Below are 144,179 nucleotides of genomic sequence, written 5' to 3' on the forward strand. Positions count from 1 at the left end.
TAGGTCCTGCCTAGCGCGTGTATGTAAGCGCGGGGTTGTGACATAGAGAGATGGCGCTAACTCTCTCTCTCTCTCTCTCGCACCTCGCTACGGCAATAGAGACCAGACACGCATCACGTGGTGGATACACTGGGTGCGACCTTGTTGTTGTCGAATAACAGTGCTTTGGAATGGTGGCGGTGTTATGAAAACATTTCATGCCTAGCGCGTATATGTAGGCGGGGGGGGGGGGGGGGGTCTCTGACGTCATGGCCGCCATCATGGATAACGGTACTTTGGAATGGTACCGGGATTGGAATGGGACCGGCCCTGTCCCAATACTCTCGCTGTATTGCAGTAATCCGCGTAATGAAGATTTTTGTGGGGTAAGTGCTCAATGAAATGTATAGGTTATTGTTAAGATTTCTTTTTAGTCAGTGCCATTCTTTTGAATTAATTATTTTCAGTCAGGTTGTAATTTTTTTGAGCAGTCAGATTGCGTTGCGCTAGAATATTGTGGGTCAGTGTTGACATGATAAGAAAAAGTAAAGAGAAAGTACGCTCCGCACGTTCAGATTTACTCAGCTGTTTCAGAATCAAATAACGTAGAAGTTTGATCTTCTCAGTCATTCAGCAATTTAAGAACACACATTTAAATAAAGAAGTTTCACATTAGCTGTCATCCCTGAAAGCCACTTATCTGTTTTGTTTTATTTATTGATTTATTACGTTTTCCCTTGTGCAAATGTTTGTCACAGCATCCTCCATAACAACACAGCCACTAAAATCAGCATGAATACCTTATCGCTTGATATACTTGTGTAGTTATTTAAGAAATATTGTAATACTTTTGCCATTAACTTTATTTAAATATGAAAATAATTAATATTTAAAAATAATGGTAACTTAAAAGTGGTCAATCACACGTGTTATTTGGCATCCCCATGGGAAAGAGTGCTAAAAAGCGATTCTGTCACGAAAGCATGAGTAACTGTTTAAACAATGTTTAGCAACATATAGCTGTTATTTAACGTGAAAGCACATGTGCGAGAATGTTGGCTTGTTCAGTTATGAACAAATCATTACTAATATGTATTGTAAATGATTTGAGTGTAACCGAATCTTTATAAGATTAATTTTACTTAAATATTGTTCTAAAATTTTGGTTTAATGCAGACAGTGGTCAGGTTGAATCAAATTCTTGTCCGCAGAACGTAAGAATTATGTATGTTTGGAGCGTATGGTCTTCAGCCAGTTGAGAAATAGGCAGTTGCGAACACTGCTGGAATCATTTGGAGGCTGACACTTCTGAGTGGTGCGCTCAAGGGGGCGCTTCTGGACACATTACGTTGAGATTTGTTGGAAGGTGGACCTGTCTGTGATAACGACACGACATTGCAGTGCATGGGTTATTCTGATTACGATGCAAAGATCCTACGGACATGCATCCATGTCCAGAGGAACAGGCACTGTAGCGACTACAGCTGTTATGAAATACGTTAAATGAATTCGCAGTTGCGAATGAGTACAACCATCAGCTGTTGAATGGAATGACGACAATGAAAATTTGTGCCTGCCCAGGACTCGAACCCGGATTTCCCGCTTATTGGGAGCTGCCGCCTTACCATTTGGTTATCCGTACACGACTCAGTGCCACATCCATATATGTCGTCAACCGCGCGTCTGCCGCCCGTACTCGTACATCCATTATGTATATAAGTTGCTTGCCCGGTATAGGCAGAAAAATACGATATTGCAGTGCCTGTGTTATTCTGATAAAGTTGTTTATTTGATCGTGTGGGTTATAGATTCCCGGTGTTGCACGGCCCATACAATACTTAAACTTTTGAAGGGACGCTAGCTCTCGAGCTGTCTGAATTTGCACCTGCGCAGAACTTTAACTTTCCGCTTGCATTTCGGAAATGAGAATAGATAGGGTATGAGTTCTTCACCGTCATCTTGCATATGTTAATTTGAAAATCTTCATACTGAACTTTGAACTTCATTCAGCTAGAGAACATTTTGTGCATTGTGATCACGAAGGAGTCCACCCCACCAGTCACAAGGGACGTGAACATTACCAAAACAGGCTAGAATCTTCGTAGCAGCTCACCGCCAAAACATGGCCTTACACGTAAGGTCTACGCATAAGCTGAAGCACAAAGGCCACAGGAGAGAACAGCAGCCCTCCTACTCTCAACCAGGAAACAACAGCTAATAATAAGCGCACCATCGACAAGGGAGGCGCCTACACACGAACACACGTTCGCTCGAGGCCCGCGGGAAAGGCAGGCCGTGGCGCGTTCCTCACGAATGTAGGCCTTACTCGCTCGCTCGGTCAGCTCAGCAGACGAACTACACTTCTGCACCTGTTAACTCGTAACTGGTGTTTACGTACAAACGAGACCTGCATCTTCTACTGGATTCCGCTGTTATGGAGTCATTGTTTATTAGTCCTACAACGACTGAAAGTCCATATGGCTGTCAGTAATCTGTTACGGTTGTACTGGGTACAATAAAATTTTATCGGCTGGATGAGAGATGTTAAGCTATAGAGACTAAATCCTATAAAAGAGCTATTATACCATTTCTGCAGAGCACAGATTATAAATTACAGCTACTCCACAGTTGTGTATTTTGTTATAGTACCAGTAATCAGTAGGAATCTATAAAAGCAGATTACAGTAGAATACGCAATGCTCGTTAGTACGTAAAATCCCAGCTACGAGTTAACACGATTAGAAAAGCATTTCGTCTGCTGAAATTTGCATGCGAGCTACGCTATGTGATCAAAAGTGTCCGGACATCTGGAAGAAAATAACTTACAAGTTCGTGGCGCCCTCCATCCGTAATGCTGGAATTCAGTACGGTGTTGGTCCACCCTTAGCCTCGATGACAGTTTCCACTCTCGCAGGCATACGTTCAGTCAGATGCTGGAAGGTTTCTTGCGGAATGGCAACCCATTCTTCACAGAGCGCTGCACTGAGGAGAGGTATCGATGTGTGTCGGTGTTCCAAAACAACCCAAATGCGTTCTGTAGGATTCCTGTCAGGTCTTTGTGCAGGTCAGTCCATTGGAGGGATGTTATTGTCTTGTAACCACTCCACCAAAGGCCTCGCATTGTGAACAAATTTGGAAATTTGTGGTAAGGTCTAATTGGACCCTAAGCTCACACACCACGTAATCTAACTTACGCTAAGGACGACACACACACCCATGCCCGGGGGAGTATTCGAACCACCGACGGGGGGGGGGGGGAGGAGGAACCGCAACCGCGTGGACCGCTACGCGTCGCCATAGACCGCGCGGCTACCCCGCCCTGCGCGGCCATTGGCCATTATGAACAGGTTCTCGATCGTGTTGAAAGATGTAATCCCCATCCCCGAATTGCTGTTGTACACTGAGAAGCAAGAAGGTGCTTAAAACAGCAATGTAGGCCTGTGCTATGATAGTGCCACCCGCAACGACAAGGTGTGCAAGCCCCCTCCATGGAAAACACTACACCATAACACCACCGTCTCCGAATTTACTTTTGGTAATACACACGCTGGCAGATGACGTTCACCGGGCATTCGACATACGCGCACCCTGCCATCGGATCGCCACATTGTGTACCGTGATTCGTCACTCCACAGAATGTTTTTCCACTGTTCAATCGTCCAATGTTTACGCTCCTTACACCAAGAGAGGCGTCGTTTGACATAAACCGGCGGTATGTGTGGCTTATGAGCAGCCGCTGAGCCATGAAATCCAAGTCTCATCTCCCGCCTAACTTTCATAGTATTTGCAGTGGATGCTGATGGAGTTGGAATTCCTGTGTGATGGTCTGGATAGATGTCTGCCTATTACACATTACGACCCTCTTCAATTGTTGGCGGTCTCTGCCAGTGAACAGACGTGATCGGCATGTACGCTTTTGTGCTGTACGCGTTCCTTTATGTTTCCACTTCACTATCACATCGGAAACAATGGACGTAGGGACATTTAGGAATGTGGAAATCTCGCATACAGACGTATGACGTAAGTGACGCCCAATCACCTGACCACTTTCGAAGTCCCTGAGTTCCACCGAGCGCCCCATTCTGCTCTATCACGATGTCTAACGACTGCTGACGTCGCTGACAGGGAGTACCTGGCAGTAGGTAGCAGCACAATGCACCTAATATGAAAAACGTTTGTTTTTGGGGGTGTCCGGATACGTTTGGTCACATAGTGTAGCTCAGGACTACCCTCATGACGTACGCATCACGGCCTGTTTGTCTCGTAGGCCTCGCCTCCGCTGAAGCAACCTCACCCCTGCAGCAATCTCCAATGACCAACAGATGCGAGCCACCAAGACTACAGACACGGGAAAGGAATCGAGAAGGTCCCACTATAAATACGCCACAGTTCGGCGCAGCTGCTGCCGAAATCTTAAACACCCGGCAACTATTCGAGAGACAAAATACCACAACAATTATCTCGACAGTAATAGTGCTGGAAGCCGCTATAACGCATTAAATTAAAAATGGCGGGCCACAGAACTCCAAAACGAGCCGTAACCATTTGCAAATGGAACGAAAATGGACTTAACGATAGGGTGGAAACGTAGACATTAAGAACACCTGCTGCCGTCCAACACATTACGACTCAGAAATATGACCTCCTGCAGGTCCGACCCTCGTAATGAACGAGGCGGTGGCACCGCGATCGTTTGAAACAACACAAGACAACTGAAACCACCATCTTGAACTAACAATTGCGAAAGTAAATACCAGCGATGTGGTGGTATTGATAGGGGGCATACATATTTCCCCAAATAGCCAAATTTTAGAGGACGATCGAAAATAAACTCCTCCCGAACAGGCCATGAAGGGCCAGCGGTACCGACCTGACGCCATGTCATCTTCAGCCCAAAGGCATCACTGGATGCGGATATGGAGGGGCATGTGGTCAGCACACAGCTCTCTCGGCCGTATGTCAGTTTCCGAAACTAGAGCCACTACTTCTCAATCAAGTAGCACCTCAGTTTGCCCCACATGGGCTGAGTGCACCCTGCTTGCCAAAAGCGCTCGGCAGACCGGATTGGCACCCATCCAAGTGCTAGCCCGGCCCGACAGCGCTTAACTTAGGTGATTGACGGGAACCGGTGTTACCACTGCGGCAAGGCCGTTGGCTTCAGAGGACGAACTACAAACAATATTGGAGCTCCACCGAAGTGTGTTTCTCGGGTGAAACCTGAATGCAAACCACCTGTTGTGGAACTCTGGAATGGCGAACCCGAAACGTAGCTTTAGATGCTCGAAGACACAGTTCATCATGCAAGTACCTGACGACTCGACACATACTACTCCTACCTGAGCACAGACTATACGTCCTGAACATCGTCCTAACAAAAGGCCTACATGTGGCCATGGAAGTATGTAACACCAGCCAATGTGGCCGAGCGGTTCTAGGCCCTTCAGTCCGGAACCGCGCCACCGCTATGGTCGCAGGTTCGAATCCTGCCTCGGGCATGGATGCCTGTGATGTCCTTAGGTTAGTTAGGATAAAGTAGTTCTAAGTTCTAGGGGGCTGATGACTTCAGATGTTAAATCCCATAGTGCTCAGAGCCATTTGAACCATGTGAAGTCTGTAACAACTTATCCTGAGACTACCATCCACTTCCGAAAGATCGCGCCACCACCTCGGCCACCCAAAAAAAACCACAGAAATAAAGTGAGAGCAATACAGATCCTCGCTCACTGCTTCAACACGACCACCCCCTGACCTAGCCACCATTGTAAAGATCGATGAAGAAATACAGGAACTCACAAGTGACATGCAAAAGGCAAGCAAAAACGCCGCCACGACAACGACGCATAAAACGCCAGACATACCTCCAGAACTTGTCACATCAGAAAATAAATACGTAATCGGAGTGGCAGAGCAGTACCTGGCCTGGAGAAAATTAGACATATGAACTTCAAAATCCTTCCAAGGAAATCATTGGTACTCACAAACAGATGCTTGCAACTAAGCTACTTTCCAGCAGTCTGGAAGAAGGCCAAAATAATAACTATTCCTAAAGCTGGGAAAGACCCCAGTCTCCTGGCCAGCAGTCGCCCCATAAGTCTCCTCCAAATCATGGAGAAAATCCTGGAGATAGTTGTTCTCAACCGAATACAGAAGGCCCTGAATGAAGGCAACAACTTAGAGATGAACAGTTTGGCCTTCATCGCAAGCTTCCCAACGAACTTCAAGTGCTCCGGTTAAGTGAACACGTATTTGAAAACATGAACCTCGAAAATTCAACACCCGCCACTTCCTCGATTGAGAAAAGGCCTCCGATAAGGTACGGCGGGGACACCTAATCTCAGTCAGACAACAATTACCGCCATGTACACAAAACATGATATCTTCTTGTCCAACAGGCATTTCATGGTGGAAGTCGACGGAAAATATTCATCTGCGAGCCCAATAAACGTAATCATTCCACAAGGATCTGTGCTCTCCCCAAACCTGTTCAATATTTACGCCAACGACATCCCGTTAGAATCAGGTGCAAAAATTGCACGGTTTGCGGATGACACGTCCTTTTTCACAAATGGGAAAAGAAACCAAATAAATGTCAGAACATTGCAAAGACAACTTTGTCTCGTGGAGAAATGGTGCCGACAGAACAGACTTCAGCTAAACGCTGCAAAATAAGCCGCAGTCAACTTTACTAGGAAAAGAGCTATCCTGGAAGAAGGACTTGGACTCAAATCCCTGGAGTCCGCCCCCGCTAGCTGAGTGGTCAGCGCAACAGAATGTCAATCCTAAGGGCCCGGGTTCGATTCCCGGCTGGGTCGGAATTTTTCTCCGCTCAGGGACTGGGTGCTGTGTTGTCCTAATCATCATCGTTTCATCTAAATCGACGAGCAAGTCGCCGAAGTGGCGTCAGATGGAAAGACTTCCACCCGGCGAACGGCATACCCGATGGGAGGCCATAGTCACACGACATTTAACTCCCTGGAGGGACGAAGTCAAGTACTCTGGCGTTATACTGGACAAGAAGCTGCTCTACCTCCATCACGTCAGAGAAAATAAAGTGATAGCCCATAACTTCTCCAAAGCTGTCTTCCCCATCTTCAGAAGCAACAAAGTCAAACAAGAGACAAAAAGTACTCTGTACAAATCGACAGTTACGCCCACAATTACTTAAGACTGCAGTTCCTGGGGCGCAGCAAGTAGAACAACGCGACACTAGCTACAAATTGTTGAAAATAAAATAATACGCTGGATACTAGGAGCTCCGGCTTGGGCACGAACCAGAGACTTCCGCGAAACATTGGAAAATGGCTTCGAAGACGATGTAATCGAAAAAAATTGTAATTAAAGTTTATATAAATTAGACAACATTTTAGATAAACATAGATATCTCACCGACATCAAGACTGTAGCACTATTAATGGTATATAAACGTCCCCCTAAGTTTAATCATTAGAATAGACAGGACTGCAACATTAGGACTGCGGCATTAGGACTGTGACACATTACACATCTACATAAATTACACACCAACTTAAGCTGTTAAACTTTAATGTTGAATATAAATGAACTCATATATTACTCATATATTAGACAAATAGAGCACATATTACAGCAGGCACTCAGGGCATTACACCACTGTCCACTCCTGTGGACCAGCAAAGATGGAAACGGGGCGACAACCTAGCGACAATAGACTAGCAAAAATGAAGACCACCTGCCGAAGAATAAGTCCAGATTTCCATAAGGAAGAATAAACCACTACCTACAGATGCGGATTGGCGGAAACATGTCTAAAATCAATAACAATCATGTTCCCCTAAAGCCAAAGCCAAACAATGTTCAGACAGCACTAAACGCCCTACACACTCAACCATACACGACGAGTCGGCGAAGTCATCAACATGTTACACATACACACACAAAAAACTTGAATCTTCGATCCTGAATGACTTTTACATTGGGGTTATGCTCCCATTATCGTAATGTTATCGGACGCTACTTTATTACATTTAATAAGATGTCTTTCTGCTTCTATTATAAATGGGCCACATTCCGTTTATTTGAGATTTTCATTCTTGAATGAAAATTATTCAACATAATTCTCTGGTGTCATCTACGTCAATTACTGACGTTAGAATAGCACCCCTTTTATTAATTCTTCAATATTCTTTTATTTAACACGTCTGATTATTTTATTAATTCTCAATTCTGGCCAATGCATAGACTATCTGAATGCAGGATAACAGCTCCAGGTTACTATTTACAGTTAGTTAGGTGCAGGTTATGAAAGAAGACGTGCACTGCTCGATCTTATGGTATTATTGAGCTATTCTTCTTTCAAACACAGCCCTGCGTAGCCCAATTAATGAAGGTGCGAGCAACACCTGGTTAAGCCGCAGTTGGCTTGCTAATTTGGAATGCTGGTTAGAGAAGCTACCGTTAAGCAGGATTTTTCATCAGGTAACGTCGCTCTCTGCCTTCTACTACAATTTTTAATGTCTACACTTCCCTCTAGTACCATAGATGTTATTACACTACTAGCCATAAAAATTGCTACACCAAGAAGAAATGCATATGATAAGCGCGTATTCATTGGATAAATACATTATACTAGAACTGACATATGATTACATTTTCACGCAGTTTGGGTGCATAGATACTGAGAAATCAGTACCCAGAACAACCACCTCTGGCCGTAATAACGGCCTTGATACGCTGGCGTGTAGGTACGGCTGCCCATGTAGCTTCAAAACGATACCACAGTTCATCAAGAGTAGTGACTGCCGTATTGTGAAGAGCCAGTTCCTCGGTCACCATTGACCAGACGTTTTCAATTGGTGAGAGATCTGGAGAATGTGCTGGCCAGGGCAGCAGTCGAACATTTTCTGTATCCAGAAAGGCCCGTACAGGACCTGCAACATGCGGTCGTGCATTATCCTGCTGAAATGTAGGGTTTCGCAGGGATCGAATGAAGGGTAGAACCACGGGTCGTAACAGATCTGAAATGTAACGTCCACTGTTCAAAGAGGTGACCGAGACGTGTAACCAATGGAACCCCATACCATCACGCCGGATGATACGCCATTATGGCGATGGCGAATACACGCTTCAAATGTGCGTTCACCGCGATGTCACCAAACACGGATGCGACCATTATGATGCTGTAAACAGAACCTGGATTCATCGGAAAAAATGACGTTTTGTCATTCGTGCACCCAGGTTCGTGATTGAGTACACCATCGCAGGCGCTTCTGTATGTGATGCAGCGTCAAGGGTAACCGCAGCCATGGTCTGCGAGCTGATAGTCCATGCTGCTGCAAACGTCGACGAACTGTTCGTGCAGATGGTGGTTGTGTTGAAAACGTCGCCACCTGTGCACTCAGGGACCGAGACGTGGCTGCACGATCCGTTACAGCCATGCGGATAAGATGCCTATCATCTCGACTGCTAGTGATACGAGGCCGTTGGGATCCAGCACGGCGTTGCGTATTACCCTCCTGAACTCACCGATTCCATATTCTGCTAATAGTCATTGGATCTCGAGCAACGCGAGCAGCAATGTCGCGATACGATAAACCGCAATCGCGATAGGCTGCAATCCGACCTTTATCAAAGTCGGAAACGTGATGGTACGCATTTCTCCTCCTTACACGAGGCATCACACCAACGTTTCACCATGCAACGCCGGTCAACTGCTGTTTGTGTATGAGAAATCGGTGGGAAACTTTCCTCACGTCAGCACGTTGTGTGAATGCTCTGAAAAGCTAATCATTTGCGTATGACAGCATCTTCTTCCTGTTTGTTAAATTTCGCGTCTGTAGCACGTCATTTTCGTGGTGTAGCAATTTTAATGGCCAGTAGGGTACCTGATGACTTGACACTTATCATGTCATCCTGTCCCTTCCACATGTTCCTATTTTTCGCCTATTCTCCGGAGAACCTTTTCATCTCTTGTCTTGTAAAAGCAAATGATTTCAGCGTTCTTCTGAATACAGCACCTCAAGCGCTTCGATTGCCTGTCTTCTTCTCCGGTTTCCCCATTGTGCATTATTTACTGGCACACAATGCCGTGCTCCAAACGTACTTTCTCAGAAAATTCTTCCTCAAATTAAGGCCTACGTTTCATGCCGATAGGCTTCTCTTAGCCATGAAAGCCCTCTTTGTCTGTCCTACTCTGCTTTTTATGACCTCCTTGCTCCGTCTTTCACTTGTTATTTCGCGTCGAAGTTGGAAAAATCTCTCAATTATTTTACACAGTGATCAACCATTGTGATTTTAAATTTATTGCTATTCTCATTTTTGCTACACCTCATTACTTTTTCCTTTTTCCAGCTTATTCTCAATCTGTATTCTAAACGTATTAGAATGTTCATTCCATTTAACAGCTCATGTGATTATCGCTCACTTTCTCTGTGGATGGAAATGTCATCACCGAATGTTATCACTGATATATTTTTACCTTAAATTTTTCTGCCGCTGTTGAACCTGTCTTTTATTTTTGTCATTATTTATTCGACGTATAGATCGAAAAGTAGTGCCGAAAGACTACCACTGGCTTACACACTTTTTGAGCCAGTCTTGGTCTCTTTGGTTTTTGTACGTATTGTGCAACACTCGTCTTTCTGTGTACCTTACTCCTATTTTTCACAGAATTTCGAACATCCTGCATAATTTCACACTGTCGAACGCCTTTTGTAGGTAACCAAATCCTATGACTGTATCTTGCTTTTTCTTCATTCTTGCTTCTATTATTATGGACAAAATCAGAATCGCTTCTTTGGTGCCTTTACCCCCCCCCCCCCCAAATCCAAACTGATCATTGTCAAACAAATCCTCATTTTTTCAATTCTTCTGTATCTTATTCTTGTCCCCAGCCTGAATGCATGAGACGTTAGGCTGATAGTGCGATAGTTTTCGCTCCTATCTGCCCTTGGTATATTGTGAATTGTGAGTATGATATTTTTCCACAAGTCTGAAGTTACGCCACCAGTCACGTAGGTTCTACACAACGAGTTGAATTTTCTTATTATATAAATGCGTGGTGTCTGTTCATTCGGACATGTCTCAAAGAACAGGCACCACGCATTCATATAGCTGATTCACCTAGATGGGCAATGGATCCACGGTCTTCACTGCGGAAGATACCTGTGGGAATTTCTGAGCAGCGAGCATTGAGGAAATATACGGGGAATGCGAATAGATGGCGCTCGGCGGAAATGTGCGTCGACCGTGAGGCGTGCTGAGAAAGTCTACGCAGTTGCGATGACACTGTGTCCCGAATGCCGCAGTGGTTAAGGCACATGCCTAGTAAGAAAAAAGACCTCGGGCTCAAATCCTGCTCCGGTATACATGTTCTCGTCGCCGCTGATAACGGGTAATGTCCCGATGCAGCAGCCATGAGTAACCTTTCCTTTGCTGCCCCCCTCCTCCCTGCAGCTTCAACTTCCATATAACTGAATTGTCGTTTGCTTGCCATTTCCCCCACTGAATTCAGAAATTCAGATGCAAAGCTCTCTATCCTCACAGCTTTGTTTGATCACAAGTGTTACAGAGAACTTTTTTAACTTCTGGCTAACACTGGATCCCATATCCCATTATTGTTAGCTACAGTTTCTTCTTCCGCTAAATTATCAGACGAGTCCACCACTCATAGGGTCATTGAATGTACTCTTTTCTCTCCCCTCTGCCTTTAACACTGGAATTCCCACTGTAGTCTTAATGTTACCATCTTGTTTCTAATTTCACTGAAAGTTGTTTTGATATTCCTGTGTCCTGTTTCAGTTGTTCCACTGATCATTTCGTTTTCGACCTCTTCACATCTTTCCTGCAGCTGTTTCGCCGCCGCTGCCCTGCACGTCCAATTTATTTCATTTACACTGCTGTATTCCTGTCTTTCCCTGGACCATTTGGTACTATCTCCTTCCGTCACTCAGTTAAATTATTTCCTCTGTTATCCAAGATTTTTTTCGGAGTTACCTACCTTCTACCTGTTGTGATTTTGTAGGCTTACCCGGCGTAGTGAGCCTTGAAAGTCTCTTCGTGTTTGCTGCCGGATCCTAAAATCAACTCGATTCGATATTTCGCCGATCCAACTGTTCGCCATCTTCAGGAGAATGCTGCGTCCGCTGATGAGTCCCTCTGAGAACTGACACCATGCTGCAAATCGACGTCCTATGTAGCCCACCATGCCGTAAACGGCGCATGCGCCACCTATCACGGATGCAGCCCTCCAAGACTAGGCAGGTGGCGCCGACCTTAGTAAAACACTGGTGGCAATGATATGTCGCACTCATGGACGATATTCGATTACTCGGACTGGCCGCACCAAACAACGTTCTATTTTGATGCGGAATAGAAAAGGATTCCACGTCCTGCGAAGAGAAAAACCAGTGTCTCTGTTAATTAAATTATCCGCCAACCTAATTTCAATTGCTTCTTTGTAGACACTGTTCCAAAAACAGGAAGTGTTGGCAGTTATCACAGTTTCGTCAAATTTCATACCGTGTCCCTCATTTAAGCAGCGTTATTCTACTGCCGATTTTTCCGGCTGTTGTAGCCTCGTATGACGGCGATGTTCCGCTTACCTATCATGAGCTGTGCGAGTCGAACGGCCGATATAAGCCTTTCCACACTGACACGGAATTTTATACGCACCGTGTTTCCTAAGCCCCAAATCATCTTTCACAAAATCGAGTAGTGCCCTAATCTTAGAAGGTGTACGGAACACACTCTTAATATTAAAATTCATCAATTTTACTGAGAACAGCTGTCGTTCAGCCTATCTTATCATTCCAGAATGAGATTTTCACTCTGCAGCGGAGTGTGCGCTGATATGAAACTTCCTGGCAGATTAAAACTGTGTGCCCGACCGAGACTCGAACTCGGGACCTTCGCCTTTCGCGGGCAAGTGCTCTACCAACTGAGCTACCGAAGCACGACTCACGCCCGGCACTCACAGCTTTACCTCTGCCAGTACCTCGTCTCCTACCTTCCAAACTTTACAGAAGCTCTCCTGCGAACCTTGCAGAACTAGCACTCCTGAAAGAAAGGATATTGCGGAGACATGGCTTAGCCACAGCCTGGGGGATGTTTCCAGAATGAGATTTTCACTCTGCAGCGGAGTGTGCGCTGATATGAAGGCAAAGGTCCCGAGTTCGAGTCTCGGTCGGGTACACAGTTTTTATCTTATCATTGATTTTCACCTTGAATTTTAATTCCACTCTTAAACCTTTCATTTTTTTGCATAACTATCTCTTCGGTGCGTAAATGAACAGCAGGGGCTAAAGACTACATTTTTCCCTTACACCCTTCTCAATCCAAGCACTTCGTCCTTGTTCGTCCACTCTTCTTATCTCCTCTTGGCCCTTGTACGTATTGTACATTACCCGTCTCTCTCTATAGCTTTAACATGATTTGTCAAATCAAATGTTCAAATGTGTGTGAAATCCTATGGGACTTAATTGCTAAGGTCATCAGTCCCTAAGCTTACACACTACTTAAGCTAAATTATCCTAAGGACAAACACACACACCCATGCCCGAGGGAGGACTCGAACCTCCGCCGCGACCAGCCGCACAGTCCATGACTGCAGCGCCCTAAACCTCTCGGCTAATCACGCACGGCAACTTGATTTTTCTTTAATCTTGCTTCCCCTATCAACCGCAACCTCAGAATTGTTTTTCTGGTGTCCTTAAATTTCCTAAAGCTAAACTGATCCTCATTTACCACATTCTAAATTTTCTTTTCATTTCCTCTGTATATTATTCCTGTCAGAAACTTGGACGCATGAGCTGTTAAGCTGATAGTGCAATAATCCTCGGACTTTTCAGCTCTTTCAGTCTTCGGAATTGTGTTGATGATGTTTTTTCCGAATGTCAGATAGAATATCGCCTAACTCATACATTCTGGATAACAACGTGAATAGTCGTTTTGTTGGCAATTCCCGCAGTGATTTTAAAAAAATTGTGATGGAATGTTACCTACCCCTTCTGCCTTATTCGATCTTAAATCTTCCAAAGCTATTTTAAATTCTGTTTCTAGTCCTGGATCCCCCGTCTCTTCTAATCTACTTCTGTTTCTTCTCCTATCACGTCATCAGAAAAGTCTTCCGCCCCATAGAAGTCTTCAATGTACTCTTTCCATCAACCGGCTGTCTCCTCTGCATTTAAGAGTGGAATTACCATTGGACGCTTAATGTTATCACCCGTGCTTTATTTTCATCGAAGGTTCTTTCGACTATTTTGTGTGCTGAAACAGTCCTTCCGACAATCACTTTTTTCTGTTTCTTCTCATTTTTCCTGCAGCCATTTCGCCTTAGCTTCCCTGCGCTTCATATTTGTTTCATTCCTAAGTCACACGTATTTATTTATTCCAGAATTTCCCTGAACATTTTTGTACTTCCTCCTTTCAACGATCAACTGAAGTACACTTCTGTTACCCACGGTTTCTTTGGAGTTATTTTCTTTGTACCTAAGTTTTTATTCCCAACTTCTGCGATTATCCATTTTAGTGATGTGCATTCCTCTTCAACTGAACTGCCTGCTGCACTATTCCTTATTGCTGTACCGATAGCCTTAAAGCACATATCTCGCTATTCCTTATTTCTTCCGTGTCCCACTTCATCACACAGTGATTCTTCCTGACTATTATCTTAATCTTCGGTCTAATCTCCGTCTCTTCTGAATTGTGGTCTGAGTCTATGCCTGCTCCTAGGTACGCCTTGCAATCTAGTGTCTGATTTCGGCCTCTCTGCCTGACTATGATGTAATCCAACTGAAATCTTTCCGTGTCTCATAGCCTTTTCTACGTACACCTCCTTCTTTTGTAGTTCTTGTACAGAGTATTACTAACTGAATTTTACTGCAGAACTCAATTAGTTTTTCTCCTTTCTCATTCCTAGTAGCAAGCCTGTATTTTATCGTAACCCTCTCCTCTATTCCTTCCCCTACAACTGCATTCCAGTCCGCCTTGACTATTAGATTTTCAACTCCCTTTCCTGTTCAGTATCCTGATATACTTTCTCTATTTATTTATCTCCGCATTGTGACATCGGCAGGTACACCTGAACTAATATTGTTCGTATTGGTTTGTTGCCTGTTATGATAACAACCCTATAACTGAAATGCTCACAGTAACACACTCTCTCAGCTACCTTCCTGTTCACAATGAACCCCTCTTCCGTTATACTACTTTCCGCTGCTGTTGATATTATGGTAGACGTACGGAAATCCAAACAACAGTCGTGGTCGCAGTAACAGGACATTATATATGTGCTTTCAGTCTCTCATGCACCCCTATTAAGACGGTTACTTTGTTAAACGTTATGTAAACCACTTTCAGGTGTTTGCATACATCATTTGGTTTAGTTCAGTCAATACTTCTGTCTCATGAGTTACCCCCGAAAATTATTCAATAAGACCATCGTGATTTCAAAAATGAATTATAAATTACTGTTTTCAGTTACGGAAATCAACAATATTGTTGGACATATATGTTTGAGCAGGTCAGTAATGTGTTTCAGTTCGTCAATATGAAAAACAAAAAAATTTGAAACACCTACTCTTTTTACAGACTCCATGTGCTTCATAGTTTGATGAAGTTATGATAGTTGCTGTACAGAATTTTATGTACTTTGTTTTCCTCACCTTCAGAGAAAAAGTTAACAATTATTTGAGCAACATTTTCTACAAATTATTGTGTTGCTAGCTCTATAAGACGTTCATTATAGCACTTCCATATTTTGCTCGAAATACTAACTCTGATTGGGGCTTGTCAAGTGAATGATGATATACAAAATTCATGAAATACTAGTATACTCAAGACTGAACATTGTCGTACACCATGATTTCTCACCGGTTAATGTAAGTAAAATATCTCCCAGAGTTAAAATATGCAATACATATTTCACTGTAGAGCCTGTCAGTTACGTAAGGACTCAGGAATAGTACGTGTTGTATATAATATAAAAGACATTCCATTCAGCATGTGTTTACTTTTTATTGCTTGTGGAGATACAACTGACTACAGAGATAAGATTTCACTTTGCGTGTGATGGGTTATTTCTCTTATGCCATTTCTGTTCTGATGTCATGTGATGAAGTTGTGCTTGAGTTTACATAATACAAGTTTCCAGACTTGTGTCTCTTGACCAATCCTATTGTGTCTTCTAAACATGCTGCCCATATTTACAAATGTTGAACATCCTGATATGGCAGTTGTATACATGTTTTCTAATGTTTACTGATGAAAGCAGTTTTACGTGTTGTGGTATCAATAACACTCTTAACCCACATCGGTGGTCGCCTTTGAGGTGGTATATTTTCAGGAATGGTTCTCTGAAAATGTGTAGTGTGGTATGATAACCAGCCAGATGGAGGGCAAATGTGTGTGATTTTGTAAGGGACCAAAGACATGGAGAGCAAGCTCGGATTGTTCAAAGAAAGCGGAAGGATGAATTTGACAAAAACCTATTTTGTGTGATGAAAGGCAGCTTGCTATAAATGTAGAGATGTAACTTAATGCGGATGAGTAGGAGAAACAAGCATATAGAATTCGAATACAGCGTTAGCAAAATGGCTCTGAGCACTATGGGACTTAACTTCTGAGGTCATCAGTCCCCTAGAACTTAGAACTACTTAAACCTAACCAACCTAAGGACATCACACACATCCATGCCCGAGGCAGGATTCTAACCTGCGACCGTAGCGGTCGCGCGGTTCCAGACTGAAGCGCCTTTAACCGCGTGACCACACTGGCCGGCCAGCGTTAGCAGGGTGCAGCTTGACACAGTTAATGAGATTAAATGTATGGCGTAACGTTGGAGAGCGATGTGAAATGGAATGAGCGCGTGAGGTTGGTAGTATGGAAAATGGATGCTCGCCTTTTATTATTAGGAGAATTTTGGAAAATGTAGTTCATCTGTAAAGGAGGTGGTGTACAAAACGCTAGTACGGTCCTTTCATGACTACTGTTCGAGCGCTTCGGAACCTCATCAGATCGGATTTAAGGAAGACATAGAAGCAATTTAGAGGTGCGCTGCTGGATTTGTTACTAGTGGTTTCGATCAGTGTGGAAGTATTACGAAGCTTACGAAGCAAATGGTAATCCCTGGAGGGACGACGATGCTCTGTCCCGAAGGTACTATAGCGCACATATAGAGGACCGGTATTTCATGCCTACTGTAGAATGATTCCACTGCCGCTGTCGTACATGGCGCGTAAGGACCATGAACATAAGATGCGAGAAACCAGGGTTTGTATGGAGGCTTTCAAACAGTCCTTTTCCCCTCGCTTATTCTCCAGTGGAACAAGAAAGGAATCCTCCCGAAAGAAAATCCAGGAAACGAGAGAGGAAGATAAGTAAAGCATATTTTGTCAGTAATTATTTCTTTCCGAAGATAATCAAGTAGTGCAAGAATGATGAATACTTATACCTAAAATGCACTTACGTTGTTTGATATTTGGTTTAGTTTATAAGGATTGGGGTGGCGTATTACCAACCGAGGATTTGAAGTAGCTCTGCTTAGCCCCTCCTGTGAGTTACATTCTAACAGCTGGATATCTACAGTCAATAAAAGTTGGACACATGTTGTAGAGAATACTTTATTCAAATTGAACTCTTCTACTACCTCCTAGAATATTAACTACAATTGTCTTTGTTTTAATTCTGAAAATTTTATATTAGAAACGAAAACAAAAGAAAAAATGATGTATGTTTGTAGTGAACTATGTAAAAAATTTCATTTCCATGTTTTCGTGGAAACAGCTTAGAAAGCACACAAGGGACGTACAGAGAAAGATGCATGAGTACGGAAATACAAGTACAGTATCCAAATTAAGAAACATAAAATGCAAAAGCAAAAATTCTCTGTACTGTTTACTTAACGTTGCACTTGCTTATAAATAGTATTTATAGTTACATGTGTAGGCAGCTGGACGCAGCTGATTCGCATGTCTACAGTACGATTTTATAAATGTTTCCGTGGCAAAGCGTTGTTATACCTCTGTAGGAGGCTATTGTCTTCGCCTACAGCTGTTCGAGCTTCACTGTCAATAGGTCTGCCAGGTGTCAGTGATTTCCTTGAATTGACTAGACTGGAGAAGTCTCTTACTTCTAAAGAATAAATGTAATAAAACTTCATGCATGAAGCAGCATTTTTCTTACGCGACTCATTGTTTATGACGTCATATCTCCCGATCTTTGTGTCATAAAGTTACATAATTTTGTAAGTTAATTCAGCGTAATATGAGGGTACTTTTTGGAAAGTCTGTTGTGAACAAACATAGAAGCAAAGAAGCAATAAAAATGAAATGATTGTGAGGCAGTATTGGCCGGGAGACCCCATCCGGGGAAGTTAGACCACCAAGTTTCAGGTCTTAAGTCAGATGAAGCCACACTGGGAAACTTGCGCGTCGGTGATGATGAAATGATGAAGAAGACAACACAACACCCAGTCCACGAGCGGATAAAATCTCCAACCCGGCCGGGAATCGAACCTGGGCGTGCTGAATGGTACGCTAACACATTTCCACTCAGCTAAACAGGCAGAAAAAGAAATAAGGAATTCAATGTCATAGATGACCCAGCAGTACTTCACGCATCTTAGTGTTTATGAAGTCATGTCTCCTTAACTGTATGTGATACCAAGATACAATTTTTTAGGTGCATTTAGATGCATACATGCATACTGTCTATGAAATGTGAAGCGAATAGAGTTAGTAGAACATAAATAAAAAACTTTGAACGTCATCCACGATGAGCAGTTTTTCACGCATTTCATTGTTTACTTCACGTCACCCGAACTATGAGTGGTAGGTGGTTCTCACCCACACAGCGATTGTTATCTGACAGTAAGGGATACGTGTACCATGTTTGGTTGGATTCAGTCTACTGGTTGAGAAAGATGTCTGCAACATACACACATACATACATCAATTATGTATAATATGTGTGGATTCCCCCTGGAAAACGCTGTGTGTTTGGATGTCATCACTTTATTTATAGTGCAGTTTAAGTTTCACGACCTCTGACGGTTTGCCTTTTAGATCGTGTGAGACAAGAGCCAGCTGTGAACGGAGAAAATGCCAGCAGCATCACGCCGCCGGGGGTGGAGTGCAGGCACGCCTTGTGTTTGTTTCGCCCTAATCTAACTTCCTGGCGATCCGGAAAGACCTGGTTGAGCCACACCTCCGCCTCGGGGCTTCAGACTCCCGGCCTGGAGGCAACCCTGCCCTGCCTGGTCCGGTAATCGCATTGGCCGGGCCGCCGCCCCATCTCCGCCTAATTAACGTCTCCTGTCCGGGGAGCGGCAACGCGGCACCGCGGCTAGTAAGGACAGAGAAGAAGCAGTAGGCCGAGTGGGGGCGGCGCGCCGACGTGTGTGATTGGGATCTGGCGCCAGGGTTAACGACTTGCTTCCGGCCAGGGCGGAGGTATAAGCGCAGTCCAATGAACAAAAGGGGGAGCGTTATCTGTAGCTCAGTGACCCGTCCTAACATTCCCATCACTCGACACGTACAACAATGAGGAGATCAACATCCAATATAGCCTCAGTGATTGTCTGTTGAAGCACATCCTTCTACAAGATCGTTAACCGTATACGTACAAAAAGCAAATACAATGTTTTCTGCCGTTTCTCTTTTGGTGTAACATACCTGTATATACACAAGTGCTTATACTATACTTCAGCAAAAAAAAGCATACAAAGTCACTACACAAGGTTAAATTATTACAAAAAATGATTACAGTACCGAGTGAATTTACACTTCTTCTGTGAGACAACTGAATTACTTGTATTAAACGCGTCAAATATTTGAGTTTTACTGACAGTCTGTGTTTGAATGTAGGCTGGCACTCATTTACATATATTATTATTCTAGATAACTGATTTGACCTTACATTCACTACCCTTCTGTACCTCGATATAAGGTCTACTGTACATTTTTTTTTAGTTCTGTTGTAAGCATTCACTGATGTGTTGAGAAAATAGCTGCCTGCCAATATTTATTGCTATGATTTCGTTTTGCCTTATCTGTGGCTAGAGATGGGTACTAATCTTCGGTGATCCGTGATCAGCAGATATTCTTGATGTAACAAGAAGCTGCAAAGAAGGTGACGAGTCATCTTCAGCAAAACTGAATCAGAATTACTAATGAAAGTGCTGAATATAATGCATGCAACGAATTTACTGACACTGTATGTTATTTAGGCTGTATCAGTAAATGATATTACATCATTCAGGGCGTATGAATTTTCATTGTTTGCTATAATGGAATTGTGAACCTCAATTTATTTACATAAGTACCCACACAAAAATCCTATATGCGAGCATTTGTCTCATAAGTTACAGTTTTTTTTTCAATATTATTTATCTTGCATCTTTATAAGAAAATGAAATGGTTATAAACATTCACTTGTCGTCTTAACCCAGATAAGGCAGAACTATTTCTTGTTTGCATTTTAATGAAAACTTCAATTAAATACTTAATAATAATAAAAGTTACATATATATGATATTCTTACACTTTTTATTTACATAGTTTTTCCAAAAATATCCCATCCCTCTGGAAGGAATTCAGCTGTACATACATGCACTAGACACTATATGACTATATACAATGAGGAGAACAACATCCGATATAGCCTCAGTGATTTTCTGTTGAAGCATATCCTTGTACAAGATCGTTAACCGTATATGACTATATGACTATTTCTTTGCTGTGATAAACGAAATGTTTTGGTCAGCTCTAACAGTTCCACCCATAAACTTGTTTTAGTGACATATTGTTGAAATACAATCCCTCTTTCCTTCCCAAGTGAATGTCGCTTTACTTGATGGATTTATAGTACCTAAATTCGTTGCTACTGTCACCACGCTATTGTCATTCCATGAAGCCACCAATGTACTGGCTGAATTGTCATATCTGAACTGTGCCTTTCTCGTTCACTTCTATTATTCTTCACAATTATTTACTTCTTACTAGTGCATTTTATTTTCTTAAAACAATATAAGGCTAATCCTATTGTAAATATGTAACTAAGGCAACTACAGTTGGCATATCGACTTTTTGTGTGGGTACTTACGTAGATAGATTTAGGTTCTCAATTCCAGTACAACAAACAATGAAAAATCCTATGCCTTGAATGATTATAATTTGATCATGAGCGTATTACGCACATTTTAAGGACTTTGTACGCTTTGGTTGCTAAAATATAGTATAATCACTTGTGTATATATGTTGCAACAAAAGAGGAAGAGCAGAAAACATTCTAGAAGGATGTGCTTCTACAGACAATCATTGAGGTTATATCAGGTACGCAAATACCCATAGTATCGTTCACTATACTAATGTGACGTTATGAGAGAATATAAGAACAGTTGTTTCCCTAATACTTATGTACACAAACAAGTTATACTTACTGGTACGCTAGAAGGTCAGGCAGAGAATCAATTTTCATGAAATCAAGTTTTCTCATGCACACAGAATAATGCTGACTTCACAATGAAAGCTAAATGTTGTTTTAGACAACGGTATATATCAGGAGCATGAAGTGTATACTAATGCCATCATCTGGAAGAAAGAATAAGGAATTAGTATGAGAACTTCTAAGCTCCTCTGCAAAAATCCTCCCTGAAGGACAACAGCCGTACCTGATCTTAAACACCATGCAACACTATTTGTAGCACGTTTTGGTAGTGTTCTGTCCACCAGTACAGGTATGAAGATGTGAGTGATGAATTACTATGTATCGCTATCAGCGACCAACACTCAAATACTTCCACCGCCGCCGGCCGCTGGTGGCCGAGCGGTTCTGGCGCTACAGTCTGGAACCGCGCGACCGCTACGGTCGCAGGTTCGAATCCTGCCTCGGGCATGGATGTGTGTGTTGTCCTTAGGTTAGTTAGGTTTAAGTAGTTCTAAGTTCTAGGGGACTTATGACCTCAGCAGTTGAGTCCCATAGTGCTCAGAGCCATTTGAACCATTTGAACTTCCACCACCTTATCCGGTTTCGTCAAAATAATTAACACATGAGCAAATGTGCACTGAGATTTCCTGTCCTGCTACTATTCGTAATACTATCTTCCACGGGTTACGTAAGTTGTAGCTTGGTGTAACACTGTTAACATACTGACTCTCTTCCTCAAAAGCCTCCCACACCTTAGTCGGTGTATTCTAGATATGACAAAATTGTGTACTCTTCCTTCAGATGTACTAAAATTCAATTAATGTTCTTGAAACACACTTTCCAGTAATGTTAATAACCATGTCTATCGTGAAAGCATACCTCATACGAAAATTTCTTTTTCAATAATTTTATACCTTCACTAATAAGAAACATATTTCGATTTCTTTTTACATCAGGATCGTTTAGTCTCTCTGGTTGAGAAGAGGCTATCTTTTAAATTTCCAATAAATTGCCATCACCATGAAAGTTTTGCTTTTCCGTTTCGGTAAAACAATGACACATTAACTTCATAAAATTCGGTAGGTCACAAATATTCCTTAACTGCTGTGCTGTGTAACACAAAAGTATATCATTTTAAACTGTTTTATTCTCAAATGTCGGTTAATAACTAATATGATAATGTTAGATCTGTTACTCTATCCAGTACCTACGTCCACTATACTGTCAAACACATCTTTAATCGTAAAATGTTAATAAGTATGCAGCACAAATTCTATTACAGGATGAAAATTTCACGTAGCAGCATTGCACAATGATTACTTTGGAAATACTGTCAAGATCAAGTTTTCACTTAAGCAATAAAATGAAACTGTTTTACTGTATTGCTGCAGTCATCCCGTAATTTAAGTTCTCCCAAATCTAATAGAGGCACTTCTTCACAAATCGGAAAATCTTTTAATAATGTTCCGACGTGCATCATATTAACTAAACTAACATGCTCGTTAATGTCTTCAAAATTGATTTTAGTAATCAGCACAAGATTAGAGAACAAGCTCTTTCCCTCCATCAAAGCATCGGTCATGGATTTTTAGGCGCTGTCTTATTGTAAGTCAGAATCCCATAACTTGAGTACAGTTCAGCGGTATAGTTACTACGCTAGTCAATAGACATATTAATACATATTTAACTAACACCCTTATTATTTGCAAACATTGACAACATACAATGGTCATACAAGCTTCAGACCATCTGAAGAACTGATGCGTATTCATATATTCATTTCAAACGCCAATTTGTAACAATCAGAATGATGACCCGATCTTCTCGCCATCGTGAACCGTCTTGTCATTAATGACCCGCACTTCCGACTTTCTGCGTCTGTGGAACACAAATGAATCACCTGCCAGGATCTCTTCAATACAACATGAAACAGACGAAAAAAAGCATTCCAGTAGACATATCTTAAAATCTTATACTATTATGAACGTCCTGATGTCGCTCAAGCGGAAAATAAACGATTACTGACTAGAACCTGGAGCACCACATTGCGTTGAACTAATTTGTGGCATTGTCTCATTGGCTTCCCTTGCCGATAATAGATGACCTAATACCACACTCGTACACATAGTCACACAAAATACATACATATTTAAGTTGACAATAATATTTATAATATTGAGTGGGCAAACTATGTCTGTTTTTCGAAAGAAGAGCTGTGTAACAAAGCAACTAGACTGAATTACGTTGTGTGGAGTGAAGAATGTGTAAACTGTTATAAATTCACAGAACAATTTTAGTAACCAGAATAACAAAATAATGACTCCACATAAACTGTAATGTGAAATGCCTGTCATAATATTGTGTGGGTCTGTATTTCTCAGGTGCAGTCTTGATTGAAATACCTTAACATGAATATCACAATTTGCTCAAAACTTCGGACACAAGGTTAAATTATTACAAAAACTGATTACAGTACCGAGTGAATTAACACTTCTTCTGTGAGACAACTGAATTATTTGTATTAAAAGGTCAAATATTTGAGTGTTACTGACAGTCTATGTTTGAATGTAGTCTAGCACTTATTTACATATATTATTATTATTCTAGATAACTGATTCGACATTAACATTCATTACTCTTCTGTACATCGATAGAAGGCCTACTGTACATTTTTTAGCTCTGGTGTAAGCATTCACTGATGTGTTGATAAAATAGCTGCCTCCCAATATTTACTGCTATGATTTCGTTTCGCCTTATGTGTCGCTAGTGATGGCTACTAATCTCCGGTGTTCCCTGATCAGCAGATACTCTTGGTGTAACAAGAAGCTGCAAAGAAGGTGATGAGTTATCCTGTGCAAAACTCTATGAGTGTGAGTGAATATAACTGAATCAGAATTACTCATGAAACGGGTGACAAAGTGCTGAATTTAATATATGCTACGAAACTACTGATACTGTATGTTATTTAGGCCGTAACAGTAAATCGTAACATGAGGAACTGACATAATATTTTTCACTGAAAAGGAATAAATGTAAAAACAAATTAAATATTTAAATGTACTGTACAGGTTATCAAAAAAGCTTTTGGAACCATACAACATTCATAAGAATATGAAATTATCAACGTTACAGTGACATAGCCTCCGATGAGAATAAGCGAAACTGAGACTATCACCTGGCAAAGTTACTGATTCTATCTGACCCTGTGAAATGTATCGCAGCCTGACCATACGACTACAGTGACCGTTTATCGGAATAATGGACTAAAGAATCCCAAGGATTCCAAAGATATGAGGATGCACCTTGCACCTTCTTGCTTAAAGTTGGCAATGTGATCGGTTGGCTGAGGACTCGAACACTGGATCCCAGACGGCTGATCCAGTTGACAGCACAACCGGCAGAGCGGCAGTCTATTCATCTCCAAGCCCTGCGACAAAGTCTTTTCCCATCAAGACCATAAAAAGCTGCTTCATCCACTCCTCCCACCAACAAAACGCGACCACCAATATACTCTAAGGTTACTACAGCTCACCAGTGCCAGTAACTGGTTCACCTTTCTTCCTTTTTTTTACCAGAAAATTCCACCAATAAACGGCAAAACATCAAAAGCCTATAAATTTAATTTCCTGTGTGCTTCTCTAAAAAAATTTTATGCAAAGGGTTACATCCTCCTGACATGATTTCTATCACACTTACTGCTGATCCAACAACTACCAGCTAGCCTCGCATTACTGGTCCTGAGAAACGTTACAAAACTGTGCAACAAGGCTAGTCTCTGCTGCAACTTCTGAAACTTTAGGAAGCCAGGACCCTTTTGCTATGGTTTTAGGAAGTCAGGAAATGTTTATCCGCTAATTACTCTCTTATCATGAACCTTAAGCCGATCACCCCTGACACAATTCCATCCTCCGGAACAAGTGCTTTTACCTCGGCTGTCCACAGCAGTCCCGTGCGACACAAAAAATGGCTCTTAGCACTAAGGGACTTAACATCTTAGGTCATCAGTCCCCTAGAACTTAGAACTACTTAAACCTAACTGACCTAAGGACATCACACACATCCATGACCGAGGCAGGATTCGAACCTGCGACCGTAGCAGTCCCGCGGTTCCGGACTGCAGCGCCTAGAACCGCAAGGCCACCACGGCCGGCTCCGTGCGACACACTACACAATAGTTTCGGCGTCAGCACAGCACATGGAAAAGTGACTTTCTCTTCGACAAGGAGAGTCGGTCTAGCCTGCTGCTCTCCTCCTCTATACTTCTGAGAAAGCCAACGTGCCCTTAACTTTCTAGAGATTGTTTCACTGAGCTTCACTACACATCACCTGTGTCATATTCATAACACTCCTCACTTCCAAAACCTGCCCATAAAGGCAGACTGACAAAGCCAGTACCATGTTAGACTACAGGATGTTAAAGAAGAGGAAATCAAATCAGTACAAACATTGTAATCTCATTAATCCTGTTAAGCTAATTCAACTGCCCTCCAATTCTATTATTAAAGATACTAAAATGAAAAGAAGAGAGCTAAAGGGCTTGTCATATTTCACTCACAAATTAATTGCAACATTTTAATGACTTTAAATGCCACAACACATCATGCTCCAAACGATAAAACCTCTTTAAAATGCCTTAGAAAGGTAGTATTGATGGGCTTAATTGAGAAAATCCACAGAGTCTTTGATAGCAAAAATGGGGACTGACACAATAATATATTTAACTTGAATGGCATTAATATTTTCAAACCTCCAACAATTTGAGTAAAGTATGCTGTGGTCGTCACAGCAAATGTGTTTATAGTTGACAGGTTCATTGTCCCATTCCTGAAACATGATGCTGTAAAATAAGAATCTCTCCTAACAATGCCCTTATCTATTTCCTATACAATCTCTGTTACTGCAGCACATGTTTGCATTTTGTGATGAAAACTGCTCAAAATTCTCGTCCTCGCAGCATCTTAAAATCTCAGCTCTCGTGTTCCTTCTGCGCTGATCTTCTTACTAAATCTTCAGTATTTGGTCATGACTGTCGACTCGTTGCTGTCGTAATCTTCTGTTTTGTGACTTTTCCCTGCATAGTATAGAGTAGTGTGGAGAGCTCGTTAAGACCAGTCTCTTGACTGAAGACCACAACAACAACAACAACAACTTCAAATCTCGTTATCTTTTCCTACAGTTTGTAGATTCCGATCAACAATGACGTCGTGACAAGCGTCTGGCAACTTTCGTTCGTCTTCACACTAAAACTGCGTTCACAGTCCTTGTGCTGTAACTATATTTTTCCACTTCTTGCCATCCAGCCATTAGCACTAAGAAAAAGAATTACTCTCGTGAAAATACCATCTCTTTACACTAATAAACTAAAAAGTCCTTTTCATTCACCTTTACCCTCCAGCCTTTTCATTTCAGCTTCAGTGGTTCATCCACAACTGTGATTTTTCTCATAATAAAAATTTCAGATATGAATTTTTACTTACCGGACCCAAGCACTGTCTTTTACACATGCATGACATAGAAATGACATGTAACATAACATACATACATTAATGTGACGTTTTCTTTACGTATAAGTTGATACATACATAAAACATGAAACAAAAGAAATTTTTTGTTTTGACAGGTTTCACTAAAATACACTGCTATGATTAGCAGTGGAGAACAAATCTATTACACTGCAAAGATTGTGAAGTAACGTTACGAATAGACTACAAACTTAGTAATTCCTTCTCGATGTACAAATTATTACTTCATTGTTTCAGAGTTAAAGAATAAATGTCCTGGAACCTGTAGTGCAAAGTGGAATCTGAACCAAATGTCGTAGACGATGAAACTTCAGATCGTTGAGAGGGTAAGGCTGAAAAGCTGTCTTGAAACATATTTCAATCTGGAGAGCTTTCACTCTCCAAGTGTGCTCTTTTCCACTGGATCACCTGGTCAGTCGGATTAGGGGTGCAGATGAAGAACTGAATTTCTCCATTTTTCTGAATTTGCGTAAATACGAGAAAAATTTTCTTGTTTATTTAATCACTGGAGTCTGTTTCTCTTATTGTGCTACGTGCTGTGTTTAAAAATACAGAATTTTTTCTGCCAGAAATGTTAATTTAATATAGAGGAAAGAAAAAAAATGTTATTTGCATACTGTGTTTTTGTAACGTGGTTACACAATCACAGCGCTTTTATAGAAACTGAAAAGCCCTGCTTAACCTGCAGGACAGGACAGGTAGTTCACATTGTGGAAAGGGCCCAAAATAAGGGGCTGTCAGTTACACTCGGACATGCAACTGTATTATTTGATCAAACATTATATGGGCCAAAAAAATTTTTTTCTGGACACACAGCTTTAATCATTGGAATTTAATTACCGTCTGAAGGCCACTTTAATTTAAAAACGGCTGAAGGCCAGTTACTTAAAACGCAAGCATAATCAGAAATATAAAAGGCAAGCCTTATCTGACAGCAGTTCTTTATTTGGGTTGAAGGCCCGAAGAATCTGAGATTTTCAGAGCAGACAATTTGAATGCAAAATCGGCTGAAAAGCCGGCCGCGGTGGCCGTGCGGTTCTGGCGCTGCAGTCCGGAACCGCGGGACTGCTACGGTCGCAGGTTCGAATCCTGCCTCGGGCATGGGTGTGTGTGATGTCCTTTAGGTTAGTTAGGTTTAAGTAGTTCTAAGTTCTAGGGGACTTATGACCTAAGATGTTGAGTCCCATAGTGCTCAGGGCCATTTGAACCATTTTTTTAATGCTAAATAACATTAATTTTTTAAAAAAGAAGAAAGGCCTTACGTAAAACAGTTCTTAATTTTGGAAAACTCAACCAAAACAGAAATTTAAAATGCGAAGCCTTATCTTTAAACATTTCTTTAGTTAGGCTGTGGGCCCAAAGAATCAGACACTTCAAGAGAAAACAAGTTAAATTTAAATCGGCTGAAGGCCTCAGACTTAAAAAACTCCATAACATCAATTCTTTTTTAAATACCAAAGGCCTTACGTGGAACAGTTCTTTAAATTAGGCTGAAGGCCTAAAGATTCTTACAGTTTAAGGGCAAAAGAACCTCAATTTAAAAAAGAAATCGGCCAGAAGCCATACAGGTACAAACAACAGGAACAAACAAAAACGGAAGTACACCCAAGGCCGCTCAGATGTTCGAGGGTGGGCCTGGAATTCTCGCTTAGGTGAGGCAGGCAGTCGGGCCAACCATTCACGCTCGGACGACAACCCAACCGACCGACAGAGCAACAACGCTATGAGGAGACTACACTGCTTGAAATTTACGTCTACGGCCGGGGCAGGTAACCGGAACGTTAACGTCCACAAGGCAGAAGATTCCGTTGGTGCACTTCAATTCAAATAACCAAATACAGTGAAATTCCACGGGAGGGTTGCTAGAATTTTCCAACTTGAAAACCACGTTTTTGCTCACGGGAATATCCCTGCAGCCGACAACGAACTCCAAACGACACAATGTGAACAGTCTTAACTTGCTGGTAGATTTAATCAAAACTCAACTTTCGTGTCCAGGGTCGGCGAGCCATGGACCTCGTAGCGATGGGAACAGCCCCACACTCCGACAATGCGTAGAGACCGCCAGTGGCCTCGGCCAAACAACGTCCCACGGAGAACTCCTCGCTGCTCTACTCCAACCGACCGACTGCCCAGGCCCGGAAACGGTGAAAGGAGCAAGTATACGTCGGTCGATGAGACAACCAACCTAACGACCAACCGACGGTCGTCCCGCTCCAATCTCCCTCCGTCGGACAGTTCGTGTGTGTCGCCAGCGGTCGGCGAGCACTGGCTGTCGGCGCCTCACGGGGGCTCCTTGCCCTGACTTCACTGCTGCTGTGTCCCGACTGCACTGCTGGTCCGTTCAGAACTGATTGCCAGACACACGAGGACCTGGAAATAATATCGGTCGTTCCAGAGATCATACGACAGTGTACTTATCGATACGCGCTACGCTGCCGCTCACGGGTAAGTGAGGCAGAAAGTTAATGACGCCAGTAAATGGAATAAGATAACGAGGCGGCAGCACCGTAATAAAAGATGACAAGCAATAAATGGGATAAACGCGAGCCGTGCACGGCTCATAGGAACATGAAGCGATATTGTTATTTTTGAAAGAAAAGTGTATTTTGCAGCTTGAACTGTCTGTTGTACAATTGTTATTTTAAGCATACTTCACATCACTCTCTCACTGTAATTTTTTTTTCATATTACGCACATAATTTAAACACTGAATGTAGGAGGCTCAGTCATTAGTTTACGTGCTTCCTCAGTAGCAACATAAACCTCAGTCTCTGTTCCGGTCCGATCGTCAGTATTATATGTTTGTAAAATCCCAAATACATAGCAACTCTCCAGTCACTGCCAAAATGCTATTTCAAAAATGAATCAACTCCGTCTTTTTTCTGTTTCTTAACAGTATCCCCTTATCACCATCTTTTCTGTACGAATATTACTGACTGATGTTAAAGGTTTCACAATGCGTATAATACCCATTCACTGCTCTATAAACTGAATCCCATTATGACCAAGATAAATTCACTGCTCAGAAAAATTTGGGGAAGATTAGTTTGGGCATCTACCATGCTCCACTGAGCAACAAACTGAAGAATGGGTATGTTCCCAAATTATACCTTTATCTTTCAGAAATTACGTACACAACAAAATTCATCACATCCTCGATCAGTTACGTGAAAAGAGTTGAAAGGTCCTAGAGGGGTCAAAAATAAAGTGGAAATAAGCATTCACCTCCTCATCTTGGGTGCCTTTCGTAGGGCTTTAGGAGTTTGATTCCAAGTACCCGTGGTCTAGGAGTAGCGTCTTTGATTCATAATCAAAACGTCTTTGGTCCCGGGTTCCATCCCGCCACTGCCTAAATTTTGATAAATAATCAGCATTGGCGGCCGAAGAATTCCGGCATAAGAAGTCAGCCTCATTCTGCCAACGGCCTTGTCAAAGAGGGCGGAGGAGCGGATAGAGGTTCAGGGCACTCTCTTGTCCTAGGGGTGGGAAATTGCCCCTAAAGGCGGAAGAATCAGCAATGATCAACGACATGAGGATGCAGAAGGCAATGGAAACCACTGCATTAAAGACACGTAACGTGTATCCACAGGACATGTGGCCTGTAATTGAAGAAGTGTCATGATGATCTCTCCATTGGCAAAAGATTCCGGAATAGTCCCCCATTCGGATCTACGGGAGGGGACTGCCAAGGGGGAGGTTACCATGAGAAAAAGATTGAATAATCAACGAAAGGATAAAGTCTACGAGTCGGTGCGTGGAATGTCAGAAGTTTGAACGTGGTACGGAAACTAGAAAATCTGAAAAGGGAAATGCAAAGGCTCAATCTAGATATAGTAGGGGTCAGTGAAGTGAAGTGGAGGGAAGACAAGGATTTCTGGTCAGATGAGTATCGGGTAATATCAACAGCAGCAGAAAATGGTATAACAGGTGTAGGATTCGTTATGAATAGGAAGGTAGGGCAGAGGGTGTGTTACTGTGAACAGTTCAGTGACCGGGTTGTTCTAATCAGAATCGACAGCAGACCACCACCGACAACGATAGTTCAGGTATACATGCCGACGTCGCAAGCTGAAGATGAACAGATATAGAAAGTGTATGAGGATATTGAAAGGGTAATGCAGTATGTAAAGGGGGACGAAAATCTAATAGTCATGGGCGACTGGAATGCAGTTGTAGGGGAAGGAGTAGAAGAAAAGGTTACAGGAGAATATGGGCTTGGGACAAGGAATAAAGGAGGAGAAAGACTAATTGAGTTCTGTAACAAGTTTCAGCTAGTAATAGCGAATACCCTGTTCAAAAATCACAAGAGGAGGAGGTATACTTGGAAAAGGCCGGGAGATACGGGAAGATTTCAATCAGATTACATCATGGTCAGACAGAGATTCCGAAATCAGATACTGGATTGTAACGCGTACCCCGTGTCTTATGACCTCGTTGTCGACGGGACGTTAAACACTAGTCTCCTCCTCCTCCTAAGGCATACCCAGGAGAAGATATAAAAATGGCTCTGAGCACTACGCGACTTAACTGCTATGGCCATCAGTCGCCTGGAACTTAGAACTAATTAAACCTAACTAACCTAAGGACATCACACACATCCATGCCCGAGGCAGGGTTCGAACCTGCGACCGTAGCGGTCGCTCGGCTCCAGACTGTAGCGCCCAGAACCGCACGGCCACTCCGGCCGGCCCGGAGCAGATACAGACCTAGATCACAATATAGTAGTGATGAAGAGTAGGCTGAAGTTCAAGACATTAGTCAGGAAGAATCAATACGCAAAGAAGTGGGATACGGAAGTACTAAGGAATGACGAGATACGTTTGAAGTTCTCTAGCGCTATAGATACAGCAATAAGGAATAGCGCAGTAGGCAGTACAGTTGAAGAGGAATGGACATCTCTAAAAAGGGCCATCACAGAAGTTGGGAAGGAAAACATAGGTACAAAGAAGGTAGCAGCGAAGAAACCATGGGTAACAGAAGAAATACTTCAGTTGATTGATGAAAGGAGGAAGTACAACCATGTTCCGGGAAAATCTGGAATACAGAAATACAAGTCGCTGAGGAGTGAAATAAATAGGAAGTGCAGGGAAGCTAAGACGAAATGGCTGCAGGAAAAATGTGAACACATCGAAAAAGATAGGTTTGTCGGAAGGACAGACTCAGCATACAGGAAAGTCAAAACAACCTTTGGTGACATTAAAAGCAACGGTGGTAACATTAAGAGTGCAACGGGAATTCCACTGTTAAATGCAGAGGAGAGAGCAGATAGGTGGAAAGAATACATTGAAAGCCTCTATGAGGGTGAAGATTTGGCGGATGTGATAGAAGAAGAAACAGGAGTCGATTTAGAAGAGATAGGGGATCCAGTATTAGAATCGGAATTTAAAAGAGCTTTGGAGGACTTACGGTCAAATAAGGCAGAAGGGTAAATAACATTCCATCAGAATTTCTAAAATCATTGGGGGAAGTGGCAACAAAATGACTATTCACGTTTGTGTGTAGAATATAGGAGTCTGGGGACATACCGTCTGACTTTCGAAAAAGCATCATCCACACAATTCCGAAGACGGCAAGAGCTGACAAGTGCGAGAATTATCCCACAATCAGCTTAACAGCTCATGCATCGAAGCTGCTTACAAGAATAATATACAGAAGAATGGAAAAGAAAATTGAGAATGCGCTAGGTGACGATCAGTTTGGCTTTAGGAAAAGTAAAGGGACGAGAGAGGCAATTCTGACGTTACGGCTAATAATGGAAGCAAGGCTAAAGAAAAATCAGGACACTTTCATAGGATTTGTCGACCTGGAAAAAGCGTTCGACAATATAAAATGGTCCAAGCTGTTCGAGATTCTGAGAAAAGTAGGGGTAAGCTATAGGGAGAGACGGGTCATATACAATATGTACAACAACCAAGGGGGAATAATAAGAGTGGACGATCAAGAACGAAGTGCTCGTATTAAGAAGGGTGTAAGACAAGGCTGTAGCCTATCGCCCCTACTCTTCAATCTGTACATCGAGGAAGCAATGATGGAAATAAAAGAAAGGTTCAGGAGTGGAATTAAAATACAAGGTGAGAGGATATCAATGATACGATTCGCTGATGACATTGCTATCCTGAGTGAAAGTGAAGAAGAATTAAATGATCTGCTGAACGGAATGAACAGTCTAATGAGTACACAGTATGGTTTGAGAGTAAATCGGAGAAAGACGAAGGTGATGAGAAGTAGTAGAAATGAGAACAGCGAGAAACTTAACATCAGGATTGATGGTCACGAAGTCAATGAAGTTAAGGAATTCTGCTACCTAGGCAGTAAATCAACCAATGACGGACGGAGCAAGGAGGACATCAAAAGCATACTCGCTATTGCAAAAAAGGCATTTCTGGCCAAGAGAAGTCTACTAATATCAAATACCGGCCTTAATTTGAGGAAGAAATTTCTGAGGATGTACGTCTGGAGTACAGCATTGTATGGTAGTGAAACATGGACTGTGGGAAAACCGAAACAGAAGAGAAAAATGGTTCAAATGGCTCTGAGCACTATGGGACTCAACTGCTGTGGTTATCAGTCCCCTAGAACTTAGAACTACTTGAGCCTAACTAACCTAAGGACATCACACACATCCATGCCCGAGGCAGGATTCGAATCTGCGACCGTAGCAGTCGCACGGTTCCGGACTGCGCGCCTAGAACCGCGAGACCACCGCGGCCGGCAACAGAAGAGAATCGAAGCATTTGAGATGTGGTGTTATAGACGAATGTTGAAAATTAAGTGAACTGATAAGGTAAGGAATGTGGAAGTTCTACGCATAATCGGAGAGGAAAGGAATATGTGGAAAACACTGATAAGGAGAAGGGACAGGATGATAGGACATCTGCTAAGACATGAGGGAATCACTTCCATGGTACTAGAGGGAGCTGTAGAGGGCAAAAACTGTAGAGGAAGACAGAGATTGGAATACGTCAAGCAAATAATTGAGGACGTAGGTTGCAAGTGCTACTCTGAGATGAAGAGGTTAGCACAGGAAAGGAATTCGTGGCGGGCCACATCAAACCAGTCAGTAGACTGATGACAAAAAAAAAAAAAAAAAATATGAGTTTGAGTACCGTGTATGCCCTCCACGACCGCTTATCACAGCCAGACATTTACGTAGCATGTTCCATGTAAGTCTACACAGGTCACCCAGTTCTATCCGTTCTCGGCGAGTCTGTGGTACAACAGTACGATCTCAAACGCATCTGTGAAGCATGTCCCACATATGCACGAAGGGGTTCTGGTCGGGACTCACAGCCAGCCATTCCATTACTTCAATGGCCAGACTCCGCAGGACATCCCTGCTGACGCCCGCCACATAGGCCCTGGCATTACTCGTAGAAGAAATTCAGGGCCACCATCGTATGCAACAGCCACCATATGGTCCAATAGGACCTGTTCCATGCCTGAGGCTAAACTGACTATGGACAACGAAATGATTCATATGGATGTCAACAATGGAACTTTCCCACAACATCACAGAACCAACGTTTGACAGGTACCGCTGCACTCGTCTGTGAACAACACATTTTGTCAGTGACGAATTTGCCAGTTTACATGGGAAACGCAGAACAGAACTTGAGCTGCAAAATGTTGTTGTGTCAAGTGGGGTACTCGACCGGAACGTCTAGGTCGTAAGATCGTTTCTTGTAAACTGTTCATTATTGTCTGATCGGACACAGTGAATCCAGTCGCCCTTCTGTGAGCGTCACTTGATACGATTATGTAAACTTCGCTATAGATCTGATTTGTAATGTGCTATTGTATCTGAAGTAAGACAATGCTGTCATGGTAAGCGATGATTTGTAGAGTAGGCGGATCACAATGTGATAGAAGTACTCTTCCAGCAGCTGCGGTGTGTCGAACCTCTTGAAGGCATGTCTTCGACAACGTCTGTCTTTCGTTACTGAACCAGGCAGCGACCAACTTTGACATGAGACCTCATTCTTTGGAGGATTCCCCACTAACTTCTTTGTCTTGGCTTTGTTTCGTTTCCAGGCTTTAATATTTCTGTTCTTCTTTCGACACAAATCACCGTCTTTACATGATGTTTCATTTACATTTTTCACTTTGGAGTTACTATTTTCATTAAGTGTATCACGTATCTTATCCACCTCTATAGCTGAAAGGATGACGCAGCTGACTGCTGTGCGTCGGGCTGATGTTCGCTTCCCGGTACTACCAGGGATTTATCTATGGTGGGTGGGCTTCTATCGGGTCACTTAACCTCGTGAGGCCAACTAAGGAGCTGCTCGGTCTATTAGTAGTGGTTCCAAGGTCACGAAATCCTGTACCCATCGAGAGAGCTGTGTGCAGTCCACATGCATCTCTGTACCTTATCTGATGAAACCATTGGCAGAGGATTACACGGCTGTCGGTCGGGCTTGATAGTATTCTCAGAGACAGTACGCGGAACTTACCTTATTCTGCAACCACATGCTTTAAGAAAACTAGAAAAGTAGACAGGAAAAGAGCTTTCCCAACTGAAGGCGTCGTAACAACAATTATGAATCACGTGACTTAACGTTACCTTCTAAAAACCAAAACTAATCTCCGTCCGAACAGGCCTGGCAAGGACCAACGGTACCAATCTACCACTGTGTCAGCCGATAGGTTCATTGGTTGCGGACACGGAGGGGCATGCGGTCAGCACACCGCTCTCCCGGCCATTGTCAGTTTTCGTGACCGGAGCCGCTACTCTTCAGCCAAGTAGCTCCTCAGAAGGGCTGAGTGCAACGCTCTTGCTAACAGCACTAGGCCAAGTGCTACCTAGCCCGACAACGCTTAACTTGGGTGATCTGAAGGGAATCGGTGTTACCACTGCGACAACGCCATTGGCTAACTGTACCTTCAGAATCGTGTAAGGGGATGGTTTTCGCTGTATTACAAACGTTATGATGGAGAATGTGATTATGGAACACCTGTGAAACTAGGGACCTCCGATAACGCAGTGTAATAGTGTAACTGGAACACGTTATTAAAACATGTAGATATAGGTCAGCCTTGTAGACAATATTGGGTTCTTATCTCAGTTTACGTGAAAAAGGGGAAACTTTTATGCTTGCACACTTAAATGGTGGAACTGCCAAAATACAGATCCACGTATTTTCGTATGTGACATGTACAAGGACCTGATAAAGGCCTTGGGCAAGGTTTGTTTTCTTTTGGGCGAAGAGACAACGTGGTATGATAGAATTTCGAGAGTTATGTTTTATTCACTACAACATTGTTTAGAGTAACTGGAAGTGCACCGGTTGTGGTGGTGCTGTCAAGAAGCTGCTCTTTCAATTCCCGTGATAACCAGTAAATCCAAAAGATGCCACTGAAATAGCAGACATGAAATTCAGCTGAACAGTGCCTTCATTTTTCACTAATTATCTATTAACATACTGCATGTCAGTGAGCAAAATTTCGATAATTGTGATTAATATTAAGACAAGTATGAAGCTACAGTAGTGAGAAAAGGAACTTTCTGTTACTCAAGGATTAGCTGCTTTCGCTAAGATGACAATAGAATACATTCTTGTTGAGCAGATATCGTTTTAAATTCTTGTGCTTGCTTTTGCTATTATTGTGAGACTTTTCTTTCTAATAACCAATATCATCGAATGAAATCACTGGTTTCTTATTAAGTGTAAAGGCAGTATATCTTAATAACGTGTTAAAAACAAGTACCAAACAGTTCAGCTTCCGCCACATGGCAGAAAATACATTTGTATCGTAGATCTAAGCGAATCTGGTAACCGCTATCTAAACAATTTTGGGACACAGTAGTGAATAAGAGTTGTACAGATGTGTCAATAAAGCCGTCGGTGCGGCCGAGCGGTTCTAGGCGCTTCAGTCCTGAACCACGCGGCTGATACGGTCGCAGGTTCGAATCCTGCCTCGGGCATGGATGTGTGTGATATCCTTAGGTTAGTTAGGCTTAAGTAGCTCTAAGTCTAAAGGACTGATGACCTCAGATGTTAAGTCCCATAGTGCTTAGAGCCATTTGAACCATTTGAATAAACTTACCAAGACCTTGAATCATGTGTTGGCTTTCGGCTTATGGCTTACAGCAGTAGAGATGTGGATGTCTCTTCTGACATGTAATCATTGATTCTAAGCATGAAACCGTAACTGAACCATTAATATCACGTGGTTATACATTGTAGGCACCAATAAAATTTGCATAGATTCTCTTCACTCAGTGATAAATTATTTATGAATAAACTTACCGCCGGCCGCTGTGGCCTAGCGGTTCTAGGCGCTTCAGTCCGGAACCGCGCTGCTGCTACGGTCACAGGTTCGAATCCTGCCTCAGGCATGGATGTGTGTGATGTCCTTAGATTAGTTAGGTTTAAATAGTTCAAAGTCTAGAGGACTGATGACCTCAGACGTTAAGTCCCATAGTACTTAGAGCCATTTGAACTATTTGCGTCAATACAAATGTACGCTTTACCAATGTCCAAAGACTGGAATATGGAGGCGAGAGCTATCGTACAGTCGGCATGACAGTTCTTGCATCGAAGCTGTTGACCAGCATAAAAAAGAATGGGAAAGTAAATTGTTGCTGTTATTACAGGTAAAGCTAAGAGACAACCAATTAAGATACTTTGAGTGTAAAATAGGGATACAACTTTCCTTGTCTATTGTTCTAGCTGCATGACGAAGTAGCAGCGAACGAAATGAAATTGAAGTTCGTTTTTGAAGGACGCTATTTTAATCATCTGTAATGTGAAGAAGAATTACAGGACCATTTTAGTGTGAAACTATTCGCTTGTTTTTCTGGTACTTAGTACTGACTTGTGATATACTACATTCAAAACTATGAGTCCCAATACTGAAAAAGTTCTCATGTTTAGCCGCCCTTTAAGAAAGTCTGGCTCATTACTTGTAAACGTTAGTGTTATAGTCTTCAGTCCGAAGACAGGTTCGATGCAGTTCTCCAAGCTGATCTATCCTGTGCGAGCCTGCGTAACAACTGCTGTCAGTACCCCTTTGCCTGCCTATCGCGTTCCAGTCTTGTTCTCCTTATACATTTTCTACGCTCCATTACCAAATCTACGATTCCTATAACGTGGAGGATATGTACTATCAACTATGTACTACTTTTAGCCAAGTTTTTCGGTATATTTCACTTTTCCATTGTTCGATTAAGCACCTCCTCTTTTTTCTATTCATTCATCAAACCATTAGCATTGTTCAGTAGAACTACATTTCGAAAGCTTCTGTTCCCTTTTTGACTCAACCTTTAATCGGCCATGTTCACTTTCGAATAAGCTGCTTCTTGACTTAACCTTTAATCGGCCATGTTCACTTTCGAAGAAGCTGAACTTCTACAAACACTTTCAAAAAAGGTTTTCTAATATTTAAATTTATATTTGGTGTAAACAATTATTTTTTTTTGAAGATGTTTTTCTTGTTGTTACCAACTTGCCCTCTGTATCCTCTCTACGTTGGCCATACTCAAGATTTTGCTGTAGAAATAGCAAAACTCAGCTACTATTTTTCGTTTCTCGTTTCCTAATCTCATTTCTTCAGCATAGCCTATATATTCGTTGAAACTACTCCTGTATGAAACATTATCCATTCCTTTCAATTTCTCTTCCAAGATCTGTTTAATCTAAAACCTCTTTCCGAAATTTTTTTTTGTTTTCCTTATTGCTTTCTCAATGTACGGATTGAATAACGTTAGAGATAATCTTTGTCCTGCCTCACTCCCTTCGCAGTTACTGCCTCTATCACAAACACTTCGACTCAGAACCTGTTTGGCTTCTATACAATTGGTAGATAACCTGCTCTTTATCCCCGCGGACTTCAGAATTTCCAAGATGATGTATACCAGACATCACTGTCAAAAGCTCTCTCTACCTCTAAATGCACTATAAACGTAGGTTCGCCTTTCTCCAGTCTATCTTCTAAGCTACGCTACAGGGTCTACATTGCCTCACATTTACAACAATTCTCCGAAACTCAAACTGATTTACCCAATGTTTGTTTCTTTGAGTCTTTCCATCTCTCAGCAATAGTTTATTATCAGTATTGTGTGACAATGACTTACTGTACAGGTAGTTCGATGATTTTCACACATGTTTGCACCAACCTTCATTAGAAATGATTACTTCATTCTTTTTTAGATCCATCAGCACTGGATCATTCCAAAAATTTCCCGTCTTTGCTCTGCATTTGTATTGTTTGTATCGATTTTTGGGCTTGTGTTATTTAGTTTTATGTAGAGGTGAGAGGAGTGACAAATGTATTGATATTGGGACAAAGAGAGAAGCGTGACAGCCTGCAGCACCTGTCCTACAGCGGCAGGCACTACCTGTATCCGCTGACGGCGACCCCAGCTGAGAGGTGACGGCTAAGGGCTATCGTCAAGCACCAGAACGGCTGACCCAGCCCTCGAGGCTGCGCGGGTTGCGTCGTCACCTGCTGCAGGCGCGCGGCGTTAAATGCCTGTGCGTGTACCTGCGCCGCTACACGGCAACGCACTCGACGCGTGAGCCGCCGTCTGGCATACATTAAAACCCTCAGCCTCCGCTTCAGCCGCAAATAGCTATTAGCGAGCAGACAACACCTCCGACACCTGCGTCCACACTGCCCACTATCTGTCAAGTCCCTCAAGAAGTTGACATCTACGGACACCACGTTTGGTGCGCTGTGCATCTCGCAATATTCCGCAAAACTTGAGGTCTAGTTCCATATAGCTTCTGTCCCGGAGGTCATCCACAGGAAGAAATCCTACCTCACTTTGCATGCTCCACAGCAACAGGAATTCGAACGGAGCTGAACCACATTTACGATACATATTGAAAGCTGATAAGATACTTACTAATTTCGTCTTTCCTGTTGCTGACTCCTACCCTCCTATAAACTCTCTGGGTATAAGTAAGAATCGGCTACAACAGATCCACAGAGGCAATGGAAGACGGTACAGCGTATTAGAACTAATTAGGAATGGAAGAATAAGACACGGGAAAAATAGCAAGGAAAAATGTGAAAAATTCTCTAAACAGGGCGAAAAGTAATGTCGTTCCTGATCCAGAAAATAATAGAATGAAACTCTTGAAATATGTAGGGGAAAAGACAGTAAAACATTTAATTGTAATTTTTTAATGAAAGAGAAAGGGGATGATGTTCCTAAAGAGTAGAATGTGTCTTTTCTCAGTAACATCTATAACTATGGGGACAACGGGTCATAATGCTGTTACAGTCAAATTGGCGTAATACATTCAGTAGCACAACTGTTATCCAGAAATCTTAAGTAGAAGATTGAACTGAATATCAAAAACTTCTCAGAGCACAAAAGTAGCTTTAGGGCTGGTGCATCATGTTTGCATAACAACCCCTGTCTCAGATTAGCAGTAGAAAATATCTGAGATAGTAACAGGAAAATGCATGTGACTTTTGTCGATTTGCAAAAAAGCATTCGGCAACATCCCAAGATCTGAGGTACCACGTGCCATGAACAGACTAAAAACATGATATCAATGGATTTATAAGAATGTAGAAAGAAACGGGAGAAAATGAAAAGATGGGAAACAGAATAACAGGAAGCATTTAAACCATCAAAGGCCTTAAGAAAGGTTGCAGTCTATCGTCATTACTTTTCACCTATACATAGACCAAGTGCTGTAGGCACAATGCAAAAATGTTCTGGTATGACTATGTAAGCTGGACAGAAAAGAATGCAATTACTACATTTTGCAGTTGAGCAAATAATTTAGACAAAGAACAGAAAAGATACAGAATATTCTGCAGGAGGAAGGCAAGATAGGGTCCAAACTACGTTTAGGTAAGACAGAATATGTGTTTATTGGTAAATAAGGAACGGATTTCGTTCTCTAAGAAGAAAAATTCAAAACATTAAAAATTTTAAATATTGAAGTTGCGTTACAACAGCTATGGAGACGAAAGTAGCTATAGGTAATAAAACGACAAAGAATATAGGTGGACTAATTTGGAACAAAAGGATTACTCATCAAACCAAAAAAAAAAAAAAACGTATCCCATAGTACTATTCAGAATAAAGTAACCATTGACAAATGAGGGAAGGGACAATATCAGAACACGGACTTAGAATTTTATGAGAAGATGCCTTTGTTCCCCCCGACAAGATAAGATCGATACTGTCACAACATGGGAAAAATTTGAAGTAGCCCAATCCATAACGATCAGATTAGATAGTAAGAGTATTCAGTGGTTTGGGCATTCGAAAAGAATGAGCAACGGCAAGATGTTAACATGGAGCTTGAGAAGAACTTAAGTGGGACGGCCACCTTTGGCATGGGAATTAGATATTGATTCAGCAACTGATGAGAATCGATTACAGATCTCGTTTGAGTAGCCGTGATTACTGGGAGGAGAAAAACGCCTAGCCTATAGTGGGAGCCGGCCGAAGTGGTCGTGCGGTTCTAGGAGCTGCAGTCTGGAACCACGAGACTGCTACGGTCGCAGGTTCGAATCCTGCCTCGGGAATGGATGTGTGTGATGTCCTTAGGTTAGTTAGGTTTAACTAGTTCTAAGTTTTAGGGGACTAATGACCTCAGCAGTTGAGTCCCATAGTGCTCAGAGCCATTTGAACCTATAGTGGGATAAGTCAAAGAAGAGTGAGAAGGATATGATTATTCAGCACGTGAAGAACTCGACCACACATAGAACTCTGCCAAGCCATGAGTACCTGTATTGGCTGGTGTTGCCTTGTGAATAGCTGGAAACATAGCGATCTTAACGTCACTGAACGTCGTCACTATTCTCAGCTTCCCGTTGTTGAGTTACGAAGCACTGGCGGAAGTCTGCACCTATAGTCTTGTCTCCTGTTAATCAGCCAAGTGAAACCGTCAAAAGAGGGTAGAACTGTAGATGCTCGTGTACTGTGGGAACGTTCGATTACAAGATTTTACAAAAGAAATCGTCTCTAAACGTAAAAATACTATATATTTGAAGATTTTTATACTTGAAGGGACCATTATAGTGAGCGGTAGCCTATCAAGTATAGGTAAAAAACTACAAAAAGAGCTCATAAGGGAAAAATAACGCTCTCTTTCCGGACATAGGCAGGCCCGTTCTTCCTACGAGGTGTCCTGCAGACAAAATCTCTGGACACCATGTGGGACATCTTACAAACAGGATGTCAAGTCCGTAGGTTTTCAGACGTATTTAGACCGATATACAATTTTTGTTTCTCCAACAAACTCCGTATGCATTGTTTCGATCAACATCTCTGATGAAACCCACGCGTTTCTTTAACTGTGTGTGATATCGATTGAGATGCATTTTCCCCTCTGGTCCATCAGTTATAACTAAAGCCAGCTTATCCACAACTTATTTTCTAATGTCATCCGGCTCTACAATAATTCTACCATCGTTTCCTATTCTCGGAAAGTTTTCTTGTACTTTTTAATGAAATATTTGAACATATTTACTATCAAGATCTCTTCTGCTGTCTCCTCAAAGGGGACGGTTTTTCTGTCGCTTCTATAGGCGTAACCATCGTATTGCATTAAACGTTCAATAACTAACGGTTCACGGTGTGTAAGCGTACCACATCCAAAGGAGTGCCTAGCTCTTTGGAGAACTGCCTTTCAAAGCGTGTTATAGTCTCTGTGACGCGAGTGTTCCGAGATGAGAGCAACACTGTTTGGTAGCAGCGGAACATCGAGTAAGGGAGCGTGGCAATGCGGCAGCGTAGAGAGTCTTACGGCGTGCTAAATTTCTTGATTCTTAAAACTGAGATAAATTTTGAGGCGGGTAAGAAGTGGAAGTGCGATAAAAAGAAACAATAATTAAAGAATACAGGTGATAGTAATGCAAGGGAATTCATGAATGAAAAGAGTATGAAGTTTAGTGGCTCAAATATTTAAGATTGTCGCGCGCGCTTGATGAGAGATGGTGCTAACCTGACACGGTATTTATTTTAAGATTCAAATAAATTACGTGGGAAATTCCTGAATGACAATCAGGATGACATCACTGTTGATCATTCACGACTGCGAGGCTGAAGTGAAATATTGTTATGTTGAAATTTTGCAATGAACAGTGACTTCAATTAGAAATTATGTAATTAATTATTAACTATAATCAAGGGTATTATTCTGTTTAATAAATTTAAGTCTGAAATATGTTGCCACCTACGCTCATGTTCTTAAATTAAGGATAACTGCAGAATGTGGTGCCACACAATTTGACACTACACAAAACTGACGCTAATAGCAAAGGCACATAGGGAACACAGACGACACAGATCTGTAAGTCCACGGTATTGGTGATAAGTTGAGAAAACTGTCCCGAAACACACGTGCTACAAAACGTCACTGTCTTCTGCGCATGTACAGTCGTGGACAAAACGAGCGAGACCCCTCGCCTTTTCGTTATGCTGATCCGCACGGCTTTAAAGTCTGCTACACAGCATAACAGGCAAGGCGACGAAGTGCTACCAACATACTATGCACAGGCGTGAAGTTGAAAAGCTATCCATGCTACCAACATACTATGCACAGGCGTGGAGTTGAAAAACCATCCGAAATTTATCAGACTTCAATCATGTGTAAGACTATATTAATGTTGATTAGTGTGTTAACCACAACACCTAAATATAAGATATAAATGAAAGAAGAAACTCTAATTACTATGAACTGTACCAATAAAAATGAATTTCAGCTTATGGATATAACATAACCGTTTTAGTAAGACAAGGTATCCCGATCGTTACGAATTAGCAAAATATTATGAGCATTCGGCCGCGAAATGGTTTGTGTCAACGATTAGATCAGTCATACTGGATTATCGTTGCTGGCCTACCATGAAAGTGTGCAAATGTAGCAGTGCGTGAAAATTCATAGCCAAATTCAGTTAAAAATCATTCAGTGCTACACTTAAGTCAATTCAATTATTGACAAAAGCGGAAAAAGTAGGCAGTAACAAGTACGAAATTCTACAAGAGTTTCATATCGACATCCACAGGGAGCCGGTAAAGAATAAAGGTAGCAATAAAACGTACTGGGGGCGTAATAATTTCTTAAAATTCCTTTACTTATAGTCTATCTGCCTGTATCGAGAATAGAACCGAAAACAAACCAAACCTCCCTTGCAGTACCAAACACCTTTCACTACGCTAGCAGACAACCCAAGCAAACAGTCCTCTATTATTACCACAGACATGAATAAGCCGGCAATTTCGCAATGAAAATGGCAAAATCGTCTGCAGTTTCTGTTGCAAAGAGCTTCCTGGACTCAAAAACATGAACTGTCTACCATTATGTCACCACTTATGTGACAATCATTCGGGATATTTTTCCAAATAACAAAAAACTGTTATTAGCGAGTAAATTTAGTAGGATAATTCTGCACCACCCCAAGAAATAAACGGCGACGTAGTTGCCAAACGTATACTACAATGTTTGGATTTCTCCATTAGACGTGCCACAGCCAGGAAACGTTCATTAGCCTAAGTGCTCCTTAAGGTAGCTAGCAATGGGAATGCTCGCACATCTAAAACGCGGTGGCAATAATAGTGGGATCTGAATTACCAAGTGTATAGGCAAATGGATTTTATTTGCATTCCTGTAAACGTGATTTGGATCGAAAACGTAGCTACGATTAATATGCTGGTATATCGACTGCAACTGGAACATTTCGAATAAAGAGTAGGGGAAATTATTATGCGGCCCGAATCTTCAGTAACTGTGGTAGCTATTTTCGTTGTTAGGATTTCGTCACGTAAATCGGTAAAAATTGAACCCTACTAGTCTCACTTTCTTGACCGTCTATCTGTCTACCCAACCCTTAAAACCCGTTTACCTTGAGTACGGGTGGACATAATAAGCGGAAATGTATCGCACTTCCTGCGGTATACGGTCCCTTGATTGTGTAAAAAAGTGAGCTATGTCAACGCTATCTAAAGATACGGCCGTTTATGTAAAGAAAATTAACGCGAAAGGTCAAAAAATGGCTCTAAGAACTATGCCACTAAACTGCTTAGGTCATCAGTCCCCTAGATCTAGAACTACTTCAACCTACATAATCTAACACACATCCATGCCCGGGGAAGGATTCGAACTGACAGGGCAACCAGCCGCGCGGTCCGCGATATGACGCCATTAAGAGCACAGCTAACCCGCGCCGGCAAGCTGTTGATATCATCTGGTATTACTAAAAAGTTATTCACTTCTAGTGAATGATTTTCTGCGCAGTCCATTTAAGAAAGAATAACTAAAATATATTTGATGTTAGGGAAGAGGAAGGACGCCTAGTTCATTTCCCCTTGTCTTTATTCATGATGTTAGATTCGCAGTCTGAGCATACGTACTATCCATAACCACACTTTAGATCCAAGTCATAGTCACAGACATGCCAATACAACACATTAGCATGTACTTGAGGTATTTCGTTTCCCACGAAGTGGTGGCAGACGATGCTGTGATGTTTTCGAAGCGCGAGCTTCTCCAGTGCTAGCTATCTCAGACATCAGCTGAGCGAACTTCCGTAGTATGTTGGTAGCACTTCGTCGCCTTGCCTGTTACGCTGTGTAGCAGACTTTAAAGCGGTGCGGGTCAGCATAACGAAACGGCGAGGGGTCTCGCTCGTTTTATCCACGACTGTACCTCGACACCAATATGGGATATGATCACCATGCACACGTACACAGGCCGCACAACGGGTTGGCATACTCTGGATCATGTGGTCGAGCAGCTGGTCGGGTATAGCCTCCCATTCTTGCACTAGTGCCTGCTGGAGCTCCTGAAGTGTCCTAGGGGTTTGAAGACGTGCAGTGATACGTCGGCCGAGAGCATCTCAGACGTTCTCGATGGGGTTTGGGTATGGAGAACAGGCAGGCCACTCAATTCTCCTGATATCTTCTGTTTCAAGGTACTCCACCACGATGGAAGCTCGATGGGGCCGCGCGTTATCATCCATCAGGAGGAAGGTGGGACCTACTGCACCTCTGGAATGGCTGACATACTGGTGCAAAATGACATCCTGTTACACCTGACCTGTTACAGTTTCTCTGTCAAAGACATGCAGGGGTGTACGTGCACCAATCATAATTCCACTCCACACCATCAAACCACGAGCTACATACAGATCCCTTTCAATGACGTTAAGGGGTTGGTATCTGGTTCCTGGTTCACACCACACGAAAACCCGGCGAGAATCTCTGTTCATTCTATACCTGGACTAGCCCGTGAACATAATCTGGGACCACTATTCCAATGACCATGTACTGTGTTCTTGACACCAGGCTTTACGGGCTCTCCTGTGACCAGGGTTCAGTGGAATGCACCTCGCAGGTTTCTGTGCGAATAAACCATGTCTGTTCAGTCGTCTGTAGACAGTGTGTCTGGAGACAACTATCAAGTGGTTGCGGTTAGGTCCCGAGCAAGGCTACCTGCAGTACTCCGTTGCCGTCTGCGGGCATTCATGGTGAGATATCGGTCTTCTTGTGGTGTTGTACACTGTGGACGTCCCGTACTGTAGCGCCTGGACACGTTTCCTGTCTGCTGGAATCGTTGCCATAATCTTGAGATCACACTTTATGGCACACGGAGGTCCCGTGCTACGACCGGCTGTGTTTGACCAGCCTCAAGTCACCCTAGTATTCTACCCCTCATGTCATCAATATGTGTTGTTTGAGCCATTTTCAATACACAGTCACCATTAGCACGTCTGAGAACGTCTGCACATTTAATCGCCGCACCGTACTTTGACATGCAGCAATATACCTATGCGTATGTGGACTGCTGCCAAAGCTACCGTGCGACGACCGCTGGTCAAATGCACCGTATGGTCATACCCCGAGGTGATTTAAATCCGCAAAGCGCCCACCAGAGCGTTATTTAACCATGTATCTGCATTATCCTTAATTTATGTGCATGAGTGTATATTAACATGGGAAATGGAATTGGTAAAATGCACATGCCAACAGTTGTAAACATTCATTAATTGCCGGCCGGTGTGGCCGTGCGGTTCTAGGCGCTTCAGTTTGGAACCGCGTGACCGCTACGGTCGCAGGTTCGCATCCTGCCTCGGGCATGGATGTGTGTGATGTCCTTAGGCTAGTTAAGTTTAAGTAGTTCTTAGTTCTAGGAGACTTATGACCTCAGATGTTGAGTCCCATAGTGCTCAGAGCCATTTGAACCATCCATTAATTCGAAGGAGTTTAAGGTGTAGTCAAACTGTTAATTTGATTCACGGGTATCGGCTTTCGGCTGTTTACTCATCATCGGACCATCACCCTGCTGTCACAGTGAATTGGTGACAGTCGTTTGTAAGGCACCTCCAGGTAAGCGTCGTGCGATTGCCTCGTTGTAAACCCACCAGAACATCGCTGAATGGTTTCCAGCCGAAATATCGCCGAAAACGTCGGCGTAATCCAGCTGCAGTCTCTAAACGTTATGGAATACCTAGGTACTAATTTACCTCCATCAAAATTGCCACCATGCTGATGGTCTGATGATGACTGAATAACGGGAACCGGTTACAAATGAATACAATTGTCAGTTACTCCACTAGAATTATAAGTGGCTCGTATTTTAAACCAATATCTCCTATTCCGCTGCAAATATACCAAAATTTTATTCTCTTGTTCATCTGTGTTTACGAAGACTAGCTGGGAAGTAAATACTTTTTCTCCGTCACTACTTCAACAATGTAGTAATATTTGGCGCACTTCTTCAAAACCTTCCACAGCCAACTTCAGTAGTAGCGCCCTATATCCACAGTTGACGACACCGTATGAGTTGAGAAAATCGCCGACAGTGATTTACTTATTAATCAGAGTTCTATGACTAAATCCGTTACTGCACAAGATGAAACATTCAGTCACATTCATGAAGGCTGAAGAAAGTGTGTGGAAATCCTAAGGTGAACGTGAGTGACATTACACGAGGGGGTGGCCGCTGTAGAGAAGCTGAAGGGCGAACACTGGTGGCTGATGCAATGCGGAGCTGCAGGGCAGTTCCAGCAATGATGTCGCATAACATCCAGATTGTCGACTAAATCACTCTTGGCGACCGCCAGGCATCAACAAATGAATTGCGTCGCCAGTTACTCATCGGTAAAGGCAGAGTGATGACCATTACTGAAAAATTGGGCTACTCCACGATTTGACCGACCATAGTAAAGAAGCAAGGAAAACAACTGCATGCAATCTGTTGCAGTGCTACTATCTGTAGGGAGGGGCTGCGGGAGAGGTGGGGGGGTGGGGGCGGGGGGAGGAGGGGGGGTGGGGCATGGGGGAGGGCGCTTCTCTTCGAATGTGTAGAGACACTGAAAAATTCTGTGCTTCAGAAGAGCACTCGTGTATATACACGCTTTTGTTTCAAGATGAAAAAATTCTATGGACAAACATGGCGATTATATTGAAAGCTGGTAGGCTATCATAAATGTTGTACCCGTTTTCCGACGTATGTCGCATTCACTTTACTTCTTCTCCTTATTCTTCTTCTTCGTCTCTTCTTCTGGCGGGGTTCCTACAACTGTCGCCACATGTCTCATCTCTGTAATCTAGCGCCTAGATCTCGGTATTCATCATCATCATCCTTTTGTATTCCTCTTCTTCCATCGTTTCTTGGAATTCTTTTTGTCACCTTCTCCGCGGTGTTCCTGTTCTTCCCATTTTCAGCAGTTTGTCATGAAAATTCTCTCTTTGGTCCTGTCTCCTCCGCCGGTCGAAGTGGCCGTACTGTTCTAGGCGCTGCAGTCTGGAACCGAGCGACCGCTACGGTCGCAGGTTCGAATCCTGCCTCGGGCATGGATGTGTGTGATGTCCTTAGGTTAGTTAGGTTTAATTAGTTCTAAGTTCCAGGCGACTGATGACCTCAGAAGTTAAGTCACATAGTGCTCAGAGCCATTTAAGCCATTTGAACCTGTCTCCTCCATTCTTTTGACGTCCTCCAACCATCTACTCTATCTGCAATAGCGTAATGGTTTTGTGCCCTTTCTCTTATTTCCTCTTTTCTTATCCAGTGAAGTAGGGAAATTCTTGTTAAATCATCCATTTCTAAAGCTCTCAGGCTCTTTTAATTTCTTTTCGTCACTTCACAATATTTGTGTAATCGCACTTCTACCCTTAAACTCAGTTTTGAGGACAAGTGTAAAGCAAGCGAAGGAATCACGCGTAGAGAGGCTTACAACTTCTATCTGTCCTTGATGTGGAGCTAACTTTTCCATGCCTTATTAGAGCTCGAATTCAAACTAAACCATGGGAAAATGATCTGCACAGGGATGGCAAGCCGGAATACATGGGCGAAAGAAATATATCAACATCAATAATGAGTAAGTGCTACATAAACGAAAGCTCGTAGGCGTGTTTCTACACCCGAAAGATGATGTCTGTTCAAATTTCACACCATACGCTTAAAGAGTGGCGCTAGTAGTGCCACTATGAGGATTCAGATCAAGTTTGCTTTAAATATCTGCTGTAACGGTCGCGAGCTTTCTTCGTTTGAGACTAGACGAGGCGAGTTTGTGTAAGCCAAGAATGCCTTTTACGCGACATAGACGCCATTATCAACACCTAACTGTGTTTGAACGAGGTAGTATAACTGGTCAACGAGAAGCTAGATATTCCTCCTGCGATACTGCTGCAGGAATGTAGCCACTCTACATGACTGGTCGCAGGAGTGTTTGAGGTGAATGTACAGTTGCCAGAAGACCGGTTTCCTCACGGTCATATGGCAGTCCCGAGGGCGAAGACCATCCTGTGCGGCATATAGCTGTGACGTATAGTACAGCATCTGCAGCAGCAATATGACCAGCAGTTGGCACCACAGAGACACAACGAACTGTTACAAATCGGTTACTCCACAGACAGCTCCTAGCCAGACGCACTGTAACGTGCGTTCCACGGATCCCAAACGACCACCATTTGTAACTTCAGTGGTCTAAAGCGAGAGCTCATTGGAGGGCATGGTAGAGGACTGTTATGTGTTCTGATAAAACGTGATTCTGCCTTGGTGCCAGTGATGGCCATGTGTTGATTAGAAGGAGGCCGGTTGAATGCCTGCAATCAACCTAACTGCGTGCTAGACACAATGGACCTACACTTGAAGTTATGGCCCGGGGTGGGATTTCGTTTGACAGCAGAAGCACCCCCGTGGCTATTCCACGCACCCTGAATACAATACGGTACGTCAGTCTGGTGATTCTGGCTGTTGCGCTGCCATTCATGAATAGTATTCCGCGGGTGTTTTTCAACAGAATAACGCTCGCCCACATATCTCTGTCGTAACCTAACGTGATCCTCCATCTTTCCTTGGGCTGCTCTATCATCAAGTCTATCTCCAGTCGAGAACATATAGGATATAATCGGACGAAAACTCCAGCATAATCCACGAACAGGATTAGCCGTCCTTGTATTGAGCGATTAAGGGGAACAGGCATGGAATTCTTTGCCACAAGCTGACATTCGGCACATGTGCAACACAATACGTGCGTATTTGCATGGTTGGTTTCATCATTCTAATGGTTATGACGGTTACTAATGTACTAGCATTTCACAATAACACAATAACTATGCCTTATCTCGTACTTACATTGAAATGTAGTCTAACAGTTTTAATCACTTGAATATATTTTTAATAACTCAGCATGACTTTTTTTGTATTGCAACTTTTTACAGTCAGTGTATTATACACTACTTGGCTATTAAAATTGCTACACCATGAAGATGACGTGCTATAGAAGCGAAATTCAACCGACAGGAAGAAGATGCTGTGATATGCGAATGATTAGCTTTTCAGAGCATTCACACAAGGTTGGCGCCGCTGGCGTCACCTACAACGTGCTGACATGAGAAAAGTTTCCAACCGATGTCTCATACACAAACAGCAGTTGACCGGCGTTGCCGGGATCTTCTCTGCCTCGTGATGACTGGGTGTTGTGTGATATCCTTAGGTTAGTTAGGTTTAAGTGGATCTAAGTTCTAGGGGACTGATGACCATAGATGTTAAGTCCCATAGTGCTCAGAGCCATTTGTACCATTTTGACCAGCGTTGCCTGGTGAGACGTTGCTGTGATGCCTCGTGTAAGGAGGAGAAATGAGTACCATCACGTTTTCGACTTTCATAACGGTCGGATTGTAGCCTATCGCGATTGTGGTTTATCGTGTCGTGACTACGCTGATCACTTTGGTCGAGATACAATGACTGTTAGCAGAATATGGAGTCGGTGGGTTCAGGAGTGTAATACCGAACCCCGTGCTGGATCCCAACAGATTCGTATCACTAGCAGTCGAGATGACAGGCATCTTATCCGCATGGCTGTAATGGATCGTACAGCCACGTCTCGATCCCTGAGTCAACAGATGGGGACGTTTGCAAGACAACAACCATCTGCACGAACAGTTCGACGACGTTTGCAGCAGCATGGACTATCAGCTCGGAGACCATGGCTTCGCTTATCCTTGACACTGAATCACAGACAGGAGCGCCTGCGATCGTGTACTCAACAACGAATCTGGCTGCACGAATGGCAAAACGTCTTTTTTCGGATGAATCCAGGCTTTGTGTACAGCATCATGATGGTCGCATCCGTCTTTGGTGACATCGCGGTGAACGGACATTGGAAGCATGTATTCGTCATCACCATACTGGCGTATCATCCGGCGTGATGGTACGGGGTGCTATTGGTTACACGTCTCGGTCACCTCTCGTTCGCATTGATGGCACTTTGAACAGTGGACGTTACATTTCAGATGTGTTACGACCCGTGGGTCTACTCTTCATTCGATCCCTGCGAAACCCTACAGTTCAGCAGGATAGTGCACGACCGCATGTTGCAGGTCCTGTACGGGCCTTTCTGGATACAGGAATTGTTCGAATTCTGCCCTGGCCAGCACATTCTCCATATCTCTCACCAACTTAAAACTTCTGGTCAATGGTGGCCGAGCAACTGGCTCGTCACAATACACCAGTCACTACTCTTGATGAACTGTGGTATCGTGTTGAAGCTGCATGGGCAGGTATACCTGTACACCGCCATCCAAGCTCTGTTTGACTCAATGCCCATTCGTATCAAGGCCATTATTACGGCCAGAAGTGGTTGTTATGGGTACTGATTTCTCAGGATCTATGCACCCAAATTGCGTGAAAATGTAATCACATGTCAGTTCTAGTATAATATATTTGTGCAATGAATACCCGTTTATCATCTGCATTTCTTCTTGGTGTAGCAATTTTAATGGCAAGTAGCGTATTTTCCACACTCAAGATAAAAATCAAAAGCGCCGGGAAAATAAGGGGACTGGATTATCACGGAAACCAAAATGGCTATGTTTACTTATCTTGTAAAATAAAAATTAAAAATGTGTTAGTTTCCGACCGTCGGTACTTCTTCGACTCCATTTTACGACTGCTAAATTGAAATTTTAAATAAAGCTGGAGGTTACAATAAATCAGAATATTCGACTGCCACACCATTACTTTTACCGTTACTGTCTTTGACAGCACTGGCACCAAAATATGTAGTGTTCGTAAACTGGAGAGACTATTGTGATTTGTTTATAGATGTGCTCCCGACCGGCCGTCGCCTCTTTTTTATGTGTACCGGCGCCGTGCAGGGCTACCAACACTGGCGGTCGGTACGGGTGGAGCGCGCGCGATGCCGGTGAGCGGATTGCCATTGTAATGAGGATAAAATGCCGGGCCTGCCTGCACGTCGACGTGGCAGCCCTGATGAATGCGCTCCCAGCCAGTAATCCCGTAGCTGGCCCTTCATCAAGTGGGATCTAAAAAACTAGCGGCCGGCGCGGCAAACTTTAATTTATTGTTAATTCACCAGCTCGGATGAGAAAACTCCAGTCAGCGCTTTTTGTTTCGCTCTGTTTGTCTGTCCGTTCGTTTGCGTGTCTCTGTTTATTTTTTCACGCAGGTTAAGCTAGGTTTAAGCGTTGCTGCGTTTTCGACTCGGTTGGGATACAAAACGCATGTAATCGGGTCCTTAATGCGCCTCATTTTGCTCCCATAAAAATGCTGGTTCCCGAGCAGTTACTTGTTATTTGCAGTGCACGATGTAGGGCACATTATCAAATTATAACGTCCACGTTTCTCGATACGGAAAGTAAAATAAAGCATGGCATGAAAGGTTTTAAATACACTAATGCGATAAAAATTATCCCAGATTTCTTCCTTGAATGTAAGCTGAATAGGATCTGAACTGTGTGTCATGTCCGTGATGTCGTCCAAAGAAGGAGGTGCCAAAAAAGGTGGGCCCCTCGTAACGAAACCACGGAAGAGTGCATGCCACAACGACGAATGGGCAACGCCGGCGTTGACACGCAGTCTCCTCCTAGAGCCAACCAAAGAATTCTCCGTTGTACCGTCGAGTCCGTTGTCGTCCGGCAGAGCAATGTGTTAATCACTACACCATCACATTAAGGTATATCTACCGCTATATCTGATTAAAAATATTCATAATTTTGAATGTCTTTGTTATTTATGTATTAGGTACTCTCCCCCGTTCTTTTCTAATGTTCACAGAAGACAATATTTGTGTATGCTGTGTAATCCAGACACTCAGTAACAGAAGTTTTTCTCAAATCCGTTGCATCGACATTTTCAAATGATGCAGCTTTACGAGGAATAGAATGAGATCCTTAATAGTGACGCAAAGCTGTAGGAAGGCGCTGAAGAAGAAGCTGTGACGTCCCCTCTCCGCCGCGTGCTGGTGTTGTCGACGCCGTGGAGCTGTTGCAGCTACAGCTCGGTCGGTGGGGTCGAGACGCGATGCGCGATGATGGATGCCTCCGTCGGTTGACGAGAGACAAGATCTGAAAAAGCTCTTAAGAAATCGTTCCTCGCTTAGTGATTAAAGTTTGATTGCGAGTCCGCACAGTTTCCTTATTAATGCGATCTGCGCACTCTGATTGTCTCTTATGGTTTGAAATTGAATTATTATGTGCCTGGTTAACACTTTGGTGCAATAATTGATGATCTTCCCTCATGCGCATCGTCCACATCACCAAAAGCGAGGAAAAAGTTCAATTGCAGGTCGTACTAGTCGTTGTTTGTTCCTTGCTAAGTAAAATTGTTCGCGTTATATGACACGAGATCCACAGATACTCTTTAGCAATGTCTTAATTATCTTGCGTCGTAATATTATGTATGTCCAAACCTCCCTTGTCACAACCAACAGTCCACGAATTTACTTCCAAGATTTAATAGTCACCGTTCATTAACTTTTGACGAGCAATGACCAAATATTCATAGAATGATGGAGGCGACCCGTTGAATTTCCACTTTTGATGAACAATTTTATTGTTCCTTTTCGCTAAATACTTTATAAACATCACGCCACACGCACGCATGGTTAATTAGCACTGGAAGTTTTGTTAGTTTCAAGGATCGTGACAATTACGACAGCTTTAACCCTCGGCGTAATTGTATCTTCTTCATGTATTCGTGTCAATGTCTCCTACTCGAGACTAAACGTGTATTATAGTCTTTGGAAACTTTGTCCATTCCTTTCTATAAGTTCAGTTATATGAATGTTGAGTCCAATATTAGCTACTTCCGTCAATAAAATCCAACAACTCGGTATACACAGTCAGCATACTATCTCGGTCCAAGACTCTAGTCTGAATATCAGTTCACAAAATCCGTGCGCCTACGTCACGCAACAACGACTCTTGAAAGTAAAACAATCTCGTCGCGCTCCGTTCGCTCAACTATGGCAAGAGCTATGACTTGATAGCACGATAGCTAGCAAGCGACTTACTTTTTCCGTGAATGAGTATTGTAGACGCACTGAATTTCTTCGTTGCATTAACAACTCTCTTCCACATAAAAGTTATTTCTGACCGACATTTCTTTGGACTTAACTTTCATGGCATTAATTTGCAATTATTACTTAGTTGTTACGCAAATAACTATAGATGACCTTTCTTTCTTCTTCCTTTCTACCAAAACACACCCTTTAATGCTTAATGTTGGTGTTTATCAAGACTTTCTGGTGTCATATCGTCGGCAAAGTTGTCGTACCTGTAAGGATATCTTTTCCCTACTTTACATCATGATGGTCTTTCCTAATTGGTTTTTGGGGCTCATTAGGGTGTTACAAAGCGTAATGCGGAACTTCAGTTGTGAATAAAGTACGAGGCCTATTCGCAAAGTAAGGTCCGATCGGTCGCGAAGTGGAAACCACAGTGGAAATCAAAAATGTTTTATTTTCATCAGTTACCTAAACCGTCCAGATACTTGTCTACATAGTCGCCGGTCGGACTTAGACAATTGTCGTAGCACTGCACCAACTTTCCGGTACCCTCGTCATAGAAGCCAGCCGCCTCTGCTTTCCACCAATTGTCTACGGCCTTGGCTATTCTACAGATCGTTGTCTTTGCCAAAATGTTGTCTTCATAGCCAGCGGTTCTTGTGAGCAGAATGAAACTCAGGGTGAGACAATTACGGTCTGTGTAGTGGGTAATCAAACACTTCCCATCGAAAACGCTTCAGGAGCGTCTTCATTGCCCCTGCGGAGTGCGGCCGAGAATTGTCATGAAGACGAAAACGCATAACAGTTACATTATGAGGGCTGCATGACATCAGGCGACATCTCTCACCATGCCCTAAGACTTGGCGGGAGACACTATTTTCTATGCATCTTTACGTGTTCACAGTGGGCTCAGAACTGAAGAGAACGACGTGACGAGACAGACGAGAATACTAGAGGCACTACCTAGCACATTTCTGCAAAGCTTCATCGGCTTTTCACTATGGTTTCCATTTCGCCCCTAATGGGACCTTACTTTCCGAAGAGCCCTCGTATGAAAGAAGAGTTGTAAATGGAAGTTATCAGAAGGCGCTGTGGGGGACAAGGGCTGGTTGACCTACTACTGCTCTTGATTTTTTTCCAGCTTCTATTTTAAACGTTTCCATGGATCTTTTTGAGTGGAAATGCTGGTACACTGTTTAAGCACCTTTCCAACCAAGTAATTAAAGCTTCCCCCTAGTTTTCTATTCACGAAACCGTATTTAGTACAGTAATACCATGTGGACCAACACACCCCAAGTTGGCCCAGCAGTTGGCGCAGGCTGGACCATATGATTTTATCATTTAATTTAGTTACGACATTTGTTACTTAATTTAAATGATTGTTTAACAGAAATTCCTTATAGTCCAGTAACATTGTTCTTTGCTTGCTAGAAATGAGGTAGAAGATTTTTTTATTTTATCTTGTGTACATAGGTGAGAGTATGTTGAATCCAAATTTCAGACCTCCAAATCCCTCCGAACAAATTTGTGGCCAAAAAAAAACAAGAAATTTTGGCACTTGCTGAGGCTTTCGGCTATTACTCGGTAACTGAACATCCTATTGAAAAGTGAGCTCGAAGGCCCGTAACTCAAAAACGCCCAAACCAAATGAAGAATGTTCAAATGGTTCAAATGGCTCTGAGCACTATAGCACTTAACTTCGGAGGTCATCAGTCCCCTAGAACTTATTACTACTTAAACCTAACTAACCTAAGGACATCACATACGTCCATGCCCGAGGCAGGATTCGAACCTGCGACCGTAGCGGTCACGCGGTTCCAGACTGAAGCGCTTAGAAACGCTCAGCCACTCGGGCCGGCAATGAAGAATGTCAAGTTATCAAAGTTGTGGGACATGAAATTTCATTTGACAAAAGCTTCTGACTTTTCAGTTTTAAGCATCATTAAGCGTCAAACACTTGGAAGTCAGACTTATTCAATTAAATTAAATTTTCAATGGGAACACATAAATCTGCCCCACCTGTATAAAGGTCTCTACAGATCTCCCTCTATTGACATGTCGTAAACAGCCAAGGCTGCCATCCCCTCTCTTACTTTGTTATTGTTTCCGTTGTTAATTTCGCCCAATCTACTTGCGTTGGCGAAGGGACGTATTCAAAACTCCTTTGCCTTGCAAAATTCACGTTCCTACTTTAAGTTTACTTTCATTTGTGCTTTCACATCGTATGGTGGGTGTGATTCATATGTGACGCCAACTCGGCAGATGTTGATGTGGTTAAGTGAAACTGAAATGACTGGAGACGTTAGTTTAGTCCAGTAACGATAGCAAAATCCTAGCCCATCTTAAGTTATTTACTGGTCTGGCTGAAGCTGAAGTGCACAATGCTTGTCAGAATATGTACAGTAAAAGATGTACAGTAATCCAAAACTGATTAGATCGTCTTTGGCAAAAGGCCCAGCACCTACAACGCCGAAGCTTCGATCATACAAGGTGGTATTTGATTTTAATAAACACTGTTTTTTTATTGTGGGGAGGAATTGGATGTTAATTGGGAGAAACTTACCAGCCTTCCTTATGCAAAGCAAAACATTGTTCGTAAAGTGTTGAAACTTGAATCAACTGGTACAGTTATTCGAGTTGCTGAGAGGGGAGGTGATGACCGGACTCACGAAGTCATGGAATGTATCCGTAATGAAGACCTTTGTGCTAAAAGTGCTCAATACCACAGGTTTTGTCAAAGGGAATTTTACCAGTCAGTTAGGGGTGGAGGAAAACAAGGCTGTCCTGGATCCACACAGGCAGATGAAGCAATGGAAATGATTTTTTCCTACATCGAACAATCAAAATAGTGCCAGGATTTAAAGTAACAAATCATGAATGGCTGGAAGGCAGATGTAAGGATCATAGAAACCCGACCCTTCCGGAAGTTCTCTGAAGAAATATAGATTGTTGACAGGCATAAAAAAACACAGTAATAAGTTTCAAAAGTACGGACTATAAGACGCCGTCTGATAGTTTCGGTCACAGCAACTTATCAGGTCCATGAGAAGAGCGTCTGAGAATTGTACGCCCTGCTACGCTTCGTGAGGACATCCGAACACAGGTCAATGATACATCACTAACCCCCCCCCCCCCCCCACCACCACCGCCACCGAACCCAATGATTTATTGCCAGATTTCCAGTCAGTGACCCCTGAATCATTGCTCTACTTTTCTGCGCCGTTAATTTTGAAAAACAGACAATGAACTGTAGATAAATGGAAAACAATGTGTTGCTTTCTCACAAAATGGTTCAAATGGCTCTGAGCACTATGGGACTTAACATCCATGGTCATCAGTCCCCTAGAACTTAGAACTACTTAAACCTAACTAACCTAAGGACGTCACACAACACCCAGTCATCACGAGGCAGAGAAAATCCCTGACCCCGCCGGGAATCGAACCCGGGAACCCGGGCGCGGGCTTTCTAACACGCAGCGATTTTCGCAGTAAGGCTACGGTCATTTCTAACTTCACTATTGACTTCTAACTTTCATATTGGCTGAGCACAGTACATTTATGTACAAACGATTCGGATCAAGACTTATTGTTGAGGCTAATAGTGCAATTGGATTCGCAGCTCCATATATGAAAGTTTCCATATTTTAGATGTCCTCGATTGCACTACCTGAGCATCCTAGCATAACCAGTGAAGGATTGATCCAGCTCATCTCTGATAATGTCGATTTTAGCATCTGCATGATTGACAGGTTGAATAGTTTCCATTTTATGGGAGGAATCATTTAAGTTACTCCTTGCTCAGCAATGCAGTATGACAGGAATATTGATCTGGAGAGAAGTTCAACTACTACAAATGAAGAATGTATGGTTGTCAAAGTTGAAGGGCACATCATTTAATTTTACAAAATTATCTAGTTTTTCGGTTCTAGGTGCCATTAAGCGTTCATACTCTTACAAGTCAAACTTATTCAATGAAATGAAATTTTCAATGGGAAGACACAGATCTGCCCCACCTTCAAGTATAATCTATAGATCTCAACCGAAGTGATGGTTTGCAATGGATTGGTTGGTTGCTCGCTTTAAGTGGGGGGGGGGGGGGACAATGTCTTTTGAAATGTCTCGTTGTTTAAGGACTGCAGGTTCTTCATCATATACCATTTTCCATGAAGATATAAATGCTGCAGTTGCACAGGAAAAGTCTGTAGCGAATATAAACTAAATGAACCACCACATGATTTTTATACTCAAGAATAAATCTGAGGATGAAGGAATTCAAGTGCTACACGAGAAGACGATGCAGACTCATTAACTGTGGAAACAGCTATTTCCCAAGCTGCTGAGCGTTGTTCTTCCATAAACGGGGAAGAGAGAAATCAGCAAAAGTGTGAAACTCCAGTAATTCTTTCAATTTCGATCCTGCATTTGCCCTTTTCAGCCATGCCTTCACAGGATATGATAACACGTCCTCTTCTTTTAGTCCAAGGAAATGGAAAATTATTAAACCTTACGGAGCAACAGCAACACCACAAATACAAGCTGCTGAATTTGTTAAACCCTCAGTCTCTTAACACTTCATGGCACAGGCAGCAGAACAGCTGATGTTGGCACTGTAGTGGGATTCCAGCTGCGCAGCCTTGGACGAGCTCAGTTAGGAGCTTTTTGTGAAATCTGCCCAGTTCTTCAGTATTGCTGTGCGGTGCGGGATCCGCATCAGACGGAGGATATCGGAAAGGTTCCAAGAGGTGCATCACGGTTTTTACTATCGCAAAATGGAGGAGAGAGTGCCACGGAGATAATTCGAGAAACATCACTGAAACAAATGCGTTTTCCGTTGCGGCACTATCTTCCTGCTACATTTCAAACACCAGTTTCCTTCTCCGATTGCAAAAGTATTCCGTTGGAGCCCAGTTACGGAGAAACGATAGTCAAGATAGAATAAGAGAAATCTGAGCTCACACGGAAAAACACGGTATTTAAGTGCTTATTTTTCCTGCGCGTAGTCCGAGAACACAACATTAGAGAAATAGCTTGGAGGAATTTCGATGAACCGTCTGCCAGGGCCTTAATTGTGAACTGCAGAGTAATCACGTTGATGTAGATGTAGATACACGTAGAAGCCAGACAGTACAACTCACACAAGACTAGATCAATGTGGGCAACATTCTGTGGTTTGTATCAACAAACAAAGTACGTTGACTATAGTGTAATGAGAAAAAACCTAGCTGATACTACACTGTAGACACGGCAGCCAAACTAATCGTAAACCACAAAAATGATGTGTTTCAAGATACATATTTTAACTTATGGTAGTAATATTACACTATGTGACCAAAAGAATCCGGACATCTGGCTGAAAATGACTTACAAATTCATGGCGCCCTCCATCGGTAATACTGGAATTCAACATGGTGTTGGTCCACCCTTAGCCTTGATGACAGCTTCCACTCTATTAGGCATTCGTTCAATCAGGAGCTGGAAGGTTTCTTGGGGAATGACAGACCTTTCTTCACGGAGTGCTGCACTGAGGAGAGGAATCGCTGTCGGTCGGTGAGGCGTGGCACCAAGTCGGCGCTCCATAACAACCCAAAGGTGTTGTGTGGGATTCAGGTCACCACTCTGTGCAGGCCAGTCCATTACAGGGATATTTTTGCCCTGTAACCACTCCGCCACAGGCCGTGCATTATGAACAGGTGCTCGATCGTGTTGAAAGACGCAGTCGCCATCCCCGAATTGCTCTTCAAAAGCGGGAAGCTAAAAGGTACTTAAAACATCAATGTAGGCCTGTGCTGTGATAGTGTCAGGCAAAACAACAAGTGGTGGAAGCCCCCCTCAATGAAAAACACGACCACAGCATAACACCTCCGCTTCCGAATTTTACTGTTGGCACTACACACGCTGGCATATGACTTTTACCGGGCTTTCTCCACTTTTCAATCGTCCAATGTTTACACTCCTTACACCAAGCGAGGCGTCCATTGGCATTTACGGGCGTGATATGTTGCTTATGAGCAGCCACTCGACCATAAAATCCAAGTTTTCTCACCTCCCGTCTGTCATAATACTTGAAGTGGATCCTGATGGAGTTTGGAATTCCTGTGTGATGGTCTGGATGGATATCTGCCTATTACAGAATACGACCAACTGTTGGCGGTCTCTTTCAGTCAATAGATGATGTCGGCCTGTACGGTTTTGTGCTGTACGTGTCCCTTCACGTTTCCATTTCACTATCACATCGGAGTGGACCTAGGGATGTTTAGGAGTGTAGAAAACTCGCGCACAGACGTATGACACAAGTGACACCCAATCACCTGACCACTGTCGAAGTGCGTGAGTTCCGCGGAGCGCCCCATTCTGCTCTCTCACGATGTCAAATCACTACTGAGATCGCTGATATGGAGTACCTGGCAGTAGGTGGCAGCACAATGCACCTAATATGAAAAACGTATGTTTCTGGGGGTGTCCGGATACTTTTGATCACACAATGACATTTTTATACAGTAATTACAGTCATTGAACTTGTCATCTGAGGAAGCCAGTGACATAAGCATATGTTTAAGGTACAATATCACATGTCATTCTTCTCACCAACGAAGAGTAAATAATAATGCTAATCCATGGTTTTACCCTCAGGTCACCGTAAATCTATAACTGAATGTCTTGTAACATAGTGATTGCACAGAAAAATTTCATACCGTAAGCATCTAATGCTTAGAGAGTTCAACCACAAGGTTTTTCACTTATAGAATCAAAACGTATCAGAGAAATAAGATGTGGATCTACATTACACATCCGTAATAAAACATGGATGCAACGAAGCAAAGACCTCTGACTGTCGATAAGATAAAACCTCGATCTCGGGCTACAGATGACAATGCGTATATCTGAATGTAAGTTAAATATATAATATTTACATTTCAACTCATCATACAAACAGGAATATAGCAATGAAATTGTATACAATATGAACATAGATTGGCTGTCAATAAAATAAATGCTACAAACCTACGCCTCTGGTTCCGTATGACATAAACATCAGGGTCATACTGACTGGCCAGTAATAAAACATTTATGCAAGAAACCTAGATCCTGAGTTATAGCTAGCAAAGACATAAACCTCAAGCATGACTGTATATGTATATGATATATGAAGAATGACCATTGACCAAAACAAACATTTTAGACCTTGGAATAAAGTTAAGGGGATTGAAACAACTATATCTATAACTAGTCATAACAAATGGTTCAAATGGCTCCGAGCACTATGGGACTAAACTGCTATGGTCATCAGTCCCCTAGAACTTAGAACTACTTAAACCTAACTAACCTAAGGACATCACACACATCCATGCCCGAAGCAGGATTCGAACCTACGACCGTAGCGGTCGAGCGATTCCAGACTGTAGCGCCTAGAACCGCTCAGCCACGACGGCCGGCTATAACTAATACTCAGGTCACACAAACCATAGACACTACAGACAATAAGGTCCAACTTCCTCATTTTTAACATTTCTTGAAAGGTTTATTAACAATTCTGTCAACAGTTGCAGTAATTAGGCGACTGGTTTCAGGACTTACAGGATCATTTTCAAGCCTGTGCTACTAATGCTGCACTAACAGTGACTAATTTATTATTAAGATTAACTATTTCAGTGCAGCCTCAGTAGGACAAGCTTGAAAATGAACCTCTAAGAAACTTCCCGGAGTTTAAATCTGTGTGGTGCACAGAGACTCGAACTCAGGATCTTTGCCTTTCACGAGCAATTGCTCTACTGTCTGAACTACCCACGAACGACTGACGATCCGTCGTCATAACTTTATTTCCGCCAGTATCTCGTCTCCTACCTTCCAGACTTCACAGAAGCCCTCCTGCGAATTTGGCAAGACTAGTACTCCTGCAAGAAAGGATATTGTGGAGACATGGTTTAGCCACAGCTCAGGAGATGTTTCGAGAATGAAATTTTCACTCTGCAGCAGATACATACCCTCGGCTGTGTCTAAGCCATGTCTCCGCAATATCCTTTCTTCCAGGAGTGCTAGCCCTGTAAGGTTTCCAGGAAAGCTTCTGTGAAGTCTGGAGCCGGCCGGTGTGGCCGTGCGGTTAAAGGCGCTTCAGTCTGGAACCGCGTGACCGCTCCGATCGCAGGTTCGAATCCTGCCTCGGGCATGGATGTGTGTGATGTCCTTAGGTTAGTTAGGTTTACGTAGTTCTAAGTTCTAGGTGACTGATGACCACAGATGTTAAGTCCCATAGTGCTCAGAGCCATTTGAACCATTTTCTGTGAAGTCTGGAAGGCACGAGACGAGGTACTGGCAGAAGTAGAGCTGTGAGGACGGACTGTGTGTCGTGCTTGGGTAGCTCAGTCGGTAGAGCACTTGCTCATGAAAAGCAAAGATCCTGAGTTCGAGTCTCCGTACAGTACACAGTTTTAATCGGCCGGGAAGTTTCATATCAGTGCACACTCCTCTGCACAGTGATAATTTCGTTCTGAACCTGTAAGGTTTGAAACTAGTTGCCAAATATAACACTACAAGCGTTAATAGAATCGTTAAGAAACGCTTTAAGGTATAAGATCAAACACTGTATGTATCCAACTGATATCATCATGAATATTGTCTCATATAAACGCGCCACTGATTTTACAACAGCATAAAAACGTCATTTAATAAAGTCTATTGAATGGTGATACAAGTCAAGAGTATACAGAATGTATCAGCTTACAAATGACAAATTTTGGACGTCAGCACATTTTTATATCATTCACATAATTCCACAGATGTGTTTCTGCTTGTGTGATTAGTTGCAAGGTATACAGTGTACTTTTAACTTAGTCATACCTTACGTCACCCACAACCTGAGGTCTAAATTCTACGTAGGCCAAAGCCTGAGGTCTGAGGTTTATGAAATATGTAGCTTTGTGTCAACGTTTTGTTACATTCACATTTTATTATTGGTCTCTAGGTTATATCTTACACAGATGACTGGCATGTTTTCTCTACAATTTTAAAAATATTTTGTTCTTATTTACTCAGTGATTGATCTTACCGTCTTCAGCATTAGTTGTTTTAGATTTAAATTTTTTATTATTTAATTACTATGTTGCATAATGGACCAGTTACAGATTTAATGGCGACCTGGCTGTAAATCTGTGCATTATATTTCGTGCTTCTAATTTGTTACTGAGGATAAGTACAATTCTTACATTTTTCTTTCTTTTCGCCTCTGTATACTAATTATCTTTTTCTGTTTAGTTTTCCAGTGACGGTGTTATCAAAACCGAAACCTGTAAATAATACAATCAAGTGCAAGCAGTTGAAGTCTATAATAATGCTTTTCTTCAAGTATTGAAGAGCTGTAGCAAGTTACCAGCACAAATTTATAAAGATACTAAAACAAATTTTGCCCAACCCTGGTGATGAGGGAAGTGCATTGCGCATGTGCACACTGCACATTTAGGAAACCTTCGTGCACTTCACTGTGAGCGTGTGGTATCCATGTAGCTATGGACAAGCGCGTGACGTCTCCTTGGACGATGGTAAGCGTTCACTAGCTCCGAGGCAGCGTAGATCATTTTCAGAAACATTTTCTAAAGCTATTTCCGCTCCCACTCACACACTGCTGTGTTGAGCAGACCAAGCGGTTGGGCCACGTTCGTGCAGGGCTCTAGGGCACGCTTCGAGTTTCTTGAGTACGCCAACCAATCGAAAAGGAGCCTGACACGTGGCCTGATGACGATCGATGTGTTTACATGGACTAAGCGTGATGATTCACAAAGGCAGAGTCGAGCTGCACAGATGCCGTAAAATGCTTCATAGTCGTGTTAAATTTTAGTACAACTGATGTTATTGCATATAATTCAACCGCAAATATCTCTTTATTAATTCATGCCTATTTTCTGGTTAAAATTGCAAGGCTTGATGTGAAAGCATTTTCAGAATTTTAGCATGGGCTTACTATTATCAGTTCATGAGTTCGTAGCTCTGCGTAGTGGATGATCTTCCAAACAAATTACTGACTCTGGTTTCCATTGGTACGTCTGAATATCAGAGCTCTTAAATATATCACATTCCCATTTTATGAGGTTCTTTCAGTACATCTTGAGATATATACATACATTCTTCTGCCCAAAATTTGCACGTGTTGTGCTTTATGGAGAAGGGAGTTACACAGGATGTAGACCAAAGATGGTGTTTAAGTTTCACGAAACATTCATCATATTAAGTGGAAGAAAGTATATGACTTGAGCACAGGTCCAGACATGCACTAGTTTCATGCTCCCTTGTTGAATGTGATTATGAAAATAATAAGTAGAAAATGAGCCCCAACATGGAAACCGTTCGTGTCCGTATAACACGTTTCATTTCTCTTTGTCTCCTGAAAGTTTTGCAATACTTTTATCTCACACCCTGTGTTCATCTGCATACCATGGTGGTTTGTTTAGCCTAAAGGCAAATACGCATTTTTCGACTGAAGCATTCTACAAAAACATTCGTAATCTCTTGTCATAATTTTAAAATTATTGTATCTTTGTGGCCGTCTTGCACTTTATAATTGTTATCAAGCTATTACGGAGATGTGCATTTTGCTTTCAGCAATGATAAAATCTTTGTTAATCATCACTGCGGTCAGTCTTTGGGCAATTTAGTAATTACGGTGAGAAATTCCCTCCTGGTTTTCCCTTCGTGTTTTCTACAGAAATAAAGGTAAGTCATATGCTGTGGTTCATCATTTATGTCCAAAAGTGTGGTTGCTTTACGTGTCGCATCTGGAGGTCTCAGGACCGTAAGATTATACCAACAGACTGGACCAAGCTTGTCCACTGCACAATTGATTACATATTTTTCATGTGAATGCATGTGTTTATTGCTATAGCTATTCAGAATACCGCAGTTCAGTTGCCTACTCATTTACGCTCACTATGAATACTTTGCACAAGGTAAGTAACTCCTTTGTCGTATTCCTTTAATGGTGCAGTCAGATAGCGTTATTGTTTAAATTCGTGACTTTTGAGGGTGCACTTCAATTCTACATCTACATCCATACTCCGCAAGCCACCTGACGGTGTGTGGCGGAGGGTACCCTGAGTGCCTCGATCGGTTCTCCCTTCTATTCCAGTCTCGTATTGTTCGTGGAAAGAAAGATTGTCGGTGCCTCTGTGTGGGCTCTAATCTATCTGATTTTATGCTCATGGTCTCTTCGCGAGATATACGTAGGAGGGAGCAATATACTGCTTGACTCTTCGGTGAAGGTATGTTCTCGAAACTTTAAGAAAAGCCTGCACCGGGCTACTGAGCGTCTCTCCTGCAGAGTCTTCCACTGGAGTTTATCTATCATCTCCGTAACGCTTTCGCGATTACTAAATGATTCTGTTCTCCGTTGGATCCTCTTTATCTCTTCTATCAACCCTATCTGGTACGGATCCCACACTGCTGAGCAGTATTCAAGCAGTGGGCGAACAAGCGTACTGTAACCTACTTCCTTTGTTTTCGGATTGAATTTCCTTAGAATTCTTCCAATGAATCTCAGTCTGTGCATCTGCTTTACCGACGATCATTCCATTTTAAATCACTCCTAATGCGTACTCCCAGATAATTTATGGAATTAACTGCTTCCAGTTGCTGACCTGCTATATTGTAGCTAAATGATAAGGGATCTATCTTTCTATGTATTCGCAGTACATTACACTTTTCTACATTGAGATTGAATTGCCATTCCCTGCACCATGCGTCAATTCGCTGCAGATCCTCCCGCATTTCAGTACAGTTTTCCATTGTTACAACACCACAGCATCATCTGCAAAAAGCCTCAGTGAACTTCCGATGTCATCCACAAGGTCATTTATGTGTATTGTGAATAGCAACGGTCCTATGACACTCCCCTGCGGCACATCTGAAATCACTCTTACTTCGGAAGACTTCTCTCCATTGAGAATAACATGCTGCTTTTTGTTATCTAGGAACTCTTCAATCCAGTCACACAATTGGTGTGATAATCCATATGCTATTACTTTGTTCATTAAACGACTGTGGGGAACTGTATCGAACGCCTTGCGGAAATCAAGAAACACAGCATCTACCTGTGAACCCGTGTCTATGGCCCTCTGAGTCTCGTGGACGAATAGCGCGAGCTGGGTTTCACACTACCTTCTTTTTCGAAACCCATGCTGATTCCTACAGAGTAGATTTCTAGTCTCCAGAAAAGTCGTTATACTCGAACATAATACGTGTTCCAAAATTCTACAATTCGGGGCGTATTTCAGTATACACTTTTGCATTAATCCGAACTATATAAAAAGAACAGGAAACTTCGACATACAACGGGAAAATCAGCCGCGAGCATTTTAAAAGGCTAGTGTCCCCACATGTACATGAAGATGAAACGAGAAAAATATCTCAGGGACGTCCGATGTCGGGAATGTCGTCTACATCGTCTTCCGGTGGTCAGACAAGAGTCATAAGCACACCAGCGAATTCTAAATGAGGATATTCATCCAATTTAAAACAGATTATTCCTGGCTTTGTTTTCATATTTTTCGAAAATCCCCAAACTATGCACGGATAATGCGCTAACCAGTTATTCGGCCTCAGGTAATGTGCAGCTTGCTTTGTTTATTACGTGTCGTGTATCATGCGGCGGCTCACCGTTGTCACATCATTTGTCAGCTGTAGTGACACTTTACTGGTGCTGTTATGAACTGATAAAGTGACACAGTTTTTCCAAAATAATTGTGCGAGCCTCTTTCGAAAGAACAGAAATACAGCAGCCACACAGCGTCAACTGGAAGAATACTTGTAGATATACCGAAAATGGAAGCTATTAATTGATTTTCATTGTCAGAAACTGGCAAGAAGCTTAGAGATTTTCTATTTTTGTGGGATTTTCGCTATGGATTTCTACGGAACCGGAAATTTAGCAAATTTTTGGCAAATAGTTAAACGACAACTGTACTTTTACTTGTACGGAAGAGTGTCATCCTGATATCACACTTGAAATAGATAGTTGTAATTGCAGATTTGAGCTTGAAATATTCCAAGAAACATTAATGTTACAGGATTGTCGCATTCACGAATGGAAACTCACAAAACACAGCTATAATGATATAAACTGACACAAGATAGTCACACCAAACCAGGTCCGAAAGAGAAACAGAGAAATAAATGAACTAAAGTGAGAAGTTACGTTAATCTATTGCATCAGCATCACCAAACGTATGACAGTGGATCACTGTGTGGACATTTCTTTAGTTTTCAACAACCCCTGAAGTTACATGAGAAATCACCATTACTCGCAACCTGTTTGCAACAGTCTAATGAAATGGCCTGTGTCTGGTGTGAGGAAATGTATTGACCTGGTAGTTATTCTGCGGTCCTTGCATTCCTGATAGATGTCAAAATGTTTCAAATGGCTCTGAGCACTATGCGACTTAACTTCTGAGGTCATTAGTCGCCTAGAACTTAGAACTAATTAAACCTAACTAACCTAAGGACATCACACACATCCATGCCCGAGGCAGGATTCGAACCTGCGACCGTAGCGGTCACGCGGTTCCAGACTGAAGCGCCCTTAACCGCACGGCCACATCGGCCGGCTGATAGATGTCATCAACTACATAATTTACACTATTGGTAATGTGTTGGTTATCGTATTACCTTTCATGTCTTAGTGCTGCAAAGTTCAGCATTCTCTGTCATGTCTTCGAGCCCTACAGCATGGCCCAAACATTTTGTAATAGTCAGAATTGGTGTCTATTGTTTCGGTACTAACAGAATTCATGATGTTATTACTTGTATATATCGTCACCGACCATAATGTTATGTCGTTGTATAGAGGTAATCAACGATACGGCATTGAAACCGTAAAGGAAACAAAGGGTTGGAAGCTATAAGACTGTTTGCTTTAATGTTGCGATAATAAACAATAATGAGGTAGGGTTCAGTATTTTTAATTTCTTTGTGTACTTGTATGTCTTTCTATGCAGTGGTATTGAGTAGCCCCAAGTAGATCACAGAAGTACAGATTTTTGGATGAACAAGTATTCTGAACAAGAACGCTTAATTTAGAAAAAAACACAATGATCACTTGATTTATAGCCGCAAAACAACATGACAGGCTCCTTCCTATTGTCGCAGAAGTATCATAACTAAGTGGACTACAATATCTTCTCAGAGCAACTCTGAATTGTCATCATATCAAAAACAAATCTAGTTATTAATTCAAAGACGGGAAACTGTTTTATGCTAAACAATTCTACATAAAAGATGCAAAGCCGTAGACAGTTCAGATTTCATAATGAAAGTTGCCCATTCATTCGGCAGTTTTATTTGCAAACTGCATTTTTTCTTTTCATATTGCGAAATCATCTTTTCCCAACTGTGCGTATTCCTGCTGAACTCAGTAAGTCGACGGCTGCTGTTCCATACTGAGAGATCTGTTACTTTACGTAGGTATGAGCTGAAGATGATATTTCTAACTTGTGTGCTAATACTAATGGTTCAGTTATTGTCTCATGCTTAGAATCAATGATTACATGTCAGAGGAGGCATCCACTTCTCTACTGCTGGAAGCTATAAGCCGAAAGCAAACACTTGATTCAAGGTCTTCGCCAGTTTGTTGATAAATAATGTATCAATGAGTGTTTTAAGAGAAGCTATGGAAATTTTCTTTGCGCTTACAATGTACAACCACGTGTGTGTCTGTGTATGTCCTTTTTCAGTGTATGTGAGAAGATTGCTTTTCCAAATTATTTTCTGGAGTATAAACATTCACACTTACCACATAGCTTAAACGTTGAGGGCTTTGTTTTCAATTGTCATGTGAGCAGTTATTTTTTCCAAAACACACACACACATGACAACCGTAGCAAGTTTTTCAACACAGCTTTTGCTATTGTTAGGTTGAATATTGAATTCATTCTCAAATAGCACTGTTCATGTAAATTTTTCAGTTATCTTAGAAGGAATGTAAGTACAGGGTGTTTCAAAAATGACCGGTATATTTGAAACGGCAATAAAAACTAAACGAGCAGCGATAGAAATACACCGTTTGTTGCAATATGCTTGGGACAACAGTACATTTTCAGGCAGACAAATTTTCGAAATTACAGTAGTTACAATTTTCAACAACAGATGGCGCTGCGGTCTGGGAAACTCTATAGTACGATATTTTCCACATATCCACCATGCGTAGCAATATATGGCGTAGTCTCTGAATGAAATTACCCGAAACCTTTGACAAAGTGTCTGGCGGAATGGCTTCACATGCAGATGAGATGTACTGTTTCAGCTGTTCAATTGTTTCTGGATTCTGGCGGTACACCTGGTCTTTCAAGTGTCCCCACAGAAAGAAGTCACAGGGGTTTATGTCTGGCGAATAGAGAGGCCAATCCACGCCGCCTCCTGTATGTTTCGGATAGCCCAAAGCAATCACACGATCATCGAAATATTCATTCAGGAACTTAAAGACGTCGGCCGTGCGATGTGGCCGGGCACCATCTTGCATAAACCACGAGGTGTTCGCAGTGTCGTCTAAGGCAGTTTGTACCGCCACAAATTCACGAAGAATGTCCAGATAGCGTGATGCAGTAATCGTTTCGGATCTGAAAAATGGGCCAATGATTCCTTTGGAAGAAATGGCGGCCCAGACCAGTACTTTTTGAGGATGCAGGGACGATGGGACTGCAACATGGGGCTTTTCGGTTCCCCATATGCGCCAGTTCTGTTTATTGACGAAGCCGTCCAGGTAAAAATAAGCTTCGTCAGTAAACCAAATGCTGCCCACATGCATATCGCCGTCATCAATCCTGTGCACTATATCGTTAGCGAATGTCTCTCGTGCAGCAATGGTAGCGGCGCTGAGGGGTTGCCGCGTTTGAATTTTGTATGGATAGAGGTGTAAACTCTGGCGCATGAGACGATACGTGGACGTTGGCGTCATTTGGACCGCAGCTGCAACACGGCGAACGGAAACCCGAGGCCGCTGTTGGATCACCTGCTGCACTAGCTGCGCGTTGCCCTCCGTGGTTGCTGTACGCGGTCGCCCTACCTTTCCAGTACGTTGATCCGTCACGTTCCCAGTCCATTGAAATTTTTCAAACAGATCCTTTATTGTATCGCTTTTCGGTCCTTTGGTTACATTAAACCTCCGTTGAAAACTTCGTCTTGTTGCAACAACACTGTGTTCTAGGCGGTGGAATTCCAACACCAGAAAAATCCTCTGTTCTAAGGAATAAACCATGTTGTCTACAGCATACTTGCACGTTGTGAACAGCACACTCTTACAGCAGAAAGACGACGTACAGAATGGCGCACCCACAGACTGCGTTGTCTTCTATATCTTTCACATCACTTGCAGCGCCATCTGTTGTTGAAAATTGTAACTACTGTAATTTCGAAAGTTTGTCCGCCTGAAAATGTACTGTTGTCCCAAGCATATTGCAACAAACGGTGTATTTCTATCGCTGCTCGTTTAGGTTTTATTGCCGTTTCAAATATACCGGTCATTTTTGAAACACCCTGTACGTTTCTGTACAAGTTCACAGCTAATTTAAGAGTTATTGTTACAAAATTCAAATGAGGCCACATAATTACAATGAAGAGCAAAATCCAAACTAGTATGTGCAAGGAACATTCCCTCCTGATTCGTAGCAGCCGTCCTACGTAGCGAAGCTCATTGTTAGTTGCTATCATAGCAGCCTTGTAAGCTATCAGCACCCGATCACTTTCTTATTCTGGTCCTTGTATGACTACTGTTTTGTCTAGACCTTCACTCTTCACTTGACAGAAGAACTGGAGGAGCGCTCGCCATTGCATTACCGTTACCTAAGACAGAATCGTCACTTTAAGTAGTGCAACATATGGATCGAAGAATGTAGGCAAACTTAAGCTTAATCGGGATTCTATGTCCTCCGTGCCTAAACGGGATACGACGACCGTTTGTGAATGACTTGAACTCAGTAAAATAACAGATCATGTACAGTTACTGTAAGAGCCTTAGAAGAGTTTGCTTCTAAAATTTGTACCACGAAGCTTAGCTTACCGCAAGGGTGCAGAGGCATACCGAAATGCATACCAAAAGCGAGAAGTTCTAATTCCTCAGTGGCATTATGAAATATGACGTCCGATAATAGTGTTAACACGAACACTTAACGTTGCAAGTAACTGATACGTTTCATGTAAATTGTAACTATTGTGAGCAGGGCACTGATGAAAATAGAATGTATAGTGCTCTAGCTTGTACGACACCACTTATCAACAAAGGTCTCAATGGCAGGTGAGAAATTAACAATTATCTATTAACAATTTTGCGAACGCATTGTGACAGTTACAAATGTGTACACATCAGAGAGCTAGATTTCTTAAGATTACTGACTATTAAATATTTTCAGAAACAGCAAGGTTTGTGGCGTCAGATAAGAGTTGAGAAAATCCGTGTCTAATGAAAAAGAATCACAAGTAATGCTGAATCATAGTTTTTGGTGTAAGTTCAGAAATTCTGGGAAGTTACTCAGTCATCTATCTCACCCTCAAAAAAGAAGATCAGTGTTTTATGTCATATCAGCGACGATGTCGCAGGAGTCGCTCAGACTGAACTACTCAGGAATAAATTTTCTCACTCCCTCTCCAATTATGGGGCGTTTATGACTTGAACTATTTCAATCACAATATTAGAATTCTCCGTGGCTGATCCTAGAGTGCAAATATTGCATCATTGGTTCAACTGGCGTGAAATGTGTCAGAAACACGCTGTAGCAAATTTTTCCATTCCCTCTCACAGGATGGGGAATTTATTACGTCTAAACCGCACAATCTATGTGAACCACAGTTCTATATGTTTCAGTAACTCACCTTGAGTACCACTTGTACAGTTGGCTAGAAATGTGCCAGAGCCACATAGTAACAAATTTTCTCTCTCCTTCTCTCGTTATGGAGTGTTTATGATATCGAACTGCATAAACTATGTGAAACACATCTCTACAAGTGTCAGCATCTGAACCTCAAATGCAAGTATTGCGTCATTCGTCCAACTGGTGTGAAATGTGTCAGTGATCAAAAAGTCATTATACATTTGAAAACTTGATAAACCACGGAATAGTGTAGATGTAAAAATTGACACACATGCTTGGAATGACATGGGGTTCTCTTAGAACAAAAAAAAAAGTTCAGCGTTACGATCCTACCGCCATAGGAAGGGGATTCAAACGGGTAAAGGTCCGTTGACAAATGCAGCTGTGGCGAGGTTGATTACGAAGTTCGAAGCCACGGGTTGTTTCGACGATAGACCCTGTAGTGGGCGACCGAACACAAGGCTTAATGCTGCTGAGACAGTTCAGGAAGAAATGGAGACTTTAGCGGGTTCGTCTATGCACGGGGAAGTCAGCGCTCGTGCAGTCGCACGTCGCACCGGCATTCCATACACTACTGTTTGGCTGGCACTTAGGCGTACCTTCCGATGCTATCCGTACAAAATCCATCGGAATCATGAACTGTTACCTGGAGATTTAGTGAAGCGGAGGGCATATGCGGTGTGGGCGTTCCAAAAGATGGCAGAAGATGACGATTGGTTGAGTAACGTGTTGTGGACCGACGAAGCTCATTTTACGCTCCGATGGTCTGTCAACGCCCACAACTGCAGAATTTGATCTACCGAAAATCCTAGAACTGTCGTGGTATTGGTTAGATTTACCACATCTACCGTTATCGGGCCTTTTTTCTTCGAGGAAATGCGTGATTCTGGTTTTGTAACTGCTACCGTGACGGGTGAGAGGTACGCCCATATGTTACAGAATCGCATCATCCCCAGCCTGGCTGATAAACACCTGCTGGAACGTACGATGTTTATGCAGGATTGCGCTCCACCCCATATTGCTAGTCGCATGAAAGATCTCTTGCGCGCGTCGTTTGGTGATGATCGTGTGCTCAGCCACCATTTTTCGTCATGCTTGGCCTCCCAGGTCCCCACACCTCAGTCCGTGCGATTATTGGCTTTCGGGTTACCTGAAGTCGCAAGTGTATCGTGATCGACCGACATCTCTAGGGATGTTGAAAGACAACATCCGACGCCAATGCCTCACCATAACTCCGGACCTGCTTTACAGTGCTGTTCACAACATTATTCCTCGACTACAGCTATTGTTGAGGAATGATGGTGGACATATTGAGCATTTCCTGTAAAGAACATCATCTTTGCTTTGTCTTACTTTATTATGCAAATTATTGCTATTCTGATCAGATGAAGCGCCATCTGTCGGACAGTTTTTGAACTTTTGTATTTTTTTTGTTCTAATGAAACCCCATGTCATTCCAAGCATGTGTGTCATTTGTACCTCTCTATCTACATTATTCCTTGATTTATTCAGTTTTCAAATTTATACTGATTTTTTGATCACCCAGTATTTTTCTCTCCTTCTCTTATTAGGGGGCATTTACTGTATTCATACTGCACGAATTATGTGAAACACAGTGCTTCAAACCGCTGTAGCTGAACTTCGAGGATAAATATTGGTTCAGCTGCCCAATTGGTGTGAACTGTACTAGACCCACAACAAAATTTTCTTACCCCCTCTCAGTAGGGAGCGTTTACAAAATTCAAACTGCGGAAACTATGTGAAACACAATGCTACAAGTCTCAACAGCTGAACTTTAAGCGCAGATATGGATCGTTGCACCAAATGCCATGAAATTTGCTGGAGATTTTCAAAAAAGGAAGTTCGAATCAACATCTTTATTCAATCAATACACGGTGTTTTCTGTGCCATAATGCTTATGCCTGTAGAAATATATTCAGATTGCAAATATCTGCTCTTCAGGAACCTAAAAATCTCACACATTCTTTTCTAAATACGAACTGATACCTGCATCTAGTTGGTTAATAAGGCTACGATAACCCACCATTCGTTGTATTATGAGACCATATTGATTATTTTTCGAAATTAAAGTACAATACCACATCTTTTGATGCAAAACGTAATAAATAGAAATAAATGACTGAGTTATATGTAGGCTACGAGACAACATCACTACCCCGCCGTACTATTCCCTGTTACTGTCCTCACACAGTTAGTTGTTTTTTTCCCGTTTTTATTTCTTTCATAATCTGCAGTCTTGAAATACAACACATTGCAAGCCAAACGGGACAGCGATCCAGTATTTTTGTACTCGATTCTCAGGTGCTTAACGACTTGTAGCTTTGCGTTGGTTTACATCGCCTTGTATGCGGAATTCCAAGGTCAGTCAGAAAAATTCTAGATGACAGTTAGAAACGTCCATATCAGACTTTTTTCACCATGGAATAAGCGATGATTCTCAGGGAAGAACAGCGTTCTGCAAAAGGTTCTTAACTTAAAATATAGACTTCACGATTTGGAAATTGTGGATTGATTAAGCGTCTTTCAGAAACAATGAATTGGTAAATATCCTCGGTGCTGTCCCGGAAAATAGGGTGTTAAAATATCCCATATTTTGAGAGCTGATAGTGTGGACCAAAACAAGGAGAAAATGTAGAATGAGCATGCACTCCTAAATGTGTACCTTAAGAGCTATGACAATTTGCTCATCGCCGCTGTGAAACTCATTTCTTCTACTGTAAGCTCTTTCCAATTACGAACGATCTACATAGTGCAGCAAACAAATTAGTAAACAAAAGAGAACATATTAGTCTGTTACTGTGCAGCAGCAGAGTTTGTTACATAATCTGCTTGCTGTTACGTGCAATTTTTTTTTTATGCGACCCAACTTCTGAGGTCATCAGTCGCCTAGAACTTAGAACTAATTAAACCTAACCTAAGGACATCACACACATCCATGCCCGAGGCAGGATTCGAACCTGCGACCGTAGCGGTCACGCGGTTCCAGACTGAAGCGCCTTTAACCGCACGGCCACACCGGCCGGCGTACGTGCATTTGTGAGCCATCGATAAAGATGTGCTAAATACGGTGTCCATTCATACTAATGTATGCTTCTGTCAGATATCTTAGTAAGTTACACACTATGAAAAACTCCAAGTTGATCGCATATGCACTGGCAGAGTCAGGAATACCTATAGTGCTCGTACTTCATGGATAGCGTTTGGATGCAAGAAGGATGATGTCTGCGATTTCCCGTGTGGAATAATAGTCTTCACTATACTGGGAAGTGCAGAGAGTTAACTTCAATGTAAAAGCATTTCACAAACGTGCCACAACACAACCTGGTTACATCAGAGCTAATGTATGCGCTGCACTTCCCCAGAACTTTGAACACGGTGTACGGTAACAACGCTAACAGATTTTTACTGAATCCTTTATACATTGACTACAGTAATGTGTTCTCAGTTGTGTACTACATTCTGCAGGTCTTTCGTAATAACAATGAGCTTGCAGTAGGGCAGATGCGTTTCACAGCATCGAAGATGGACAAATGCTCACTTCTCTTCAGGTACGCATTTTAGTGCCCGTATTTAATGGACATACAACCTTCCCTCCAAATAGAGAGTAATTTTTTAACAACCTGTATCTGTGAAAAGTTAGCTGAATCTTGATTCTATCCCCGTCCTCTGTGTTGATGTGGGGTGACCGCTGATATGCATGGTGTTTCAGAATGAATGTACAGGATTTTCGTCTTTGTAGCATTTATTACATTTAACTTATAAAAATACACCAAATGAAAGAGCAACTCAAACAGTGTTTCTTACAAGTTTTTTAATATGAGCACCTTTCGTCATTCATGGAGTTGATAGAGTCTTCTTTCCAAACCTTGGTCTGTGTGCCTGGTGTTATTTTTTGCATTAGTGCCGTTTCTAAAGTCGAGTAGCGGAAACACGTACACATGACTCTTTAAGAACCCTCAAAGGTAAAAATCTCACGACACCAGATCGTCTACGAACTTGGAGATCTTGTAAATCAAGCTCAGTCATCTGGCCCCTTGCGGCCAATTAAGTGGTCGCGTATGTCGTTTAACCAATTGCGTACTGAATTACACCGAGGTGGCAAAAGTGTTGGGATAGCGCTGTGCACATGTACACATGGCGGTAGTATCGCGTACTCAAGGCATAGAAAGGCAGCGCATTGGTGGAGCTCTCATTTGTATTCAAGTGATTCATGTGAAAAGATTTTCAAAGCGATTATCACCGCACGACGGGAATCAACAGAATTTCAACTAGGAATGTCGTTAGAGCTAGACTCATGGGACATTACATTTCCGAAATCGTTAGGAAACTAAATGTTCAAGCATCCGTAGTTTCAAGTGTGTGACGAGAATATCAAATTTCAGGCATTACCTCTTCCCACGGCCAATGCAGCGGCCGACGGTCTTCACTTAACAACCGAGGGCAGTGGCGTTTGCGCAGACACGTCAATGCTAACAGACAAGCAGCGCTGAGTGAATAACCGTATAAATCAATGTGGCAGTTACAATGAACGTCTCCGAAAGGACAATGAGGCGAAGTTTGGCGTTAATCTGCTGTGGCGGCAGACTACTAACGCCGCTGCCTATGCTAACAGCGTGACACCTCCTGCTGCTCTCTTGAGCTCGTGGCCATTTCGGTTGGACCCGAGACGACTGGAAAACTGTGGCCTTGTCGGATAAATTCCGACTACAGTTGGCAAGAGCTGATGGTAGGTTTCGAGTGCGGCGCAACCCCACGAAGCCATAGACACAAGTTGTCAGTAAGACACTGTGCACTGTACAAATCTCGAAACAGCTGTTAGCAAGAGTAACATGAAACTAGATATCTTAGGTGTTACAAAACAACTCGAATCACTTAAGAAAGGGAAGTGTTCCGGTCCAGATGGTATACCATCAGGTTCCTTTCAGAGTATGCAGACACAATAGCGCCCATCTTAGCAATCATATACAACCGCTCACTTGACGAAAGGTCTGTTCCTAAAGACTGGAAAGTAGTACAGGTCACACCAATATTCAAGAAATGAAATAGGAGTAACCCATTGAATTACAAACCCATATCACTGACCTCAACTTGCAGTAGTATTTTGGAGCATATACTGTAATCGAACATTATGAATCACCTTGAAGAAAATGACTTACTGATACATAACCAACACGGATTCAGAAAACATAATTCTTGTGCAACACAGCTAGCTCTTTATTCCCATGAAGTAAAAGAGTGTTGTCGACAAGGGATCTCAGATCGATTCCGTATGCCTAGATTTCCAGAAGGCCTTTGATACCGTTCCTCACAAGCGACTATTAATCAAATTGCGTGCATATGGAGTATCGTCTCAGTTGTGTGACTGGTTTCGTGATTTCCTCTCAGAGAGGTCACAGTTCGTAGTGATAGACGGTAAATTATCGAGTAGAACGGAAGTGATATTTGACGTTCCGCAAGGTAGTGTCGTATGCCTTCTGCTGTTCCATAAAGGATCTAGGTGATAATCTGAGCAGCCCCCTTAGATTGTTTGCAGATGATGCTGTAATTTTTCGTCTAGTAAAATGATCAGACCATCAATTCCAATTACAAAGTGACCTAGAGAGAATACCTGTATGGTGCGAAAAGTGGCAATTGGCACTAAACAAAGAAAAGTGCGAAGTCATCCACATGGGTACCATGAGAAATCCGATAAATTATGAGCATACGATAAATCGCACAAATCTAAGGTTTGTCAATTCTACTAAATACCTAGGAATTACAGTTACGAGCAACTTAAATTGAAAGTCCACATAGATAACATTATGGGGAAGGCGAAACAAAGACTGCGCGATGCTGGCGGAACACTTAGACGCGACAAATCCACTAAAGAGACAGCCTACATTACACTGGTCCGTCCTCTGCTGGAATACTGCTACGCTATGTGGGATCCGTATCAGGTAGGTTTGACGGAGGACACCGAAAAAGTTCAAAGAAGGGCAGCCCGTTTCGTGTTACCGTGCGATAGGGGTGAGGGTGTCACTGATATGATACGCGAGTTGGGGTGGCAGTCACTGAAACAAAGGCGGTTCCCTTTGCTGTCAGATCTATTTACGAAATTTCAATTATCAGCTTTCTCTTCCGAATGAGAAAATATTTTGTTGACACCCACCTACGTAGGGAGAAATGATCATCATAATAAAATAAGAGAAATCAGAGCTCGAACGGAAAGATTTAGGTGTTCCTCTTTCCCACGCGCCATTCGTGAGTGGAATGGTAGAGAAGTAGTATGAAAATGGTTCGATGAACCCACTGCCACGCAGTTAGGTGTGAATTGCAGAGTAACCATGTATATGTAGTAGCTGGTGATGGCTCCATAATGATGTGGGCTCCGTTTAAATAGAATGAACTGGATCGTCTGGTCCAAGTGCACCGATCATTGACAGGAAATGGTTGTGTTCGGCTACTTGGAGAACATTTTGAGCCATTCATGGGCTTCATCTTCCCAAACAGCAATGGATCATTTGTGCATGACAATGTGCCATGCCGGCCGCGGTGGCCGTGCGGTTCTAGGTGCTGCAGTCCGGAACCGCGGGACTGCTACGGTCGCAGGTTCGAATCCTGCCTCGGGCATGGATGTGTGTGATGTTCTTAGGTTGGTTAGGTTTAAGTAGTTCTAAGTTCTAGGGGACTGATGACCTAAGATGTTAAGTCCCATAGTGCTCAGAGCCATTTGAACCATTTGAACAATGTGTCATGTCACCGCCTTTTTTTCAAGGCTGGTTTGAGGAACATACTCGACGATTCGGGAGAATACTTTGGGCACACAGTGTAGTGGGACTTCGCGGGTGTGGGCATCTGACGGAGCGCAGCCAAGCAGTACGGTCACGCTGTTATTCCACGAGAAGGCGCATCTGTTGGGCAGCAGCTGAACGCTGCAAACACCGACAAACTTTTTCTCCAAAACTAACAGAGCCAGGACGTCAGCTGGGGGGCCTTCCTCCGGCTGGTATTAGAGGTGTTGCTGAGGGCTTCGCCTGTCTACGGTGCGGCCGGGCGTGGTTGCAGCCAGTGACGTCTCCGGTCTTCGACTCAGCGTCCTGCCGGTTGCGGAAGCGGGGTCGCAGCATCTCAGCGGCTGCATCGACGGCTGTTACTTCTGCAGCCCATAGCAGCACACTGATCACCGAGAACTACAAACTACAATATTAGTGTCCGGTGAGTCTGTTTTAAGTCGGAAGTGGAGTGTTGTACATAGGGAGTGTGCTTTTAATAGGATTGTTGATCACAGATCTGCGTGTGTAACTAGTTAATATCTGACAATAATGTCGGGAAGTGAAATGTCAGACGAAGAGCAATCTGTGTCCGATAGGAGCATGAGATCCCTTTTTAGGGCGATCGCTAAATTAAAACAATCTAACGAAGAATCTGCGGCTAGATTAAAAGAGGAACTTAAAGGGGAGTTTACAAAATCTACGGACAGGTTAGAGGAACATCTTAATGAAACCAGTCGAGAATTAAGTGAGCTAACAAAATCTACAAACAGGTTATAGGAACATCTTAACGAAACCAGTCGAGAATTAATTGATAAAATAGAGGCTTCTAAAGTTGAAATGCAGGAAAAACTAGTAGGACTTAGTAATAAGATTGCTGATAACTGTAAAAGGTTAGAAGAACATATCCAGGAATCGCGTGAGGAAAAAGCTCGCATGCGAAATGATATTACTGACTTAACCAAGAGACTACATAATGTCAATGTCTTAGTTGTAAATGAAATAGAGAAAATAACGATAAGTTACGAGATGAATTTTCTAAGCAAACAGAAACTGTTCATAGAGAATTATTAGAATCTATTAAAGAGGTTTCTACCAAACCTGTAGAGATTTCTTCAATGGATAATGTAGAATTAGAAACATTAAGTAATAGAGTAGAAAAAGATCATACTGAAATAGAAAACATGAAATTTTTAATTACTGAAATATGCAGTAACCTTGAGACTACCAAAGATAATAATATTGACGAAGGTACAGAGCGTTCACATCGTGAACACAGTGAAGAATCGATATTAGCTAACCGTGTATCCAGTACAGAAATGATAATACAGGAAATTACTAAACGGTTATCGGAATTAGACTGCAATGAAAACATTTCAAGTAGTAGAAGTAATAACGTAATCAGAGACAACAGCCGCATCGTGTTTGCTAGCTCGGACGACAACAACATAATAAAGAAATCACGCCAAGCAAATCCGACGCACCTCCGTCTCTGCAATCTAAACAAAATCCAACTATGTCTCTCGCAGAATGTTGGGATGATATAACGACAAATTCAAATGTAGCAAGTCGATTTCCTGTATTCAAACCAGGAGGCGATCTTCACCCTATAATCTTTATAAAAGCTTTTGAAACTTCATTATCTCCTCAATGGAGCAATGAAAAACGGATTCAATTTGTAATAGGACATTTAGAAGCAGAAGCTGCGGAATGGACAGTACTGCATAGAACTGAATTTAGGGACTGGGATGATTTTGTTAAGCAGTTTAAACAAAATTATTGGTCAAGAGGAAAACAACACTTAACTTTAGAGTTGTTAAACCCTCCTCCTTATTCTAAACGGTGGGGAGTTATAGGAATTATTTCGAATGGCATTTAAACCGTGCTAAATTAATTGAAGAACAAATTAGTGAAAGTCATCTAATACGAGTCCTAATTAGTAGGTTACCGAATAATGTAAAGGAAAGAATGAGAGGAAGGGAATGGTCACAACCTTGCGAATTATTAGGATATTTATAACAGTTAGATATACTTAATAGCGAACGGGAAGACGAGAAATTTGGATTTGGTAGAAATTCACGAAATAATAATAATTCAGAACCACGAAAATTTAACAACAACAATCATAGCCGCTTTTGTTATATAAAACGTCAATCTAAAGATAAAGAGAGCCAACAAAATCGGGGTAATAAATCTAAAATGCGGAAATTAAACAACAACGATAATGAGATAAATCATCCTCAAATAATTAATGAAGGTCAACTTGTAGGTGACGTTATCATAGAAAGTTCGGAAAACTAGTAAAGTCCTTTAGTACGGGTCGACTAAAGGGAACTGTTAGTCAAAATTATACAAGACCCAATTGCAATTTATCATTAAGCTGCCAAAAGAACAGGTTATAGAACCCTCATTTCAGGTAGGAGACCTTGTATTAGTACGATCTCATGCTAAAAGTTCGAAGATCAATAAGGAATGTAGAAAATTCTTCTTTATCTTAGAAGGTCCATATGTTGTTCGTAAGACTGTACATCCCAAAGCGTTACTTCTTATGGAACCGTCATCAGGTGTCATTAAAGGATTATATAGTGTCGATCAAATTAAACCCTTCATTCCTAAATAAGTTAATATTTAGTATATGTTACATACGGACGAGCGTTCATAGTTTATTCATGTGAGGTTTTTCGTGATAGTTACGTGTTATTTTAAAGAAATGACAGGATGTTTAAACAAGTGTTCTACAATAATCTACCGGTACTTCAAAAAGGGAAAGATAACAAAAAAGGGATTTATATGGAAGAAATTTTTGTTTTAAGGTCAGAATGAATTTTGTATGTTTTATATTTACTCGGATAGTAGGAACCAAAGGGAATGGTTAATAATTTTAGGGGCCATGGGCGTCCAGAGCTATATGGCTCAAGAGAACGTAGCAGAGTGCCTTTAATCGAGATTTGTAATAGTGTTAATATAGAACACACCAAACGGGGCTCTCTCGCTTGTTTCTCCTAAATAAATTGCCATTACCCACCAAAGCGTCCGAAGGTGAAGAAAGCCGTGCCGAGGTTCTAAAGAAAGTTTTGCTTGATTTCTTCTTGACCTCGTGCATAAATGAAGCATTATGGAAAAGAACGACGTAAAGTAAATAGTACTATTAGTTATTGTGAGAAACTTATTAGTAATATATATTTTGGAAAGAATAACTCTAGTAAATGAATAAAACTGAAACTAATCTATCACAATTTGAACGCCCTGTCCTAATGTAACAACGATAAAGAACGTACTAAATTATTATTTACTAGCAACTATTAAATGAAGAGGAGTAATTTCCATATATTCAGTTATGAATTACAATAATAGCACAATTAAAAGTCACAACAATATTGTCATAAAAGGATTGAATCTATCTAAGAGCAAGGACTTTAGATTACGGAAAATGTGAGAAAAAAATGTATAATATTAACAGTTAAATGTTGTATATAGAATAAGTTTTATTTTCGGTTAAAACATGACAAAATGAGCTTGTGGGTGGGGTATGTAGTGGGACGCGAAATTGAAGCGTCACCCATCCACCACTGTCAGCCCAATTTGCAGGTGAATATAAGTTTAATTTAGTGTTTTGTTTATGTATTTTGTAATATTTGTAATGTTTGTGGATTATCTAAAGTTTTGTATTTATTTTTATGTTTCATGTACGGAGAGGGCGGCGCAACGAACGGAGACAGCATCTTCACTGCCGGGACCAGAGAGAAAATTGCTGGCCACTACACGTCGCGGGTCGACAGCCAAAGAGTAACGGAAGATCCTGAAACCAAGTTGTTGCGTCGTGCTTCTAAAAACTGAAAAAAATAAGAATTTGTAATGTTTCTAAAACAATGATGTCATAGAAAGTTTAACCATATTGTAAATGTTCATTTCTATCTTGTCAAGGCTCAGGTTCACGTCTATATGTAGTATATATGAAGATAATAAACTAGTGTATACTACAAAAGTTTAAATACGTGTTCCGAGAATTTATTTATGAAGAATTATATTAAGGAAGAAGGATTACTGATTTATTTGACAACATTATAAATTTTTGACAACATTCATCGCGAGTTTGATTCTTAAAAGTTTATTCCATGTGGCTTTAATATTTATTAATGCAGATAATTTGCATTAATATAATTTCTGAGAAGAAACAAACGACATCTAAATTGAAAAAAGTTTGCGCAGTCCAACTGGACTGAGTGACGTAATTCTGCGCATACGACTCAAAGGATGATGTTTTAATTGCAGTTTGGTTCAAGAATCATTCAGAGATAACTTTAAAAGAATTTAAATAATTTTGAAGTGTTTTGTAACTGACGTAGGTGACGAAGTCTGCACATGGTCATACGTCAAAAGAAAATCATTTACACAAAACTTACGTCGTTACACTACAACAGATCGCCCGACATGGATATCATCGAACATTTATGGGAAATAATCGATAAGTCAGTTAGTGCACAAATGCCTGCAACGGCAACACGTTCGCAATTATGGACAGCTATAGAGGGAACATGGGATATCTGCAGGGGACTTTCAACAACTTGTTGAGTCCAGGTTCGAATCCTGCCTCGGGCATGGATGTGTGTGATGTTCTTAGGTTAGTTAGGTTTAAGTAGTTCTAAGTTCTAGGGGACTGATGACCACAGATGTTAAGTCCCATAGTGCTCAGAGCCATTTGAACCATTTTTTTGTTGAGTCCATGGAACTACGACGAGCAGAGGGAGAATCGATACGAGAGTAGGGTTGATACCATGAGTTTCATCAACTGAGTGTATCTGAGTGAGGCGGCACAGCGTTTTTCTGCCAAATAAATTTTAGTGCTTCAGATTTTTCCAATTGAGGACGACCCATAGCTGTAGCGCATGAAGGTATTAAATACCAGTTACAGTTGCTTCACCGAGAAAGGAAGGTTCATATACTTTCCGCAATGATGCGGCACAAAGAAACATTCAATTTAGAGCAGTTTCGCAGAATTTGTACCATCTGGTGGAAATTTGCTGGCTCCCAGATGCGCACATTATATGTGTTTATATTTTCACTTACGTGAAATGTCGGTTGAACACGGAAGACGACACCATCCAAAAAATCTTTGTCAGGCAGCAAAATTTTGCAAAGTTGGTACGTAAACCGTAGTCTATAGGTGTTGGAGCTTGTAACAGCTACAAACGATAAGAACGTAATAAGTTTGTTTGCGGCGCCATCATTCGCAGCAAGCACAAAATATTCGTTTTGTAAATAAAAACTGCCTTTTCGTTGCTACAATGTAGTTTACTTCTTGCAAACGCGTTTCGCCTTATGGTTTAAGGCATCTTCAGTAGAGTCTAAGTGGATTATAAAACAGTTCAAGTGTGGTTTTTTACGTAAATATGTGATCAGGTACAGTTATTCGGGGTTTTGGCTGGCGACTTCATTTCCTCTCACCTGGTCACGTGTAGGAGGTCGCACTGCAACTTGTCTTATCAAACGTAAGCACATTTTCACGTTACGGACATTTTTCATCACAATTTTCACGTACTTTGCGCTACCTGCTGTGGACCACAGAAGACTAATAATCCTACACAGCAGATAGAGTAAAGATCGTGAAAATAGTAAAGAATCAAGTTCGTAGCGTGAAGTGGTCCTTACGATTGTAAGTGAGGTTGTAGTGCGACCCTCAGCATGTAACCAGTTGAAGAGGAAACGCAAGAAACAGCCAGAAACTCAAGTAACTGCAAGTAATCTCTTATTTACACAACGATACGGACGCAAATACAGGCGTCTCCTTAAAAGTCTCCACAAATACATCACTGGATCTGCTATATAACGAGTAGCCTTCCAAACTGATTTCTCAGGGCTGCGCGTGGAAGACTCTGACTCGTTCAAGACTCTATCTTCGTCGTTCCGTAGTCTTCCCTTAGCGCACAAGTATACAAACAAAACAGTATGAGCTGCTCTTTCATTTGAAGTATACGAGATGCGTGAGAGAAGTATTTACATTAACACGGCTAGTGATCTGTCAATTCTGCTTTGTCCTAATTGTGCAGGCAGTTGTGTTCATCCCTTCCAGATTCTCAGTTTGAGTTTCAGCTCCGTGCAGCCATTGTGTGATTTTTGAGGGTGCCTTCAGTGAGGTTGTGAATTTATTGTATGCTACGAAAACTGAACAACGGAATTTAGAGTAACGTTATGTGATCAAGCTTTGCACTAAACTTGGGGAATCCGAGAGAGTTACCTTTGAAACGTTGAAACAGGTAAATGGGGAACATTTCTTATCAAGAGCACATTTTCGCTGGCACCAGTCATTTTTGGAAGGTCGAGAACACGTTGAAGACAAACCACCCTCAGGTGGACCTTCAGCTTCAAAAACCGACGAAAACGTCGAAAGTGCGCGTGCTCTTGTGAAATGAGACCGATGTTTAACAATAAGGATGATGGGTGACCTGCTAAACACTTTCGATGTAAATAAAATTTTCAGCGTAGTATTGCACGTGCGATAGATTTGCGCCAAAAAGGTGCCAAAAACCTCATACTGAGCAGAAGGACAATCGGATAAAACTGTTCATTGTTCTTCTTGAGGGAACTGACTATCATTATGAATGGTTCAGTCATGTGAGCACAGATAATTAATCCTAGATCTATGAGTACCACCCAGCGACGGAGTGGCTAAAAAAGGAGCGGCACACTGAGATATCTCCTCGTACGAATAAACGGTCGAATGGGCAAATCAATGATGAAAACAATGCTGATTTTCTTCTTTGACAGTAGAGGAATCGTGCATATAGAATTTGTTCCTCCACGACAAACTGCCAACAAAGTGTTTACAAAGATGTCCTTGAAAGACTCAAGAAAAAGATGAATCGAGGACCGGACACTGCAGCCAACTGAATGCTGCATCAGGGCTATGCCCCTTGTAACACGGCCACTTACATCGAGGAATTTTTGACCTCAAAAAGCATTCCTGTTGTTACACAGGCCTCCTGTTCCCCTTATTTGAGTCCTTTTTTATCTTTTCCAGAGGCAGAAAAATGTCTTGAAAGGTGCAGGAAACCCGCACTCATACTAAACCTCCAGAAATGTCTCAGTTTAGCCGGCGAGTCCGCAGATGGAGGTATAAGAGACACACAAGCTCTCCCACCAGAGTTTTGGGGTAATTACGCCAGTCTGTCCTTGAACTGGGCATAGTGAGCCGCCGCGTAGAAATTCTTCCTATATGTTATGTGAAAACGTTCTCTTAGTTTTATGTTCCCTTGCAGAGCGGTAGCAGAGCCAAAGTGCAATACTACTGTCCTTGTTTTACGTAATGAAGCTGGAAGAAGAGTTTTTGTGCAAGTAATTTTTAGGCAGGATACCATTATGGTGTGTTTAAGGGCGGTTGGACGTCAAACGGGCCGACTTGCAGCAGGAGAGGTACCACAGGACATTTTAATTCCACTGTCTATACAGTTACAAATAAATTCATAAAACTTTGTCAACATGACCACGAAAGATTCAGGATTGACACTCATACCAGCGGAAGTTCAAAAACATAGCAAAAGAATTTTTTTTACATGTGAAGTTTCATAATTTTGTTCACTTACTATTGCCTACGTTTGTTGCTATAGGTACACTTTCCTTCATAACGAAGAGAGATTCTTCGATGAATTTTGCACATCTTACCGGTGTATGAAATTCTAGAATTTATTTAATTTATAAAAAAATGTTAAACTTCATGGTTATAAGAAACTCAAATTTTATAATTAATTATCTCAATTTTTACCGCAGTTGTTAATAGATATGGAAAATTCTGGAGTTTCATACACTGGTAAGTATGGTGTTTATGCTGTGCAAAATTCATCGAAGAATCTCTGTTACTTATGAAAAAAAGAGTACCTATAGCAACAATTCCAGCCAATAGCAAGCGAAAATATGATGAAATTTCACATGTAAAAAATTATTTTGTTATGTTTTTGAACCTCCACTGCTATGAGTGTGAAACCGGAATCCTTCCTGGTTATGCTGGCAAAGTCTTCTGAATTTATCTGTAAAAGTATAGACAGTGGAATTAAAATGTCCTGTGGTGCCTCTCTTGCTCCAAGTCGGCCCGTTTGAAGTCCAACCCACCTTAAGAAACACAGTGAACAGAATTTGTTCACACTGGTTGTAAGGTAACTATTAACTACCAGAGCATGGTATATGGCATGACTATATCGAGATGTACCCAATCGACGACTGCCGACTATGGTGCCCAGTCTGTAACTTGAAGGTATAATCGGTATACTTGGTGTAAGATCGTATATCTTCGAATAACCCAAAGTTACCCATATATTTAGGGATATCGAAGTTTCCTGGCATTGTAAAGTTGCTGAAAATAGTATTTATAGACCGTAGAATAGTCCTTATTTCTCCTAAAGTCTGAGTGGCAAAAAGCAAATTTTATTAGTACATATTTATTGATAACGAATATTTGATTCGCGCCAGAATAAATGTACTTTCCCTATGTATCTCTGTGCTTACGCCACGAGCGACTTCTGCATCGACACCTCATGCCACTGGCTCTGAGAACGACAGATTGCCAACCGCCTCTGCTAGCCAGCGTCGGAGCCTACTGCTTGCTCCTTACTCGTACATACTGCAGCGTTGATACAGTCACTTCACGTATGTGAAATAGCAACACTAGAAATAAAGTAAAATGCCCTCTTATCTGCAAATAAGGTTCAAATGGCTCTCAGCACTAAACATCTATGGTGATCTGTCCCATAGAACTAAGAACTACTTAAACCTAACTAACCTGTGGACATCACACAACACCCAGTCATCACGAGGCAGAGAAAATCCCTGAACCCGCCGGGAATCGAACACGGAAACCCGGGCGCGGGAAGCGAGAACGCTACCGCACAACCACGAGCTGCGGACTGCAAATAAGGGGTTCCTTACGAAGGACATCTTTTTGGCACTCTGTGAAACATCCAAAAGAATGTGACCGACATTTCAACGGCGTGGCCGAGCGATTGTAGGCGCTACAGTCTGTAACCGCGTGACCGCTACGGTCGCAGGTTCGAATCCTGCCTCAGGCATGGATGGTGTGATGTCCTTAGATTAGTTAGGTTTAAGTAGTTCTAAGTTATAGGGGACTGATAACCTTAGAAGTTAAGTCCCATACTCCTGAGAGCCATTTGAACCATTTTTCAATGGCCCCACCAGTTGACGCCTTTCAGCGATGGTATCAAGACTGGAAACAACGTCTCCACGTCTCCGCCAGGCTATAGCTACCGAGAAGGAAAATATTGTTGTTTGAAAAAAAAAATATGTTTAAACTTCGTTAGATAAAAAAATAACATTCTCACTACTTTTCTCACACACCTAGTTAGTTGAATGTAAATAAATGATACAAACCCTAAAAAGTCCAATGGTCATTTCGTAACACCCTGTATTGTTGTGAACACAGTAAAAAGAAAGAGTTACATACGTAAATAAGAGCCTTAGCAGAATTTGCTTGAAAACGATTCACTACGGAGCTTAGTCCAGACGTCAAGAGGCACACTGAAAGCGAGAGTGTCCCATTCGTCTGCGGCGATCAGCAGCGGCGCTGTTAATGTCGGGGAGAATCCGTCGTGTACACAGCAGGGTATGAACAGCGGGGTGTGGCGGGTTGGGATTAGTCTGAATCAGGCGGCCGTGTAGCGGCGGTGATGAATGAGGGGCCGACGCGATGAATGCACGCGGGGCGCCCGCCTTCTAAACGCATCCCCAGTGATAAACACTGTGCGACTAAAAAAATAGAAAAAACACCGGCGGCGCAGTGCGGGAGGCAGCCAGCCAACGCCAGCGGGGGCGGTGCAGGGGCAGGAAAAAGAGCGGGTGGCGACTTCAGAGGCAGCAACCGCTGTGATGAATACGCCCGCTGGTTCACTGGGCTGACTGAAAAGAACTTGCGATACCGCCAGTCTGCCTCCAGGAAAGTCGAAAACCCTTGCCCCCTGGATGTCCGTTCGTGTGGGTTCTATAAATCACCTCAATGCCGCAGACGAGCCAATTCGTTTCACATCATCTTGAGAAAAAACTACTCGTGGAGTCCGAGTACTTAAAATTTACTAGATGATAGTCGTAAACCTTTTTTTTTCCTTTATGACCTATCTCAGGCTCTTATGTAATGATCTATTAGTAGTTAATCTCCTCTGAATTAATATGTGCCGTGGTTATCTTAAAAGTGGAAGTCTCAATCAGGGCAATACGTAGAGGTAAGTTCAGGCGGACCTAAGGGAAGTGTATTGGGTCGCTGCCTATTCATGTTCTATAGGAAAGATGGCTATAGTGGCCGAGGTGCTTAAAGTGTCAACTTCCTTTTATTCTTTTGGACAGTGTTGCAGCCTGGATGCGATCACTTACAACTATTCAAAAAGACGTCTTTTGTGCTGTCATCAACTTTCATGGCAACAGCTTATCGCGCTCGTCTCCAGTGAAATGTGTCATCTTTCCCATATTTCAGACGTAAGATGGGTGACAAATTCATTTGCATTTATTAAAATAAAGAGCGAAATTTATTTAAACAGTCATACTCTCGGAGCTTGCACGGGATATCAAAATAAGCATCTTTCTCTGATATCGTCCTTTCCTGGGCAAATTTTTAAATCGGTAGAAGAGCTTTCTCTGGATGAAAATTAATTAAACCAACAAACTCTGGGAAGTTCAAGGCGATATTGAAAACAACTAATCTAATGTGTTTTCCTGTTAGGCAGCATTTTACAAAGACATCAGTTCTTACTTACGGTAGTGAAAAAGGAACATAAATCATATTTAATTCTTAATTACCACGAGACAACAACACTAATAATACACCACAATTATTTCATTTGCAGTAGTGGTTAAAAAAACATCCATTGACTTCTAAACGAAGGTTATTTCGGCAAGACACGTTCAGTCCAACACGGTCAAAGCTTTTGGGGATGTCCTTAATTTCTCCTGTCGCTGCTTCTTCTGGGCAACCAGATCCTCTTCTGATCCAACAGAAGTTTCGTAAACAAGGTTAAATTTTTCCCCCACACCAAAAGAATACAAAGTACGTCATGGTACACGACCACCTCTGCCAAACCACTTTTCTGGAAACTGTGGGTGCAAGAATTGACACATAGAACGACAGAAATGTGACGACGCCCCATAATACTGGAACTACATGCGCTGTCCTGTAGCGAGTGGTATGTCATCTAACAATTGTGGCAATGCTCTGGCGAGGAAATTGCCATTATGGCTGGCATTTAATTGCCTAGGTAGGAGATATGGCCCGATTAAACAGTTACCAATAACAACAGCCCACACATTGACGTAGAACCGTAGTCTATGACCGCGAGTAAACGTGGAAAGTGGATTAAGCTCTCTCCAGACGTGTGAATTGTGGATGCAGAAGACCACATCGCTATTTAGGAAACACTACTCAAATCATTGTACTCGCTCTAGGTATATCGCTCCATTAGTAAATAAGTACTGTGCTGGGTACAACTAAAAGTTAATGTGATACAGCTGCTACATCTGAAGAGTGAAGTATGCCTTCTACCGATGCACCAGGAACCGTTACAACAGCAGGTCAGCCACTACAGCTGAAGAGGGAAAATTCCATCTACAGGGTTAAATAATGCTCGCAGGGAATTATGTTATTAGAGAAAAATATTTGATTTGGTGTTCCGTGCAACCTCCCAGAGTTTTTCGGTTCAAATCATTTTCACCAAGTGTATTGTAACTGTTAACTGTGGCATTGCAGGTTAATCAATTTATTTTAGTCTTCAAAACTGTGTGCTTTTGAATTGCCTAAGTCACGTGTTTCGTATTCGTACAAAATTTGGAGTAATTCAGTCTGGTCGAACAATGTGGCTACTCGTTTAACAGTGAAGAGTGGCTAGTTTGGGGAATTTCCATGAAAATATTTTTTTAACACGTTTACCTTTTTTCAAGAGATCAGTATTTCATAAGATAAGTGTACTGAAGGCATTACTGTATTAACAGGTTGGTCAGGAGGAACGTTCTTTTATAATGGATGTAGCCTATGTTATGATACTGTCACATTATTTAAAAAAAATCACTACAACAGACATGTGCTTCACAAGTTATGCAATGGGTATAAGATTTTTAACAGTAGAAAAGACGCCAAATGAAAATGTAGTTGTGCATAAGGAGAAGAGAGAGCCATTACCAAAAATGTAGCCCCCGTTCGTCACTGCTGTAAATGTGATAATAACTTCTCCAAAATTAAAACATAAAACAACGAAAGGACAAGGCAACATTAACTAACTGAAGCTCATGAAATGTTGTGAGACAAACTTAAGACTGACAACATATCGGCAAGAGAAGAAGTAAGCAAGTGGAAGCGGAAGAAAATATTAAAATGTAAGAAAGCTTCGAAAATAGAAGTTTTATTGCCCAGATAGCAGCTGATACATATCCTGATTAGCAGCTTCAAAGTTGTATGGCCATCTTCAGATCACATGTAGCGGCTTCGATAGTAAAAGCTAAGCTCCCGTAGCATTCCCTTAAATACGCAGAATATCCAACATGTACTGTCTCATACTTGTTGCCATTGTAGAAAGGTTGTAAGGGTTTCCTACTTCTATTACATAACCTCAAATCACAAAAATTTATTATAATTCAAGTGGTCATGTTCTATGGGTTACTGAAACGAAATATTGCTCTCTTCACACAACGTTTGTTGCAAAACCATCACGTGCATTCCCAGAACTAGCATACACATCAAATTACAAAAAAACAAAATCGAAACAAGATACACGGTGACAGAAAATGTTAAAGGGTGGCAAGATTATTAAGAGGGAAAGGGGATGAAGTTAAAATGACGGCTCCCTCAAGGTAATAGCAACAACGCTTTCTGACTGTGAGGTACTGACTGAGATTATAAACCACTAGCTGAACATCAGCACGACATACATGAAGATGCTATCTGTTCTTTCGGACATTTCCGAAAGAACAGATACCATCTTCATATAGTTAAGGCTGACAGGCCATTGATCTTCTTCTTCTGTGCTGGATGCACACGCATTGCCCGAACTCTTACGGGACTCGGTAAGATTGTCTGCCGCGAGTAATGAGTGTAATGAGCAGGGCACTACGAATGTAGTGTGTGGACATTAAGTTGGGAATGTGGGTCTTACGGGGAGCGTGCAAGGGATAAATCCCTGAAGTCACACTAACCACTGTGTCCTCGGTGGCTCAGATGGATAGAGCGCCTGCCATATAAGCGGGAGGTCCAGGTTTCGAGTCCCGGTCGGGACACACATTTTCATTTTCAACTGTCCCCTTTGCTGTATATCAACGCCTGTCGACAGCTTAGGGTCTTCATTTAATTATCATTTCATTCAGCACGACATCGGTCGGTTGAAATACGTTGCTGAAGGTTAGGGGGACTCGCTTCATTGAAGACAAAGTCCTCAGACAAAGGTTGCTAATAGGCCCGTGCTTCCGATACGCTCGCTACTGAACTGCCCAACGCATGAGAGATTGGCAGTACGTGAGCAACTGCCAAGTCCGCAGCTGCCATCCCTCGCGTCGGGATGTGCAGAGAATCACGGCTGGCGCCCCGGAATAACCAAGAGTCTCTTCTGTGGCGCCCCTCTGCCAATTTGGCGAGCATACTACGTAGCTCGGACGAATTGCCCAGATCGTCCTCTACGATGGACATTCACCCTCCTCGACCCTAAATCCTCGTGGAGTCGCCAAAAGTTGCCCCATCCAATGGATAAGCTACCGCCGCAAATTGCGCCAGTTCCAATACCGCATCAGAAGTCCCGCCTAGAATGGCATAGTGGTTTACCTCCAAAATCTATACTCTCCCCTGCTAAACTTGGCGCCAGAGAAATGCGCGTGAATAATTGCATATCTGCGGCATACAATGCTCTCCTTCCCAGGGCACACCACAAAACTCTGTCGGTCACACACTGGAGATTGACAGTACACTTCCAGAATGCTGGCCGCTGGTCATTGTTCTGCTGAAGATGGTTTCCGCCCTCGTGGGCTGACTTTACGGCGAGATGCGACAACCTGCGCTCACAATCAAAGCGGTCACGATTTTATAGAGGCGAGGAGACTTTCCTGGAAGAGACTACGGCTGTTTCACTTCTGCAACCCTGGGCACGTCTCCCTGCCGTCCTCACTGACAAAGAAACAATGTAGTGCCACAGCTGTTATTGCTAGCGGCAAAAAGCTCTGTCATTACCTGTCTTACCTGTAGTCTTATTACTCGTCCTGTTGGCTCGCTACGTTACTGAGGTGTCTGCAGTGCCTCCGCAGGGACTAGGTAACAATCGAGTGGTGAAAGATGGCGTTCCCAAAAGGTCGCTATCTTTCACTGATTCCCAATAACAGAAATTTTTCTCTCTTAGGAAGTGCCACATACAGATACATTAGTGTGACACAGGAAAGAGGTAAAAAATTAAATTGCATAAAAGCATTCTTGTTGGTTTTAAACAAATGGCAAAAATTTGGGAAACGCGGTTGCCTATCATCCGATCCTACTAATATCTAAATCTCACACAGTACATACACACATGCAAGGACAACAATGCAGTCATTACTTTCAGATATATTCCTTGAACACGTGGGCTGAAGGACATGCATCTGCATTAAATTAATTCAACGACCTCGTGGTCACATTAAGTACTTTTGTCAACACGTTTTTTTTTTGACAATCAAATTTAACATGGGAACACAAACCTGTCCAGCAAGGCAACACTAACTCACTTGCTGAGGTCAGTGTAATTATTCCATTGCAATCGGACGCACTACATTTACTAAAATACTGAACCCCTCTGACAATGATCTCCCTGAAAAATACATATCAGTACAAAATTTATCATTAAGTGAAGGTCCACTCATACCAAATACTTTACACAAATGCGGTATAGCGTCACTATTTATCACACATTCAGACACATACAAGTTTCTTGCAAAAGAATTACGAAGAATAGAATACCAAACAGTGCAAAGAATAATGAATATTACATGTGAAGCTAATTTGTCACTGTGTCGCATGTGTGAAGGAAAGCGTAGAAAATGGCTCTGAGCACAATGGGACTTAACATTTGAGGTCATCAGTGCCCTAGAACTTAGAACTACTTAGACCTAACTAACCTAAGGACATCACACACATCCATGCCCGAGGCAGGATTCGAACCCTGCGACCGTAGCGGTCGCGCGTTTCGAGACTGAAGCGCCTAGAACCGATCCGCCATATCGGCCGGCTGAAAGCGTAGACACAACAGGGAAAGAACAAGATTTACGTGTTTACATCATAATTAATGTGGACTGTTCGAAAAAATTAACACATCAATCGTTGTCACATAAATATCTTAGGTATGGAGATAAATCTTACCAACACACGAAGTTTTGGTCACTCGTTCGCACAACACTCAACACGTTTTTTGTATCTGACTTACTTCCAGCTATTGAAGAAAGTGGCCCCTGGATGCCGTGTCGAAGGGAGAGTGGAGATGACACAGGTGGAGGGAGGATTATCTGCGAGAGTGTAATACATTCGTAAGCGGTGCCGGACATCCTTCCTTCAGTCGTGGGAGTTGATTCGCCTTCGCTATGCGGCTGTCCGCGGATACGGGGCCTCACATAATTTCAGCAAGTAGCGATGCCGACGATTTGCGAGATAGCACAGCATAAGGGGTCCTTTGGCAATGGTATGACTGAGGGCTTGTTGTTTCATGATGATATCACTGATCTTGTCTAGGAGACTGGTGTTTCTTTCAACTGTCAGATGACAGCAAGAAGGAATGTCTCTTGCAAGTGCAGATGGACAGTGGGTAGCTGGAATAGTTCTTGACGTGTCAGGATACTACCATACAGTTTGATATATGTGTTGATAGCAGTGATCAAAAAGACCATCATTGTGGGTGACAGTGAGCTGTTGTTCTCCCAAGTAGAAAGTTGGATACTATGAGAATTCTATTCTTCGCACATGTCTGTGTAAAAGCCACAGACTGGCTCAATGATCACTTGGATACAATCTCAGTGTAACGATGTAATGCTGTGTCTCTATTCACCTCAGTCTAGCCACTGTTCCTCCAGTGGACATTTTTGTGGAGAAACCAGTCTACATTACAAGCCTTGCCTTGTCGCTGCTCCCTGCTCGTTCTCGTGGTGAAAGGAGTGAAGCTTGTCTCCCCATCCTCGCAAGCGGCAGACCATTCCTGTCGTCTTAGCTGCAGATAAGGATCTGTCGGTGAGCCGGTTCGGCACGTGGTTGCGGACCTCCCTCAATAGGCCTGCTAGGTAGAACAGCGGCTTTCAGCCTTCCAGGAGGGCTGCTTGTTGCAGAGGTCTCCGCGTGTTACTGTCCCCGCTCCCTGTGGGGTGCTTGCCTCACACCGGTCTACAGGAAACCAAATGCGTGTTGACTTCTCGTGTCTCCAATCTCCTGGGCTCTACCTGGACAAATCTTTTGCATGTCGCTTAAGCGATGTGTCTCTTAAAACTCGTATAAATAACATGTATCATAACAAGTCGAATACGACAAATGATCTCGTTATGGGAGAATCAAATACATACCTCCATAATTTAACTGAGCCGTTCTGCGGCTCGCGTTGGTGCTGTTTGTAGGTTTCCGTCCTCTGTTGGAGGCCAGATGATATCGTTTACTTGCCATGGTTGCGGTTGTTTGTCTTCTTCTCATGTTGAATGACGCCACTCGGTTCCGCAAGCGTAGCCTGTCCGCTAGTGGCGGCAGCCGCGGTTATCGATATGTAGTAACTGTTGCCCTATTTTTGGAGCGACGTCATTGTTTTTCTCGGTCGTGCGAGTGAGCCAGTTTGTTTGGGAACTCAGGAGGAGCCAGGTCCGCACAGTGCGAGAACACGCCGGGACCGCTGGCGGCACACATGGACTGCCGGATGGAAAAGGTGTGGTCACGAGGGTGCACGACCTCGTCGTAAACCGGATCCAGCGAGCTTTAAGATGAGTGCATTTCAATCCAAGTAGAGAAACCTCCACCATTGTGATATCTCGGGATTCTCCAGTGACTTGTATTCGTTTACTGCTCGTAGTGTAGCCAAGGCGAAGAGCAACGAGTGGAGGGCTTGGGAAAGGCGGATCTGATTAGCTTTCCTCAACTTCTTATTACTATTTACTGCTTTCGACTTGTTACAATTCGTTAAGTTCAAAAAAATGTTCAAATGTGTTTGAAATCTTATGGGACTTAACCGCTAAGGTCATCAATCCCTAAGCTTACACACTACTTGACCTTAATTATCCTAAGGACGAACACACACACCCATTCCCGAGGGAGGACTCGAACCTTCGCCGGGATCAGCCGTACAGTCCACGACTGCAGCGCTCCAGACCGGTCGGCTAATCCCGTGCGGCTTGTTAAGTTCAACCAGCGGTAATTCTTCTTGCCTGGAGGCCGCTAATGCCCCAGTTACCGGCGCTGGGGGCCGGTTGGTGATTCTTCTACTCTGGTGGTAGTGATTCCTTTCTCGTTCCGTACGCTCTAAGTTCAGTATCCTGCGGACAAAGTTCAGACCGCTGGTTCTGGCTTCGGCGTATTGTTCCATCGTTGCATTTGGTTTATCGGACGTCAGGTAGCTTCAGCAAGACTATCATTAGTCATTAGTTAGACTGCCACTAGTCTGAGTTACCATCTTGTGAAGTGAATGCAACTCTTGGCTGCCTATCTCATCGCTCGCGAAAATGTTTGTTGCCAAACCTTCTCAAGGTCGATTCCTGGAGCACCGTCTGTGGCACCTTGGTTCTTGTAAGACATGTGTGTTCTAAAAGGAGGTTTGATTGCCAGTAGTTCAGTGTAACGCTCCTTCAGTCCACGCCTTCTGCGGGTATAATTTGCCTCAGTACACTTTAGGGAATGTATCTGCTTGTCCTTGTGTTTTATTATTGTATTATTTATAACAATACCTGGTAATGCCTACATTAAAGGTTATACATGACTAGTTAATAGTTCTGGTCGCCTTCTGGAATAAATCTAGCACTGTAGTGTTCACTGGGTTATGTTACAAATTTTACCACCATCTTATTTCACCCGCTTGGCGATTAGTTTCTTGTTTTCTTTAATTAACCTTTGCTACTGTATTTGCTGTTTTACAGCAGGTTTCTAAATTTTAAATTTATTGTCACTCCTGGCGTGTAAGGCCTTCAGCCGTGATTGTGTTCATTTGCCTTAAAATTATAATTTGGTCCGCCCCTCGTGGTCTCGTTCTCGCGTCCCGAGTACGAGGTCCCGGGTTCGATTCCCGGCGGGGTCAGGGATTTTTCCTGCCTCGAGATGACTGGGTGTTGTTGTGTCGTCTTCATCATCATCATCATTGATCCCCATTACGGTCGGAGGAAGGCAACGGCAAACCACCTCCATTAGGACCTTACCTAGTAAGGTGGTGCGGGTCTCCCGCATCGTTCCCCTACGCTCTGTAAAGAAGCATGGGACTTCATTTCCATTTCCATTTGTATTTACGCAGTAAGCCTTTAAAACCTTATTTACTGCCATTCCTGGCGTCTGATGCCTTCTGCTGCGTTTGTGGCGACTTGCCTATAATGTTTCAATACTTGTAATTTGTAAGTTGCAACGAGTTTTAAACAAGTTTTAATTTAATGCCATGCCTGACGTGTAAGGCCTTCTGACCAGTGACAGTGGCTTGCTTTTAAAACATTATCTGCTGTATCTGTATTTTATGTTGATGTGCTAAATTGTAACTCACTGAAAACACTATTATTTGCACAGTTGTTTATTCCTTCATTAATAACGTGTAATATTTTTATTTATTGTTGAGTCTGGAATTACTGGTTTAAAGTAAATTGTGTGCAACTGTAAAAGGCAACGAATAGTAACTGATTACGGCCCCGTCCACAATCGTAACCGAATCCTGCCTTCCCTTGATTACCAGGTTTCATTACCTTATTACAATTTATACGGGTTTTACGTCACACAGATAATAATACTTGAAGTAAAAATTTGTTGTGGGAGTAACTGTGTGTGGTATCAGAGTCTGATAATCGGTTACTCCTATCTATGCTACCTAATAGAGCAATATGGATCAAAATAACCCCAGTCTCACATGCCAGTAGCCTAGCCATCACTACTGAAGCACTGGTGCCGTTACCACGAGTTAAAAAAAAAAGTCGTTCCTCTGACCATTACGCATGGCAACTTCGCCTAACATGCACAAAATCAACTAAACACATTACTATCTGGCATCGCAGTTACGCACGTTTCCCCTCTGTTCACCAACTCGCTGTTGTATCCTTTGCGTAAGTCCAGATGATTGCCTTGGTCTCTCTGTGAACAAGATAGGGCACACAAAAAAGAAAAAGCCAAATTATAATACCACGTGTCATAATTGGCCTCGCAAGGTCTGGTCTATAATCTACTCCTACCTCCTACCCTTCAGTGCATCGTTACCGGCTAAGGTGGATGTTGTCATGCGCCTTGGATTGACTGTCCTGTGGTTACGTCATTGAAGTGCCCATTTTTTTATAAGTTGATGATTTCCCCATCATCGCTTCGCCCCCTCACCTTATTTTTTGTTTCTGAAACTCAAAAGCTATGTTAACCAAATGATCCTTATTTCTAGTTCAACACGGCAAAATACAGTGATCAGACATTACATGTGTGTAGGTGTTAATTTGTGCTATACAGTAAATGCTGCTCCTTCCATGGGAACCACACAATCGTATTCCTCCTCTTAATCGACCTCTTTTTTCGTCCTTCATGTTGTGGCGTCGCCCTACACTCAGTGAGCGATAAAGGACGTCTATAGCGAGAGAAAGAGAGACAGTGCGATTGCCTTGCACACGTATTGAGACGTCGGGCGTCCACAGATCTCTCGCACATAAGCAAAAAAAAGGGGTCAGAGCACTATTCTTGCGGGGACCAACCCTGTAGGATCAGTCGAGTATTACGTGCTCCCATGGCGAGAGCACATCAAAACACCCACTAGAAAAAGAAATACAGGGACACAGCGCCTCAGCGGTGCGGCCAAACGCAGCTCGTCAGCTCGCAGCGACACAAGAGGAACATAGGGCTGTCTCTCCGCGGAAAGACGATCGAGTGATGGAACATAAACAGTTTGTGACACGGAACTTCGATCAGGGCTGCAAATTCCCTCACGTAATACGCAATGTGATTAGAACGCAATAGTCCTGCTGACTTTCCTGAATCATGTCTCCAGAAAAGTGACAACTATAGCGTCTGTTTCTGATTTCTGCAACCTAACGGTTTATTTTCTCTATATACAATTGACAGATTAGTTTGCCACAATTCACGATTACCGTGCTGTATTTAGTACACTGGACAAATACTCAATTTACTAATGACACAATTACAAACTTTCATCCCTAATGCTCTAAGGAGAATTCTCAAATTTCTTTTGATCCTACACAAGCTTGCACTACAACGTACCTCAGAACTATTCAGTCTACCATATTAGCAAAAAATCCCACCTTTCACTTACTCCCTTATTTTATGAAATGTTTTCTGTGACTGACATGGAGGACGCCGATCGACGTCCTAGACTTTAATGTTTCAAGTTCAACAGCTTTGAGGTGGGTAATTCTTTTGATGCATATTGGTACTGAGAAAACTTACACTCCATGGAAACTCTGCAGTAACTGCCCTAATTTCTTGGTCCTCTCTGTCTCTGGTCAATATTTGTATTGATTTGATGCGAGTCCAACAACAGTGGAATGGAATCATCCTTCCTTTCTAAGTAGACGGCTGTTGTATGTCGTCCTTACAGGCTCCATAACCCCGTCTTCCAATATTCACCGAATTTCTAAAAATAACGTCTGTCTGCAAGTGGGAAATCGTGCAGAGTCACGAAAAATCGACGGTGTTCTCTAAGAAAATATCACGCATTTCTTAAAACTCGTTCTCCGCCGTGTTTTGCATAGACTGAATTTTCTGCTCTATTGCAACGTTAACTTCTCGTCTAAATAATTCTGTGCTTCCTCTTTGGACGTCCCGATCATGTCCCAACCGTTTCGCTTCCCATTTTTCTATTCTGTCGTAAAAACTAAGTTTCAAACAATTCTCTGGAATTAGTGCCTCGATTGCCTGCTCCACAAATCGAAATCGAATTAAGGATACCTTCTGTGGGACGACCTCACCTCTACCAAACTATAATATGGCCTTCTGTTCATTAAGGAAGTGCATTCTGATTATGAGTTCGACCACCGAATGTCACACCGCCATAATATTGGCCTCCAGTGTGTGCTCCTCGACATATAGCTTCCAGTCGCGATTGCAGAGTAACTTCAGTATGTTTACCCGGTAACGCTCCGTTAATCTTCGTTTCCTTTAGACACAGAGTCGGTCATGAGCGATCACGAGAGCGTCTTTTAAATGCCGATTCCGATAATGCGCTAACGCGACTTCCGCTGTCCACAATGCTGTTAAGCAATACGCGTCCTACTGTAACTTCAATTAAGGGATGTACATCGGTATGATCTCCTCTTTCTCTTCCTACAGCGATCTTCGTACATCTTCATACTATAACAGGTTAAGCCGACAATTTTGCACAGATACAAATAAAACCTTTGTGGTCGAAACCCAGGTCTTCAGTTCCGTTTTTACGCTCATTCCTTGAGACGTGGTACCAAGGAAGGCAGGATTGAGTTACGATTGTGGACGGGGCAGTAATCAATTACTGTTGGTTAGCTTATTTTTCACCACGTACACATTATTTGGAAACAACAACAATAAAAGGTGACAATAAATTAAGAAGTGTTCCACGGCTGAAGGCCTTAATGACAACAAATTCAAAACTATTTCTCGGTTGAAGCCCCCAATAGTGATAATTTAAAAACTGTTTCACGTCTGAAGGCCTGAATAGCAATCTTTTACGAATCAGTTGAATTCCTGGGTTCAGTTGACAACGAGGTTGTAGCCCTCGCGACTACATTCTTTCCAACTGGCAGTGCATGTGTGCCACCAGCGGTCCCGGCGTGTTCACGCGCTTTGCGGACCTGGCTGCTCGTCCGTCGCCAACCGAACTGCCGACTCACACCACACGGAAACACCACAACATCGCCACAAAGATAGTTCAAATGATTCAAATGGCACTGAGCACTATGGGACTTAACTTCTGAGGTCACAAGTCCCCTAGAACTTACAAGGGAACATCCCCATCGCACCCCCCTCAGATTTAGTTATAAGTTGGCACAGTGGATAGGCCTTGAAAAACTGAACACAGATCAATCGAGAAAACACGAAGAAGTTGTGTGGAACTATGAAAAAATGAGCAAAATATTAAAACTGGGTCGTCCATGCGTAAGTTAGGCAATATCAAGGGCAATCTTAGGTGAGGAGCGCCGTGGTCCCGTGGTTAGCGTGAACAGGTGCGGAACGAGAAATCTTTAGTTCAAATCTGCCCTCGACTGAAAATTTTGCTTTCTTTATTTTCGCAAAATTATGATCTGTCCGTTCGTTCATTGACGTCTCTGTTCACTGTAATAAGTTTAGTGTCTGTGTTTTGCGACCGCACCGCAAAACCGTGCGATTAGTTGACGAAAGGACGTGCCTCTCCAATGGGAACCGAAAACATTTGATCGCAAGGTCATAGGTCAACCGATTCCTCCACAGGAAAACACGTCTGATATATTCTATACGACACTGGTGACAGCATGTGCGTCACATGACAGGAATATGTTGTCGACCCACCTAACTAGTGCACTTGGCGAATGGGTAAAAAGATTCTTCTACCTTGCCCGATTTAGGTTTTCTTCTGGATGTAATAATCACTCCAAAAAAGTGATGAAAACATAATAGTTTGTCACATAAACTGAAAATAAAAAGTTAAAATTTTCGGTCGAGTGAAGATTTGAACCAAAGACCTCTCGTTCCGTAGCTGTTCACGCTAACGACGGGACCACGGCGCTCCTCATCTCACACTGCCCTTATTATTGCTTATATTACACATGGACGACCCAGTTTGTATATTTTGCTTATTTTTTCATAGTTCCACACAACTTCTTCCTGTTTTCTCGATCGATCTGTGTTCAGTTTTTCAAGGCCTATCCACTGTGCCAACTTATAACTAAATCTGAGGGGGGTGCGATGGGGAGGTTCCCTTGTTAGAACCACTTAAAGTTAACTAACCTAAGGATATCACACACATCCAAGCCCGAGGCAGGATTCGAACCTGCGACCGTAGTGGCCGCGCGGTTCCAGACTGTAGCGCCTAGAACCGCTCGGCCACCCCGGCTGGCTGCAAAGATAGTACCACCGTTACTAAATATCGATAACCGTTGCTGCTGCCACTAGCGAACAGACAATGCTTGCAAACGGAGTGGCGCCAATGAACACAAGAAGAAGGCGACAACCGTAACTATACCAACTAAACAATGCCAACCTAGCAATGGCACCAACGCGAGCCGCAGCACAGCTCGTTCCTGTCCCTCCGATTCTTAAGCGTTCGATATTCTGTGAAACATCGTCCCGTCGACTGTTATGTTAGTGCACTTCACTGTTCCCATCGCAGATCTGCGCATCGAAACTTAACTGGCACGCAATTATGCAACTGTTCCGCTACGGTGGCGATGCCCGTCTCTTGCGTCGCGCACGCTCATGGTGGGCGAACATAAGTAAATGTCTGCTGCGGGGATTCAACGATATTTACTGGTTCAGTAATATCGGTGTGAGTTCCAGTCCTACTCGTCTCCGGTTTCGTTCGTGTCTGATGTTCATCGTCCACCTTCTGTCTATTACCGCCCTGTATTTAGAACTGTTTTATATGGCCGCATGTGTCCGTAATATCGTTCATGTTCTCAGCTTATTGCTCGGCGACACGCCCATGGTCTTGCTCCAGCTGTGACAATTTTGTCTGCCGGTCTTTCAGTGTCTTAATGTGGATTCCGTGAATGAGTTTCCCAAATTACCTCGCGTTCTTGTTCCTAGGTCGTGCTGAGAACGTTTCGAGTTTGATGGGTGAGCGTTTGGCTGTGCTAGCATACTACGTGCACCAATTGCCTCCATTATAGCAACACAAGCATCCCTCTTTGCCTCAGATGCGACCTCTTTTGCATCGCCTGCTCGCCTCTTGCACTTAGCTACCTCTCCTACGACATCCTTGAGACTTAGCATACCTTCGAATTCTGCAACCGCTCTTTTTGTCTCTTCTCATTCTTTGCGTCATTCTTCTGCTTCCCTTCTCAAAGAATCTTGGATGCTGTCCAGCGCAATGTTACTTGCGCTATTTGCTCTCACAGATAGTACCGCCCTTCTGTCGTCGGCCACTGACAGGTTTCTGCTGTAAAATACTACTACGACATGACGTGTGTCTTCCATATCTTCATCCTCCAATACTTCAATACTTCACTGTCAGATTCAGAGTCCCTTAAACGTGGCGCTGAACTGTACCTATTAGCTACCTCTGAATTCCACTTTTCCGTGGAAAAAACAACCGCCTCGTTTCCTGATTCGTCTCGACCTATACTCTGATGGTTCGCCATGTTAAGAGAGTGCCCACTATTTCGTGCTTTGCATTCAAAACTCTCACCCTGCTTCGAGTTGTGACTCGACGTGGAACGGCAAGCTACAGTGAACATAATTCCACCAAACACCTCCGTTACTGAAACACACAAACACATCAGCAAAATAACTCCCAAAAAATTCACAACGCCGCTGTCAAATCCAGTAATCAAAGAACACACAAGGTTCAGAAACCACAAAACACAAACATACAAAAAATTAAATAACAGAATAGAAAGTGCACACATTAGTACATATCGCGCCAGAAACATAAGGTGATCATGAGAATAATTTGTTCTCACTCTTTTTCAGACATGAAGTATTAAAAACCCAGTACTGCCTATCAGAGTGCATATCATTAAATTATACCAGTAAGATCGTGGCAAGGTCGCCAATTTGTAAAGGTTTCCTACCCTTATGAAATACCCTCAGCTCACGAAAATTTATTGTATTTAAAATAATCAGGACGAATAGGGAACTGAAATTAAATATTCCTCTACTTAGAACGATTTTACCGCAAAACCGACACAAGTATTCCCAGAAATAGCATTACAAATCAAATTTAAAAAAAAAATAACATCACATAAAATACACAGTAACAGACGATGTCTCTGTCAGTTAAAGTTATTAAAGGGGAAGGGGGCTAAGCTAAAAAGCTTTCTGACAATATCTAGGCCACTGACTGAGATTGTGAACTGCTAGCTGAACTTCAACACGACTTACGTTGACTGAAATATAGTGCTGAAGGTCAGATGGACGAGCTACAGTGAAGACTAAGTCAGCAGACAAAGATTGCTAACAGACATGGGCTGCCAATATGCTCACCACTGAACTGCCCAACGGGTGCTGTGGAGACTGGCCGTATGTGCGCAGCTGCAAAGGTCACAGATAGCGTACCTTCACAACGAGATGTGCTGAGAATGACGGCTGGCACGCTGAAAAAGCAAGACTGTGCTCTGTGGCAGCTGTCTGCAAATTTGCTGATCTTACTACATGCCTCGGCCGAACTGCACAGACTGTCCTCTGCAGTGTAAGTCCAACGAATGCCACAAAAATTTCTCCTCTCTTTCCTCCTCAGCACCAAATCCTCGTGGAATCGCTGAAAGTTTCCCTTCCACTGGCCAAACTGCCAGTGCAAATTGCGCAAATGGTGTACTTATAACGCCCTGCCAGAACTCCCATCTAGACTTGGCATAGCTTTATTCCTCCAGTGACAAAGTTTGCCGCCAGAATCTATGCTCTCCCCCCGCTGAACTTGGCACCAGAGAGAAGTGCGTGCATTCCATGCCTGGGAAGAAAGGGCTCTCCTTCCTAGGGCAAAGCGTAAAGCTGTGTCGGTCTCACACCCGAGGTGGACAATAAGCCTCTGGAATCGTGGCCGCTGCTCATCGTCCTGCTGAGAACCATGACTCTTTCGTGGGCCGACCTTATGGCGAGATGCCACCGCCTGCGCTCACAAGCAAAGCGGCCACGCTTTTGTAGATGACCAGCTGGAAGAACGTACGACCGTTCCTTTCACTTCCGCCGTCCTGACGTCTCTCTGCCGTCCTCCTTGACACAGAAAAAAATCTAGTGCCACAACTATTATTATTATGGGCATGCATATAATTACTAGTCCCGATGGCTCACTGGCTCACTACGTAGCTCAGGTGGCTGCAATGCCTCCGCAAGGACTATGTTATTATCATGGGGTGAAATATGGCGAGGCCAAAGAGTTGCCACCTTTCAACGTACTCCTTCAGAATTTTTTTGATGAGTCTATGTAGTGTCTGTGGCATATCACTTTGTACTTTCTGTTAAAAGTTCCTAAAAGTCCAGAAATATCACTGCAGCAGATTAGCTTACTTTCAATGGAAAGGAATAATATTAACTGTTATTTATCGATACATTACTACGAAAAAGAGGTTCTGGGAGCCTTAAAGAGATTCACATCTCTGACAAAGCAATTTAGTATAATCTGTGCCAGTCTCCTTGGTTTGTTGCTGTATGTAACACCTTGGAAGTCGCCATTATTTCGGACACATTATTTTCAAAGGCTTCAAGAGAATCTAGTGAGCCATGCAGACCGGACTCATAACTGATCGCACATATTGATAAAACATCTTCTCATGGATGTGATCTGAGAGACTCTTTTTCGTTACCAGATCGTCGTTATCAAAACTGGAAAGTTTCTTTCCTGTCTCGATACCAGTGTCGGAGTTGTTTCCCACATGTAGAATAGATATTACGTGGGAAACATAATAACCACGTTTTCTGTCAAAATATGGATTAAGCACTCTCTTCGCTGCAATCACTGCAGTTTACTTCTTCTGTAAGTTTCAGTTTCTCTGGCTTGACCAAAAGTGTATTACTGATGAAGCAATTGTGTCAGGTAAATCAACTGAATTTGTAGAAATCCCAAACTGAGCAATGACTGAATTTGTATAGTAACTCGATGCAAAGATCAAACTGGAACTGAATCTAACCAAGCAAAACAATTAATCAATTTCTGTAATGCAATAAACGAACTGAGCAAAAAAATTGTGTAAGTCTCCCTTTGACAGAAGTAATAATAATTAATCACATTTTATATCTTCGTTAATATTCCTGAAATTTCAGTTCAAGGTAAATGGGAAACAGATTTTTTGAGAATATTGAGAAAATATGGGATGGAACTATTTTACATATTACTGGAATAGGTATTCAAAACCCTTAGAAAATTTCAGAACGTGCAGTCATATAAGCCAACAAATCATGAATATGTGTCAATATACCGATTAGTTCCGCTTCGCATCGAAAGCTTTGAGGAATTAACATATGAAACAAGAATCTCTTTAGATTATGCTTATCCACTACGGATATTTTAGAACCGTGACTGTATATTAATGTAAATAAATTATACACAACTGCAACCAGTCACTTTTTTCATTAATAATGCTTTATTACATTAACCGGTTTTCGAACCCTATCAGGTTCATCTTCAGATGCTTCCCGGATTCTCCCGAAAGCATCTGAAGATGAACCTGAAAGGGTTCGAAAACCGGTTAATGTAATAAAGCATTATTAATGAAAAAAGTGACTGGTTGCAGTTGTGTATAATTTATTTACAAGAATCTCTTTACCTCACATACTAAATTCCATTGCTGTCCATCAATTTACGTGACCTGTTTGTGTCCGCCCTCTCGCTTCTCGTCGTACTCAAGCAATGATAGCTGCTCAATGACTGAAACAATATTGGGATTTGGGTACGGCATTGTGGTTTGCATTTGGTTATTGTAACAAACTCCGGAACACTTATTGGAAAGTCTAAGCTTGTTTGGTGGCTAGAATATTACTTATTTGTCTTGTTCGAATGCTTATTATTTGTATTTTAGATGTATTAAAGTCATTTTTAATTTGTTTCAATGAAAACCTTTGCATCTTTTCCGTATGAATTACACTTTCTTGAGTCCAAGTATTGTTTCGTAAATAAGAAAGAGTCGGCGAGAATCGAAAGTTCCTACTCGTAACGCGCGGAGAAAACTTGAAAACTATGAATATTGATTTGTGTAACACCTTGAAACACCAGATGATTTCCATACACACATTTCGATTTTGTATAAAAAACGTTTTGAACAATTCATAGTGTTTGAAATGTCAATTCCTCGAATAAAAATGTGCAACATATTCTTATATCGTTGCCATCAGCGAAGCGAACGCATCGATGGCGGTTATCATACGGCACAACCACAAGTGGCTCGAACATCGCCACATGACTGCCGGCCATGCAAGTCGACTGCTTGAGGGAACTAATAATGTGGCGCTGTGGCTGGCTGTAGAGCAGAGGGAAGCTGTGGTCTCCTCACAAGTGTGGAGAGCCAAAGCAAGGTTTGCTCCTCGCAACGAAACCACAGTAGAATATAGTCCCTGCCTGCTGCACCGATGGGTGGGTAACACAGGCGTAGCCAACCTGGTGGAGCTTCGCTACTTCTCCGCATCGATGATCTACTTGCGACTGGGCTGAGGAACGCTCGCCCAAGTTCGCAGTCAACAGACAAGACGACAGCATTTTTTCAGATGTCACACCAATGTAGTAAATGTCTTAGACAGAACTTAATGTGAACGTTATGTCGGTTATTCTCCAAGTGATAAGTCTCGTAAAACTGTCTCAGATAATTCTTTAATATTCAGAGACAACCTTGAAAGATTACAGTCCTGTGTGGAATTATTGGGGAGGAGAGAAAACTATGCTTTTGCCTGTGCTTTCTTAAAATTCTCTGGAAACGCTCGTATTTTTGCTTTATGTAGTCCTCGTGATTTTTGTGGATTTTCTTGTTTCTATACTAGTCCACAACCAGGGGGAAAACGACACCTGACATCGGCAATAATAAAAGTAGTCTTTGCAACTAGCACTGAATGGAAATGGCGCATCGGATAATTGTGGGAGGGGTACATGAGAGCGTTACCTAGAGAACAGAGCGTGTCCTATTTCGCACGTTACTAAGCAAGGGGCTTAAGGGCTCATACGCTGATGTGTGGGTCCCTGCGTTCTATATCTTTCTGTTATTTTTAAAACTGTTTTCCTTCTATAAATGAATTCTCTTACTTCATTGTGATTTCTTGTTAAAGATTTATGATATTCATAACCTATTTTAAACATAATCATTCGACTTTACAGCAATTACAGTAATTATTCCACTTTAATGAGATTACGTTTTTACAACTTATATTGGCTATCTTGTATGCTAATCTCCACGCGCATTATTGTTTTATGCTCAACACGGAACTGCGTTTGGCCAAATGTGTACCACCAAATTCTACCATTACTTTACGTAGAACGTCCACTATGTGAGAGCGCAACCGCTACGATCGCAGGCTCGAATCCTGCCTCGGGCATGGATGTGTGTGATGTCCTTCAGTTAGTTAGTTTATCTGAAGAGCAATATCCAGGCACATATCTTTGAGTACTGCAACTGAAGGACAAGTATCTAAGCATAACCAACAGAGACGGCAAGTTGAACAGCGACGTGATGGTTGTGATCCATCGATCTCCTCGAATGAGAGTTTCTGCACATTCCAACATTGTAGGAGTCACAGATATGTGCGGACACCGGTACGCGGGAGATCGGACATGTATGACCGACATTATTGTGATGATGACAGATCCAACGAGTCAACGTGTTGTTGTTCACTGCCAGGTCTCTTTACACATTCTGTAAGTGTCTATGAACACCTGCGATGCTCTGGTTTCCCGCCAAAGGAAACTTAGTGATAGCTGCCATTTTGGAACGCACCTCCGTTACGAGCACCATTTTGAAGGGTCGTATAGCGCTGCCACCTGTCTGCACTCCACGAAACAGTATGCGCTATATATTCCATGATGAACCTCAACAAATATTCTGTATTTTTTCAAACAAAATTAGCTGATATCTTATTGAATGCCCCTCGTATTATTGTTTAATAACCACTAAATAATGTAACGATATATGTTTTTACTTAAAGATGTAGGATATACCACTTACTGTTACTGAAATATTTCCAACTCGCACTACAACAGAACGTTCTCTTCTTATACACAAAATGAGATTTTCTGATAAATTTGTACGGACAGGTGATGTATTATTTGACTACAGTACGTAACTATTTGTAGTAACTCAAGCCTCTTAAATTATAGAAGGGCAAAAACCTGTTATTATCCTATTCGAATACAGTAATAGATTGGTAGTGTTATAGTAACACAATCGATCACTGAACTGAAAAAAAAGTAAAGTAAAAGGAAACGGTTGAGAGACTCTTTCTTATGGTTGGCACGCTGTTTGCCAGTATCGAATCTAACAAACAAACTCCGAAAAACTAATTCATTTAAAAATTAATTGAAAACTCATTTCGAATTCCGAATTGGGTCCCATGATTGAGTAGCTACGAGTGTGCAGGGACACGTCGGAGCTCCCATTCGTTTGAGTTACAGCCTTTTTGTGAAGCGTATTTGCATTTAGATATACAACAACAGTGTGTCCGCGCGCCGCGTCGAATAACACGTGGGGGACCGGCCCTCCTAGCGACGAAAACAACACACCGGTCGCGGGGCGGGAAGAGCTGAGCAAAAATGCGGACGTCTGTTCGGGTGGCGAATTTGGGGTGGTGGAGGGGCGGGGTATGCAACCCCGCGAGACGCGGGGCCCCTGTCGCTAGGCACAGCTGCACGCCACGCCACGCCACGCCACGCAGAGCCGTCTTATTAACAATTCAGCGCGCCGGCAGCGAAAAAGAGGAGGCGATGCGAGCCCCGCGCGAGTACTAAATATTTCAGTTTGCGAAAAGCAGAAAATAGGGGACGCGAAATATGAGTTACAATAGGAATTACTGCGCAGTACTCCCCCGAGAGACAGCGACGGCTGACGGATGTCTGAGGATGTTCGGAGGCGGATTCGCTTCACCTGCCTAAGAAAAGAAAAATGCTCTATCTGAAATACTTTCGTAGAGCATCCTCTCCAATAAATCTTCAGGTTTCTGTCACAGGAGCACCGAAGCTGATCTAAGATTTTTCTTGTCTGCCATGGCAACATGGTCGTATACACTTGGCAGAATTATTTCTTTCAGATTTTCCTCTAAGCCATCGTTATCATTTCAGATCTAGAATGAACAGAGCTTAATTATAAGACATCAAATTGTTACCAGATCTAGGCGAGGAATACAGCAATTAGCCGCATTAAGTCACCATTTCTTTCTTCGTGAGGTACCACTCAGCAAGTAAACTTTAAAGAAACACCAAGACCTGCTGATAATTCAACATTCAACTGTAAGCAGTTTCCAGCGCACTTATCATCATCAGGCAACACGAATTTTTTACAACAGTCTACATGCAATGACTCCTACTGTGGGGGTAGGAATAGAAGTGAAAAAACTTTTTATAGTTTTATGTTTTATTTATTTACTTATTTGCATTCCTGTTACAGTTGTATACAGATTCCTAAATAGTGACTAGTTTCGAACAAGTGCGTTCAATTCCCGAAATTTGCGAAAAATTACATCGTTAACGAAAAATATTAATATAGCCCATTAACACAACACAACACAAGTTGTGTTATAACACTGATTTACTCAGATATTGTAGTAATTCTAATTTACCACGTATTTTACTTTTGCTTACTTTTTAACGGTCGCATGTTGCGGTAGTCAAATGTATACAAGTGAGTTTAGAATTCACTGTCAGTATCACTATTCCTAATAAAACGTATAAAAACTGCTACCTTCATTATATCGAGTCAAAATGACACTAATGAACGTGAATAATGAGTATTGTACACGAATTTGAACTGCTTAACCCTCGTATTTATAATGTAAACAAACGTTTACGTACACGCGAAAAATAACCTAATAAAGCGTAAAAAAACTGGTACCTTCAATGTATCGAGTCTAAATGACACTAATAATGGCAAATACTGAGTATTGGGCACTGACTTGATTGATAATCCCGCGTATTTAACGTCTGTTAAGAATGTAAACAAACATTTGCGTACACGCGAAACTGTCCTAAACAGAAATTTCGCTTATTTTATTCAGACGTAAATAAAAACTGAAACTTTCAATTTATCACGTCTAACTGACACTAATGCACGTAAATACTACAGAATAGACAGCAAAAACGATTAATTACTAGCTATATTACTTATCTTATAACACAGGAAGAGAAAAGCGCTCGTAGCTGGCGACAGGGCTGATAAAATTTCATTCTGGATGAAAGTCTCCATCTTCAAAAGCTTAATAGTCTTCGCCGGCCGCGGTGGTCTAGCGGTTCTGGCGCTGCAGTCCGGAACCGCGGGACTGCTACGGTCGCAGGTTCGAATCCTGCCTCGGGCATGGGTGTATGTGATGTCCTTAGGTTAGTTAGGTTTAAGTAGTTCTAAGTTCTAGGGGACTTATGACCTAAGATGTTGAGTCCCATAGTGCTCAGAGCCATTTTTTTTAATAGTCTTCTTTCGACGAGGAATGCGCCCATTGCAATGGAGTAGTCTGCATTTTGTCTCCTCCTTGCCTCGTCTGTGGTGTATTATTTTGCTTCCAAGGCAACAGATCACATTTGATCTTAAGATACTTTCTAATCCCATTTCTGCTGCTCCTCATTACTTTCGTTTTTCTTTCATTTACTTTGAATCCACAGCGTATGCTTATTAAACTGTTCATTCTACTCAACGGATCTTGCAATTCTTCCTCAATTTCGCTAAGGATATCACTGCCATCGGCGAATCTTATCACTGATTTCCTTTCACCCTATATTTTAATTCCGTTCTTGATTTATTATATTACCGCCGTGGTGTCTTCGATGTACAGCCTGAACAGTAGTGGCGGAAGGCTGCATTCTCTTCAACGGAACTGGCTGCTTCAATTTTCTTAATAGCGGCAGAACTGTAGACGCATTTCATCATTCTTCAGTAGTTCAGTGACCTTCTTTCCACACTGATTGCTACGAATTCTCTTCAACTACTCTTTGTCATTAGTAAGTAACTGTTTTGTGGTGCCGGCCTGGGTGGCCGAGCGGTTCTAGGCGCTACAGTCTGGAACCGCGCGACCGCTACGGCCAGAGGTTCGAATCCTGTCTCGGGCATGGATGTGGGTGATGTCCTTAGGTTAGTTAGGTTTAAGTAGTTCTAAGTTCTCGGGGACTGATGACCTCAGATGTTAAGTCCCATAGTGCTCAGAGCCATTTTTTAGATTGTGGTATGAGACTATAACTGGTAGTGGGTACACCTTCAAATCCAGTATCTGCTTTCGAAATTTCTGCTCGATTGTAAGGCACTTCGGCTTGGATCTTCCAGTATCACTGACATTTTTCAAGTATCCCACCCACTATTGTAACTTTTCAAATGTGTTTTCGCTTTTACTAGCAGAAATTTAGTGCCGAACTAAATTAGCACAACTCCTCTCTCATTCCTTCTACCAAGCCAATTTCTTCCGTAACACTGGCTTCTGTTTCTTCCCCTATTAGTGCGTTCGAAACCCCCATCATTATTATATTATCATCTTCTTTACACATTCAATTATCAAATCAGTTACCTCATGCAGTTTGTGTAACCTCTTCATCTTCTACTTGCGACAGAGTCATATATACCTTCATTGCTGTTGATGGAGCCCATTTGCTGTATATTCTTACGAGAACAGACCTGTAACTGAAGAGTTACTAGTATCTCACTCTCTGTCGTACTTTCCTGCTTATAACGAGACTTACTCTTAGCGTTTTCTGCTGCTGTTGATGTTGCCTAAAGAGAAATACTTTTTTTCTTTCCGTTTTAGTATACTTGCCTGGACTGTATCTATACTGAGCCTTTGTATTTATCTTTTCACATTTTCTGCGTTTCCTACCATATTCAAACTTCTGACAATTGTAGTCAGATTCGTAGATATCCATTAGTTGGTTTTTCAGCCTTTTCCTCTCGGTTACCTCTCCCTTGGCAGCCTCTCCCTATCCGAATGGGTAATTAATCCAGAAGCTTTTGCCTATTGAATGGTCATTACATTCATTTTTCAGTTAAAGTCTAAGTAGCCTATGTCTTTACGACTGAGTTTTTCATCCACATGACTTTGATCACTGTTGACGGTTTCGCCTTTTGGGGGAATTCTCCACCATCAAGTGAAGAGGTTGCCCTGAAATTTTATCCATAGCTTAACCCTCTTTGGCAAGGTCGTTGTCAGAATGAGGGAGACTCGTTATAACACAAGGCTTTGGCCGCCGTTGCTTTTATTCAAAATTTAATCGGCTACTGATATAGAAACCGGGCTACAGGACGTATGGATTACTCAACAGACAAATTATCTTTGTTGTTACCACTAGACAAAGAGTGCTACCATATAGTGACAGCATAAAACTTTAACTATTATGAATGGCAGCGAAACCCAAAATATTTTGCTTCTCTCCAAACCTTTGTATACTGGCACCTCGGCTGAAAGCAATTTAAATCGATCAGGTATATTCGTTTCGGAAAAAAGAGATGTTGAAAATGCGAATGACACTATGCCTATAGAGATTTATTTGGTAAAGTGCTCACCAAAATTGTTTACTGTAAATTTGCATAGTTTTCTTTCATGGAGGTATGGGATAACAAATATGTAATTACAATTTCTTATGAGCATAAAAAAACATGACCTTCCAACTTTCTATTTCTTGCTTCTCGAGAATAGTAACCCTTTGGGCCACGACTTAATTTATTGTTTAACATTTGATTGAAATAATTTTTTGTTATACAGTGACATCACCCAAACTGGAATACAACGGAGAGATAAAGGTCATGGGATACCTCCTTATTTCGTATCGGACGTCCTTTCTCCCGGCGTCGTGCAGAAACTCGACTTGTCATAGACTCAACAACTCGTTGCACGTACCGTGCTGAAACATTGAGCCATAATGCCTCTGCCGGCCGCGGTGGTCTAGCGGTTCTAGGGGCTCAGTCCGGAGCCGCGCGACTGCTACGGTCGCAGGTTCGAATCCTGCCTCGGGCATGGATGTGTGTGATGTCCTTAGGTTAGTTAGGTTTAAGTAGTTCTAAGTTCTAGGGGACTTATGACCTCAGCAGTTGAGTCCCATAGTGCTCAGAGCCATTTGAACCATAATGCCTCTACAGTGGCATATAATTGCAAAAGTGTGGCCAGTGCAGAATGTTGCTCACGAAATGACCTTTCCGTTGTGTCCCATAAATGTTCGATGGAATTAATGTCGGGCCATCTGGATGGCCAAATCATTCGCTAGACTGTCCGGAATGTTCTTCAAACCAATCGTGAACAGTTGCAGCCTGGTGACTCCTAACGTTGTTAGGGAACATGTAGTCCATGAATGACTGCAGATATCTCCAAGTAGGAGTAAGTAAACATTTCCAGTCAATAATGGGTTCTGCTGGACCAGATGACCCAATCTATTCCATGTAAACACAGCCTATACCATTAAGGAGACACAAGCAGTTTGCACAGTGCCTCGTTCCCTACTTAAGTTCTTAGCTTCGTGCGGTCTCCACCGCACTTGAACGCTACCGTCAGCTCATAACTGAAATCAGGACTCATCTGACCAGGCCACGGTTATCCAGTCGTCTATCGTCCAACCGATATTGTCACGATCCCAGCAGAGGCGCTGCAGGCTGTGTTGTGATGTTGCCAAAGGAACTAGCGTTGGTCGTCTGCTGCCATAATCCGCGTTCAAGCTCTGTTAATTCCCGTCGTTCAGTCATAATCACGTCGGAAACCTTTTCACATGAATCACATGACTACAAATGACACATCGGCCAATGCACTGGCCTCTTATACCATGTGTACCCGATAATACCGCCTTCTGTATAAGTGCATATCGATATCCCATAACTTTGTCAACTCTGTGAATAACCTTTACTTTTAATTTTAATATTCCATTCATTCATAAACAGGTGTTTTAGTGTGTAATTTCTGTAGTGGTACCAGCTTCAGTAGATCAGTATATAAAAACTGAAAGCTTTTATTTATTACAAAGATTTTTAATGACATCAAACAGGTGTTAAAGATAACTTCAAGATAGGAGGGGGGGCAGTATGAGTCGTAATTTTTTTCATCTCTTTATTGCAGATCGATTTAAACTACTGTTAAGCTAAATTCAGGAGCAACCATTTCCAAGTCATGATGATTTATTGAAAATAAAATCGCACATGGTCCAAATTGACAATAAAGATGACAAACAAGTAAACGGTTTAACTGTTTCTCATCTGTAGTGTCAATGTGGCATTACAGATGACAAACAGATAAACTGTTCAACTCTTTCTTATCTTTAGTGTCAATGTGGCACCATGTATGATTTTACTTAGGATGTGTCATTATGATTTGGACACAACTGAACAGATCTGAAATCGATCTGGAACAGACGGATTAAATATTTACGATCTATGTTGCCCTTCCTCGTACCTTATAAATCATTTATTGGGTCGGGGCGCCCAGTGTTCCTGAGGAAAGAAAACTTAAAAGAGAAATATTACTGTTCTCCAAAACAAACACATCTCAAAACACAGTCAGAAGCTCAGTACACAGCTTACACGTCTGCGAATGCAATCAGAAAAGCCGCTTCCAGAACACATAATTTTAGGCTCATATTTCTTTTCAAACATAAAAAACGTTTTAAAAAAAGCCATTCCACTACATTTTCAAATTCTGTGGCTCTGGTACAGCAACTGTGGTCGTGTTATAGAGAGAATTCAGTTGTGATTGCAATAATGAACGATTTGTTAGTTCTTCACTTGCGACACGTTTGGCCTAAATTGAAAGGCATCTTGAGACAATCTAGGATAACTGAATAACCCAGTAGAAATATAATGGCCATACCCAAAAATTCTAAAACAACATATCACTTAAAAAGTCTTTAATCCTACAAACTGCGTGTACGGAGTCTGTGTATGTAAGGGGGGGAGGGGTGGTAACAAAGGAGTGTACCAGCTCCCACGGCATGAAACACATAATTTAACATACCGAGCCATGGGTAAATAACAATCTAATAAAGAGAGGGGTCAAATGCATAAAATTACACCCAAGAAGGAATGGATCAGGCGCATGTATAACGCTAAACTACCGAAAAATAGCGATAGTCGCAATTTGTACCTAACATAAGAACACTTTAGGAAGTACACAAGATTGTCAGCAATAGCCATACAAGAGCAACAGGCAAAGGCCTATCTTGTGAAGGTTTACAGTAATGTTTACGCAGCACAAGCCAGTAACGTTAATAAAAGGGAACTCACTTCTTCTTTTTTTCGAATCATCAGTCTTCTGAGTGGTTTGATGCGGCCCACCACGAATTACTCTCCTGTGTCAACCTCTTCGTCCAAGAATAGCACTTGCAGCCTACGTCCACAGTTATTTACTGGATGTAGTCAAATCTCTGTCTCCTACTACAGTTTTTGCCCTCTACAGCTCCCTCTAATACCACTGAAGTCATTCCCTGATGTCTTAACAGATGTCCTATCATCCTGTCCCTTCTCCTTGTCAGTGCTTTCCACATATTCCTTTCCTCTCCGATTCTGGGAAGAACCTCCTCATTCCTCACCTTCTCAGTCCACCTAATTTTCGTCTATAGCACCTTATCTAAAATGCTTTAATTCTCTTCGGTTTCGGTTTCCCCACTGTTTATGTTTCAATACCATACAATGCTGTGCTTCAAACGCACATTGACAGAAATTTCTTTCTCAAATTAAGTCTTGTGTTTGATACTAGCTGACTTCTCTTGGCCAGGAATGCACTTTTCGCCACTACTAGTCTGCTTTTGATGCCCTACTTGCTCCGTCCATCACTGGTTATTTTATTGCCCAGGTAGCAGAATTCTTTAACTTCATCTACTTCATGACCGTCACTCTTGATGTTAAGTTTCACTTGTTCTCATTGCTGCTACCTCTCATTCCTTTCGTCTTACTCTCAATCTATATTTTGTACTCAGACTGTTCATTCCATTCAGCTGATCTAGAAATTCCTCTTCAACTTTACTCAGGATAGCAATGTCACCAGCGAATCGCACCATTGATATACTTCCACACTGAGTTTTAATTCCACTTCTGAGCTTTTATTTCCATCATTCTTCGATGTACAGATTGAACAGTAGGGGCGAAAGACTATACCCTTGTCTTACATCCTGTTTATTACGAGCACTTCGTTCTTGGCCATCCACTATTATTATTCCCTTTTGGCTGTTGTACATATTGTATACGACCCGTCTCTCCCTATAGCGTACCCCTACTTTTTTCAGATCTTCGAACATCTTGCACCATTTTACATTGTCGTACCCTTTTTCCAGGTCGACAAATTCTACGAACTCGCCTTGATTTTACTTTGGTCTTGCTTCCATTATTAAACGCTACGTCAAAATTGTCTCTGTCGTGCCTAAAGACAATTTGATCGTCATCTAGCGCTTCCTCAGTTTTCTTTTCCGTTCTTCTGTATATCAATCTTGTAAGCAACTAGGATGCATGGGCTGTTAAGCTGACTGTGCGATAATTCTTGAACTTGCAGCTATTTCCATCTTCGGAATTATGTGTATGATGCATTTCCGAAAGTTTGAAGGTATGTCGCCAGACTCACACAATCTAACCACCAACCACCCTATCTCTTCTAAATCGACTCCTGTTTCTTCTTCTACCACATCGGACAAATCTTCCCCTTCGTAGAGGCTTTCAATGTATTCTTTCCACCTAACCGCTCTCTCCTCTGCATTTAACAGTGAAATTCCCGTTGCGCTCTTAATGTTATCACCCTAACTTTTAATGTCACAGGAGGGTGTTTTGACTTTCCTGTATGCTGAGGCTGTCCTACAGACTATCATTTCTTTTTCGATGTTTTGACATTTTTCCTGCAGTTATTTCGTCTTAGCTTCCCTGTACATCCTGTTTATTTCATTCCCGTGCGAGTTGTATTTCTGTACGGCCGAGTTTCCCGGAACATTTTTGTATTTCCTCCATTCATCAATCAGCTGAAGTATTTCTTATGTTACCCATGGTTTCTTCGCAGTTACCTTCTTTGTACCTGTGTTTTCATTTCCAACTTCTATGATTACCCTTTTTACAGGTGTCCATTCCTCGTCAGCTGTACTGCGTATTATCTATTCTTTATTGATGTATCTACAGCCTTAGAGAACTTCAAGTGTACCTTGTCATTCCTTAGTATTTTCGTACCCAACTCCTTTGCGTATTGATTCTTTCTAACATATCTCTTAAACTTCAGCCTACTTTTCATCACTTCTACTTTGCGATCTGAGTCTGTATTTTCTCCTGGGAGCTCCTTGCAATCCAGTATCTGATTATGGAACTGACCATGATATAATCTAACAGAAATCTTCCCATCTCACCAGGCCTTCTTTAAGTCTACCCCCTTCTCTTGTGATTATTCCACAGAATGTTCATTATTACCAGCTGAAGTTTATTACAGAACTCAATTAGTCTTTCTCCTGTGTCATTCCTTGTTCCAAGCCCGTATTATCCTGTAACTTTTCCTTCTATTCCATTCACAGTAACTACTACATTTTCATCTCCCTTTGCGTAATGTATTACCCTTCCAATATCCTCATACACCTTCTCCATCTCTTCACCTTCAGCTTGCGATGTCGGTATGTACACGCCAACTATCCATGTCGGTGTTGGTTTGCTGTCGAGTCAGATAATAACAACGCTATCGCTGAACTGTTCACAGCAAGTGACTCTCTGCCCAACCTTCCCATTCATAACGAATCTTACTCCCGTTGTACTATTTTCCTCTGCTGTTGATATTGTCCTATACTCACCTGGCCAGAAATCGTTGTCTTCTTTCCATTTTACTTCACTGACCACTACTTCATCTAGATTAAGCCTTTTCAGATATTCTAGTTCTCTACCACATTCAAGCCCCTGACATCCTCGCTCCGACTCGTAGAACTTTATCTTTTCGTTGGTTATCCATGCTTTTTCTCATGATCACTTCTCCCTTGACATTCCTCTCCCGGAGAGCCGAATGGGGGAATACTGTGGTTCCCATTGCATTCTGCATCAAATGGCTCCGAGCACTATGGGTCCCCTAGAACTTAGAACTACTTAACCCTAACTAACCTAAGGACATCACACACATCCATGCCCAAGGCAGGATTCTAACCTGCGACCGTAGCAGTCACGCGGTTCCGGACTGAAGTGCCTAGAACTATTCTACATCCTCATGCCGTTTATCAGTGCTGATTCTTTCGCCTTTAGGGGCAGTTTCCCACTCCAAGGGCAAGAGCGTGCCCTGAACCTCTATCCGCTCCTCCACCCTCTTTGACAAGGCCATTGACAGAATGGGGGTGACTTCTTATGCCGGAAATCTACGCCCGTCAGCGCTGATTATTAATCAAAATTTAAGAATTTGCTGGTTTCGAACCCGGAACCGACGACGTTTTAATTACTGATCAAAGAAGCTACCCCCTTATTTTATTATTATTTTTTTTATCACGGTTTGTTCGTTGTATTTGTTTGGGGTGGACGTCCATGACAGCTGTTGAGGGTTATTGTTGATTTAGTTAGTCAGATTTTTGTTTTTTGTTTTTTTGTTTTACAGAGGGCAGCTAACCCTCTGACCAAACACGCTGAGTTTACGCGCAGGCGCTTATATCACCGGTGCAACTGCCCTGAGACCACTCTGATATGGTAAGGTCAACTGCGACTTTTTAAAAGTACTATTTTGTCAACAGCAAAAAAAAATCATCTGCAGAAGGAAACCAACATTTTTGTACCATATAAACCTTGATCCTTATGCAACAGGAGGTAGAAAACTGTCTGCACATCGAAAGTGCTAAGGCCCAGACATGATTTAACTTACCGTATGGAGACGATGCCCCCTAAACACAAAATATAGCCTGTTTATAAGATACAGCTATTGTCGAAAAATCAGGCGAATATCAATGTTACGATGTGCTTCTTCATTGTATTAGTTCAGGCACTGGACGTTCTTACCGCCTATTTATACACAGCCCTCCATAGGTAGAAACCGCAGTGTCGCCATCTGGGGAGCTGCCCTGTACTACGAGAACATACATCTTAGTTTTCGTCTAGTCACATCAGTGCTAAAACGTAAGGTTGTGCATATGTGACAGTTGTAAACAGGCCCTATTTTATGTTTAAAGGGCTCGTCTCCCTATGGTAAGGTAAATAATTTCTGTCTTAGCTGTTTTGACATGTAGACGGCTTGCTTGCTCGTGTTGTATGAAGTGAGGCTGTTTTGTAAAAGAAAATTAAACTTGAACTGATTTTGTAGAAACATAGAAAACGGTACCTGACTGACATTTCATATTGAAAAACACAACGTTGCTAACGTGTTGTGTCTAACGTTATATGTTTGTCATGCCTTTAATCAACGAGATATAAGTAGCCGAAGTTGAAACTATTCTCTGTGCAAGTTTTCCAGGTACTTTGTTTCAGTACATATAGCATTGATAGCCCATGTTGGAAATCAAATCCACTATTTTCGGTGGGAGGGGTCTTCAGGAACGTTATTTTGAATGAGACTTGCTTTGAAGCTTTATTAGAAAACGGCATTTGTAAAAAGTGTCGAACACAAACTATTTTCACCTTTTCACAAAAATAGTCATATCTTGACGAATTTCTAGAATTTTTTATTCCGCATCCTTGTGCTACCGGCCCATAAAGTATTAAGTTTCAACTTCAACAATACTATACTCTACGAAATATAAGAAACCGAAGATTACTTTTTAATCGCGCCATTATTTTCTCAGCGAAATTTGATTCAAAATATCTAGCATTTTTAGCCCGCATTGGATATTTAAATAAACATTTTTACTGGATAAAACCATGGTCTTTCTAGTGAGCCCCGCTTAGGAGTTCTATTGAGTACAGATTTTTGCAAAATCAGGCAGAAAAACCGTTTCATTTATCTTTTTACAAAATCTTCAACTTTTGATTTTGTATATTTAGTACCGGAAAGTGGTACATAAATGAAACTCTGTATCTGAGAACTTCAAGTCGTTAGGTTACTACTTGTCAACTTTCATGTACGTCATGCATTTAGTCCCCGAGAAATAAGAAGCCGAACTTTGAACTTTTTCGGGGCTCCGATATTTTCGCATGACTTTTCTAAACTGTTCTAGCATAATATAGCTCGAAAATTGTTTTTCGCTATTAATCTTAAGACAAGGCATACATTTTTTACAAGATGGTAAAACTTCATTTCTTCCAACAAAATATTGCCAGAGATATAACAGCTTAAAATCGCCCGAAACACGCGCTAGTTCTGCGCCAAGTCGCACATGGAGTCAAACAAGTGACTATTTCGCCAGCAAAACTGTTGCTTGTTCCGAGAAGCAAGTGCATTATTCGGTCACAGCTTCGAATCCTGCCTCGGGCATGGGTGTGTGATGTCCTTAGGTTAGTTAGGTTTAAGTAGTTCTAGGTTCTAGGGGACTGATGAATTCAGATGTTAAGTCCCGTAGTGCTCAGAACCATTTGAACCATTTTGAACGAAATTACAATCACCAACTTTCTCCTCCGAATGAGAAAATATTTTGTTGGCACCGACCTACATAGGGAGGAACGATCACCACGATAAAATAAGTAGAAGCTCGTACGGAAAGATATATGTGTTCATTCTTTCCCCCGCGCAATACGAGATTGGAATAATAGAGAATTGTGAATGTGGTTCGATGAACCTACTGCCAGGTACTTAAATGTGATTTGCCTATTATCCATGTAGATGTAGATGTAGTTGTTTGTAACACTGAGCGGGTACGAAAACTGCCCTGCAAATATCAGTGGGAGAAAGTTATGAGCAGATAACAGTCTCCTCAAAACTTCTAAATCATATATGTAAGGGAATTGTTTTGCACCTACTGATGTAAGCCTGTGAGCGCTCCTGGTTTCGATGGGTGTATTTTTTATTATATTTCGTTAAAATTGTTGTATGGAAACGCAAAAGTACTTATAATAGCTTATTCCTTATAAAAGATTATATAACCTTAGATTATTCTACTTGGTTGGGTAGGTTACATGAAACTCTAAGGATACAGTGTACTTTTCCGCCTCAATATTATGTAAAAATCAACGCTTATTTCTTTCAGGCACTTTTTGTAATGTATATGTTTTACAGATTTTTTGTTGACATCAGGTAATGCAGCACACTTTCTAAACGTATAACAAGTATTTTGAATATTTTTGAACCTGCTTAGGGTTATTTAAAAATTACAAACAAACTGATGCAATTTTTCCCCAAAATGCTTCTTCAAATTGAGGTGCAATTTAATCCAATGTTATACATTTGAAGGAGACCAAATTTTTACTGAATATGTAAGACAGGGTGGCTGAGGTACTAGAACTATTTAATTCCACCTATTATGTATAATAGAAGAATAAAAAATATCGAATTTTACATTTAAATTTTTGTAATTTTTTTCCTAATAAAAATGTCATTTTTTCTACAGTTTAGTTGATTCAGCAGTAAAGCTTACGTCTCAAATGGTTCAAATGCCTTTGAGCACTATGGGACTTAACTTCTCAGGTCATCAGTCAAGCTTATGTCTACTGTATAAGTATGGACTACCGCAAGTTCCAGAAAGAAATTAGAGCAATGCTTTATAAACTTTAGGAAATATTTGTACTTCAAATCTGCAAAATACAACTTGCAGGAAATTGCGAATGAAGAAATGAGTCCAATTAAACTGTGCCTCAGAACATTGTTGAAGCAGAGTCTTCATCCTGCAGCATTTCTTCATCTTCAAGCTTCCTCTTGGCATTCCTTTTAGCACATCTTGATTCTTTGGTAACTTGAAGAGCGAATCTTTCTGCTTCATGCACCCATTGTCTGTCACATGCAAGCAATTGATCCTCCATATTGCAGCCACATTTTATGCCTAAATTTCTCAGGACTTCCGACCTTCCGATCACTCCATCACTGAAACATATAACTGCATCTAGTACACCAACTTTTAATGTATTTAGTCCAATAAAAACATTCTTGGTTAATCTTTCCCATATGCAATGGTTGAGACATTCATTTGTATTCTGAGTGGCCCCGTGAAGATACTTACTAGGCACAACAGGGTCACTCAGGTCTCTAAAAATTTGTTTTATTTCATTTACAACAGGCTCAGGAGATTCTGTGAATATGTTGGTCATCTGTGGACAACTTAAGAAAGTAGGTGGCCCATATAGCTTTTCTGATTGCTGTAACATCATTCAGAGGTGCAGTTCGTCTGATGGCCAGTCCATAATACGAGTAACTCAGTTTCTGTAAATCTGCTTCCGCCGGACAGAGATTTTCCGTCAGAGAGCAACTTTCCTTTCATTTCTCTTCGCAGCTTCCTCAACCTGACTCCCGTCCACTTTTGCACATGTCCACAACACTCCAGTTTTGCTACCAAGGTATCAGCATAAGCATTCTACCTAAGTACTTCGTATATCTAACGTTATAAATGGGTGCCGACCTCTGAAATATTTTTAGAGCTCCATCACACTCCATACCTCCGTTGTAACCATCATAATTCTTAGAACACTGATGTTCAATATGTCCTTCACTGTTACCATGGTACGTGTGGCAGTATTCAGATAAGCACTCAACATCAACAACTTTTTCACTCTCCAGAGAAATAGCACTTACAACACCATTCAAGGAACGGTGTCCTCGACGTTACCATGTCCCATCAAGTGCAACAGCAATGTCCCTGGTTTCACTAATATTTACAGTTTCTTATACTGCAGGTTTCATAGATGCTTTAGACACAACCGTCAAGGCACCTAAAAGTATTTTTATGTACTTGCTGAACCTACTGGAAGGACGAGGAAGGTCCATCAAACCACAAAACATCTGAGCAGCCTATTTTCCTTTTCCTATTGCATGCATTGCATACGCTAACTACAAATTCATATCAGTTGTGCACAATGTTCGAAGTCATTTTCGAGGTAGATTTATTACAGGATCTACACAGAGCCACTAATTTTGACGATAAACCCTTCCTGCTACTTTGTTATTTAATTATTTCCAGACAGCCTACACCATCACATTGTTTGCATTTCGCCACTTCCTTTACCGAAGAAGATAAGATGCCCAGATCAACAACAAAAAAATCCACTACAAACAGTGTCATTGTTAACACAAAAATTTGAATCACCAAGAGGCGCGCCTTGTGGGGGTTTCTTCCCTGAAGAACTGATATATAGGTTACTTCCAACGGAGTGGCTTGCTTTGTTTGTGAACTGGTTACCACGGAGATTCCATTTATTGAATTTCTTGATGTGTGAGCGTCATTCGTATTTATTGCACACTAAAGGAGATGTACTTCCACAAATATATGTAGCACTTGGGCAACGAACATACAGTAACACGTGAACAAACTGCTTCAGCGAAACAAAAGTAAATACTAGCAAAGATAATCATTTACAGGCACTAGAAACCTGCACTGTTACCAACATATACAATGTATCACACGTATAATCGCTGGAAACAGAAAGTTCACGATTCTTATCGAAATAATACTGGTTTGTGTAACAGAAATAAAGGTGGCGTGGCGGCATGCATGACTGTTACTTTAAAATTTTCTATATATAACTCATTTTTCATTTGAAAGCCTATAATTTTTATATCAATGTAATCAGGATAGGCTATAGAATTCAATATAGGCATACAAATTTCGATTTTTCCACCATTAATAAGTATCCTGTATCCTTAAGGCTTTCCAAGATATAAATGAGATGAGCGCTACAGACGTGGCACACGGAGCGAGTGTTACAGCCGAAGCCCGGCCGCAGCTCGCGAGCTACTGCGCGCTGGCTGGGCTGGACGGTTCTGTCTCGTTCTGATATACGAGACTTCGCTGATTGGGGCAGGTTAGCGTGCCTTCAGGTGGCCAGACACACCGGATTCCACAGCGAATGGCTCTGATCACGGCATGCTGGATGTGACTTAATTGCTTTGATGTATGTGCCAAGCTCCTACACCTTCAATGTGTACGAAAACATACCTTGGTCTAGTTACACAACCAGTTTTCTCTTTACTAAATATCGAAGTTATTAATACAACAGTATTTATCGGCACAACTCAGTACTATGTAATATTGTCACTAGACAAAAGGAATTATTTTTTTATATACATATATATGTGTGTGTGCTTCCTACACGCAATAGGAGAATTTCTAGTGGAGTTAATTACTCCTGTTGAGTGACTTTTGTGAAACACTGGACACATTTTGAGAGTGAAAAATATTCGATACTTATAACATAATCCTAAATTCAGTTCTTTTGCTCCTGAATTTTGAAGCAACTGAGGAACGATGGAAAATTTATAATTGACGACAATACGGGCGTGTCAGGCATATCCAGTCAGGTTATACAGCTGTTTAGAGAATATGCATGCATCTCAGAGTCCACAATACCATCCAACACGTCAGATTCAGTCGTACTCGCGAAACTTATAAGAAAAAACGTAATACAGCTTCGTAACTATTATATGAAGGGACTTATAGCTCATTTTGAGAAACTGAACGTTTGGTGAAACATTGTACAGAAAAATCAGGAAAGCCAAATAGAAATTGATGTAGGGATATTGAGTTCAATAAGGGGTAGTATTAACACTAGAGCAAAAATTGTATAAAGAAATATTAATATGATCACCATTATATTTACTATTATAGATATTATTATTTTTAAACATTTCTGCCTCCAGCACAGTGGTTAACTTGAACGTTAGATGATTATTCTTTTTTTTTGTTTCCTTCATCTTTTTCCCTTCCCAAAACCTCTTCACTCTTTGGGTGTGTTCCTGTTTCCTTCGCTCTGTCCATATTTTCCCTCATTTCTTCCTTTCTTTGACTTCAAATTTCGTTTTCATAATTTTGTTTCTGAATTCGTCTCTTTCACCTTTCATTTCAGTACTGATCCCTGCTTGTTTTTAGGTCTTCTCCTATCTCTTGAACTCAGTTTTTTTATTGTACTATTTTCTACTTAAAAATCCTCTTTGTTAGTCTGTTGTTGTTCATTCTATGTATGTGTCCTTGTCATGTCTGTGAGCCTGTCTGTGTCCTCATATAATTCTTTAGTTGGTCTCTTCATACATATACCATCTTGTGTACTGCTCCAAATACATTTATGAGGATTTTGCGTTGTATGTTTTCTGTGTCTGTGATCCCTTACGCTACGATTATGGTCGTTTCTGATGCCTAGAGTGCTTCTGGTTGCACAATTGTACTGTAGTGCTTTAGTTTAGCCTGTCTTGAAATATTTATTTTATTTTAATGCGTCCGTCAGTTTGTAGGCTTTCTGATGTTTTTATGTTCTTTAGTATGTTGGATTCCTTGTTTGATCCTCCAGCTTGTAACTGAATTTTTCCACTCTGTTAATCCATACGTATTTTGTGTGCAGGGGTTGGTTGTTGTTCCTTCTTTCCATGTATAGCTTCTTCTCATAGGATATCTGTAGACTTGTTTTTGCAGAGACTTCATGTAAGTATTCTAGTGCTTCTTGCGCTTCTTGTCTATTGTAGCTGAATATTGCCATGACATCTGCAAAAGGAGGGCATTTTATGATAGTTTTGTTTGCACACGTTCTTCCCAACTGAAATTCTTTTACTTTTCTTCTAATTGTTTGATAGTTTTGTCCAAGACATTGTTGAATGAAAGCGGTGAGAGACCACTCCTTGTCTGACCTTTGGTGTATCTCAAATGGGTCTGAGACTTCTCCCAAAAACTTTATTTTTGATGTGGTGTCTGTGTCTACTGTATGAGTGTCCTAGCCTTTTTGGCTATTCCACATTCTTCTAATATGTCAAAGAGAAACTGCTTGACTATGGAGTCGTAGTCCTTCTTAAAGTACGAATGTGACTACAGTCACAGGTGTTCGTCTGGAGGACCTTCAGGAGTCTTTGCAGGTTCCAAATTTGTTCAAAATAGGACCTCCTTTTCCTGACGCCTGCTTAGAATTTACTTACCTTTGTATCAGCTTGTGGTTCTACTCTGCTGAGTAATGCCTTGGAGAGAATTTTGTAGGTGACTGGTAATAATGAAATATCTCTGTGGGTATTAGGGTCTGTCTTCTCGCCCATTTTGTAGACTAAGTAAATCAACGTACATTTCCACTCCTGTGAAATGTTCTCGACATTCCATATTTCTAAAAGTTTTTCATGGTTTTTATTTGGGATGATTTGGTCTTTGAGTTTCCAAATCTCGAAGATAATTGCGTCTTCTTCTGGGCATATGTTGTTTTTAGTTTTTTTTATAATCTCTTCTACCTCTGTTATTGAAGATGGATTTGAATACTGTCTTTGAGAAGCGTAATTTTTCTTTACGCTTCTCCCAGTTGAGGAAGCAAATCTTTGAAGGCTGATAATCCTTTATATTTTCCCTGAAAATTCTGTAGAAATTTCTCGTGTTATTTCTCTTGAAGTCTTCGTCGATTTCATTGAGTGTATTTTTGTCGTATGTCCTTTTCGCCCTTTTAGTATCTTTCGAGGATTGCTTCTGGACTTTATGGAAAAACTGCCATTTCCCTTTTGTTCTGTTGCTCCTAAACTTCTTTCAGGCCTGGATTCTACATTCAAAGGCCAGATTACAAATTGTGTTCCACCATCTATGTTTTCGTTTCTTATGGGGTTGACCCCAACGAATTGCATTCTGAATTGCCTTCACGACATGCGTCTAGATTTCTGTTGATTTTTGATTATTTTTTTCAATAATTTTGTCTTTCTTTACCTCCAAATATTCTGCCTGCGGGCTTATAATATTTTTCTGTGTTGCCTTTCTGTTTCCTGGAATTTGTCGAATTTTCACTTGTAGCAAGTGACGGTCGGATTCGAAGAATGCTTTAGCGTGTTCTTACATTCAGAATTTCACTTTTATTTTTGCTTGTAATGGCTATGTGATCTACCTGAAATTCTCTCCATACTGTGAGTTTTCGTTTTGCCTTTTGCAATTACGTTGACATAATTCTTAAGCTAAAATTTTGACAATAAGGTATGAGATGTTCCCCATTCTTGATAGTGCATTTGTGTGCTGTGTATGGGCCTGTGATTTGCTTGTACTTCTTCTCGTTGCCTAGTTGTGCACTGAAGTCTCCTAATATAACTTTAACACGTCCTTCTGGAACTTTATTTATTATTTCTTCCTTATCTCCCTAAAAGTCTTCGACTTCTTGTGGTTTCATTCTGTCGTGATCGTTTGGCGGAGCATGTGCATTGATGATAGTGTATCTTTTGTTTCCTGATTTGAAGGTTATTGAAGAGGTTCATTCTGATACTAAACTGAAATGTAGAATTTTGTCTATGACTGGTCTGTGAATAGAAAATCCCGTGCTGGACATCGTTGGTGTTCCTCTTCTTACAGCAGGTTTTGCTTTCTATGTTCTGTAAATTTTCTCTGTTGAAGTGGTTATCGTCTGTGAAACGCGTCTCTTGTATTTTGATAATATAAATTTCCGGAACATCACTAAGCGGTTAGCGAACGTTTTCCCTGTTGTTCCATCATGGTTTTTTTTTTTTCAAGTCGAAGGTGACTGTGGTGATCTCTTTTGGAGATCACAAAAGTTAAAGAGCTGTTAGTTGAGATAAAGACCATATTTGTAGCAGCCGCACCAACTTGGTCTTTACCTGAGCACAGTTAAGTGTAGCAGTATTAATATTATCATCCTAACTGCGTTTAAATTGCATGAATTCAGTGTGTATCAACAGAAAATTACATGCCAGCCAACTTTGCCGTCAAAAGTTTTGTTCAGAGAACGATAAAAACACGTGGTGAAGAGGAGGGATGTATGGCAATCATTATAACATGTCCCTTTCGTTTATACTACTGAATGGGCTTATTTCACCATAAAATGGTTATAGTTTTATACCGTTGAGCTGGGCTGGACCCCTTTTTCTTTTTGTCCAAAGTGGAAAACTTCATATCAAAATTCAAAATTTTCTTGTAATGTAACTTCGTAGGTTCAAATCTCCTACCTTGAAACCACTGAATTTGTACCCAAGATACTACACTTTTTAACTCCTTAGTCTTGAGGTTAACTACTTTCTCCAAAGCTTCATCTGTACCACCATAAATGGCTTCTCTTTTCATAACTAAGCACTGATTTTGCACCAGCATGATGGTGTGTACGTCGTTATTCCTTTTACATGAAGTTCCACAGAGCCAAAATCAGCAAAGATCGTTTGGCAGATACAAGTGCCCATTTCTCATAAAAATATAATCTAGGAACTCCTCCTAAGTAGTGGATGTGTCAGAAGTTTCAAACACAAAAGTGCCATTTCAAAATATCTGTTGTGTCCAATGTAAGCGTAATTGTACATTATTACGTGGTTCCTTGTACTAGCCACTTCTTTTACGTGTTACACTACGCGTGATGAAATTTCCTGCGATTCTCTCGAAACTATAGTTTTGTCCCACACACACATCAAACCAGAGTCAGTTCCGGGCTCGTGACAGCCAAGCTTACAACTGTATAAACTGTATTTCTAACATGCTATTGAACATTTTAACTTCGGAAGTGCCTGGGTTTTTTCCAAATCAAATGTAAAAGCATAAACATCTTACGCACTTTCATGGAATTTCGTCCAGACTGCTCTACTTGAACGCAGTTCACGTTGCACTACTAACTGTATTTCATAGCATTGTGGTGCAAGCCAGACTTACTTCACTTTGCCATAACATGCATCGTACAAACCATTTCACAGTAGAACATATGGTACCATCTGTGGCGCTATTGTGCATACAGATATACATCACCGTGCCATCCGCTACATAACATAATGTGTAAGTCATGTTCGTCAAAATCTGACTTACACGATTATGCCATAAATACCTCCTTTCAAAGCATTTATTTCATACTTAAACCAAACATATATTACAGGCCACTGAAGGTGCTTCACAAAGAAAAGAAACGAAACGCTTATGGCAAGAAACAAATTACTTTTCATTTAACTGCAAAGACGGAATACACCTCCACAATATATTACAACTGTCTCTACTGTTTACAGGTGTCGTACCAAAACCTAGTCACTCTATTTTCGTTGGAAAGTATGGAATTTGTTATTTCATTAACTATCAAATGTTTATCTAAAAGAGATGGCTGCTGCAACCCGTTAACTTTTCGTGCACTAAATTGTACTGTGCTGTAATATTCAGTACATAAATTTCGGTTGTAGGTGGAGACACCCAACTTCATTTCATTCAGGTAAATTGTAGGATAAGGCCTGTAAATAGAGTGACTTTTCTTTAAACTGGCTGCTGTTCGTGGTAGATGACGATTGAATATCATAATAGACGTTTCCTGAAATACAGGAAGAGGAAGGAAAGGGAAAGTGGTATGTGGGAAATCATGATTCGTAGCAGTACAGGGTACTGCAGTATTGCTATGGCGAAAATCGAAATTTTGGACCGCACTAGGACTCGCCTTCCGTCCGACCCAAATTCTATCGTATGCCATAGTGCAGTGTCCCTCGTCGATTACACTTTCTACTCGTAAATCCTTCATTCCTGTAGGGATTAGAGGGATATTCATGCACCGCACTAAAACATATGTCTTAAAGCTGTCGCGCTCTATTCGTTGCTAATAGTGTTACTACAATCATAATGGCTTAGTTTTCAATAAAGGCATCGCCTATGTAACTATAATTTTTTATGAAAATGTCACATTCCTGTGTTACCTGAATGTATTTCTCTCACAATTCAGAACACGTTTCATCCGATTCTCAGAAGGCATGTTCATCCCAGTAACCATATTCCGTCATTTAATAGGAAAACAATGTAAACTTAATATCATTTGAAAAGAAATTAAAATAGAAAAATTATTAAATAAAGAACACCAAGTTTCTTGTAGTGCTACTACGGAAAAGCAAGTATCCTGCCCTCGAATTACTACCAAACAAAATGTGAGATATTTTGCAGCCTTCTTTTTCGAACCCAAACCCACGTTGCTGGTTGCATTTCTGTCTAACAGACGGAAAGCGAAATCCGTGTGACAGTCAGGTGTCCGTTGTTCGGCTCATGTTCCTTATCTTACAATGTGTCATCTACTCTTTCTCAAGGTTCTGCACGTACCACTGCGGGGACACATGCTGTCTAGACCACTCAGCATCCCTAAAACTGTAGAACCCTCATATTGCACTAGAGGCTCTAAGCCAGTCAGCTGAATGAATTGAGCCTCTGAACATATAGTGGAAAGTACGATTCGTTTTGCGAATCGAACTCGGACACAATAATATTAGTTGTTTTGATATTACATTTTATGAAACTATAAACATGCCAAGTTATGATTTACAGGGTTGTTAAACATTCACACAGTTGTGATAGCTTAGATCTCGTTTCTATACAATCTCTTGCTTCCTGAAACATCTAACAACTACAGGTTGTTTTTTTAGAATATCTTCTGATCCGTGTGTGCACCTTCCGTTTCGTTCTAGTTGTCCTTTACCAATTCCGATTGCCTGGTATAATTTAGAGCTAAATTACCTCTTTTTTTCTGGTGGGGATTATTCACAGACCACAGACTTCATTCCCGTACAATTCATTTTAGAAGTTCTTCTCGTCACACTTTATTTACCTATTTAATTTTTAATATGCAAACATCCTTTTTATTTTACTTCCTAACATACTTGTTTTCGAGTCATACACTTCCAGGAACCTATCTCTCAGTTCGTCTAAGTATTAAATTCTATTTTTTTCTGATTCGATTTAAGCCTATTCAATAGTTATTCAGTACAGTGAAATAACCTTCAATATTCTTCCGTAATATTGCATTTTAAAAGCTTCTATAGTTTGTATCGCTGAACACTTCTGACATAGCGTGATGGCGATCTCTAGTATTAAGAACACTGAATAAATTCTCAGCTGCCAAGATCGCTAAATCATTTATTCATTTAGATGACCGGTTTCGGCAATTTCCTGTTCCCATCTTCGAATCTATGTTTATATCATTACATAATCTCCTCCATCACTACAGTAAGAGGTGCCGCACAATGTAGTGATGTAATCGGTGCAGTAATGTGTGTGTACGTAGCCGTTATATTAAAACTGCCTTGCCGCCTTCTAGAATAGCTCGATATACCAAATAAATTGTATAGCATTACATGCTATATTGACGGTGGAGATTATGTAATGATGTAAACATAGATACGAAGGTAACGACAGAGAGTTATCGAAACCGCTCATCTACGTGAATAAATGATTTTAGCGATCTTGGCAGTTGAGAATCAATTCAGTTTTCATAACACTGTACTTTTTACTGATCACATTTCACTCCCATACAGGACAGCATTTCCGACAAACCCTTTTAGAATAGATATCCAATATTTAAATATACATTCAGTATTAACATATTATTCTTTATCAGAATAACGAAACGGGCCGTAGAATATCTTCAACTTAAGCGATGTCTTGCTATTAACAGACTACATTTTTCATATTGTATTCTTCTGCGATCGTAAGTTATTTACCTACCAGAATAGCCAAACTCTGGTACTATTTGCAGTGTCTCGTTTTCACATGTAATTGACTCAGTGTCACCTTACTTACTTCAGCTTTCTATGTTACTCGTATGCAGAGGTTTCGGTCTACAGCTTACAACTGAAATAGTGTTTGGCTCTTTATTGTTATTTTCGTCTCGTTTCACTGAAGCAAATAGTGTCCATGTCACAACGCATTTTTTGTTGTTTCTTTAGTTAAAAAGATTTAGGCACCAAATTAACTTTATTTTAAAAAACAACAATGAATTATGCAATTTTTTGTATCGAAACAGTAAAACTCTGTGTGAGAAACTGTGTAGTACAACCCATTTGTAGATTTGACTTGAAATTATGGAGTACAAATTCTTTGAATAAGAGGAGTTTACGATGATCTTGCAGCCGTTTGAATGACGTGTCGATCTACCAGTTCGTTCACTCTCCACGGATACTGCTGCCATCGAGCCATGGACGGGGAATACTTAAGGAGTGAATATGATCTCTTAGGTTATGTGATTTCATTAAATTATACTGTTTCATCAAACATTCTGTATAGAATTCTAATTTCATTACAGCACCAGTACATAATCCGTTCAAATGATCCATCGACTTTGTATACACGTTTCATAGACATCTTGACAGTTCGCGGGGGCTTAATGTTTTGAAGAGATAACTGCAAGGGCAAATACCTGTTTGCGACAAGTGTCATATCTAACATTTTGCTGTATTGTCGTAGGAAAGAACAGAAAACGATAGCTAGCTTTTAGATCCTACAGAGCTTTCTCTAACAGTTCGTTCAAATCAATACAGGGTGTAGAGCAGATCAAAACAAATGTATTTCAGTAAGGAACATATGGTTTCTGATGGGAGCTTCCAATTTTAGGGTACATTTTGTTGGTGGTATTGACGTAAGCTGTTGTGTCGACGTCGCTGAATGGGTATGTGTCCTAACATTCAGGTATCTACAGTTCGCCTTTTTGGGTACAGGTGTATCCATGAGGTACTTGACCTCGTGCTGATTTGCAATATGTGGCCCGGCATTCTCAGTGAGCGGTTAACTGGACTATACATTCTACCATTCCTCCTCGACGAAAAGAGATATGCGATCTTCGTGGATCATATGTGGCTAGAACTACTGGAGACGGTAATTCTGAGTGTCAGGCAAATAATGTCTTCCGGCACGGTGGAGCACTGCTGTGACTAATCACCTGGGAAACATCTTCGGGAATCGGTGGATCGGCCGAGGTGGTCCTGTTGCCTGACCAACCGGCTCACTTGACCTAATGTGTCTGCATTTCTTCTTGTGGGGACATATGAAGCAGCTTATGTATGAAACCATTGTAGAAGAGGAAGGAAACCTCGTCCCTGATGGTACCATTGTAGATATGCCAGGAAACTTCGAACGTACACAACAGTCAATTGTTAGATGATGAACTGCATGCGTATAGGTCAAGGGTCGTGCAATCGAGCCGTTCCTGTGAATGCCATTGTCGTAATTAACAGGTCGAACTATTTTCTGTGCAACTCGTCTGCAGCATCAAAAACCTGACGTCGTAGGCCATACGTACCATAACTAAACACACTGACGGAAAAAGATCTCTGCAACAAGAAGGAGTTTTGTGACATAAACGAAGCCTGTGCCTACATCTTAAATATGATATCTAATCAAACTTTGCGCCAGTCGCACCAGAGTTGCACTAGTAGTGCCAGTATGAGGATGCACATCAGATTTGCTTTAATTACACGCTTTTACGGTCGTGAGTGTTCATTACCTTCGGGTAGGAAGTGGTGAGTTAACGTCAGTCAAGAATGCATTTATTGCGACAAAGACGCCATTATCGGCACATCGCTGAATTTGAACGAGGTCGTGTAATAGGGCTACAAGAATCTGAATGTTCCTTCTGTGATATTGCAGAAAGACTTGGCAGGGATACCGCCACAGCACAGGATAGCTGTTAGCGGTGGTCACGAGAACCTACGGTGGCAAGAAGACCGGGCCCCGAACAGCCCTGTGAAGCTGTTTGTCGTATGGCTTTGGCGCATCATACTGCATCTACAGCAACAATCTGAGCAGCAGTTGGCAACATAGTGACAAGAACGAACTGTTACAAATCGGTTACTTCTGGCCAGTTCCGAATCAGGTGTCCCATAGCATGCATTTCACTACCCCCAAATCACCGCCATTTGATACTTCTGTAGTGTCAAGCTAGAGCTCTTGGAGGGCAGGGTGGAGTTCTGGTGGTAAGTTCTATGGGACCTAACTGCTGCGGTCATCGGTCGGTGGAGTTCTGTTGTGTTCATCGAAGGAAGCTGGTTCTACCTCGGTGCCAGTGATGGCCGTATGTTGGTTAGTAGGTGGCCAGTTGAGGGTATGCAACCAACTTGTTTGTGTGCTAGACACAATGGATTTACGTTTGGAGTTATGGAGTGCGGTGCAACTTCGTACGAAAACAGTAGCACGTTGTTGGTTATTCCAGGCACCCAGATTACAAGTTTCTGCATCAGCCTGTTCATTCGACCTACTGTGCTGCCATTCATGAACAGCATACCACGGGCTGTTTTCTAACAGGATAACGCTTGCCCACATTCATGTGTTGTAATCCAATATGCTGTACAGAATGTTTACTTGTTGCCTTGGCCTCTTCAGTCACCAGATATGTTTCGAATAGAGCACAGATTGGACATCATCGGACGGCAGCTCCAGCGTCATCCACAAACAGCATTTACCGTCCCTGTATTGACAGACCAAGTGCAACACTCATGAAATTCCATCCCACAGACTGACATTCGGCACCTGTACAACACAATAAACGCACGTTTACATGCTTGCATTTAATATTCTGGTGGCTACGCTGGTTATTAATGTACCAGCATTTCACATTTGCAATGGCTTATCTCGCACTTACATTAACCTGTGATCTTGCAATAATAATTTCTAAAATATCGTACCTATAAAACGTATCCTGCAAATTACACTACATTAATTATTTTTTTGGTGTTGCAATTTGTTGCCATTAGTGAATATTTGTTTGGGTATTCTCTACCTCCTGCGTTGATTTGAATGAATGGTTTCGGAACACCCTCTATACTATACCTGATCGTATGAATCGATGTTTTAATAAATTGTTCTGTGGGACCATTACGAGATAGCTCCCTGGTACATCGAACTGTTAATCGAATTTTCTTCAGACAGTAGTATTTTACATTTCATCGTTTTATTTGCAGCAGTTCGTCGATTACTCTGTACAATATTATATGGAAAAGAGAGATGAATGAATATAAAACAATGGCAAGTAACTCCCTTAGTCGCCCGTATAGGAGCACATGGAAACGTCAGCCAAAACGTTCTTTTTTAAACTGGTGAGAACACAGTAATGTTGTTAGTGACGAAATTCTTTGTTTCCTTACTCTTAGCACGTTTTTGTGATCATCGTTCATCCTTAAGACTATTAAATTAAGAATTCTTATTAATTACTATCCTTGAAGGCTCTGCTAGCGTAGCATCCTTTGAAATTGTGTATAATATGCACGGAATGAGAAATACTCCGAACATATACCTTATTTTCGGATGAAACTTGTTCAAGTTGAAACAGATGGGCGAGCAGTACGCTCCCGAAAGTATCTAGCACTTACTTCATAAAAATGATGCCTAATCTCGAATCTTAGCTCTATCTCACTAACTTTTTATTACACTATATCTTGATATTTCTCAACACACAAAGCAACTCTTGGAAGCTGATAATCCATATGTGTTATAAAAATGTATGTGTGTATGTATGTTTGTATGTATATTCCACATCTCCTCCTAAACCAATGGACAGATTTCAACAAAACTTGGTACACTGTACCACTTACTGCCAGGAAAGAATCGTTCTCGAGGTAATAAACACCTACATATCAAAGGAGCGGGGATGTGAGTGACAAATAAGAGTACATAGCTCACGTAGTTCAGGAAGAGTGTTGTCATAAACATAGAGCAAAGTGAAAACCAAACTGCAGGGCGAAATTCGCTAGAGACAGATGTGAACTGTTTTTCCAAATTCACATGGGGCAATTCATTATGACGACCGGCTTAATAGCTTGTTTGTCCGTCTTTGGAACGAAATACGTCACTGATCCTGCGTATCAGGAGTCCGACAGTTTGTTGGTAGTTTATGGAGATATGTGGCGATCGATGTGTACGCACAGCTCGTATAATTCGAGTAAATAACGGGAAGCTTGTTTTCGTATACGGTGATGCTGTCCGATAGCGACCCAGATGGGTTGCATGGAATTACACGAGGAGAATGTGGTCGACTATACGTCAACCGCAATGCTCCTCAAACCACTGCAACATGACATCACGGTCGGAGAAGACATCAAACAAGAAGGGATGCAGGTGGTTTTCAGTGTCAGCGCATGTTTGATTACTTCAAAATGGTTTAAATGGCTCTGAGCGCTATGTTCCTCAAACCACTGCAACATGACATCACGGTTGGAGAAGACATCAAACAAGAAGGGATGCAGGTGGTTTTCAGTGTCAGCGCATGTTTGATTACTTCAAATTGGTTTAAATGGCTCTGAGCGCTATGCTCCTCAAACCACTGCAACATGACATCACGGTCGGAGAAGACATCAAACAAGAAGAGATGCAGGTGGTTTTCAGTGTCAGCGCATGTTTGTTTACTTCAAAATGGTGTAAATGGCTCTGAGCGCTATGCTCCTCAAACCACTGCAACATGACATCACGGGTGGAGAAGACATCAAACAAGAAGGGATGCAGGTGGTTTTCAGTGTCAGCGCATGTTTGATTACTTCAAATTGGTTTAAATGGCTCTGAGCGCTATGCTCCTCAAACCACTGCAACATGACATCACGGTCGGAGAAGACATCAAACAAGAAGAGATGCAGGTGGTTTTCAGTGTCAGCGCATGTTTGTTTACTTCAAAATGGTGTAAATGGCTCTGAGCGCTATGCTCCTCAAACCACTGCAACATGACATCACGGGTGGAGAAGACATCAAACAAGAAGGGATACAGGTGGTTTTCAGTGTCAGCGCATGTTTGATTACTTCAAAATGGTTTGAATGGCTCTGAACGCTATGCTCCTCAAACCACTGCAACATGACATCACGGTCGGAGAAGACATCAAACAAGAAGAGATGCAGGTGGTTTTCAGTGTCAGCGCATGTTTGATTACTTCAAAATGGTTTAAATGGCTCTGAGCGCTATGCTCCTCAAACCACTGCAACATGACATCACGATCGGAGAAGACATAAAACAAGAAGGGATGCAGGTGGTTTTCAGTGTCAGCGCATGTTTGATTACTTCAAATTGGTTTAAATGGCTCTGAGCGCTATGCTCCTCAAACCACTGCAACATGACATCACGGTCAAAGAAGACATCAAACAAGAAGAGATGCAGGTGGTGTTCAGTGTCAGCGCATGTTTGATTACTTCAAAATGGTTTGAATGGCTCTGAACGCTATGCTCCTCAAACCACTGCAACATGACATCACGGTCGGAGAAGACATCAAACAAGAAGAGATGCAGGTGGTTTTCAGTGTCAGCGCATGTTTGATTACTTCAAAATGGTTTAAATGGCTCTGAGCGCTATGCTCCTCAAACCACTGCAACATGACATCACGGTCGGAGAAGACATCAAACAAGAAGGGATGCAGGTGGTTTTCAGTGTCACCGCATGTTTGATTACTTCAAAATGGTTTAAATGGCTCTGGGCGCTATGGGCTTAACATCTGAGGTCGTCAGTCCCCTAGAACTTAGAACTACTTAGACCTAACTAACCTAAGGACATCACACACATCCATGCCCGAGGCAGGATTGGAACCTGCGACCGTAGCGGTCGCGCGGTTCCAGACTGAAGCGCCTAGAACCGCTCGGCCACATCGGCTGGCGTTTGATTACTACCACAGGTCCCATTAAAGGGCATAAAACTGCTCCCACCAGCCTTCCTCCGTGGTGCGCCGCACGTTTCTAGCCGCCGTTCGCTTACATGACGGCGTTTTCGGATGCGACTTAGTGTTCCAAAATGTGATTCACCCGAAAAACCGGCATGTTTCCATTCTTCGTCTCGATAGCCCCGTGCCCACTGCAATCGTAATTGACAGTGTCGTTGGGTTAAAGTGTAAGCCGCGCGGGATTATCCGAGCGGTAAATGGCGCTGCAGTCATGGACTGTACGGCTGGTCACGGAGGAGTTTCGAGTCATCCCTCGGGCATGGGCGTGTGTGTTTGTCCTTAGAATAATTTAAGTAAAGTAGTGTGTAAGCTTAGGGACTGATGACCTTAGCAGTTAAGTCCCATAAGATTTCACACACATCTGACCTTTCTTTTTTCTTTTTTTTTTTTTTTTTGCTAAAATGTAAACGCGTAGGGGTGGTCTGCTGTGGAGCCCCATGTTCAACAATGTACCATGAACAGTCTGCTTTGGAACACTTGTGCGTCCACCAGCAGTGTACTCTTTCGGCAAAGATGCCACAGATCACCATGCATCAAAATTTACACAGCTGGCAAGCCTCTGAACCATTCGTTACGTGAAGAGTCGTGGATGTCCAATCACTTAGACCTTAGTAGCAGTTTCACTTTCCTTCTACCTCTTTCTTTACATGCTCATGCCGGTAGTACGTGAACAGTGGACCCACTTTACCGTTTTTAAAATACTCGTTCGTTTTCCCATTGTAAAAGTCGCTTATCTCAATGGATTTCCCCGCTGGCAGCCCATGTCTTGGCTAGGGTATCCCCATTCATGTCTGTTCTACTTATGTACTTTTTTTAACGCGTCATGTGCCCGTAAGGCCACCAGGCAGCATCCAGGAGTCGCAGTGTATAGTGTTCATGTTGGTTTGTGGGTGTGTGTGTACATGAGTGTCTGTGTGTATTCGCTTGTGTGTGTATGTGTGTGGATGTATGTGTGAAATATATGTGACACATGCATACGTGAGCAAAGCCACAGGGAAAGAGCTAAGCACCTAAATTATTATGTGAAAAGAAATATTGTGGCGGTAAGCCGGCCGAAGTGGCCGTGCGGTTAAAGGCGCTGCAGTCTGGAACCGCAAGACCGCTACGGTCGCAGTTTCGAATCCTGCCTCGGGCATGGATGTTTGTGATGTCCTTAGGTTAGTTAGGTTTAACTAGTTCTAAGTTCTAGGGGACTAATGACCTCAGCAGTTGAGTCCCATAGTACTCAGAGCCATTTGAACCATTTGTGGCAGTAAGAGCCAGCAACCTTCCTCTGTGGTAGGGGTATAGTGTGGAGACAAAGGGGTAGGAGGAGATGGAGACTGATAGGAGAAAGAGGTGATGGATTGTGTGGGGGTGAGGTGGAAATGGCAGAACGGGAAGACGAGGATACTGACAGAGAGAGGTGAGGAGGAAACGGAGAAAGGTAACAGGGGGAGATACACAGAGAGAAGGAGTAGGACGAGATGGACAGTCAGGGGGGTGCAAGGTGAATAGAAAGAGGGGGAGGGGCGGAAATTTACAGAGGAAGTATAAGGAGGAGATAGAGAGAGAGAGGGGGGTAGGGAAAGAGATGGATAAATTAAAGAGGAGGAGATAGAGGAGAAGTGGGAGGATGAGATGGATAGGGAGAAGAGGGAGGAGGAGATAGAGGAGAAAAGAGCAGATTGACTGAGAGGACGAGCAGATGGGCAGAGACAGAACAGGGAGGGGGGGTTGATGGACAGGAGAGAGGAAGAGATGTGCAGAGGCAGGGAAGAGGAGGGGGAAGAGGAAGAGATGGATAGAGAGCTGGAGGCGGAAATGGACAGGGGAGGGTTAAAGGATGAGGTAGGTAGAGAGGGGGTAAGGAAACGAACAAAGAGAGGGAGAATAAGGACGTGGACATAGACGGGGGTGCATGAAAATAGAGGAGGAGGACGAAATTGACTTATGAGGAGTGAGGAGGAGATGTGCAGAGGGGAAGGAGCAGACGGACAAAGGAGAGAAGACCAATGGACATAGGCGAAGATGGTCAGAGCGTAGAGAAGATGGAAAAAGATGGAAGGAAGGGACTGAGTAATAGAAGACGGGACTAAATTGATACCTGGGCAGCACTGCACACTAAGCTAGTTGAGTTGAATAAATACCATTGCTTTTATCTGTGAAAAAATTTTCTGGTTTTAATATATTCGATCTGCGTCCGTAGCAGGAAATGTTTTTCAACATTGATCTTATTGACAACTAAATAATTATATATAACTCAAAGTCACATCTTCTCCTACTGACCTTCGTTGCTGAACTTGTTGAAACAAGTAATCTGGGAGTACTGTCTTGAATAATACCATACCTCATGAATACCTGATGTCAAACTTCCTTCTTTAAATAATAAACTCTGAGGATTGCAGCATCAGAGTGTTTATTTGAAATAATTATTTCTCTCTAGCTCGTTATTACAAAAATAATATATCATTGCGAAACGTTCATGCTACTAGCACCATCAAAACTACCGTAAAGCTGGTGTATGTTGCAGTACATTCTGCAAAGCAATAGTGCCTAAGTGACAATATGTGCCACAAATACGGAGATGATATCTTATATCTGACACAGTGACACGTTATGAACGCTTTCTGTCTCATAACTAAACATAATCAGATAGTTGTCAAGGTCCAGTTTGCATACAGTGGCCTCTACTCTATGTAGAGGCTTATGTGGATATGTAATACTACTTTCTTTTGAGACGGAATGTACAGATATATGTCAGTATACATGCAAGTTTGGCACACAGTCCAAAGAAAAGGCATCGCTGGTCTCGGGTGAATAGCGAAGAGGTCCGGAAAGTTCAGTGATAAAAGATTTGATCGAGCTGATCATAAAAATGGCTTAGTCTTATAAAAGGAGAAATAACGCTCTTTATTTCCTCATGTAGCTTTCTATTCTTATAGTATTATTGGAATTGTTCAGTTTGCTGTACCTGTAGTGTATTTATGTAGGAAAGTGCACGTAAATATCAAGTTAGGCCAAGACGGTATTGCGAGTTAGTTCAACAACCGATTTCGGTAGATGTCACAAGAAAACACGAAACGTTTAAGCATGGTGTTATGTAGGTGTGCCCTATGATTTTAAATGAAATGTCTCGTACCAAGTTTACGCCAGGAAGAAATGAAACTGTAGTTGATGGTAATTATACCCGTCATCATCCGACTGGATGATGTGGTGTAAAGTTTCCACGAAAACTCCTTTTTAATTGAGAAAGTAATTCCGATACCAAAGAGGGTCCGAATTTTTATGGTGGTGTCTGTAAAGTATAGTCACGATGTTGAATAGCTGAAAAAAGGCTCCCACAAATAATGGCATACAACCTTAGAAACAAAAATAAAAATGTTGCGTGAGCGTACTTTCAATCACAGACAAGAGAAAAATGATTTTTCTCATCCGAAATAATTGGCAATTAATTTTACTTTTTTCCAACATCAGTCACAGTTGCGATAATAGTTATCGCTTTGTGGCAACTAGTTTTAAACCATCACGTCCATTTTCAAACCGTAGCCTTAAATGGAAGTGTAATCGTACAGCCCACCAACGTACGTATCAGCCCTGGTCCTATCCTCCATAATGTTGGAACTTCATGAATTGATAATTTGTTAATCCTTAGTTAACCAACAAAAGTTTGGGTATGAACAAAATTATGTAGTAGTCAGATCAATAATATTTCTTGATACGTATTGAGCAGGAAAGAAATAATGGTCTGGTTCATGCAAAAAATTATAGGTAAGTACGAGTCACTGGTAAGAGTTTAGGTCGCTGGTCTAGCGAAGCGTTAGACGAGATCGAAAATTGAAATTAATGTTTACAATTTTAATACCCAACAATATAATTGTGAAAAGTAAGCGACACTCTAGGCATACTTACGCAGTCTATACTACAGAGAGGGCGTGTAGAAAACAAATAATATTCTATTCATTTTAGTAACAAATAGAATGAGATTTTCACTCTGCAGCGGTGTGCGCGCTGATATGAAACTTCCTCGCAGATTAAAACTGTGTGCCGGACCGAGACTCGAACTCGGAACCTTTGCCTTTCTCGTGCAAGAGCTTTCCCGTGAAGGGTAAAGGTCCCAAATTGGAGTCTCGGTCAGGCACACAGTTTGAATCTGCCAGGAAGTTTCAGTAATTTACAGTGATGCACACATTTGTGGAAGATCGCAGAATTGTGAATGTTTTAGTTCTATTCTTTTTTATGTTTGTTTGAAAGGAAAATCATTTGCACCAGTGACTCAATTCATAGCCATTGCTACTGGTGTACATGATTAGTTTAGAATTAAAAAGAAAGTGTATACCAGCGGAAGATAAGCAGGTCTCAGATCATAATACGTGTGTATGTCATCAGATTACTTTTGAAGCCGTATCTACCAGTTACGGTATTTCACTTCTGTGAAGCTTCAAATGATAGAAATTCAAATAATAGGCAAGAGGGAATGACGTAGGTGCGTGATAATCCTAGTTATAATGACTGAGTGTATGGGGCCCATTTTTATAGTAGTGGGTTTCTCAAATGCATAAAAATAATGAAAAAAAATTAAAATGTTTAATGTCATGATTGTAAACTAAGACTGCCTTATATGTTAGATCAGCTCTTTTGCTATTCCTTTCGTTTTTTCGAAACATAAACTAAACTAATATTACTCAAAGTTTAGCTTTATCTTTTCATGTAACATTACGTTGGGCGTATCATCATGTCCTATTACTCTTCATAAGTGGAGAATATGAACTCATTTATTTCATAAGACACATTTGGAGGATATACATGGGCGCGAACCACTAGTTTCTTATTGTTCATTTAATACCTTTCCTTCAATAAAACAGAAATAACATCTGAAGTGGCTACGTGTTAACGTACTCCGATCACATACCACGGTACAGACGAAATAAGAGAAAATTTTTGGAGCCTTTCTTGATAAACATTTAAAGCTTTGTCAAAGTAAGAAAGTTCACCCGTTATTTTCTGATAATAATGTCACCTGTAGCCGTATTCAAAATCCTACTGTACGCCGTAATGGAGGCCAGCAATCAGATAATGCACATTTTCATAGCAAATATTGTTCATTAATCTAATAATGGCCTAGTATACTATTTCACATGAATGACACACATGTGCGTTTAACAATAGTTAATGTATTTTCGTACAGATAATACAAATTACAAACCCGAGAAAATAATTCCGACGCTACGCTTCGCACGGTACCCAAGAGAGGACTGGTAAAGCTCATATCAGACAAATGATATCGCCTCTCTTTTCTTCGTAGCGTTTTGTATAGTGATATTATCTGTTCGACTATTCACTATCGGTGTTTGTCATTGAGTCATTAACATTTCGACACTTGGGACTTGACGCACACTGCAAGTTCTTTTTTTCTTTTCTTTTTATGGCATTCAGGGAGACAGGACATAACGCGATGTGGCCAGCATGTGCAGTATGCTATGTTCGTTTGATGAAAATTTTAGCTCTGTAATCGAGGTAGGTGATATAAGATATCTGTTCCAGTCTAAAATGGTCCCAGCGGAGGTTCGAGTCCTCCCTCGAGCATGGGTGTGTGTGTTTGTTCTTAGGATAATTTAGGTTAAGTAGTGTGTAAGCTTAGGGACTGATGACCTTAGCAGTTTAGTCCCATCACATT

Source organism: Schistocerca nitens, chromosome 7 (assembly GCF_023898315.1).
Source record: "Schistocerca nitens isolate TAMUIC-IGC-003100 chromosome 7, iqSchNite1.1, whole genome shotgun sequence".
Taxonomy (NCBI): domain Eukaryota; kingdom Metazoa; phylum Arthropoda; class Insecta; order Orthoptera; family Acrididae; genus Schistocerca; species Schistocerca nitens.